The sequence below is a fragment of the Uloborus diversus genome, chromosome 2 (genome assembly GCF_026930045.1).
Source record: "Uloborus diversus isolate 005 chromosome 2, Udiv.v.3.1, whole genome shotgun sequence".
In the NCBI taxonomy this organism is placed as follows: domain Eukaryota; kingdom Metazoa; phylum Arthropoda; class Arachnida; order Araneae; family Uloboridae; genus Uloborus; species Uloborus diversus.
The window spans coordinates 142150558-142294736 of record NC_072732.1 but is presented as its reverse complement, the minus strand read 5'-3'; the positions used below and the strand labels follow the sequence as shown (position 1 = coordinate 142294736).

Genomic DNA, 144179 nt, shown 5'->3' with positions numbered 1-144179 from the left:
CCTTTCCCAATGTCATCTAAATTTTGAAAGTGAAAAACGTTGTTAAAAGCTGCCAACGTAATACCTTCAAAACAGCAACAATGAATTAACTAAGTAATTTAGAGTTAAATATTTGTGGGGAGCATATATTTCTTTTAAAAATATATTTTTTCAGCACTTGAGTATTCGATAATAAGTTGTCTCGGAATACTTGAAAAGAGGTGAGACGATCTAATGAAGATGAATCAAACAGCTATAAGACAATTGGCGATCTTTTCAAAGAATCCGGCAACCCGACTGAAGAAAGAGACACTCAGTAGCTCAGGGTCGGGGGTCAGGTTTGTCCATCATTACCACACCCCCTTCGGTCACGTGCCTTCTTCTCATTTCCTTTCCCTCTCCTCTCCCGCGGTTACTCACTACGCTCCGTTATGATGGCCCGGGGCCCTTTCCCAGAGTTATGAATGGGGGCCCTCTGCTGCGAGCCCAGACGAGACAGTCGTTGAAACAAAGGTGAGATGAGAACAGCAGCAGTCGCTTTTCGCCACTTCGGTCAGTAGACGCAACAGGTGGGATACCGGGATGGGCTCCTAACTGATGGAGTTTCCTGTTATAAATTTCTTTGAACTTAATATCAAAGTAATGAAGTGGATGAACCAGTGAAATGCATAATTTTACTGCTCAGTGAAACCCGTACATAAATTTCTTGCTTCGGTACCAATTTTACTCCTGTTTATGCCACGGTTGTCTAACCCTTTGAAAAAATTGCGTTCCTATCCCCCCCCCCCCTAATGAGTTTTCTCACACTGAGTTTTCCTCTCTACTTCTATCTCTTACTTAATTTTATAACCTGCCTCTTAATTTTATTTTCATGAATTTTTGTTTTATTTCAGTTTTAAGTCGTCAAGTGAAAAAAAAATGCTGGTAAAATATATTCTATGTAGTATTTACGAATGTGCAAACAACTACAGTTGACTCTCTGTTTACCGACGTTCAAGGGACCTATGCTTTTAAAACTGTTGTGGACCATCTGGGACAGTGAAAAGTCGGACAGTGAAAATACAGAAAGTCGTTAAATAGAGCGTCGTTGAACAGAGAGTCTACTGTATATACAAAAAAAAAAAAATTATAGCAAATAACCATGTTTAAACATCAATGCGCACTTAAATTTCTCATGTTCAAATTTTTCTTAATTTCAGGCTAACTAGTGGTTATATTCCATCACTAGTTCTTTAAAACTTCTTAAACGGACTAACTTGTATTCGTCAAAATAATCGTTGAAATAACAAACAGCACTATAAATCTTTTTTCTGTTTTGATATCTTCTCACAGTAACAAAATCGCAAGGAATAATGAATATTTATCACTTCTTTTAAAATTGTCAAGTGAATATCAAAATTTCCATGGGAATAATCAACTTTAAAATGCTATTAATTTATTTCAAACTTACTCTTAGAACTTTAAGAAAATGAAAGCATTGCTGAAATTAATGCCATATGACATTATCTCGGCAATAACTGACATTTGAATAATTATAATATTATAGCGTTTACACCTGAAGAATTATCTACGAATGTAAAGGAATTTTCCTAATCCGATCTCAGTTTTCAAATAATAACGTGATAAGACTAAATTACATTAGTTCTTATATTTATACGTTTTCTCTTCCCACAAACAGTCTCCGATTTACCTTATTTTACGATTTCGGCAAAAAAAAAAAGAAAAAAAAAAGAAAAGAAAAGAAAAAAAAGAAAAGAAAAAGAAAAGAAACACCTCCTTTGCGATAAACCCAGTCGTGTTTCTGTGTAGAGTTATTAATTAACCCATTTTTCCGATTACACCAACCTGTCTTTGATAGTGAGTGCTTCTTTTCTCAGGGCTAAACTAAAAGAAATTATCTCTGAAGCACTCCTGACTGACAAATCTTACGTTAATCAAAAATCGCAATGAAAGTCTCATACACTTGTTTCGAAGCTTTTATTCCGAAGAAAAAAGTTTACGCTTCTCACATAACTGCATTAATTTTTACTTATTAAATTGCAAATGCAACGTGTAAAATTACATCATAAAATCACCGGTTTTGCCCGAGTTTCGCCGACATTTAAAATTTCCTTCCCCTCCCCTCTTTAATGTATCAAAAGGGACTATTCAAACTGAAAAACATAGCGGGAGGAAATTTCGTGTCTGCGAAACCGAGGGGACACCAAATTACCTAATGTTAAACAATATATTATTAAATAGGAACATTATTGAACATTAAGCTAATTTATTTACTATGAATAGAGTACATAAATTTGATAACGATGAAAAATATTTTTGCATGTAATGATTAATTACATTCATATTATTATTTAAAACGTTAATAAATTTGATAGTCGTTTCCTTTGCGACTACCAAATAAATATGAAATAAAACGGTATTGTGCGTTTCCCCCCCCCCCCCTAATTTTTCCTCCATACTTCTTTCTCTTACATTTATACATAAGGATTGATTTTTTATTCAATTACATTACTCAATAATATTTTACACAAAAATACTCTATGCAATTTCATACAGTTTTTAATTATCAAGTCAAGCTTCTACAGAGTGCAGTAATAAACTAGTTGATAAATTGATACCTCCAGAACGCTAAATGGATATTCGTCACATTTTACTCTTTAAAGTAATTTACCATTTCTAATTGACAAAGAAAAATCTGATTATCTCTAAAAGTCAACTTGAAAACCTGTTATTATTCTTTAGAAAATAGTAATAAACTTAAACCATTCCTCAACAAAGACTGAACAGCAACATTAAACTTCTCCCAAACATTCTTTGTTACCAAGAATTGAATTTTGCTAACGCTTTTGAAAAAGCAACCTCGCATAAACGCACGCCACGCGTATATAGGTAAAATATCTTGCGGGCATTTAGTTCGTGCATGTCCGTCGAAACATTTTTTATGTGGATTTTGCTCGCATTCTTCCTTTTCGAAATGGTTCTTATTCATTTATTTTCTTTTTCAAAAGCCTGCTAAAGAGATCAAAAATGGGAGGAGGAGCTCCTTTATGGTCGTGTGGCTTTAGTTCAGAGCACAATGAAGATGTTTTTATCAAAAGACATGTCTGGCGGATGAAAATCATTCATATATTTTTCTTCTTCTTAACATTTATTTTCTTTTGTTGCTTAAAATTCATGCTAAGCCTAAAGCCACCTTCTTGTGATTTTAAAACGTTTCAGGGAATGCACAGAGTCGAGTGCATATAGCTATAAAATATTAATATTCTTTCGAATTATAAGCAGAAAAAAAAAAAAAAGACGACCTTCCATTTGAACTTAACTGTACTTGTACGTATTTACATTGTACAAAGGCAGACTCATGTTCTGGTTTTTTAACAGGGTCATTATGAAAATATGAATGCACAAATTAAAAGGGAGTTAATGGATTTAACAAATAGAAGTCTGGACCCATTCTTCGGTGAAACTGAAGACCCCAAAATTCATTTTTAAGCTATGTTTTGTTGCGTAAAGGTATATCATCACCTCTATGACCCGTTCGTATGGGTGCAGTTCTCGTTCAAAAAGTAACATAAAATTAAGCAGTTAGTAAGAATCGTAGGAATTCAATTTAATTGTCAGTCAATGGTCAAAATTTAATTTTATCTCACGAAAAAGCTTACATCAATTTATAAATGTTACAGGCAATTAAAGTTATTTTTACTGTTTTCACATTTTATTTCATTTCCTATTCCGATTAACGTTTAGTGACTACAAAATAACCTTCCCTCGCATTTTGCATTATTTACTCGATTTTACACGGAATTTAGTTTGCTCAGTGTTGCTTCATTAAATAATACATCAAGTCATTAATTTACAAAATGAATCACTGTATTTATAGTAAGAAATTTATTGAAGCTACTAAATTTAAAATTTAAGAAATGAAAAATCATAATGTAGTAAGCGTATCGACAACTACAGCTGAACACTTCGCCTCACACATGACCAGGGAAAACTTGTATTAGAGTAAGGTCAGGCAAAATAACCACCCTACTGAATTCTCTTTTTGACTCAGAGGGGAAAAAGTAAAAATCCTATATAAAATTGACTTTAAGGCAGACCAACTGTTGAACTGCAATAAAATTTCAGGGGAAATATTTTTGAGTATATTTCTCTCCAAAATATTTTTTAAAAAAAAGAAAAAATATGTAAGAAGTAAAATTTAAAAAATCGTATGAAGAGGTCATTTTAAATTCACCAGGTAAGGGAAAATAGTCACTGTGTTTACCACTAAGCTCAATGTTAGGAAATGAGTGAAAAACAGCGATTTTGAGCATTTCAACCATAATTCATAAAATATAGTAAAAATAACAGCAAGTTATTAATGCAATCATCTATTAATAAGATAATTAATGAAAAATTTAATTAATGACATCAAACGACAACCTACCTGCCAAAAACAAAATTTCACAGCTATTGATTAATATTAAGTTTCCTTGCTCATAGCACAGAATCGCAGTAGTGTCGTGGAATATAGCGGGTCTAAATTTTATTCGAATTTTTACAAAGATCACCAATAAGCCCATCTGTGGCCATTGTGTCCGCATCGACGTCATTTTATAGTGCACTAATGCATATGAAATCAGTAACATCAGCTCTTGCTTTGCCACATATTTTTAAAGCTTAAAATATGCTTTTTCCTGAGGTAAATAAAAAAAGTTTCAGCAACAGTAAGGTTAAATTATTTACTAACAACTACGACGCGCCTATACCTTCGTCCAGAGGGTAAAAAAATGTTAATAACTGAACAATGTTCCTTCGGAGAGTCAACCTATTTTATCGCACTATTGAGTTTACCAGCCGGATAAATTTAACTATGCAATAGTTTAAACATAATAATTCTTTAATAAAAGAATGACACATTTAATCCAGTTCTACAAAATAAACAATTTATTTAAAAAGTGATGAAAAGCGTGATGTATGTGATAGATACAAATTTCGGTTCCTTATAAAATTTTTAAACACGTCCTTTAGCATTTTCATTTTACATTTCTGCATAGTAAAATGTGTACTATCTGTTAAGGTTTGCGTAAGGTAGTAAAAGAAGGAAATAATTTTGTAAGATTTCTGATTTTTCTCCCATTTCAGGAAAAAAATATCCTTTTCTACTCAATTTGCTGTTCGGGATGGAGGAGGAGTCAAATTTAAATCTACACTGCTCGTTTTATTATTTTTATTTGAACAAAATGAAAAGGTCATCTATCTGGCATCAATGATTTAGGGGAGACCGGGGCAAGTTGGCACAGTTTTCACTTTTTGATTTTTCTCTTTTTTTCTGTAGTATTGACGGTAAAAGTGATTTATACCTCTGATAGGGTAATATCTTGGTTACAAAAAAACATTTGGAGCATCATCTAAAATTCACTGGAAAACTCGTGAAAAATATTTTCCGTAGACGCCTCAACAGTGCCAACTAACCCCTGCGTCGGGGTAAGTTGGCATATGATGTAAGGCAAGCGTTTCTACTCGTCTTTATGTAAGATGCAGTTAGGTAATGTTAAAGTACTTGAAATTGAACATTGTATGAGTCAAAAAAGAAGAAAAAACACATTTCTAAGTACACAAAAAGTATATTGACAAAAATGGACAAATCATAAGAAGTCAAAATCAAGTCATCCAGTTAAGTCACATGTCAACTGAATAAAGTGCGGAGTCACTGCTTATCATAATGGATGGTTCAATTTTTTCGATGATTTTATTTGATTTGTACCAGATTATGTCTATGTTTTCAGGCTAACACAAGTTTCCCTTATATTCCTTCATGGTAGATACTTTAAATTCACCATTCCCAATTTCCGTAATTTTTTCTGGTAAATGTATTTTACAGCTTCATAGTCCCCACAATGAGACCCCCAACATCAATCTTATGAATCTGAGTCCCTACGATCTTTTCTCGTTTGAATTTTTCACGCCAACCTTACTTCGCAAAGGAAAAATTTCATCTTCTTCATCATTATCGCTGCTCAAACTCAATCCAAGTCCACCTAAACTATTCTTACTCTCTACATATTTAAACATCTTCTTCATCAGTGGAGCTAAGTACACATTTCATTTTCTTTGCCTTTAAATGTTGGCATACCCTAACTTACCCATTGTTGCGAGGTTAGTTGGCATACTCAGTCAACTTATGTCAACCAGCCCCCGAGTACGTATGCCAACTAACCCCAACATGGCAAGTAAAATAAACATGGCGACCAAAACAAATGATCGTCAACTACAGCAGAAATGAACTTATAACCTCTTAGCTAAATGTCCAAAAATACTAAAAACTTGGGAATGTCACCTCTGTGTGAATACGCTACTATACAAAACGACAAATACTGAATAATCAAAAGTTTACTTAATGATACAAAAATCACGTTGTCAATCCTTCCACTCAAAGCAATGGCTGGATCCAGCTGGCGTTGTCATATAAGATAGACATATCCATGATGATCACGTGATAGGCTCAGTGGCGCTCTGAATCAACCGAGGAGTTTTCAAAATCATAACGCCGACTAACCCCGGTCTCCCCTATGATATAGTTGTCCAAACTAGTTATAGTAATTACTTTATAAAATAATTCTTATTGTTTTTCTCTTCTTTATCCTTGTTGCACTGATGAAGGGAGCGATTGCCCTTGAAACTAGTCAGCCTATTTTAAGATTTTATTCGCCACTTTTTGACGTTGAACTATCTTTACATATCGTGTAGTCTTACATAGTTTGTTATTACCATTAAAATACTAAAATTTTTGTGCTGTGAATATATCTTTATTTTATCACTTTTTGCTTATAATATTTTAGTTTCCGTTACTCTCATGCCCGAGGAAAGAATAAAGAAAACCCAAAAGCGCACAGACACAACATACAAGCAGACACCAGCGTAATCTATCTATCGCGTTGTGCAAGTCCCGATCCAAAAGAAATGTAACCGACTTTGATACAATGTAATGATGCTATAACACTGACAAAAAGCAAACAAAATATACCTACGAAAGAGAAGATTAAAGAAAATACAAAAGATGGTAGGCTACACCCATAAGATAAAAAAAGCTTCTAGGCGTTAAAATGTTCTCTTACTCGTCAAGAAACCCATTTGATTATAGAGGATTTTTTATTGCTCTTCTTATACGGTTGAGGTGACGGTTTTTTCCCCCAAATTCGCAACAAGATGCATTATGTTTAAGGAAAATTGACTAAGCTACTTCTAAATGCTTTATTACCAACCATTTTTTTGATGATATCTCCTAAGATCCGTTTTATATTGAAAAAGAATATGTAAAGAACTTAGATTTTATTAGTTGATGAACGATAGAACTGAAATACAGAAATATGAAATTACTTTTGCTACAATTTCTTTTCTTACATCTTACATAGTCCCCAATAATAAGATGTTCAAAAACGAAGAAAACTTACAATTATATACTATAAAGCTTAAAAGTACGAATTTTAGAAACACTAAGTGCAATGGATGAAAGAACAGTTAAATTTGTTTTCGAGCACATTTTCGCGTTTAGGGTAAAAAGCGTGACCTATTCCGTTAATGTAATATACAAAAACTTTTGCTCTTTACAAACATTGAAGTAGAGATAAGAATAATGATGTAATATCAAGTTTCAGAAAGGTGAACCAAAGACTTGTTTAATTGTTTCCTGTTGAACAGCGGGAGTTTTATATATCTTCCGTGTCAAAGAAAAAGGGCTGGGCGCAAATTTGAGTTTTTACAACCTTGAATTCAATGTGAAATTTTTCTTAAAAATACTTACGAAGACAAAGAAACCCGCAGCGGTAAAAATAATTGTCATTTGTATTGTTATGTTTATGTTAATAGCATGCTTGTTGCTTCATGAACATTGGTGAGAAAAGTTTAACATTTAAATTACGGTTGTGTAAACTTGAGCTTTGGACTTTACTCCCTTTACCATGACATAGAAAAAATATATAATGTGTGTGCCTGGAAAATACTTCTTGAATAAACATATAAATCAAGCATCACACCGAAGAAATGTTGCAATATTTATTCTCATATTCGCAACTCCAGAGCTCGAATACGTTTGCGGTGGTCAACAATACTACCGAAAAAAGCAAAACAATCCGTTTCACTTCATTTCTTTGGGGTAAATTACAGGCTTCAGATAGTTTGTGGGTAATGTAATTTCACAGGAATAGAAAAGAAAGCTTACCACAAACACGATGAAAGATTACTGCCATTCATTAAGCTTCAAAGCAAGTTATAAGTTACAGCGGTTTGTTTTACCATTTTCATCCTCCATTAGACAGTCGCTGCAGCGTCCCCTATAGTTTATTGGAGTTGCGAATATATAAGAGCGTTATCAACAATGAAACTCGCTCCAAGACATGATAATTCGATAACATTTTTTGGTAATATTTGACATGCTGCAGGGAAATACTTTATTTTGACGAGGCTGAACTGGATCCGGTATCTTAACTGTTTTATTGGTAAGATTGACATTTTAGGAGAAGAAAGAAACAAAAAAGGGGTCAACAATGAACGCTACCTACTGGAGTTTAGGGTTAATCCACTGGAGTTGAGGTTAAAATTTCAACTATCAAAATATCACCAAACAGGAAACAGGCAATAGCTTCGTTCAAATGTTGAAGCAATTTTCACCCATCATACCTTAACGGGCAATTTTCTAGTGTTTTTTAAATATAAGTGTTCGTTAGAGTTATGTATTATCTTATATTATCACGCGATAAATATCGTTAATTCAGAAAAAGACACCATCGCTGTCAAATTAGTTTGGAAGTCATGTATTATAGATAAAAAAAATAATATCTATCCATGTGCGTGAGCATGTTGCCCAATTAACCGAAACTCCTTGAAATTGAAGCACGTTCGTTAAAAACTGGATTCATTGAGCATTAATTACGATTGGAGTGACGAGAGGAGCATTTTCATTAGATAGAACGATTCCCATTTGAAAAAATTTTCCGAATTCGAGAAGCATTTTAACTCGAAAGCAGTTAGGCCCACGGCGATTGCCAAAAGCACCTAACGGTCGCATAATTATCGAAGACATCAGAAAGCGCGCCGTTTTAAAGGTCGCCTTCCAGTGATGTCCCTTTCTTCTATGGAACATGGGTCTCATTATACAATGGAAACTGATTACGCTGAAGTCATTCGGTCGTCAGGCTGGTACGTACATAGCGTGCAGAAGAGCTCCTGAGACCCGCATATTAATGGCTTCGCCGGAAGCTGCTCGCTATTCATTCATTATTCTTTCCTTTGTTTGTTTCGGAAGCTTTGGCTGTGGTGAGATTTTTCTTTCTCTGCTTTCTGGGGGTCCTTCGTTTTATTTAGGGGACTGTATTTGCATAATCATGGTTCGTTTTTCTTAGTATCAAACACATCATGGCAGCAAGTGACATGCTTTTTCTAAGGGCAGTGAATACTTAATTTTCTTTCGGATAAAAATAGCTTACCTTTCATTCTCGTGTTTTGGAAAAATAATAACTAACAGAAAAAAGGAGCAGAAGAGCATCACTTCCATACTCCTTGAGTTTCATTTTCTTAGACAGAAGCTATGAATTACAATACAAGGTTGGTTTATAATATTGAACAGGAGCAGCGTCGTAGCCAGACAAAGCTTTCAGAGAGGGATATTGTTGGATTTCGGAAGGACAGGGATATGGTTGGTTTCAGTTGTTTTCCAAGATCAAAAAAGGAACATTTCTGCGTTCCGGAGGGAATGAATTTCCAAATCCCCCTCCCCCCACCCGATACGCAACTGCATTTGAGATCAGTTAGAAGAAATTTATGATCTCCTTAATTTCTATCTAATTGCTTAATTATCCATTATTGACATGATTCTTCCACATAAACGGCAAAGTTGCAATCTGCCGTTCAAACGTTTTATATACACTTTTTAAAGGTTAGCGCAATGTAAATATCGTTCTCCTTGGAGTGTGGAGTGCATTCAAAACGTAAGAGCAGAGTTTATCGTAATGCTTTTCTCCCAACCATACGTAAAAAAAAAAAAATAAATAATAATAATAAGAGGATCAGATGGATAATATATGTTAGGAATTAAAAATATGTTTTAGGAATTTAGATGTAGAAGTTTTTAAAGATAATTAAAAATACTCAAATACCGGGATTGCTAATTTCTTTTTGATTGAAGAAGCTATCCGGAAGTATTTGGACTCGTTCACAATGGGGTTGTTTCCTTCAGTCAAAAGTAGTACTTTTTGTCACTGAAATTGATAGAATAAGCAAAAAAAAAAATAAGAACATGGATTCAGAAAATACTTTTATTTTCCCAACAGTTATTTTTTAATTAATTTTTTTAAATGTCCGACTCTTCGAACAAGGCGTGATCTTTATGCCGTCACAAATGATGCACTATGGCGCATCTTCCTACCGCATTTCCACGTTAAGATAATCAAGAAGGGAATTACAATTGCGCTCTACGCTTTCTATCAACCATATCGTTGCCAATACACGTGAGTAAAGGTGCGAATTAAATATTTTGGACCGTGAATGGCAACACTGAATGCCATTTCATCATTTGTGATGTCATCGGCAGAAGCGTTAAACGATGAAAGAGCACCGATTTAAGTAATTTTTTTTTAATATTAAACTTAAAGAAATAATTTAAAAAATGGTCAGATTCTACGTTTTTAAGCATGCTCTTTCAGAAAAAAAATACTTTTAAAAATCTTTCAAAGATAAAAAAATTTTATGAAAGGATACATTTTCCGCCTGTAACTCTTTACCTCAATTCGACCCTGATTCTGAAGCATTTTTTTTCTCCTGCAACATATCTTTCTGCATTTTCTGTACATGTTTTGATTAAAACGCAAAAGGAAGCATTAATAAGGAAATTAGATTCTCTAGTTTGAGATTAACCTTATTAAAAACTCATGCTCTAATTCACGTTGGTGGTTTGCCTTCTGTATGTACAGAAATAATGTTTGCCATTCTAATAACTTTGTAACTAGTTTCAAAAAGTAAGTAAACCTTCGAAAATTATAAACTCAGAAGTAACGTATTATAATATTTAACAGACAATGTCACCACAATTCACACGTGAACATATCGTTATTGTTTAACACAATTCAATTTAATATTTCGATCAATATGTAGAGTAAAGGTAACTATTAGCAACATGATTGACATTTTTAACTTAAAATAGATAAAATGCTTACACCTTCTTTGGTAACAAGACCCTTACCGGGCAATTAAAATGAAGTGATTGATTCGTCTTTGAAAAGGCGTCATAATTTGAAACATTAGGTTGTCCCAAGTTGGGCCTCCAAACTTTTGGGAGGGCTGAAATTCTTAATCCGCCCGATGGAACTTTAAATTTTGCCGAACGGTAAAATGCGGGTATAGACACATAAGTACATATGAAAAGGGACATTAGGAGATTAAAAAGTTGCAATGATGTCCGCAAATTTGCTGAAGCATAAAAAAAAAAAAAAAAAAAAAAAAACCCTGCCTTTTTTTTTATATAAACTCAAGTAATACTATCTAAGCGAAAGTAAGAACTGATCATGGAAAACGCAAAAAAAGAAAATAGTTTGTTGTCCAGAGCACCTTTAGACAAGATAAATAACGTTTAGCATGCGTTTTTAGTACATATTCAACTGTAGTAATGCATTAAAAAATTGAGGTGACTGTGCAAATAAAAAATCCCCTTAAATAAGACTACTAGAGATGTCGAAAGATGGCAGCACCAGGGTATGTGTCGGTCAGTGAAGCGCAACCTGAGAGCATTCAGGAAATGGAAAACTTTTTTGTTATCTTTGTTTTACTTTTTTTTTTCCACCACTTTTTTTTCGGTAAGAACGATTTTCTTGATTACATCTAACGATGTTGTCGTAAACTTTGTAGCGTACGGAAAATACTTGCCAACCATTCATAGTTTTGAGAGGGCTTATTTGGATGGACGTGATTTGTTTTCTCTCCAGCATCACGTGATCAATTTCCTGGGAGTAAATAGTGACTTACTTCCGCTGCCCATTTTTATACGCGTTGAAAAAAAAAATATAAAAAAGAGTTCACGGAGAAATTCCTTTCACACGTTTTTATACGATATAAGTGGAGAGAAAAAAAGAGCAAAATAATGACAACATTAAAAGTGAAAGAGACTAAATTGAAATACGTTCATTTAGATAGTTTGAAAGAAATAAATAACGATAACAACCCTCAGCCGAATTGGAAAACTATCGATCAAATTCCCATCAGCAATTGGGTGATCACTCCACTCCTGTCGCTGATTTGCAATGCATCGGAACGCACGTACAACTGCGAATATAACGGAGAGAAATATGCCTGTGTGAAAGAAACGTTTGAAGATGCTGCAACACTCACAGATTTTAGTAGGGTCGGAAAAGAGAGCGGAAGCGAGAATGAGCTATCACCCCGGCTGGAAACTCTCCTTGGGGCGGAAAAATTAGTCATGTTTAGTTATTTTTAATTTAATTGATATCAAAAGTAAAATTACGCGCATATCGCTTAAAAGTGGAGAACTAGCGTTTCGAAAGTTTACCGGAAAGTCCCCCCTCCTCTCCCACTGGAACTTCTCCTCAATGATCGTTTAAAACTACGTTTATAAAACCGCAATTTCGAAAAAAAATAGCCAGGAAGATTCTCTGAACCCCTTCCCTTTCGTTACCAATGAGGCCTATACTATCGCGCTTGTAACACTTTAATTTCGGTAAATTTCCGGGGAGATCCACCCAGCCGTCCGAAAGCGCGCTGTTAAAGCAGAATTTTCAAACAATGCCTGGGGTGCTTTAAAGAGGGTTAAATGAGCATTATTTGCTTGTATTAGATTTCGTGATGCGCAACATACACAACAGACACAAACTTAGACCGGTAGCATTGCGTATTATACATGCCTTAGATGACTTTCATTGAATAGCTAAGTTCGCAATCGAAAGCATTATGATCGCAATGCACAAACATTCCCTCTTACTGAATAGGCAATAATTCTCAAATTGATTCAAATAACCGTTTTAAATAAAATCTCCAATTTTTTGAACATCCCATAAAAATAATGTCTTTTTTTTTTAAATCTTTAGCTCTTACACAAATATAACAATACGATCTTCTCAAGGCGCACGAATGTTCTGTTATTTAACAGGAAATAAATGCTTTAGAATAGGATAGTGTTAAGACTGATGAAACTATTCAAACTCTTTCAGCTATAGCCATGTAAAAAAATAATAAGTTAGTGAAACCTGGAAAAATGTTAAAGTAAATTAAAAGTATATAAAGATTTGATAAGAAAAACTGAAAAACTCAAATTTTAGTTATTCTTACCAAGTCCTCCATTCGATCAAAAAGAAAAAGAAAAAAATGCTTCCTGAAACCTTTCTCCGTCATTCAGTGCTGACTATCAATCATTGAAGTGATTATTAATCACTGCTGTCAATTCACTAAGTGTTCCAAATCAAGTTTTATCGTATTTGGAAAAATAAAATTATACGCATTTTGATATCCGGTAGAATTGATGTTTTCGCAGTTATCATTAGTGTAGTCAATCAGTCGCAGTTCGTGAAGTTAACTGGTCGGAAAAATGTTTTTGGTAAAAAAAGAATGTTTGAAATACGTCGATAAATTAAAGAACATCGCAATAAAATGACATTAAAAAAACTGATTGAATTTTGTCAATTGTACAGCTTTTGAAACCAAACCTAATACTAAAGTAAAAAATAAATCTCTCTACGTTATGCAAAACTTTTAACTAAGTATTCCATGTCTATGTTATCAAATAGATAAATATATATGTATGTGGCAAAAGTCACAGCCATTTTCATCGTTCTTTTTTCATCCTTGCACGGACTTAAAGGATAGGGGCTATGAATTGATAAATAAAAACTTTTGTAAAACGGAAACATATAAAATGTGTGAAACCTACTTCAATGTTAAAATAACAATAATAATTATTATTATTATTACAAAAAGAAAGTATTGAGAGGGAAAAAGTACTACAAAGAATTTTTTATCTCATTAAGAAACGAAGTTTCTCGAAAAATTTTGATAAAGTTTACATAAAGAGTATGCACGTTAATCCTTTTTATTTTTATTCTTAATTTCAGTAGTTTATTAAAAAGTTTTTTAAATCTACTAAAATGATATGAATAGACCGTTCATAAGTTATGCGCCATACTTTTTAAAAACATGGTTTTGTAGTTAATCGTACTTCAGTAGTAAGAAAATTATGCTCGTTGATAAAAATAACATTTTTTTTAAAAATTAACTTATTGTGTCTTTACTGTGTAGTGTTACCTCTACAATAGCAACTGTTTGTTTATGTTATATGCTCGACCGATTATGTGTTATGCTTGATATCGATAGAAACACTAACAAGTTATTTAATGAGTATTTTCCCTTTTTTAAGTCAAGTTCCTTGTCGTTCTTTATGTAAGAGTCTTCTAAACCTCTCAACCTCAGTTCGGTTTACCTTCCCAATCAAATTTCTGGATCTGTGTCTGCCGTCATCACAAATACGGTATACAATAACAATAACACTGTAGCAACCTATTTAGCATTTAAGCAAATGTACGCCACCTGTAACTCAAAGGTTGGTTAATTGTAACGAGGTAGACGAAACTATTAAATAATTTTGGAGGCACAAAAGTAGAGAAGTGCAATTGCGATCATAATTTGCACGCTATTTTATAGTACTTCTTGAAATTTCTCTCCGGCAGCGTATTTGTAAAATGTTTTTTATTTCATGAGAGATGTTTCAGATTCAACTTAAAACATTCAGCAGAATAGAGCCGGATTCAGTCTTAGAAGTTAAAATTACTTTAATTTTAATTTGAACCTTTTTTTTTTTTTTTTGGCGTTTGTTTAAAACAGAAAAAAAAGCTCTAATTTTTTTAGATCCAGTCACTGTGCAGAAGTAATATCAGGTTTTTGCTTGTTTTCGGGAACTTTGCATTTCACAACTTCTAAGACACTAAGTATAGCCTCCTGTGAAAACTAACAATAGTTATCGTTTATTTCGCTGACTTCAAACAAAATATTAGTCTTAGTCATCATTTTTTTTTCTTTTCTTTTTTTTTAATTAAAAGGAAAATTAATGGATAGAAACCATCAGTTTTGCTGTGTTCCTTTTTTGTTTTTGAATTTCGTGTTTACTAAGCTATAGGACTCAAATTTAACATACCCTTCGTACTCAAACTTTGCTGTTCCTTACTGGCAAGTATTTTTCGGGCCTTCATTGGAATTGAACTTGCTAGAAGCATAACGATAGGAAATTAAATGAGCATTTCTATGTTATTACTTTCTTTCATTCTTCTTTTTCTTTTTTAATTTTTAATTATTATGAATTTACGGGACTAGTTTTTTTAATTACATTTCAGTAACGAACTGAATATTTACAATCTGAAGATGTCTTTGTTCTAACTAGTACATCTCTTTATTGATAAACAGTCAGTTTGTTTCTGGTAATGTGATTCCATATATCCTTCATTGCCCTTACATTGCACGATAACTTTCCGTTGTCTTCCTTAATATCCGTACAGACCATCCTGGAAACAGCAGACCTAAATCATCATCAGAACTGCAAAAATAAATGTAATAAATCGGTATCACACCATTTTTTCACAACGTACATTCATCAAGACCTATTATTCAAAAACTAGCGTGCACTTTTTGCTTTTCTAAAGCGTTTAGAAGCTTTTATTCCATACATTGAGCAATTTCTTGATTTTGCTTAATATCCACCTATTACTGCATTTGTAGCCTTATGCTTTCCGTTCTCCACAAAGAGAAGAAAAAAGAGGATGGCACAGAATGATAGAACCATCAGCGCTACTCAAGCTACGGTTTCTTTCAGTAATTTTATATCCCTTTTACACTCCCACTACAATTTTCGAAGCCATTAATCGAAGGAAAAAGAACTTACGCTGTTCTAAAAATTCAACAGTAAGGTGAGATAAAATAAACGCATTTTGCTGAAGCTTTGAGTAAAATGAGATCGAAGACTGGGAAGTGTTTTTAACAGTCAGGTGGGCCCGCTCTTGATTATTTCGTCTGATTGCAGGTCGTCGTCGTGACTCGACGCCCCAGCCGATGGTCTACTTCGCCAAAATCTTTCACAGATAAGTTAGCAACATTGCTACATTTCAGTCGGGTTTTTTCTACATTTAATTTTTTGGTTATTTTAAACCAGATTCTAATGAAAGTTTCCAAGCCAAATATTTTAATTGCAACCATTTCACAGCAATCGATCAAAAAGGAGGGAAAGATAATGAAGAATCGAATGTGAGAGTCTTATTCAGTGTTCCTTCGGTGAGAAACTTCCGAAGAAATCACATCACTCATAAGTCTCTGGCATGTGAAGTGGCCACAGCTAATTCGTCGACAAAATTCGTAGTTACTGCTTCAATATTATGTTCGTAAGTAGATGTCCAATAAAGAACCAAATTTTTTTAAACTTCTATTCGATCCTGTTAAAAATTAAATTCGATGTTTCAGTAATACATTGGTCAAATCTTAAAAAAATTAGCTGCAGTCATCTTCTAGGTAAGAAGTTTCACCAATGTAATGTGGTCACCGGTTTGTAAGGGCACCATTATTGGTGAAACTTTTCACCAGAACGGTGGTTGGAGCTAAATTTTACTGGATTTCATTTTTTTCTTGGTGAGACTAACTTTATTTTTAAGAGTGTACAGAAACTTGGTGATATTTTTATCGAGAGAAAATAACATCACTTCCTGCGGTATTTCTCAGCATATGAAACGAGGATAAATGTGATCTGTGTTTTTAATCGTACCCCGCCAAGGCAATACGACTTTATGAGCATAAAAGCTGTCTTTAGTTTAATGTAGAATAATTGTGACGTTGTTTATTCTATTTATTCATTTATTTTTATTCAGTTTATTTATTGAGCCATCACGAATTGCTTATTGTTTTCATTTGACTGTTGAATGATGTCTTTTGATTTTTTCCCCGCCTTCCTCTACAGCACCACCGACGACCGGCACCTCCCGATGCTGCTCCTCTAGCGGAAACCGTCTCCAGGTTGCGTCCAAATCCTACACACACGCGTACACACACACACACACACGCCTGCATACACGTCCGTCTACACACATGAACGCTAACACACATGCGCGTTCATACACACACACACAAACGCTTACAAAAACACACGCACGGGCATACACGCACACATGCGCGCGTACATACATACAAATGCGCCCGTAAACACAGACGCACATACACGCTAGTGATTGCGAAAAACATAATTTGAATTCAAAATGGCAAAAATTCAAATTTCTTTTTTTTTTTCTTTCTTTCTTTCTTTTATTCTTTTTTATTTATTTTTGTTTCATATTGTTTATTTGTAATAAATTGGGAAAGAAAACTATCCCGTGCGTGCATCATTAACTGGAATATCACTAAACGTTTAAGTCAATTTAGGATTTAATGTAAAGTAAAACCATTTGCCTTTGGATTGAGGCTTTTGTTTTAAGCACATTTTGGGTCCTCCTGAGACTAAATCTTTATCACTGAAAAGTTGTATGGCATTTCATAAAGCTTAATATGAGCGTATTTCAATGTAGATGTTGTCATCGCCCCCTATTCTAAAAAATGAAATAATAATGATGTAAAATATGGTTGGAAAACGGAGGTTCAACAATGACATCCAGGGTCCAGAGGCCCTGGATCTTTTGTTGACTTGCTTTTTAACACATTATTCAATTCAACTTTAACAAATAAAAGTAAAAGATAAAATATCCTCTTTTCAACTGCATTTGAACATGAAATACTTACAACAAAATTTAAACTTTTTGAAGAAACGGTTAATGTGATAAGCGGTTCAAAATGAATCCTGAAAGTCTATACTTTTTGAAGGAACGGTTAATGTGATAAGCGGTTCAAAATGAATCTTGAACGTTAATCTATGACGCGACTGTGCCTTTACCGAAGAATAAGATCTAAAGTGACGAGTGAGGTACCACAGAGTCATATCTTCAAAGTAAAGTAAAGTGGAGACAGAAGGGTGTTGAAAAAAAAAAATTAATTGAGATTTTTCGTTTAACACAATGAGGTTGTTTCCTTCAGTCAAAAATACTACTTTTAGTCACTGAAATTGATATAATGAGCAAAAAAAAAAAAAAAAAAAACATGAAGCGAGGGGAAAAAACTTTCATTTTCCCAACGCTTAATTTTTAATTAATTTTTTTTTAATGTCCGATTTTGAAAATGAGGCGTGGTCTTTATGACGTCACAAATGATCTACTTCGGCGCATTTGTCTACCGCGTTTCTGCGTTGTGATAATCAAGAAGCGAATTAAATATTGCACTCCACGCTTGCAATCAACCATATCGTTGCCGACACATGTGAGTAAAGTGATGCGAATTAAATATTGCGCTCCGATAATGGTAACAGTGAATGGCCTTTCATCATTTGTGAGGTCATCCGCAGAAGCGTAAACATTCGCGCGCAATGAAAGCGATTAAAATATTTTTTTTAATATTAAACTTTGTCAAATTATTTAAAAAATTGTCAGACCCTATGTTTTTAAGCATGCTCTTTCATAAAAAATACGTTTAAAATTTCGGAAACGACCCCATTCTTTATCGGTTGTCCTAGAAAATGGGCTTTTGGAAATCCTTGATCAACTAAGTGCTGTATAACCTATAATTTGCATAACATAATTAAACAAATTTATGGTGTTAAAATGTGAAAAAACTTTCGTCGTGTTTCAAATTAAGGCAGAAACCTCATACACGCAATTCAGAGAACCAGGGAAGTTACTGTTAAAAGCTCTTCTCTCCATTTCCCCTCTTCCATATGGTAAATACGAAAAAAAAAAAAAAAAAAAAATAGGAATGGAAGGAAAAGAACTGTAAACCAAAACATGCATATATTTTTTTTAATCATAAAAAACGTTTGTGTTGAAGAGAAAGCAGCACATACTGATAATCCCAAATTAAAGACAGCTAACCTATCAAAAAATACCAAACCTAGTTAAAATTCTAGAGGAAAAACTAAACAAAAATGATAAATTCAATCACGGAAACTTGATAAAAATATCAGAATCAATTTATGTAATAAGTAATTTGTTCTGTGCAAAAAGTAATTCTAGTATAATTTTTAGAAACACTGCCTTGGCACCCTCAATCAGAAAAATTAACTAACGTTTCATAATCTGTGAAAAGCAAAATAATAATCGTAATAATAATATTAAATGTTTAACTTTCCTAACAAAACTGTATCTTGAATCTAAAGACTTTGGAACAACATATATTTACACCAATCATTCAATTACACCAATCAATCTGTCCTAATATCATTCAATTTCTCAAAATCGGATTTTTCACTTTATTTCAACAATTTTACATTGCAACTTCTCATCGTAACAATTTATTTATTTTTTTTCGTTTCCAAAGTACCGTTGGGAAAAGTAAATAACGTGGAATGCGATGATCTTCCTCAAGAGGTCACCATTACCCTCAAATATTCTGTTTACTTGAAAGAAAAGAACTTTTTTACTACTGGCAGGTTAATTACTGCGGTGAATTGCGGAAGACGGGAAGGTCTCTTAGCATGCTGCTCATCCATCTTCGTACTGGCTTGCGTCATTTAGATCGATTCCATGGGTCATAAAAGCAAGGGTCATCCACAAAACGACAATTCCTGGAATTGGAATCCATTGAAACTCCCCGATAACACAGACCACCGAACTCATAAACCGAAGATTCTCAGGTGTGACGAAACCATTTAATAGAAATGTCTTCCCCCACCGCCTAATTGATTCGCCAATCACTCCTCCTAAAAAAACGTTCTCCGATGCATCATTCCGACCACGCGACTGCACTCCCATGGGACCCCTTGTTAAAAGAATGGCTATTAAAGGCAAACCGCGAACCACGAGCAATTTGGGAATTGGGGGAGAAGAGGGGTGGCCTAGGTCACGAGCGATCGCTTATCGACAAATCGAAATCACGATTTTCACACGCCTTTTGCTTGCCCACTCCCTATCTTATTCCTTGTGTTAACTTAGCTCATTTCTCAGTTTTTTCTCCTGCTTGTACGGAAAGCACCTCGTCTAGAAATTCCAAGTTCCAAACCAATTTTTGACTTCTGGAATTGCTTCATTATTGTTTGATGTTTGGACCCACATTAATCAGTATCCGTGTTTCAATGTTTCCTTTCGAAAAATGTATGTCCTCTTGGAACAACAAGGTACTGCTTTTTGTTGACATTAATTTCTGCTAAAGACAGTTTTTGAGAGTTTAAGAAAGCTTTTGTAAAAGAAATGTACCCAAAAAAAAATCAATAAATATGGGTTTCTCGTCGATAATTTTCACCAGATAATGTTCAAAAAAATTACATACTCTAAAGAGCAAGGTCTTATTTAAAAAAAAAAAAAAAAGACATTACTGAAAAGATCTATAAAAAATGCTAGTACACCTTAGAAATCAGACTGAATCTTACCTGCTGTTGGTGAAGTTATGAGAATTGTGCATAAAATTTAAAATTATTTGATTTGAAACGAAGTATTTATTGAAGATCTTAATAATTCTAACTATCACGAAACTGCTGACCATATGTGATGGAATCAAAGAACATTTAAAGATAAAGGAATCATTGTATAACAGAGAAGAATTGAGAAGTATTGAACTCTGTAAATAAAAAGCAAAAACCTTAAAACTAGTGAACTTTATGCCAAACTCTTCAGAAGAATTAGAACATCAATACTTTAACGGTCTTTTCAGTACAAAGTAAAACGCCTTAGTTTCGTCTGATCCATTTGGATCTATTTTAGAAAATGGAGTTTCTTGTCATGAAAATGACTGAAGATTCAGATGATATGAAACATAATATTGCTCAAGAAAAGTTAACACATTATTTATAAAACACATTAATCATAAATATGTGCATTCTTAATGTCATCAGAATTTTTTTTATTTGCTTAATTTCTTAGCGCGTCAAACAATAGTGCAAAAATCTCACACTGAAAATAAAAAGTGCATCATGTTTATTGAAAAAGAAAAAAACTTACTGGAGAAAGACTTTGCCTCAAACTGTTTTATGCGGGAAGGATACCTCTTTAAAGGTAAACTTTTAATTTAAAGTTTAAATTAACCTGTAAAGATCAAAATTTTTTCTGAAGAAAATAATTTTTTATACACTCTTGTTATTTTTAATGATTTGAGAAAAATTTGAACAAATTCTATGCATACAGAAAAATACTATATAAGATATCCACGTATTTCTATGAACAAAATCTTGTAATGTGTACCTGAAAACAAATTTCTGTGATAAATATTTTTTTCTGTAACACAGGGAAAAATTGTATGCAAATGTATCCAGAGGTTTTGAGAGGATTTAATTAGAGATTATAACTTTTCAGAGTTCTATTTTTCGCTCCTTTTTTTCTATGCATTGGATTTAAAGAAGCAATAAACAATTCTAAAAACAGCTTCAGAAATATTTTTTATTTTATTTTTGAGAGTTTTCTGTTCAGCTTCTTACAATTAAAACGAAATTAAGATGTAATTTTCATCACCAATTCGAGTACGCTTTTGTTCAATGCTTTAAATTTAACAATGCTCACTTATAACAGAATAAGGATTTTTTTTTCCAGTAAGTTTATTTCAAAATATTGCTGAATCACTTAACTGTGAAATATTTTTAAATACTTTATTTCTTTTTAAGCAATTTCCTTCGCTAGTATTTTCCTATGAACGGCCTTTCAATTTTTTACTTTTGCTCATACTAGAAAATACTAAGTAAAAGGAAAACGAAACATCAATGGCGTGATTTTTGAAGCTCATTTTCAACAAATTATGGATAATTTAGAGATCAATCTGACTATTTCAAAAAAGAAGAGAGCTGCTGGCGGCGTAAATAGAAATAATGCCAGAGTTTCCATTCGTTTTCATCTGGAAAAGCAAGTTGAATTCTTCAATTTATTTTCTGGATTTTTTTTAAATTATGTTTATTATTATTATTATTTTTTAATCCTTATTTTGTTTTTTCGATGAATTTCAAAAATTTGAATATTGAAAATTCTTCTTAATTTAAAGAATCTCGAGAAATATTTATCGTTAATTTGTTTTGCGTGCACATTTAGTTGAATATAGCTATTGATTTTGATCAAAATACTAAGAAACTGAATAAAAATGTTATTTCAATTGCACAAAATAAAAAAATGAAGTTTCATCTAAACGTTCAAATAGGTAAACTTCATTTTATTTCGAAATAATATTCTTACTATGTTTTGTTTAAATATATTTTTTAATTTATTATTTATTTCTTCTTATTATTTATTTATCAATTTATTTATTTATTTACTAAAAAATCGCCCGTTAAGATATAACGGATGTAAATTGCTTCTACATTTGAACGAAGCAATTGCCTGTTTGATGATATTTTGATACTTGACATTTTAACCCAAACTCTAGTGGATTAACCCTAAACTGCAGTAGATAGCGTTCATTGCTGACTCCTACTTCGTTTCTTCATTCCCCTGAAATGACACAATCTTACCAGTAAAACAGTTAAGTTACCGGATCCAGTTCAGCCTTGTCAAAATAAAGCCTTTCCCTGCATTTTAAGCATTACCAAAACGTATCATCAAATTATAATGTCGTGGCACGAGTTTCATTGTTGATGACGTCAGGAGCGTTACTCGATCATTGGCTATTATATATATATATATATATATGAGAATCGCGCATGCGTTTCTTATGCGCGTACAATTCTATATGCTATGCGTAATTGTTAATTCATGAAAGGGTGCGTTGTCTACTATGACATTGAAAGTTCAAACATAGATCACTGAAGATGTTTTCAGTTCTTGGACGCTTTTATTCGTGAATTAAATCTCTGTGGTTGGAACAATTTGAATGACTTGTAATTCATATTGCAACTGGATTTTATGAAGTCATTCTTATAGTAACAAGTTCAATTTATTCGAAAGATTTTTAAGAGTCATTGATCAAAATACTACAATTTTATTATTTGTATTTGGTAATGTGAATCAAGAGCAATGTATAAACCCATTCGAAAAGTTAAAACATCAATTACATATAAATTTAAACCGTGTACTTGCTGTAAATTTTAATTTAGTTGTTGCATTTTTTTTCTCTTTGAGCACTAAAATGTTTCAAACATTTTTATTCATTTGTTTATTTATTTTTTTATCATTTGCTACTGACCTAAGAAATTAAAAGGTTTTTTCTATAAAAAAGTCAATAGCACTAAAAATTATATTTTAGTACTGAGAAAAATGAAAGGTTCTTTAGATATTTTTATTTTAGGATTCAAGAAATTTTTTTTTACGTTTTTCATAAAACTCGAAATACATTTCTCCATAGACTTAATATTATAAAGGTAACGTGTAGATTAATTCAGCAAAGTTGAAGCACTTAATGTTTTCATCAAAAGAAACATAAATTTCATCAAAAGAAAAAGCTAAAAAAAAAAACATTTCATTTTTAATACATAATTGATTTAATAGTATTTTTTTCTTTTTCAATTGGTAATTTTGTACTGGAAAAGTGTTTCTTTTAATTCAATTGAATCGATTATTTCAGAAAGGGCATAAAACCTACGGAAATCTATTGGACTTACGCCCTTTCTGAAATAATCGATTCAATTGTATAATTTGCTTCTACGCTTGCACGATTGCATATTAAAAAAGTAGTGCATTTGTCAGACCTTAACCTCTTACGTCCAACAGCGCAGGTTCAAGCATAGCTCCAGTCGATGAATTTTCGAAGATTGAAAAAAGCAACAGCATCCATGTCGTATAATTATGCGGTATGTAAAAAATTCCTTGAGTATTCGTTTGGCTTTGAATGCTCTCGGTGAAATAAAACTTCTAGCGAAGTTTAGCTTCGAAGAAAGTCAAAGTACTTCCGCTTAGTGGGAAACAAAGCGACAAAATTATCGTGTCAATAGGTATCCACTGATAGTGCTACACGAGTGATGCCACCACTTGAAGCCATTAGGACTGCAAGTGGAGAAAAATCCAAGTACAGCCCCATTATAAGCAACAACATATTGAGAAAAAAGAATTTGAATTGAAACAGTTCTGGTCATAAAATAAATTGCTATTAAATTTAATTTCAATGTGATATTTCGCAATTCAACTATATTTCATCTGATAAAATGGCATGCGTAAAGAATGAGCTTTAGAAGTGCGCTGCTCCATCGAGAGCTAAAGCGGAATTTTTGACAGTTTGGCCGCAGAACCCCCCCCCCCCCCCCCGATGTAAAACTTATAAAAGTTTTCAGCTCCGATTCGAGCCTCTATCCCAAACACCGAGCGTCCATTTCTGACTAGACTGGAATTGGCCGTTTGATGACACTGGAAGTGCGATTCCTGCGGTAGCGACAACGCAGGCAGAAAAGACAGTTTTACAGACATAGTCAACAGGGCATGTCACTAATGGTTTAAACGGGGTTCTACGGAAACTTCTCCAAATATCGCCAGTATCATAAAGTTGGCAATGAATTTAAAATTTCATTTTTACGAGAAAATTTTGTGATGGTTGAAAATTTAACGTTATTCCTCGTAAATTAAGAACATTCTAAGCTATTCCCTGCTATTCGAGTGGCGTCATTTTTCGGAAGTTAAGAAAAGATAAGAACAGACAGTTTCAGACGCATTTTTTAGGGTTTAAAGTCAGTTTTGGCACTGATCCTATAATAACTAGTATTTAGCTGTGGGCTTTTGAGGTTTTCGATCTTCATAAAAAGAGTTGCAGTGCATTCTCAAGCAGTTTCGTGAGCTGTTGTTTTTGCTAACTGCGCTTGACTGTATTTGGTTAAGAGTGCTTTGGGGATATTTTCTGCTTTGTAAAGAGCATTTTAAAATCCTCTTTCGAGAAAACTGACGAACTGCATTAGAATTTTTAGTATGATTTTGGAAACTGTTGTTTTTACGCGGTTCACTTTAAAAAGTCTATAGTTTGGTGTTTATCAAGTGGTTTTTGCACTTATATCCAGGTAGCGTGGCAATGCTTTGTGATTAGGATCTACGTAGGCTTCACAATTCTGTCAGGTTAGGTTTGTTTCAATTATAGGTGGTTTTGCCTGTGATAAAGACAGGATTCTGCAAACTACCATCTCTAGGTTTTCCATTTGAAATTTCTTAGATCAGATAAGAACAGGGTCACAAGGCCTGACTCTACCAGTGTGAGTCAGCCATAATTATACGGATCAGCCCTTAAAAATCCGTGATAAAATAGAAATTTTCAAATAACGTCAACGAACCTTCCAAAAATTCCTATTATAATAAGAAAATTGTGCCGAAAAACCATTTAAGAGCAAAGAAAACTTTCTGAACAACTTCAGCAGTCCTCTAAACATTAATTAAAACGTGGGTAACCAACTGTGAGAGCCTTTATTGAAATTCAAAATAAAATATTGATTTTGTCAATCGTCTACCTGCTGCAAAAAAATAGATGTTAAATCACGAAAAAGGGAAGTGGAATAGAAGAGAACAAAAATTTACTCCAATGTTTGCCGAAAAAAACGAATGTGTGCTAAAAACCATTACTGAATTTCATTTATGAAAAACAAGTAAGCAAAATAACAATAATTAAAATTAAATCATTGCATATGCATATATACGCTGTAATGTGAAATATCAGTTTTTTCGATTATCTGAGAAAATAAAATGACAGCTAATCAGAGTGAAAAATAATAATTTGTGCAGTTTCAAATTCTAATCAATAGACATTTTTGGTGAAATAACTTCAAATTCAGCCCAAGGAATAGTAATTCTAAAGTTTCAACAGAATGTGAACTGTAGTTTTAATTACTATATCCGTTAAAGTCCTACAAAGATGATACTTGGCTGAATGGGTAACAAGGCAATTTCAAAGTTTTTTGATACGCATTTTGACTCCTAACCCCGAAAGATCGTTAAGTAAGTCTTATTTCTCAAAAAAGAAAGAAAGAAAGAAAAGGAGGTGCAGAAGGGAAAATATTCACTGGGTGCCCATGCTTTTGCTTTCAGGTCTTTCCCCGTTCATTTTCATGAGTAAAATGCAATATCTACAAGTACGCAAGAAGAAATATCAGTACATATCAGTAATAAGTTTTGCAAAAATATCAACACATTCCCCCCCCCCCTCCTATATTTATTCGAAGCCCAGTCAGTTTTAAGAGACAGATCAAAATCCAGGTGCACAAGCTGAGTTCCCAAGCCGGTTGTTACATTCCTAGGTAAAAAAACGCCCACTACCAACAATTCGATATTCTCCACCGCAATTTGTTTCCTTTTACCCTGTTTTTAAGAGTTCATGTTTAATGTATCTTTCCTGCTATTGTGGGGGAAATCATTGTAACTATACTGTTTTAGGTGGAGAGGGAAAAAATTCGCATAAAAGGAAAAAGGAAAGGAGTAATGGCAAGGGAGTGGACACCATAGTTGACAGATGCCGCGACATAAGATTGGGGGTGAACGTTCGTCTTGGTCGATGATTCGGCGAGAAAAAACCCATCCTTAATGGTTCTGCTCCGGCAGTTTTCGGCGTAAAAAACCCTTTTTTGATCGCACTTCCGTCCCTATGTTGCCAGGTCAAGACAGCAAGGCATCCTTCGCCACTGCAACGCCACTGCCTTGTGGTCGTACGGATGAATTGACGTCCATCATACTAGTCTTAATGTAATTTTGAAAAGTTCATGCATACTCAGGAAGCGTACATCCTTTTTAGAACAAGGCAGGATGTGTAAAATTCTGAAATTCTCGCTGTGCACATGCTGGCCGCTTAATCCCTCAATCTACAGCCTTAATCTACACCATATGATTAACTCAGCTCAAATAAAAACATGGGTACAAGCACAGGACGTGCAATGATTAGTAAGAGCATTATTGCATTTGTGGCACAAAGATGAACGCATTGATAACTAGAGTTATTAGAGGTTTAAAAACATGCGCTTCTTCTTGACATTTCTTCTCGACCCATAAATTTTTCATAAGCCTAAAAAATCACAAATTTCACTGTCAAAATTTTCAAATAATGGAATAATGCATATATCCCAAATCTACTTGTATTAACCACTGTTTGCATGCTGAAAAGCATCATATGCTGGACTATAACTTTCATTTCTGCTGAGTTTCATTTAGATTTTCTTTCTTTTTTCTTCTAAGAATTATGTAAATTATGTTTATATAGCCTCAATAATTGTGTGCACATACCATCATGTTTGTTTCAAATTAAATTCGCGGATTGTAAAAACTTACTTTCAATATCATTAGATACATTCCTTATTGTTATTTTAAGCACTTTTAGTCAACACTTTTAAGCGTTGATTAAGGGCTTAAAATAACAACAAAAAATAAGTTTATCTTAGTTGACATTGACAAGAATTTAAGATGATCTCGCCCCCCCCCCCCCACACACACCACACACACAGACTCACGCACGCACATAAACGCTTCTTTTGGAATTGTTTAAATCCACAAAGATAATCTAAATCAGTTTCTCAAGCTTTTTTGACCCGCGTTCCGTTACCAACTTGTTGAAAAAAATGTTGCGAACCGGTGAGTGTTTTTATTTTTTTAAACAAAAAAAAAAAAACTTCAGTGGGGAATAAAGAACTATTTCTGAAGTTTCTTATAAGAATTTTTTTCACGATTTGCTTACCGTAAGCAGTGAATATAGAATGTAGACAAAGTAATTATTGTACTTATCATGTATAAGTTAATGAATCTCGGATGAGTCAGCTCCCCTAATGTCACAGGAAAAAATGTTTCATATCACCTATGCATGCTAAATGATAATCCTGAGGGTTCACGCTAAAAGGCGGGAGTTGGAAGAAAAGTGTGGCATTCGATGTTTTTAGAACCGTTGTACGTAAAAGTTTCCAATGTCATAACTTTGAAGAAAAATTGTAAGATATTGAAATAAAAAAGTATAATAACTGCACTAATAATAGCATTAGTTACTTGTAGTGACGTTTTGCGCGTAAACACAGTGGCAAATAGATTTCCTCCCTTCACCATCTTTTCCTTCTTTTTTTCTTTATTTAATCATTTTACTTATTTATTTTAATCTATGGATATCATTGAACAGACGATCAAAAACTTTATATTGTTGTTTTTAAGGAACATGATATTAAAAATGAAATGTGGTTTTATACACACTTGCTAAAAACAAAATCATTAACCCATAATAGTGGTTAGATTAATTAAGGCAGAAAATGATACGTTTCTTAGTTTTCTGAATATGAAAAATCCAAATCGTTTCCAAGAATTTGACTTTTTAGAAATCCACGAGAAAGGAATTCAAATATGAATGCAAATAATCACTTAGAACCGCTGCCTATCAATCGTTACTTAAACCGCTAAAGGAAAAAAGTACGCTTCATCCATGCATGAAAATTTTTGAAATAAATAAATATATTGATAGTAACATGCACGATGTTCGTTCAGAAATAATGACAGGCGAATCCGACCAAAAATTTCGTCACTTCCAAGAAATAATTCATTAGTTTCGGAACAATGAGGAAAGAATTCGATGCATCCAAGGAAGAAAAAAAAAAACTAACGCACTATAATCTTCCATCCTGCATTTTTATAACCAAACTGTACCCAAGACACCACTTTCACATATGAGGCAGTGATAAGCAAACGGATGTAAGGGAACATTTTCAAGTTTTGAGTAAAACGCGTTTAACGATAACATTCTAGGTAGGCTATCATTGTTTTTTTTTTTTTTTTTCTAAATCATGCTGAGCAGCAGCACCTACACAGAGCTACTAGTACTATCTTTTGCCCCAAGACAGAGGAGAGATTCCCCTACCATTTGTACTGATTATCTCTAAATTTTTAATTTTGCCCCTTACATCCCTTTGCTTCTTACTGCCTCATTTGATTAAAAAATAATTTCAAAACCACCGTCTGAAATGAAAAAATGGGCAGCGTCTGACTGAGTTTTCATTCTGAGAACTCTCCCCCTGTAACTTACCTGCCTCTTTAGAATCCCTTCGCTACGTTTCAACGGACCTGTCAAAACCCTATTTTAAATAGCAGTTGAGGAAAACTCATACGCATCTCCCCTTCGAAGAATTCTTCTCCCCATTACTTTACTACTCGCAAAGCTGCCACGTGAAAGGTTGTGGCCCAGCTAATGATAGTGAGCTAGCTACCTACCAGCCTTACGCGCCGACTCTCTTTCTCGGAAAAATTCGGCCACCCCCTACACCTTCTTATTTCTTTCTTCCTTACTTTTTATTTTTTTACCTTATTTAGGATGGGAAGAAGAGGCGGATCGCTCAATTTCTTCATTTTCCCCAAGTCTTCCTTTTTCACCTTGGTATATTTTCTCATTACTATTATTATGATTTCGTTTATGTTGACCAACGTGTTTCTGCGCGAAAATACAATTTCGTTTTTTTTTCTGTTCTGAGTCTTCTGCTTTTGTTGACAGACTCATTTATTTGCGTAAATGCTTGTAGATTTTTCCTGCCCCTTTTATTTCAGCGGATGAAATAACCTTAAATCTTTTTTGATTTAATTATTTATTTATTTATGGCGCTTGGCAAAAAATGCGATATACCGCTTTTCTTCTTTAGCACATCATCTCATGCGATCCTTCTTCTGTTTACAAACAGCTGTTAAATCAAACATATTATCCTCTTTCATCGCGCTTTTTTATTAAATTTATTTTTTTAATTCAAAAGTTACAGTTGTTGTTACTTTTTTTTTTCTTTTTTGTAATAGTATTTGATGTTTATTATTTGTTTGGGAAAATGGAAAGGCTCCACTTACGGGGAATGTTTCTCAATGTTTTCAATGATCTGTTTTCTTTTACTGGGGAAACGGTTTTTTGCTTCCCTAAAAGAAACATTTTCTTGCTTTTATTTTTTGCAGTTTGTACAGTATCGAATACAGATCCTTTCGATATACTCCATCCTATGTAATATGACAGGATGAAACAAAAAATGCTTTGAAATGCGTCAGTGACTGATAGAATAGCGCAAGCGACAGGATATTATAATATATAATTATGCTGCGTCAGTTGTAATTACTTACTGGAAATGTTTCTAAGTCCCTCTATTTATATTAAACACTTCTATGGACAAGTAAGAATGGGTGAAAGGCCTGCCAGGATTTTATCAGCGACAGATACGTCTTGCACCATACATAAGAATGTCCAACTAAAACCATCATCGTGTGAAACAAGATACTAACAAATTGAACAAACACTAAACAATTTCACGTCACGAATCATTTTTCCTTCGTCAATGCGACCATATTAGCATGCTAAAATTAAATTTCAATAAATGCTGCGTATTGTTTTTCTGATTAGATTTCGATAAATCTGATATTGAGCTCTTCCTCACTCCATCAACAAACTAATTTCCAGAGCACTAGTCTTGTTTCGGGTTATTACAGAGGTGGGACTCTGTACACTACTGTGCCGAAAACAAGCATGTGCACCAATCTCTTCGCAGAAGGTTGTAAAAAAGGCCTATCGATTGTTTGATGCGTGACGTGATGCTCGCTACGGTGAGCGGTCAGAGATTCTATTTTAATTTTCCCTCTATCTAATCGGAAGTGGAGCGCGACTGCTTGACCTTCGTCTTTGCCGTGCGCTTCTTCTGTTACTAAAATGGGTGCGGCGTCTTCAATTCCGATACTTGTGCTCGGGCTGGGAAGCAAATGCCACAACTGAGGAGATTTTTCGTTCTCTTTGTTGATTGTAATTAATGCATTGTCATAGCTTCTACAAAAACACCGGCACTACTTACTTGGGCTTTACTTTCACCTAACTGTTAATCCCTGAAAACGGTATTCTGTAATACAATCTTCCTGCTGTTAGGTGCTTTAGGGGGTAAAACTACAGCACATCCTCTCCAATCTAGTTTCTCTTTACCAGTTAATCTCGCATACCTTCTACATTAATAGTTCTGTAATCTTGGAACTATATTTTCTGATACGTAATTCGTTTCTTTCTTTCTTTCTTTCTTTTTTAAATTCTAGACTAAAAAGTAAACATCTTTACACTCTATTTAATGTATTATTAATTATCAACTCACTCACAAACTAATACTAGGTGTTTAAATAGGTAGAATTACCAATAGCTACTCTTGCACAGTTTCTGTTTACCAGTTGTTGAGTAGTGTCAAATTCGACGACGTTTAAATGTAACAGCATGGAGTCGAATGTCTTCTTAAGCGATTAATTCGGATCGAATTTGGGCAATGATGACATTTTTCTACGCTTGTGAAGAACCATCGTGAACTCCCCAAAAGTGCCTTCGCTTTTCAGCGGCACACCGCATTCACAGCTGGGGTGAAGTTATGGGGTGTTATCATATATACGAAACATGGTCACTCCTAATATTGATCCTCAGCACCATGTCAGCATAACGGTACGTTGATGTCACACTTCTATCAGATGTGTTGCCATTCATGGCTGGGAAGAAAAGAGCCATTTTTTAACAGGACAATACTCAGTCACACTCAGCAAGGGTGTCAGGGGATGGCATCTTCCACATTATCACCTTCTATGGACAGTACGATGCCCTGATTTTTCACACACACAAATTGAGCATATCTGGGATCACTTGTGACGGTAAACTGGACAGCCTATGAGTTTGATCGAATTAGTGGAGCGTTTACAGTAACTGTAGTATGAGATGACGTAAGACATCGTACGAGAACTGTGCCTCAATAATGCTCGACTGTATTGTCTCGTACATTCATGCTAGATGTGGCTCAACAGGGTAAATCCATTCTTTTGGGATTTTTCCAGGAATAAATTATCATTTTGCTTTCATTTTGTAATCACTTTCTCATATCAATAATGCCCTCACGTGTGTAAAATTTCGTTTCAATCTGACTACTCCCTCTTGGAGCACCGATTTCTTTTTGTTATTGAGTGTATATTGAGTTACGAATAGCTGTTTGTCCACATATTATCTCAGCACCACTTGTTCTCATATTTCTTCTGTTTGTTTGTTTGTTTATGTATTTATTGCATTATTGAACTCATTTTTAAATAAATATCGTTCTTTGCAAAATCGTTCTTTGCATAAGTTATGCGCAGTTTATCAGCAACTATCGTCTGATTAATTACTTTCTCTCTCTCTCTCACGTCGTTTATATGTGTGTGTGTGCATGCATTACTGCAATATATTTGAAACATATCCATCAACTCTAAGCTTGTCGAAGTACGGATTCCAAACTCAATCACTTTCATCAAAGGTTACAAACTACCCTCTTGAACAGAAGTCGACGTTTGTTGCATTGAAAGGACTTGGTACAAAAGGCACTCAATGGACGCGGAGGGGCAGACCACAGATTGACTCTCTCCGCTCTCTCCTCCTCCTCATACATCCCGAGCAACAAAAGCCCGTCGGCCTTGTCAGATCTGGATACCCTTTATAAAGAATGCTTCGAACTGACATTCACTTTCAAAAGCGATTTCTGGCCAGAAAATAAATGAAACATGATTAAATGAAACCCTGATTATATTAATAACCACTTCTGTATCTTGGTAGGACAGGATATAATGTGTGTGTTTTTTTCACAATATTCACGTGACTGGTACATAAGCGTAATATTTCATACAAAAGTGCTGTAATAACTACTGTTATTTCTTTTCTTTAATTTTCTTCAAAGGTTTTTACTACCTTTTATACCTTTTCAACTTCATTAATATGAAATTTCTACTTGATTTCGACAATAGTTTTTTTTTCTCTTTTAAATCTGGAAATTTATCAAAGTTTCATTTTATATAGACATTACAGAAAAAAAAATAGTTTTATGGTGCCTAAATGATTTTTTTAAGTTTTTCCAATTTTCTGAAACTTTTAACCGTAAAATGTTATTAACTTTCAAAAGCATATGTTTTTTAATTATTTCAAAAATTATTTGTGAAATTTTTTATTAATTAATGGATTTTTTTTCGTTACACATGGGACATGTGGTACAAAACAGCAAAATTAATAAAATATATATTAATATTACTTTCAATAGAAATACGTATTATTTAAAGCAAAGTATTTGTAATTTTACATGATGAAAACTAATTGATGTATGAATTAAATAATTAATATTTAAAATAATGTACAGCAGGAGCACAGTGATGGATAATTCGATCCGTTCTCCCTCCTCCCCCCCCCCAATCATTGGTTTTTTACCAGAAAAAACAAAACAAAAAAATCTAAGTGAAATCGTTCACTTCTTGACCCAGATTATGTATGCGGAGATAGATAATATGACTTACATACTTTGTAAAAAAAAGTAAATCTAATGAAGTGTCACAGTATAAATAATCATTGCGGAAAGTAGAGTGAAAAATACTTATGGTTCTCTTTTATAGAGCACTTTGCTCGAAAATCGCATTAAAAAAGACGTAAATGTCTCGCACTTTGCTGCTTGAAGGGACAAAGAATGACGCTTTAAAAACGCCTTGCCCAAAACATCAATATATATTTAGAGAGTATTCCATAGAAATGTTACAGACAAAACTTTTGGCCCCCCTGAGTCAACATTTATCCCTGGTACAGGGATCAGAACGAGATGTCAGGAGGAGAGAAAGGGCATATTCCCAGTCTTCGTGCCATGATACATAAATCACATTCGCACAATGGTCTCACCTTTTCACTGCCAGGTTTATGAGATTTCTAATTCTAGTGTGCCATATTTGGCTTCTAATCTTCGTTTTCTTCCGTCCTTTGAGAAGAAGTGAAATTATTTTTAGCAGTTATTCTTTTAAACCTGTTGACTTTTTCGAGTTGAAGAAAAAAGTGCATATAAACATAAATAAACAAAAATATGTGTATGTGTGTGCGTATCTGGGTACTCACAGAAATAAATCAAGAAAAGCTTGTCAGGAAACCGCTGTTTTTATGCACTAAATTAAACTTAAATGCTAGTAAATACAACGCAGAAATATTTTTCAAAAACAAGAGTACTGAGCTGCTATGACTATGATAGCAGCAAATTGTATTTGAAAGTAAGGACAAAAAAGTCTTTTGCAAACTTGAAAACTAAAATTTCATCGTTTCAATGTTTAAAAAATAAAATGTATGGTTTAATAGAGAGTATAGAAATGAAGCATACATTCATGTGCAAGGCAATTTTTCCGTCATGGAATCATTAACAAAAGAATATATATATATAAACCTTTAGTAGCAAGAATTTTTGCAACCTGAAATTGCAAACTAACTAATTTTCGAATATTATATGAATAAACTTCGTGTTTGACTCAATTGCAAACTTCTTATGAAATGACTCATTCAACACTGCCCCGGAGCAGAATTTTCATCTCTTCTCTCGAGGTCATACCGAGCGCTTTTTCACTGAGAAGTTAAAATTAAAAGAATATAACCTAGAAAACCCGAAGAACAAACAGAAATGACTCATTGATTATATTTAACGGAGAAAAGCTAGATTTTATTCAACTTCATTGAAGAAAAAGGGTAAATATATAGCATTTATCTATAAAGGCAATTTAAATAAAGTATTCAAGCGATATAAATAGTCAACTTAATGCCAATAAATGATCGCTAATCTGTTTTCTAAAAGAATCTAAATGCTTACATATAAAAAAAAATCCCTAATAATTCGTAAGTTCGAACAAGGAGTAAATTTTTGATAGAATTCAAGACAGACGGTTTTAAAAAACACATTTGTTTTATTTACACTTCAGAAGACACGTATGTATTTTTTCAACAGCAATGATAATAAACGCTAAAGTTAAAATTAGTTTTCATATTATGATTCTTCTTTACCTACTTCAATTTACTTTTTTAAAACAAGAGTATATTATCAATTTTTTGAAATAAACATTTCGATTCAATGCGATTGAAACTAAGTAGCAATTGAAGTCATGGCAAAAGAAACATGCAGGCAATTGTTATTTTTCTGAAGAATATTAGAAACTCTGAAACATCTCGTTTAGGTTCTTTTTGTTCGGCTTTTCCTCTTCAACAATCAACGAACTGGAACCAATTTCCGCGTGACTCGTAACTTCGCCGTTCAATGGCACAAACAGAATTTTTCGAACCCTTTGAAGAATCGAAGACATTTGATCGATTCAACTGGAATTTCAAAAAAAAAAAAAATGAACCCAAGAATAAATTTAATTCAGTAATTGATGAATGAGCAACACAACAAAAATTCCATTCCTAAAAGATGAGAAAATCAGGAAAAAGTATTTAGTAGAACCGTCTGGAATTAGTATAAACGCGACGTAAAAGCTACTGGAGTATCTAACTCATAGGTTTATGAATATATGATAATAAAGTCACAAAGTAAACTAAATTCGTTTAATTTAATTGAAATTTGCTTGAAAACGAAGGTTTCTAGCTTTCAACTATGTATCTTTCAATTTATGGAATAATAAAACATACAAAAATCTCAATAACTAATCGTAATAAGAATAAGAAAATAAATAAATACAAAAGTACGTAAAGTATTATTATACAGTCAAATCAATAAATTTATGATCGTTCACACTAATAACTACCTAAGCAATTTTGAAGTCCAACGATTTTCAACTTAAAATTTATTTCGTAAACATTTTCTTCTTTTCACGTGATAAATAAAACAGCGAAAATTGTTTGTTAAATAAGTATTACTGACGTATTTCGCTTTGTCATACATTTTAGAACATACAGAGCTTTAATAGCTGACAAACTGTTGACTTGATGATGGCCATAAAATATTATTATGCTACACAATTATGAAAAAAACAGCAACACTTATTTCAAAAGAAATTGTACTTAATTGAAAAATGCTACCAAAACGAAAAAAAAAAAAAATATATATTATTTCGTTCGATAAAATATTGGTGAAGGAAAATGAAGTCGTTTGAAGATTTTAAAAAAAAAAGTTCGACGCAGTAATTAAAATATGATGTTTCATGTGCAAAATATGCAACCGAATTTTTTTAACATTATATACTTGACTTACTTATTATTATGTTTTTGAAAAAAGTACAGCAAGCGTTAATAGCGCAAATGAATTGTTGATAAATCTCAACAAACATCAAAGATCGCATGAAAATTTTTCATACCTCCACTGTTATATGTTAAAAAAAAGTTATTCAGTTAAGTTAACTTTCCATAACTTGAAACGTTTACTCATATGTAAAAATGTTTTTTCATTTGATTAATCTATCGAAAATAATTTATTCGAGCAGCATTTGTGTTAAGTTAATAGATAGCTAATAAAATACTACAAATTTCTTTTTTGAATATGCCCAAGGTTTAATTTCTAATGAAAAATGTGTGTGAGTCCTTTTATCTTAGAAGTTCAATTATCTGAATGTCGAAAAAATTAGCATTAAAATGTAAAAGAAATATAAGAGCTTAGCTCCCCGTAAGCTGCATTGAAAATAATGCCCTAAATATGTCTCACCTATTTGAAGCCCAAGTACAGAATATTTCACAGTGCATACTGAGGGAGTTCAAAATAAATTTTTTGAGCACCTTAATTTAAAATTTCTGTATCCTTGTAGCAGAAATTTATTATCAGAACAGTTGCGGAATATTTTAAAAATTTAACTCTCTTGAAAGTTAATGACAATATTTTTTACTGATATTTTATAGCAAACTGATTCAGATTATAAAGTTAAATGTTCCAATATTCTCACGAGAGGACTGTATATGAACTTAAGTTTTGGCAGCTATGCAACGCATTATAATATTTACCAATATAGTCATTCGTCATTCTTTCAAATAGTGTATTAGTTTTCAATTCCTTCATTAATTTTGGTGTCTCTTTAAGAAATAGTCCCAATTTAGGCGAATGTTTAAAAGGTGCATAAAAATCGCGATGTACCCTGTCCGGTACATCGAGACTTAGCCATTAAAACATAATGGCTAAGTCTCGATGTACCGGAATGCTATAATTTCAGTCACATTGTCTCGAAAACGGAAAAGAAGTGAAAAATTAAATCGCCGCCTTCGATGTGTGTAAGAACCATTTTTCAATTTTTTTTTTTTTTTTTCTGGAAAAACAGGTTTATACCGTCTTATCATCGGTAAAATTGGCTTCATCTATCGGATCGCGCTTATTATAGTACAAGGTCGTTCAACGTTTTCCCAGTAAACCAAGCACATATGCTGTTGATAATTATGCATTCTAGAAGTTTATATAATACCTAACAAAAGTATTTTGATAAGGACGATATATTTGAAGTGAAGATAGTTATGCTGAATGTGAAAAATATTTTACATTTTTGTTAAATTTGAAATTTTATGAAGTTGATTATGTCTGTGCATGGGCGATTTTGTTGCGTTTTTGAATATTCATAAAACATCACCATCATCATTATCCATACTGATATTTGATACAAACGAATATGCATTTTTCGCAGAAATTTGTAAACGAACATAAGACATTTTTAAAATCATATACGCAATGCACGTTTATATGTTTTTGAAGTATATTCTTAAAACGTATATATTGCTACAAGGAAATATCGAAATTTAAAACGCATTGCATCTAAGCATCAAGAACATCATGCCTTTTTTTGCAGAAGATTTAGTGTAGATTAAGTTTATAACTTTATACTTCAAATAAGTGAAAAAATAAAAATCGGGATGGTGGTTCCAAAACTCAGTCTCACGTTAGAATGTATCTCGGGATGAAAAGTAATGCATCCACTTTATGCATCATAAACGAAAGATTTCATGGCGTTCTTTGTGCAGGTAAAATGCATGAAAATGCTCCAGAATATCCAAAACGTCAGGCACAATGTTATTCTTTGGATTCATTGAAGCCTAATAACCTTGTATTAAATGCGTCATTTGTTGCTTGTTGCACACGACAAGCCCGTATTGCTCGTCTCTTGAACTCGGCGACGCGAGACGGCAATTGGCGAGATTTTCCGAAGTCTTTGCAACTGCAACCCTTGCCATTGTGTGGCGCGCGCATACAAGGGCCGAACGCGGTAGCGATTGCTTTTCAAGAGGCGATAAATGACTGCCGAATAGAGTCGAATGCTGTCAAAAACACGAAAGCCCCGTAAAAAGAGCTCTCCACAAAGGGAGAGCCACTCGTCTCACCCTTCATTATAGACTCGAGAGTTGACAACAAAAGGCCGGGTAAACGGCAACTTTCGACCCGGGCACATAAAACGCAACTTACCATCCATTTTGTACTGCCCGTATATTCATAACACGCAGATCGCAATCGTTTCTAACACCTTATTCGCTGCTTCGCAGTTTAAAATGAAGTCGTCTGGTTGAAAAATCACTTTGGAAATCCTTTACAAGACTACAACAGAACAGATTTTCTGTTAAATTGAATTTCTAATTCTACTTTCAAGGATATGTTGCATTTATGCTAAACGAAATAATGAGGAATTGAATTTTCTTAAAGAGGGTTTAATTGTAAAAGGGAATAGCCCACACATTATCTGGGTATTTTCGGGGGGGGGGGGAGCTTCCCTTTATTACATTTTTTCCGAAAATATTCCACTAAGTAACATTATTTTTTTCGGAAAATTCTTTAATTCGCATGAAACTTGATGGAAGTACTATCCAAAATTGACATACTATCAATAGAGAAAAAAAATATATTAAGATAAATTGCGAATAGTGAAAAGTAATTGCAGGATGAACAATATATGTTACTGATATATTCTTCCTAATTACTCATAACGGGAAATAACAGTAGCACTAAAACAAGGAATGATTATACGAAAGTTTAAATGATCAAGCAAATTACCGTGAATCCTTATCCTCAATGCTTCGAATCTCACTGTTATGCAACAAAAATAATAATAATAACAATAGTAATAAAAGTTGCAAAGGTGTAAGAGAAAATATTAAGGAGTCTTTGTTTAAGAAATCACAAAAAGAAAAACTCTAAAACAGAAACAGTTAAGAGCGCTGCAGCAGAGTTAAAAAGAAAGAAAAAAAAAGCGCTTGTAAATGTCAGTGCAAATCTACTCCTGAGAAACAGATACAACGAATCTTATTTATAGTAGCCGTATTAGCATTAAATAACTGCCTTAGTGAAATAAAGAGACAAACAATCCTTGTTCTAACGCTGGGAAACCATCTGTTACATTGGATCAGATGAAGTGGAAAGCATTCCCCTTCCCCCTTCGCGATCCTCATGGTTTTTACAACGAAGTCTTTACTTCTTCTTTTGACTCATGGAAACCCCTTTGACATTAGATTGCAGCAACCACCAGTGTTATTTGCATATGAAACAATACGTAGTCAAACATTTTTGGATTACTCGTCGTCTTCAATATCCGAATGAAATTGCGAGGGTTCAAGAGCAGAATAGATGATTGACTGATATGCCTACTAGTTTCAAGAATATTTTCGCATTTGTCGAATTGTTTTCATGATCTGAAAATGTGAAAGAAACCGCAGTGTTGCCTCTGATAAGAAGGCAGTTTTGTTTTAATTTTTTGTACAGCAACAATTTCGAAGAATAGTCATAGCATATGATATAGAATATCTGTTATTCATATATTTTAAACAAATGAAAACTGAAAATATCAGTCAACAAGGAAAATAAAATCGGATTTCAATTGGCATGTAAATGGAAATATGTAGTGAAAAATTAAATGTGAAGAAAACTGCAAACCAGCTGCAATTTTTAAAAGAAAACATAAGAGAGAAAGAAATGAATGTGAGGTTCTCTCCCTCTCTCTGAATACTGTGATCTACTTTCACTGAATGTTTCAACAAAATTTATTTTCAAAAAGGCACTGAGATAAATTGAAATTCATTGTGTAAAAAACTCTTGTGAAATTGCTTCTATGAAGAATGAGTCCAGAAACGGTGATGATTTTTTGGAAATACATATCTAGAAAATAATTATAAAGTAATTTCTTGAAAACGTTTCTATCATTGCTAATATCTTAAATACGTGGAAATACTTCATATAGCTAGGATACGTTCAAAGCATCCTTCATTCTTCCTCTCCTGTAATTTTTAATGTATTGAAGTGAATTTAAAATTTCGAACGTATGTATCATTATTGGCATTACCTAAATAGGCTTTTATTAACAAAGTTTGTATTTCCCTCTTTATTTTATAGTATTTATATCGTTTATTTGCACTACTAGTTAAAGTTCAACACCGTCAAAACTAACTTTCGCAAAGCATTTTGAACATAATACTATTTTGTGTGTTTTTGCGTGTTCAAGGCGTAAACCATTGCTTTGTAGTGATTTTAAAAACTTGATGCCATTTATTTTAATGATTCTCATTTCACAGAAAAAATACGGGTATTTAGCAAGTTTTTCCACATTTAAATCAATTTAATTTTTTATTATGTTGCACTTGAAATATTTCCAGTAACTTTTGTTTCTAAATTGTGTTGTGGTTCATATTAACTTTCTTTTAAATAATTATCTTTTTTAAAAACTGTTTTCAAGCTTGATGCAAAGTTTGACTTCCATTGCTTAGGAAGCTTTTAAAACTTGAATCACGTTTTAACACTCTTAATATCGCTTACCTAACAAAACTAGCGATATATATATATATAATATATATATATATATATATTATATATATATATATATATATATATATATATATATATATATATATATATATATATATATATATATATATATATATATATATATATATATATGTTATATATATATATATATATATATATATATATATATATTTATATATATATATATATGTACCTGTATATTTATATACATACATATATAGTCTTCAGCAACGATTCTAGATAAAACGAGCTAATGAACTATACGAGTAATTTTGCATTGAGTCTGTAATTTAAAATTTATGCTCTTGTAATGACTTACAACTGATTATTTTCATTTTAATGATTTAGTTTTACAACTTGAAATAATTTTTGAGAAATAGTATCAACTAGATCGTAAATATTTTACTATAAAGCAGTAGCAAAGTAAAAGTGTATTTTTATAACGTAACTTTTAACAAGATAAAAGTTATTTGTATTTTATGCATTCTAAATCGAGAAGTACACATCATTACTCTATTTAAATATATGAACTAGTTTTTACGCAATAGATTTATTACTTTCTCTGAAGGATGAAAACAATATAATAGATTGCATAAGAATGGAAAATGTGTAATAAATGAAAACTTTTATTTCTTGCAACGCAAAAGTACCATTCACGTTTGGAAAAAAGCAAATCCAGTGCAACCTTCTCTTTCACGCGCATCACCCGCGAACAACCAAAGCACACAGACATGACACAGACATGAAGGATCGCTATAGCATGGTTTGAAACAGCGATGAATGGAGCTTCTGCTTTTAGGATACAACGCCAAGATTGTGAAAGTTTTTCTTTTGCCAATACGGAACCCAGGTAGGATCCCTGCGAAGAAGAAAAAGATGAATCAGAGTCTTTGAGTCGGATGAAGGAAAGGTACTCATACGGTGAATCCGTCGTCGAATCACGTGAAGAGGGGTGATGCCAATCCCCTCCCCTCGACGACGACCCCCGAAGGAGCTTTAAACGAATTTAGAGCCGGGGGGTTTAAAAGAGTCAGTTAAGCGCTTGAGGCAGAACTGATCAGTCAAACAGGAATCGTGGTTGGAAGCTAATCGTGTGCAAATCTTTTCTTCATTGACTTTCAATCGCTATCTCCCGGCGGATAACTGAATATACTAAACCACGATTCGTCTATAAAAATTCTGAATTCGATTCCTGTTTGAATTGCGAACAACTAAAGATACAAAATTTGAGGAAAATGTGTTTGACGTGCAACTTATATGAAACAATAAAAGTCAATTTCAAAAGCAAGTTTGATAATTTAATTCTCGGAATTCAAAGTTATTGAATGAGTGAAAAGTGTCGAGTTGAGATTTTTCAATTTGTGTGGTGCTCAATTTCTATTGGATTATGAAGTATAAAATGCCCAGCTATTTGGACTCAGGCCGCCGATCCATAATGGGTCCAATGGATCTAAGTACAAGTTACAGATATAATGCCACAATGTTGGATTATTATGCATGTAAAAGTAAGAAATTTAAATGTTTTTAATTTTCCCCCTTCATTTTGCAACTCAAAAACTAGTTTATATACGTAAATACTCAAAACCATGCATTATTATATTTTTAATTACAATAGCCTTAATAACGCCATTTATGATAAAAGGTAGATAGTTGAACATAGATGATAAAAACTTGTTACTTTATATATATATATATATATACATATATATACATATATATATATATATATATATATATATATATATATATATATATATATATATATATATATATATATATATATATATATATATATATATATATATATATATATATATATTATATATATATATATATATATATATATATATATATATATATATATATATATATATATATGCAACAAAATGTCAAGCTCTGTACGAACAATAGTGAAGGCTTATGATCTACTTTTCTCTAGATATGAAAACAAAGAATTAAAAATTTTCGATTACAAATTAAGAGAAAAAAATATCTATTATTGACATAAAATCCTCGAACTCTTATGAATGATGTAAATGCACAGAAGATGTAACGAGATAGTTGCGTTAAGAGACTTTTAAGTCTGAAACGAAAACTTTTTCACCTACCGGTTACTTCTCTTTCAAGAAGGTATTTAACTTTGCTGATAACTTTTTCCCCCGACTGAGAAAGGATTAAGAAAGATAAAATTATTAATTTCGTTATCAGGGTGATTATTTGAACTTAGCACTTAACCAACTCAACGAAAAAAGGATCATACTTAATATCATAAATGCAAGCTTTTACTTCCCGACAAAATTTTCAGCAAAAAATGCTTAATTTTTTACACTTAAAGCAGTAAGGAAATGAAGCCACGAAAGAATTAATTGTAGCTAACTGTTTTCAATATTGAAAGTTTATTCCAGTAAAAACTATTAAAAATTTATTAAAATATATACGTTTAAATACTATTTAGTACTTGTTAATAACAGTATCTTCTTTGTGAGCATAAATAGGTAATAAATTTAGAACGAATGCGTAAATGAGTTTTGCATAGCTATACCACATAGAATTGGTTTTAAAATATATGATCCGGATAAAATTTTCTCCTCACATTCAATGCAGATTGGTAATCCAAACAGAATTAAGTATTTAATTTAAACCATTATACACTTAAATTCTGACTTTTAGTTACAGTGGACTCTCTCTATTCTAAACACTCATGAGACTGAACAAAAGTGTTCAGAATATGGGGGGTGTTCATTACTGAGGAAGACTGGATAATGTATGTATATGTGTTCTATTGCGTTAGAGGACTATGTTCAGAACTTTGTCCAGTGATCTGTACCAGTTACTGAGATAGAGGTACTGAATTTGTATTGGTGGCTAATGCAATGCCTAATTCAACTCAGTCGGACCTAAACTCTTTCATTTATTTATTCATATTTTAATTTAAGAAGTTTAACGTAACCTTCAACAATAAAATATTACACTACAGCTATCGGTACAATTTAATCTGCTTTTGCATTGTGTATCCTCATGCAAGGTATGTACTACCATCCAAGTTAAAATCCAAGTATCTCTCTCGCAGCCTTATTTTGCTAGGTAATCCAACTTTAAAGGTCTTAAAAACAACTTGATACAATGGTTGGATTCTGGACATATAGTTCAGTTGCAGAAACTTCAGGCTCATATTCCTCAGCTGAATGATTTCATATGATGAAGTAATACACAGAAAAATAATTTTTCTTCTTCCTCTATCCAGTTTCTCTTTCATGCCATTCAATCAGTGATAAAATCGTGAACGTACTTTTTGACCTTCCAATTTTATTCATAGAAATTCCCGAGCACCGATTGTGAACATGTTCAGTACTATATAAAAAGGTGATAATTGAAGGGGATTGAAAATAGCGTTCATAATATTGAGATGTTCATATTATAGAGTGTTCAGAGTACAGAGAGGTCAGCCTATGTTACATCTACGGAGTTTCGCCGGAACCATCAAAATGTGTTCAGAATATAGTAGTATTGATTGCAAATAATATTTTTCTAAAACTGCAACAGTCTTTTGAAAATGGGAACAATCAAGCAAAAATTCGTAAAATAAATTGCGCACAGGAGTTTTGGATTTACAATGGACTCCCTTATCAATTCACAAAGTTGTGAGCACTGTTAAATGGTTCCTTATAGCCCCGAAACACATGCGTCACAAAATGTTATTCTTCCTCACATTAAGTTTCAGAACAAATGTGTTAAAAGACGTGTGTAGTCATCTAAGTATTTTAATGGCATTGTCATATATGTCATTGAGCAGAATTACGTTCGAATTCGTAAATTAATAAGGTACATACAAACAGCAGTAACAGGGACGCTCCGATGAAAGGTACTCTAACCGCCCAAAAGTTTCCGCATTTGGCAAATTTTAGATGAAGATTCCTAAAATTTAGGGACAATGTTGCGATAGTTAATTGTCGCTTTTTGGTTTACTTTCTCGTAAAAGTTTTTAAAAAATGAATAAGGACGTGAAACGCGGCTTGATGCATCGTAAAAACATCGCTTAGTACAAAAAAAAAAAAAAAAAAAAAAAAAAAAAAAATCATAAAAAGCCAAAAATGGATAAAACAACTATTAAAATTGTGAATAATTAAAATTTTCAAAGTACAGTTTTGAAACGGGGGAAATATGTGTCTTGTCTGTCTGCCCTTTACCTAATAACTTTTGAGGAAATAAATAGTCCGCTTAGAGCATTGATTTTTTGTCCGAAAGATCTCGGTGAGGGATCTTCATTCCCATATTTTTTAATTTGAACTTTTTTTTACATTTTGATTAACATTAGCACCTACGGGGGATTTGCTTAAAGCACTTTCTTGGAAAAACCTCTTGACGTTGAACACATTCAAAAACATACATTCAAAAGAAAGAATTCAAAAAATGTTTAAATTAACGTCTACTAGAAAATTTAAAGCAAATATAGATCCCGAACTAAAAGACTTATTTTCTGACAGTTTAAAAAAATAATAAAAGTCATTTGGGAAAATTTAAGGCAAATGTAAATCCGAAATTAAAGATAAATTTACTTATAACAAACTTCGTTGAAAAAACTCCTATTCTTGTAGAAGAGCATGTTCAAAATGAACAAGTCAAAAATTTTTAACATAACTCCAACGGGGAAATTAAAAATTATATCATAGGTCCCAAACGTAAATCGAATTTGCTGAAAACAAACTTTGTTGAAAAAGGTTCTTTGCGAAGAATAAGTTCATAAACGAACGTCCAAAGTGAACAATTAAACTCTTTTAACATTAACGCGTACGGCAGAATTTGATTGTATTTTCGGCAAGAGAAAATACAGAAACTCAGAGTTCCTTATTATTTACCTGAAGAAAAGAGTTACAGACGATTTTATTTTTGATAAAAGTAGTGATTTAGGTGTACTCTTATTCACATTATAAATTTTATTTTTTAATTTATTTCTAAACTTCAATTTTTCATCTGCATTTATTTATTTATATATTTAGCAAAAAGTTGAACTTTGGAGTGCGCTTGAGTACTCATAAAATTCTTCAAAAATAACTCAGAAACAACCTTCTTTGATTGTTAATAGCAAAAGATGCAACTTATGTAAGAAGTTCGAGAAAATGTTTTGCGATTCGAGATAAGCATCAAGATACCATCTGACTAAAGTAAGAAAAATATGCATATTGGAGCATGCGATTGTTGAGGAAAAGAAATTCAAATGTCACAAATGACAATGTGATATGGGTATTCAGTTTTCATTTGATATTTTTATTCTGTAGCTATTGAATAAATAAATTTAGGACCGCGAGCGAATTTCCAAGTTGCCTCCAAATGTACAAGTTTTACATATATGTGCCTGAATGTCTATCTCATTAAAATGAATCTCCAGATCTTGCACTCATTGTTGCATAATTAATTTTCACTCGTATTTTTTGAGAAAAAATGCAAAAGACGAAAGGGGGAGGAGGGTTTGTGAACTAGTGAAACAACTACAAGTTCTGTAGATACCACGCTTCTTCCTGAATAACTACTTAATCATTCTTACGAGTTATTGGAATTCGAAGAATTTTCGCTGTGATCTAGACGATAAGATTCCTTGCAAGTCTTTCGCGCGGAACAATTTTAATAGTTTCGTAGAAATGTCAAAGCTCAAAATGAAGTTAAAACATGCAGCTTTTTGAAAATTTAGTTTCAGAGTATCGATTCGATTATGTCAGTCCGCACCACTGTCAGCGAAGCCATGACAGAAATACAAGTTAAAAGGGGGGGGGGGGGTTCTGCCGTTCAAGGCCAGTTAAGGTATGAGAGGATAATATAGGGCACGGGCCAAAGGCGCCAAAATTTGGGAGCACCATTTTGTTGTTTAAGTTTTTAAAAATAATACAAAATCACGACCTAGCGGATTGTTGCTATCCTACATAGAAAATGGGGAGTAGGCCTAATTTAGCTACATGACCTTATTTTGCGCACTCACCTTATATGTGTTGGATATATATAAGCTTGACAACATCTTTTGTGATGTTCAGTATCGAAAATTTAGATCTGGTTGTAGTAACATGTATAGATGTCAAACTATTTTTACTATACTTCATTGATAGCATGAACGGAGGGAGATGGGTGCCAAATAAAGCTTATGCCCAGTGACCTCAAGTGTCATAGTCCGGCCGTGGGGGCTCTAAGGAGGATCGTTCGACAACCACCTGCAATGGTGTTGAGATAGAAAATAATAATTTAGCTTTAGCTTAACCATAAGCTTAAAACAAGCCGCGACTCTCTTGATGATGAAGTTAAACGATTTTTTCTGACTATGAAACGAATGAAATTTCATGTTACAAAACTGGGGGGATACTTCATTATCATAAAATTAATATTATTATATATGAAAATAAAATCATCATACATAATTACTTTTTGGACGAACTTATTATTATTATTATTATTACTATTCATTTCTGCAGTAATAGTCAGCTTCCTGTTGGTTTCATGTATGGTATTTCTTACAAGTAGGCAACAGCAACATTTGATGATTAAAAGAACAGTCCCCAATGAAAACGTTCCCCCCCCCCCCCCTTTTGAGTTAAGAAAAAAAAATTACTTAAGAACTGTTTTTCGTGTTATTTGTTCTTGGCTTTAAGTAAATAATCATGCTCTAATCTTCAGAATTGTCGAAATAAATAATGTACAAAGTTGCGACGATTTACTTGGTGAATTTGTTTTACGTATTAACTTTGGAATTAATAAAAAATATAGTTATTGAAAAATTAAACATTCATCATTTTTTGTTTATAGGGTTTCTAATAAGAATTTTCATAGCGAATAATTCTATTAATTACTCATTTTCACATTTCAGAACAGCAAGATATACAAAGCATTTTATTGTTTAATATTTAATTATTCTAACACAATTAGTCAGTATGAACTACAAATAATTTTTGTTAAGTGTTCTCTGAGTGATTTTTTAAACAAAAATTGAAAAATATTTTATTTTAAATTTCTTAGTAATTTAAAAATAATAACTGACAGGAATGGTTATAAATCGCTGAAATTTACGCTGACCAATTATTTCAATGTGTGTAAAATGTTGATTAAAATTCATAAATCAAGAAAAAGAAAATAAAAGAAATACGAGTTTTACTAGTTTGTCTTCGAAAAGAAAAATCTCATACATTTGTACTTTTCTAAAAAAGTATATCCTTTTAAAAATCTCTATAGTTATATATAATGAAATATTATAATTGCGCACAGGCTCATAATAAATTGTGGAATAAATTTCACACATTAAATTAACTTTGCTTAAAAATCAAAGTATTATTTACACTTATTTCCAAACCCCGATTTTTCTAATAGTGACATAAAAATTGTTGTAAAGGAATATTAATAATATATAGTTTCAAATGATCGGCATAAAGTGTTATTTCATTTCTCTTATTCTCTGTATGGGGTTCGTTTCAGATTCAAGCAGTGTCAATTACCTATCCCACTTGGATCTGGAATCGAATCCTGGTGTCGAAAACATCCAGCCCAAAATGGGACGGTCCAATTCTTCCGAATCTCAGTCCTCCAGTAAGTGACCAAAATGTTATTAATCTGTATTATGTTTGGAAAGTCATTCCCTTTTTTACTGCAATAGTAATAAATAAGCGTGACAGCTTGGGAAAAAAATAATTTTCTGCTGCAGAAATTATTTATAAATATTTTTTTACTGGTTCTGTGCTTTTAAAATAGGAGAAGGTGGGCCACGAGACAAAACAAAACATATTTTTCATATATTGGTAAGTTCTAAAGCACAGAAACATTTTTCATTATATTAAAGGTATCAAATTATAGTACATTGAACCAAATTTAGCACATTTAATGTTAGAAAAAAAAAGTTATGAGGCTTTATAAATTGGATGAGAAGTGTTTCATTGTGGCCCAGTTATGGGCCACTATGAGAAATTAAGTAGGGCCACAATGGGACAACTGAATAATCACTATACTTTTACTTAAAGTTTGCAAAATAAGTACCTTTAGCTAATTTATTAAAGAAACTTGATTCGGTACAGAATTATTAAAAAGCATTTTGCAACAGCATTTCAACATTTCAGTACAGCATTTAAACAATTCAGTAAAGTATTTAAACAAAAAATAAGCAAAGGTTAAATTTTAGTGTTTTCCAAAAGTATTAATACATCATGAAAATTCCAACATAAGCACTCTCCCTTCTGAATGGATCTCTGGCTGAGTCAGTTTTCCCTGGATATCTTGGATGCTAATATTCTAAATATTGTTATCTATATAAATGAATTTGTTTTAGAGGAGTCAAAACTCTTCAGGCACTGTATTTCTACCTCATTATCAGAACACTTTGTAATGACAGATACATATTTATAGAAAGTACGCTGGCTTGAGCTTATTCCACTCAAAGGGAATTAAGCTAAGACAAAATTCCCTTCTTTAAGGTCCCGGTCTGACCTAGTTCAACTTCATCTAAGTTTTCACAATATTCATCTGATGAAATGAGCTGTCATCTAGTTCAAAAGAACTGCAACACTCTTCAGTCTCAGAAACAAATTTAATAACAGTAAGCAAAAAAAAAAAAAAATGGATTTAAAAAAAATCAGGAAAATAATAAAATAACAAATGCCAAATATTAAATGCTGATTACATTACATAATGATTTTATACAAATATTACTTGTAAATATAAAGTGATTTGAAATAAGTACCACGTTTGACGACCTTATCAACATCTAACCGATTTCTAGTTTTGTTTTGTACATAGCTGTTTGGTAAAATAAAAAATTCACTTGTAATAATTATTTAAAGTATAAATATTTTTAAATCAAGCATACTTTTTTTTTTTGTAAACTAAAACAAGAAGTAGATTAGTATTTTACACTTGCTTACTGAGCTGTAAAATTAAACTGAAAAATATGAATTAAGGAGATTTTAAATGTACTTTTTAGTTAAAAAAATAATAATAATAAAGTCCGAATTTTGTTTAATCATTTCGATTTGTACCTTTTTGCAACCAATTTCATAACGCTTGCTATTCAAAATGTGCTTATTGTCTACCTAATTTTTTTTTTTTTTTTTTAATTTCCAATGGCATGTTTGGCCATAACGATTGTACATAATAGGGAATGGAACAACCTATTTTCAGAATTTATTCCAAGGCATGTTTGGCCATAACGATTGTACATAATAGGGAATGGAACAACCTATTTTCAGAATTTATTCCAAGCAGAACTTTCAAGATAAGCTTTACGTCTAATTTTCTTTCATGCTGTTTCAGACATTTTAGTAAAATTTTAGAAAAAGTGGTCCACTAATTTCTATTTTTAATCGAGATAAATATAGAAATAAACACAAAACCCTTTGAAAAAAAACGTGCAATTAAGACATAAGAGGTTGAAACTTTGAGATTTTTTTTTTTTTCATTTTCACACACACAGGGGGAGATAGAGAGAATTTTGAATTGATTACGTTACAACTCTAATGTAATTTATGTTTGTGTTTTGCATTAATAGTACGTAAATTCTTGGAATTAACTATGTTAAAGATTCCAAAATAATTTTACATTTAAAACTTACGTGAAATGTGCTGAAAAGGAACGAACTAAAAAGTGACTGATGACAGCAATGTGCCACTGTTAGTAAAATTTTAGGTGAATTTCAAATTATGAATTGGAAACATATATCCTTTTTTTATTTTGCTTCTAATCAATACTACATTTCTCTCGGATGATGTGATATATTTTCTGCTTTGTTCCACTCTTCCCATCAATTAAAAAAATTGCATGATTTTGTCCTATTTAAATGATTTTGACAATGATGGATACACAGTAAATATTGTAAAAGGAGTTTGAAACTAAATAATACATTTCAAGAGCACCTACAATGCTCAATACATATATATATATATATATATATATATATATATACAACTCATTCTTCCTTTTAAATTTTAAGAAACGTTTTCTTTAAAAGCATAAGGAGTGCAATTAATAAATGAAAATAAATGATGAAATATTCAAGAAACATCGAGTTTCATTCGAGTTCAAAGTGTTTTCTCATCTTTTCGTACAGTGGTGCTTCTTCAGTGCTATGTTAACAATGTAAAATTGCCTTAAAACAAGTCAAACTTTTTAAATTGACCTCATAAATGTATAACATTTTTTTTATCGTAAGCAATCAAGAGTTAATCTTTTCATAAATTTAAACTTTTTAAAGGTAATACTTAGTATCGTTTCAGTGTTTAAACTATACTAGCATTTTTTAAAATTATTTAATTTATTTAAACCCCATCAATCCCCACCACGCACACCTATTGATACCCTATTGAGAGTTTAACAACTGGGTGTGCTGACTGGATTGAAAATGTTTTTTATTCACAAAACTTTGTTATTTCTGCTTTTACAAAATTATTTCATCATCATTCACTCACGGAGTTTAGAATGTTGAAAAACAAGCAACGCCGCTTTAAAACTACTTACACTTCATTAGTGCCTGTCCCCCCCTCCCCCCCACCCAACATATGCCACAAAATGATTTTCTGAGTTACAAGAAAAGTAGAAGTTTTTTTTCTTTGCCCTTGTCATAAATTAAAGTCTAAATTATAAACAAATTAAAGTTTCAATGAGGAGAGGTTTGATTTGAGTTTGAACTGCTTCGATGCATCAAGCAGTTTTCAATAGCTTTCTTATATTATCTCCAAATCAGAAACGAAGCTTGCGAATCACTAATATCAAAAAATGTGTTTTGTAAAATCAATGAAATGTAAGAACTGTTTAGCCACAATTCTCTAAAAAAATTTTTGCAAAAAACCGATTCGGCCATTTCCATTTCTGTATTGAGTATATTGTTTTCTTTAGGTCATGGCGGCGTCAATCAACTAGGTGGCGTGTTCGTGAACGGTCGTCCTTTGCCAGACATGGTCAGGCAGAGAATTGTAGAGCTTGCACACCAAGGAGTCCGGCCTTGTGATATCAGCCGGCAACTCAGGGTTTCCCATGGCTGCGTCTCAAAAATCTTGGGAAGGTTTGTACATATTTCTTTCTGTAAGTCTTTATTGAGTCATAATGAATGGCATAGAATTACAAGCCATAATGCAAAGAATAATAAGCCATAACGAAAATTCGAATGATGATTCATGAATCCAGTACAATAGAAACGCATATAAAGTTCGATTATCCCGCAATGTTTTCGTTTCGCCCTAAGTAAAGAGCCAGAAAGTGAGCCCAAAACTTGTGAGAGGTCTTTAAAACAACATTTGAACAAATCATTGGGAAACAAAGTTTCACATTTGGTCTGATAAATTCATCTTTTAAAAACGTCTACGTATAACATCAGGGCGACTACCGATGTCTAATAAAATAAATCAGACACAAGATGTTGAAAGCATTATGCAGAATTTAGGACAAGAAAGAAGCAAAATCGGTGACTTATTACCCGAGAACGCATTCCATTTTAGTTCCATCCTACATTTCTTCGAAATTCTTTTTTATCATTTTCATGAGGCATGGAACCAAGAGCAGTATTCAAATTATATGGAGTCAGTCACGTCGGCAAAATAAAGCAATTTTTTTTCTGATGTGGGCGGGAAGAAAAAGAAAATGACAAAGCGTCTTACAATGTAGCAAGTGAAACAGTTTAAATTACAAAAGCATTCGAATCTGTGGCCAAAGTGGCATCCGTGGGTGTTTAGTCTGAAAGGGAAGACTGCACACCGTTCATTCATCAGGGGAAAGGGGAGAACAGAACGAACAGGTGAGGGAGCGACGCTTGAAATGCGCATCTAATGACGGGCCGTGGCAGTTTCTTCTTCCGAAGTAATACATGCTTACTTTAACACTTTCTAGATTTACACATTAGCCATAAATTTTCTTATTGCTGATAAAATGGCAAAGAAAAATAAGGAAAACAGGCATAGTACTCTTTCTTGCTGATCAGAACTTAATTCTATAATGAAACCTTAATTAAGTCTAGATCATTGTCGTACACATGAGTGACATAAGTAAATTGAAGTGATATCTTGTTGTGATACATTTCAAAACACAATACCTTCATCATTTGGCCTCGTATCTCATTTCAAGATCATTTCTTTAGGGAGCATAAACTCTTACTCTTTACCATATAACTGAAACAAATTCTGGTTTTGAACTTGATGGACATTGATAGCAGAAAACAACCGTAAATTACTTCAACAAATATTAGTTTATCTATGTTTCTATCCATCTATCTTACTGTATAGTATATGTATGCAAATTCATTTGAAGTTCCGATCCTAGGTAGGCTTACATTGAAATTTTTTTCTAAATCCTGCTGTTTATAAGTTCAATCTCTTGCCCCAAAACCGGAGAGAAGTTATGCTACTATTTGTGTAGGTTATTTCAAATTTTTAAATTTTGGTACTTGTATCCCTTTGCTTCTGTCTGCCTCAAATATTCCTCTATTATTTTTCCTTTTCTTGATACATAACTATAAATTTAGCCTGTACGGAAAGAAAGAAAAAAAAGCATTAAACATCTGTTGAATATGTGAAATACACCGCCAGCTCAGTTATTTCCGGGCGGTAATTTACTAAATATCTGTTGAATAGTTCGCCACTAAATCCATAAAATCCCATGCGGTGTTTTATTGCTTCTAAACGTTTCGATCGATCAAATTAACTCTTTGTGAAAACATATCAACAGTTCTTAGTTACAACTTTTAATGCGCTTTTCTTTACAAAAAAAATTGTGAAAAAATAAGATAAAACTATGAAGCTAAATCAAACAGTAATGGAATTCAGGATAGTAAAAGCAAGAAATGTTTTTTTTTTAATTTATAGACATTTTGAATGTAACAGAGGTTCTTATATGCAAGATGTGCTTTTCAAATTATCAAATTAAGAACTGTTTTTATCGTAAGTTGAAAAAAAATAAGCACGTTTATTATTACTCGAATCAACCTCTCACTTGTAATATTACTAAATTGAGTTTTAATTCCTTATTCCAGCTTTCAACACCATGTGTACGAACTGACAGATCTTAACAAATATCCCTTAACGTTCCCATCTTAAAAATACACTTCAATTAGTCTCGAACCTATTTTTCAAAAGCGAAAACGCATGGGCAGACGGTTTTACATGCCGCTTGTCGCAGACGATTCATCGCAGGTGCACCCCATCACTTGGAACCGTTGGCACTGCTCCCACCAGGAAAACGAAACTCTTCGTACATGAAGTCAACCACGGAATTTTTTCAAAAAGAATAACTTAAACAAGTTGGTTTATTTTACACTTCTTTTCATTGCCGCTTTCCTTCCAAAAAGGAAAAAAAAATTTAATTAAATCTTCCAGCATTTCCCAACTCTTAAATTAGAAGATATATCGAAGAAGATATATCAAAGCATATAATTTAAATCGCGACATAGATCATCTCTTTGAAGAGGTTCTTGTAAGTTTGAAGCATAACTGATTGCTATAATGTTATAATTTAGTCATCCATACGCTTCCATCTAATACTTTTCAAAAGTGACAACGTTATAACAAGCCTCTGCTAAGCAGATTTTTCTAGGTTTCATACAGTATTTTTTATGAATAATAGTTTAGTCCTGGATTTGCATTGAAATAAGGATATTTTAGAACATTAGGCACTTTATATATCGTGTATCATAAATTAAATTATGTGATTAGTGCTTAACCAATAAGCAACAACGCAAATTCTAACGATTATTCACGAATCCAGTACAATAGAAACACAAATAAAGTTCGATTTTCCATGTGTTTTCACTTCGCCCTAAGTATACAACCAGATAGTGAACCCAAAACTAGCGATAGCACTTTTAAAACAGCATTTGGGAAACAAAGAATTTCTTTCACATTTGATCTGATAACAACAACAAACAACGTAAAATAAAAGTACAAGAGTCTCGAAAATCCGAGGTAATTGGAGCTCATGTCACCTTGGATTACTGAAAACTCGGATTATTCGGAAAACTCTTCCTCATTAATTTTTTACACTTTTCCGATAACATAAGGTGTAGCCCCTTCTACCTTCTTATATAAAGAAAAGCAGACATCGTTGTCGTGAAAAATTATCACTGAAATTTCAACATAAATTTCGTTTTTAATTACCTCTAAACGAATTTGAACTTTGTTCCACGAAGTCTGTATGTACATATTTACCCGCCCAAATTTGTAGGCAACCAAACATATATTTTAACCGAATCGTTGCCCGATTTTATTTCAATGAGTTCTGTCATAATGTTTGTACCTGTGTGCTTGCGAGCATATGTATCTCATACCACGAAAATGGTTTGTAGTAGAAGGTTTCTGTTTCGTCTTTCGTATACATTACTCGTGAGGCGTCAAGTTTTTAACCATCCTTTTTGACCATCATCAGGTATTTTTATATTCCAAAAGGCATGTTTACACGTTCTTTGCGGCAAATTAATGTCACTTTCACGCATCAAGTTATCATCTTCAAGGCATTTTGTAATTCATATTGTGCAGTCGATGACTACACGTATATCGTGCCACTTAAGGAGTGTTGTTGACAACAACCTCTCAATGCCTTTTTTATTAATTACTGTATCTAGTTAAATAAGTGTAACGGCAAGAAAAAAATATTTTCAGATTTTTATGAAAATCTTTTTTTTTTCGGCGGGGGGGGGGGGGAGAGTAAAAATTGTAAGTTAAAATATAAAGTGTAGCACCTCGAATTAAACGGAACCTCGAACTTTCGAGACTCGGATTATCGAGACTCTACTGTAATAAGTTCTATTTTCTTTTCTTTTTTGATTGTAACATTGTGATTGCCTGTTGTGATGAAAATTTAAAAAATAAATAAATAAATAACTATCAACTGTTCAGTAAAGCTACTACATTTATTCAACATAGCCATTAAGTCTTCCTGTTAAAATAAGTTTTTTAAATAATTTAAATCGTTTTCAAATTCTTAAAACGAATGTTTAACAGTGAATATTAAGTTAATTAAAGTTAAAGTAACAAATCCGGGTTAATGTAGTTAGGAATTATTCCCCATCATTTCAAAGTATTTTGACCAAATTTAGAGTTCGCAACATAACATTTTTTTCCCATAACTATTTGATTTACTGTTAGATTAGCACAAAGTTTTTTTCTGAGTTAGTCCAACCAACACACAAACTCAAAATAAAACAATGTGCAAATCCAACAGTAAATTAAATAGTTATGACAAAAAAAAGTGTCATGTTGCGGACTCTACATTTGGACAAAATACTGTGAAATGGCCCAACTATAAATTTCACATAAACGAGAAACTATCCGACACTGATAATTTCATTAGGTATCAATTTCAATGCCATTTTGTTTTAAAAATACTGTAAGTAATTCCAAAGAAAAAAAAAAAACACTTGTTGACAAAAAATATCGTTTTGTACTGCACTCGTATTATTCTTTCTTACTCGTCAAACCTTATTAAATATGAAACTTCAAAGGCGCGAAACTACAACTTGAGTTTCTCGTAAATAAGCAAGAATGAAATATAAAAAAGTGCACCAAGAACGCTAGCATGCCTTTAAAAGTAGAAATTACTCTAGCAGTTCTGCTTTAACGATAGTTTCTTCTCTTTCACACCAATAAAAACTTAATTGCATTCCAAATGTTTTGTACCTCGCTCACTTAAATGGACTTGATAAAGACCATTCGCATGATTATGCACGATTTTAAAATGAGTGATTATCTGAGATCAATTTTATTGCTTGCGGAAAGAGTGCCCACCCACTCCTAAGAGCAACCCCTCAAAGAAGCCACCCTAAAAATGTGAATGACGCAGTCTTCGCCCTGCCCCCCCCCCCCCCACCTAGGTGGGCACTCCTGGCTTGTGGTGTTCAATGTTTCCTAGGACTGTTCTAAAACAAATCTTTTATTTTCTATCTATGATAGGTATTACGAGACGGGGTCTATCAAGCCCGGAGTGATAGGTGGAAGTAAACCAAAGGTGGCCACCCCGAAAGTGGTAGATGCCATTTCTAACTACAAAAAACAGAATCCTACCATGTTTGCTTGGGAAATTCGAGACAGGTTGCTAGCCGACGGCATCTGCGACCAAGACAATATACCCTCAGTCAGTTCCATCAACAGGTAGGTTTTCGTCTTTTTATATTCACCTTCTATGCATAACTGCATTTGTACCAGCAAATATTTCATCCTTATCTTTTTTAGCTTAAATATTTTACCGTAAACGTATAGTTGAAATATGAAGGGAAACATTTTTTTTTTTTTTCAAAAAACAAAACCAAGAATTTATTAAAGCATTGGAAAAAAATTTTAACTGTAAGTATGATAAAGATGTAATAAGGGGACACATCGCACCGCATCAAGGAAAGTGACACAACTTAAAATTTGGGGAAAGCGCACTAGCTATTGATTTAAAATCTAAATTTAAGGATCTTCCATGCCACTAATCTCGCACAAAATTAACTTACATATCTGGTGCATGGTGGCATAAAAACGATATAATCAATAGTGACACGTCACTCAACTTCCATGGTTAAGAAAATAAAATCGAACTTTATTTATGCAGCTAACAATTTATATAACAATTAAGATAAATGAAGTTTATCAGTAAACATCACATTATAAACTGTTTTGCCCGTAGTGTAAAATCGGAGACTAAATCGCTTAAAAATACTATTGTGTAAAACCTTGATTTTCTCCAAGGCTTTTTTTTTCTTTTTGAGTTGTGGCACTTTCCTTGCCGGGGTGTGATATGTGTCTGTTGATTCCCCCTCCCCCTCCCAATAACAGGGAATAATGCGATTCAAACAAACTTTTTTTGCATGTAAGATCCTGACACAATGTTCCGAAATTTAATTTTTTTACGTAAACAGTTTTCTGCTCAATTTTAAATTCTTCAAAAGGAAAAAAACACTTAAATGTTGTCTGTGGTTTGGTTAATGTGCAAACGGAAATTGACAGAAGGGGGGGGGGGATTATATATTTTTTTTAATTTTGACTTCTTTTAATATATGTTTAGTGATAAAGTAGTTTCAAAATTAGTTTCAAAAACGTTCTCTAATCATAAATATATTTATTGTTAAAGAATCTTTAATTGTTACTTTTTGACTGCATAAATGCGTTATGGCCCACTAAAAATGGGGCTCGCGACCCACGGTTGCAGAAACAACTCTTGACATTTCCTCGTATTTACTTCACTAAAAGCTATCTTGATAGAATAATATAAACATTTTCAACTGTTCATTGACTTGCATATTTGAGATCAAAACTACACATGTTCTAGAAAAATATCATTTTGTGGTTGCAAGGACATCCAAAAAATTTCTCGAGTTAAAATGGATCTTACGCAATTCAATAAAGCTACACGAGACATATAATATCCTGAATCTAGCATTTCGATGAACTGCTTGAGGGGGATTTTAGTCGCAGAGCGAATAGAATTCTTGCCATGAGAAATGGCTGAAAGTGCGCAAATTCATTGAGTAAGAATTTCACAAAGTATTGCAATAACAATTCTAATTGTTTGAGTGCCCTTAAACAACCTGAATTTTTATGAAACTTTATGAGAACAAGCAGTTCAATGCGGATTAAGATAATGCGCGGTTTTCTTTCATGATAATAGCATTTTTCCTGCAACCAAGTAATGTTGCTTAAAACAGAAAAATGCATCTTTGGAGTTAAAATAAGAATAATTGAAATGAAAGCCTTTTTTGACATAATTACGAAACACATAACATTGCAATTGACCCAGATTGTCTTTGCTTGAGTTTTAAGTGCAATTAAATCAACACGAAAAAATCAAACTACTGTACGATGATTTTAAATCCTAAAAATTTTGATAACACTAAATTTGTCTTTGAAAAGTTTTATTAATTTATATTTTCAGAAAATTTCAACTTACGGCACGACCTTAAGGGTCACGGATCTAGATGAAATTCTGGATTTAGGTTTATGTTCGCCCACATGGGAAGTCATTGGAGGTCATTGTGACCTCCAATTTTTTTTATTTTTCATTTGGAATATTTTGATTAGTTGATTCGACAAACAGGAGGCAGCATTGTATTTTTTTTCTTATTTTCTTTTTTAGAAATGTTTTCAGTGATGCCCAATGTTTCTTCTCAGTAGATGTTATGTATGTCGTATATGTCTCTAGCTCTTTTTCTTGCGAGTTTTTTTTTTTTTTTTCATTTTTTAAAGCATTTTTCAGATTTTATAATAAAAAAAAAACTCTTTTTTTTTCAATCAATTGAAATGTCGCCTCCTTGGCTGCTGCGCCCCTGACGCGAGCCACTCCTGCCAACCCCTAGTTACGTTACTGGTGGTGAATGCATTCAGGTGGGTCATGGGGTCATTCTTCAATGCATTGGGGTCGTTTTCAAAATTGTAAAAGTATTTTTTTCTGAAAAAGCATGCTTAAAAACATAGGATCTGACCTTTTTTTAAATAATTTGTTTAAGTTTAATATTTTTAAAAAATTACTTAAATCGGTGCCCTTTCATTTTTTACATTTCTTGCCGATGACATCGCAAATGATGAAATTCCATTCTGTGTTGCCATTCACAGAGCAAAATATTCAATTCGCATCTTTCCTCACGTGTATTGGCAACGATATGGTTGATAGCAAGCGTAGAGCGCAATTTTAATTCGCTTCTTGAGTATCATAACGTGGAAACGCGGTACAAAGATGCGCCAAAGAGCATCATTTGTGACGTCATCTAGACCACGCCTTGTTTGAAAAATCGGACATTTTAAAAAATTAATTAAAAAACAACTGTTGGGAAAATGAAAGAATTTTCTGGGCCCATATTATTATTATTATTATTTTTTTTTTTTTTTTTTTTTTTTTTTGAGCAATCACGATTGCTTATTGTTCTCATTTGACCGTTTTTGGGGTCCGTGCCTTTTCAACTTGGACCAGAAGCCTATGCAGCACCACCGTCCACCGTCCTCTGCTGGCGGCGCGGCGCGGCTGCTCCGTTTTGGAGATATCCGCTTCTCCTGGTCGGAGGCGTCCATGTCCTACACACACGCACGTTCACGCACATACACACACACGACTTCACACACATACCCTCACACACGCCTAAGTGCATACACACAAGTCTACGCACACACACAACTATGAACACGTAACCGCCCAGGAGGAGAGGCAGGCTTGGGGGGGGGGGACAGTAGCCGTTTCTAGAAACAAGAACTCCAAAGAGTAGGGTCCTGTTTCAGTTCGTGATTGCGAAAAACATAATTTGAATTCAAAATTTCAGAATTCAAATTAATTGAGCAATGACGATTGCTTATTGTTCTCTTTTTTTTTTTTTTTTTTTTTTGCTTATTCTATTAATTTCAGTGACTAAAAAAAACTACTTTTGACTGAAGGAAACAACCCCATTGCAAGAAAAAGGTACAAAATTTATAATTTTAAATGAAAAACCATTGCTTTTCTGGACTCAACTAGCAACTTTGAACCTCCGTTGCAGCCGAACTAAGACCTACGCAGTCAAACCGTTTTACCTGAGTTGGCATCTAGTGCAAACTGATAGAAATCTAAAATTTCGTCCAGATCTGTGACCCTCACGGTCGTGCCGTTTGGTAGATAGACAACTGTTTATTTTTCTTTCACTTTTTTTATTTTCTTACACACGTTTACAAATTTTATAAAGGAAGGAACATGTTTTAGAATTTTTCCAGAAGGGAAATCTTTTCTTTGTTCTTCCCCTCGTGAAGTACTATATGTATGCATACACGCGTGTATTTTTGTCTTTCTTTCAAAAAGCCGTGCCACTTTGCTTATTTTTTAAAAATGAGATATTGAAAAAAAAAATTTCTTCGGGAAACACTTTATGCAAAAAATTTTGAGAATTGAGTTATACATTTGCTGTAACTCGTTATCTACCCTTCATCGTAATAGGTCCCTAAGTTGGAGTTTGCAATACTTTTTTCCCATATTCCATAAGCGAATGCGTGGTTGTTTGTATTCTTAATTACATGATCTACACTGAAAATACCGTTCGGTCGATTCGATCATGAACTGTTTAACGAGATATAATAAACAAAAATGTTTAGTCGCACAAATACGATGCATAAAACAAAATAATAATTAAAAAATAATAATTAAAAAACTAATAATAAAAAAAACAGTTCTGCCGTAAGATCTTTACTGGCGCTTATCAGACGCCAAAGCGGGTTCTTAAACAAAAATGTCAATTTGAATAAGGCGCACTTCGTTGATAAGTATTTACGAATATCACATAAAATTACCTTCATACCGATTTTCATGTTATTATTCCACACCATTGAGAAGGAATGCTAATGGAGGGAGTGACAGCAAATGTCTCAATGAGATAAGCTTGGCACCCGATGTTTCCCAGGTCAGGTGACTAGTTTGGCTGGGAAGTTGTCGCGTTTTGGCACGCAATCACTCTTTTGGCTTTAAAAATTTTTTATGCGACGGCGCTATGATGTCGGGGCTACAAATCAGAGCTGAAAAGTTGTAGAAAAAATAACAGACTCTGGCTCCAACTCCTTTACCCAAAACACAGTCCGACTATGATTTCAACTCGGAGTTTAAAAGCCGTGACTCTTTGCATCAAAATCAGTCCGGCTCAGAGTCCGACTCCACAGCCCAGCTACTAATTAGGGATGCGGAGTTGGAAGTAAAATGACCAACTCCGAGAATTTAGAGCATTCGAATCCGACTATTTTACTTAAAAATCAGTCCGACTGCGCAGCCCTGCTACGAATTAGGGTTGTGGAGTCGGAAAAAATGACCGACTCCGACTCAGGGAACTTTAGAGCCTCCAACTCCGACTCCGAATCCTTTACGCAAAAAGCAGTCCTACTCAGATTTTGACTTGGAATTTCGAAACCTTTGATCTCTGATTCCGACTCTTTAACTGCAAAATCAGTCCGGCTCCGACTCCGACTCCGCAGTCCTGCAGCAAATTAGGGTTGCGGAGTTGAAAGAAAAAGAACCGACTCCAACTCAGGGAATTTTAGGGCCTTTTTTGACTCCGACTCCAACTCTTTCATTCCAAAAGCAATCCGACTCCGAATTCAACTCGGGAGTTTCAAAACCTTCAAACTCTGGCTCCGACCATTTTGTTTCAAACTCAGTCTGACTCCAAATCCGGGAATTTTAGAGCCGACTCTGATTCCGAACACGCAAAACTAGCAATCAGTAGTTGTACACCAAGCTTACCAAAGTAGCAAATAATATGCAGTGCAAATCTTTTAATAAGGACTGATTTCGGATGAATTGTATTTTGAATTGTGTTTCAGCACATAATGTAAAGATTTATTAGGTTTGTTGATTTTATTATCTTGAATTACGACTCTTAAACGTTGATTGTTTACCAAAAGGTTTTTAGAATGTGTATTTCTTCCTGTTTTAACTATCTACGTAAATAAATATGCAACAGTTATTAGCATTACTAATTTATATATAATTTTTACAAATATTTTCTGGTGGATCGAGACACTTTGTGAAAATTAAAAGTATCTCTTTATTTTGGTAAAGTCTGCCCGTCTCTGCTCAGTTCAAATGAATATGAATTGTGAAAAAATATCTTCTGCTTCCAAGAAGCAATATTATTAAAAAAGATTCGCAACTCCAACGAACTATAGGGGGCACTGCAGTCACTGTCTAATGGCCGACTTAAAAACTAAAACAAACGCATGTGGTAACAAAGAAAATGCTAAAAGTGTTGTGATTTTTGTTCGTATGTATGATATTTTTCGTTTTATTCTTTTTAAATTAATTTTCAAAGTCTTGTGGATATTCTGGCCCACGTAGAAAGAAATGAGAATTCAGGAAGCATTACTAAACGTCAAAGATTAATGCAAACTGCGTAGTTCGTAGTTCTAAGCAGCTATTTCCACGATGTTGAATTCGATATTTATCAATTCTTGATAAAACTAAATAATAATTGTGGCCTGACAAGAACAACAATTAATGCTAGAAAATTCAATATGACATTACAAATTATTATCGAAAGAAGATGATACTTCTTTGCCTTGCTTGGCTAGCGCTTATTGTTTTGCATTTGTTGCTGAGTTATTTCTCTCGAATTCCCAAATCGGTTAATTAAAAATTTTTCTGTTTCGATTTTTCTAATTTCTGAGTTACGATTTAATTATGTCAAGTTATGCAAATCATCTACAGAATTCTTACGGATATATGGTGGTAGTTTTCATTTCAGTTGATTGACCATTATTTCTTTTTACTTATCGAATTCTGTAATCTTACTACCATTTTATTCCACTCATGATAAAAATTAAAAAGGGTTTAACTAAAAACGCGAAATCTCGCCAAGGCTACTTTGCTCGCACAATACTAAAACTATAACCCTAAACAAATTTGGCGAAACCTTTCAGCTGAGAATAAAAGGAATAAAGTAAATTCTTTCTCGGTGAAACATTTTTTTCATTTTGTTCTACGATAATATATTCAAGAAAATATTTTGCATACCGTCCATTCCAACTAAATGCTGCTGTAAAAGATGGTTAGTTAAATTAATTTAAGATTAAAAAAACTCATATTCTTACAAATTCATACAAAACAATAAAAATTTTTACCTTGTATAACGTTATCCAAGTTTGTTAATCCAGTTTTCTCTTTCACCATTTTCAATCAACTCATATTTTAGAAGGAAATAAGGAAAACTAAAATTATTTTGAGAAGCTCGAGAATACTACTAAGGGATGAATTAATTTCTGTAGCTGAAAGCAAACTAAGACTCATCGATTGCGTTAATAAATACTCAGAACAAACTGCCTGTGTTTACATCAACAGACACACGTGGAACGCAACGTGGCAATGTTTTAGTTTCATCGGCAGTTTTGTAAATCACCGCAAGGTAGCGTATTCGAGCGCTGGAGTTCCGAATTAAAGCCAAGCAAGAAGGAAACAAAGTAGAATTATTCAACTGCCCAATTTTTTAATTTATCGTCTGCGTATATTTATTTTTATTATGTTTTGGAAACATGTTTTAATAAATAAGAGAATGTTATTTTTTCTGAGAACATTATTTCGACCAATTGTGTTGTGAGTAAGCGAAAGTTTTCAGCCTGAATTATTGTGATGAGTTTTTATTGTTGTTCATCGTTATAGTTAAATTGATTAACTTAAATTAATTTAACTAACCATATTTTACAGCAGCATTTAGTTGGAATGGACAGTATGCAAAATATTTTCTTGAATATATTATCGTAGAACGAAATGAAAAATGTTTAACGCTGAGAATTTTCCTTGCCAAAATAGTGGGATTATAGTTTAGGGTTATAGTTTTAGTATTGTGCGAGCAAAGAACATTTGGCGAGAGATTTCGCATGTCAGTTAAACCATATTTATTTTTTATCATGAGTGGAATAAAATGGTAGAAAGATTACAGAATTCGATAATTTTAAAGAAATAATGTTAGATCAATTGAAAAGAAAACTACCACCATATATCCGTGAGAGTTTTGTTGATGATTTCATGGCATGACATAATTAGAAAAATACGAAACAGAAAAGTTTAAAATTAACCGATTCGGCAATTTGAGAAAAATAACTCAGCTACAAATGCAAAGCAATTAACGCTAGCCAAGCAAGGCAAAGAAGTATCATCTTCTTTTAATAATAATTCGTAATGTCACATAATTAAATTATCTAGCATTAATTGTTATTCTTGTCAGGCCACAATTATTATTTAGTTTTATCAAGAATTGATAAATATCGAATTCCATATCGTGGAAATGGCTGCTTAGAACTACGAACTACGTAATTTGCATTATTTTTTGACGTTTAGTAATGCTTCTTGAATTCTCATTTCTTTCTACGTGGGCCATAGAATATCAATAAGACTTTGAAAATTAATTTAAAAAGAATAAAGGGAAAAAATCATGCATAGGAACAAAATTTATTTGGATTATCAGCATTTTCTTCGTTACCACGTGCGTTTGTTTTACCTTTTTCGTCCGCCATTAGAAAGTGGCTACAGTCAGGCCCGGACTGGCCATCGACTTGACCGGGACTTTTCCCGGTGCGCCCTCTCGAAAGGCGCCCTTCTGTCGTTTTCTTATTTTCCAAAACAATGTTTTAGCTATATGAAATAAATTATGTGGAACCAAGAAGTGATTTTGCATTTGAATATTTTTACATGCAATAGCAATGTTCTTTTTATTTATATAAACGTTCCCTTTTATTACCCCCATAAAGCAATTAGTCCCCTCTCGTTTCGTAAACGGTCTACTCCCAGGGCATCGTTTGTGGCTTATCTATTGCTTCAAGGTTCAGTTCTGAGGACAAAAACGGACCCATGGTGTTACCCCAATAAAAAAGGGATGTGAGGGTGAAAGTGACAGCACATATCTATGGTCAAGAATACGAGAATGATTTTATTTATTGACAGTACACTTTAATTGCTGAAAGAGCGGATACCATGATTCCCTGTTCTGCTAACGATCATGAGTGCAATAGAAGCAAGGAAGAAGACAAATAATGGTAATATTTGAAATCTGCGCATTAAAAATAGTATAATGTCGAAATAAGCCGCATAAAATCAGTATTTTAGTGGATGGATGAATATAAAGACAGATTTCACATTTTTTGTAGCTCCACAAAAAAAAAAGAAAAAAAAAAACGAGGACAGGACTGTATGGTGATTTCTTGACTTTTTGAGTCAAGACCCTCTTTTTTGGAACTAAGATTTTCACATGGCGCCCTTCCCAAAATAAAAGTATGACTTGTAACTGACAGTCAAAAATAAATACGAGTCGTGTATCTGCATGGAATAGCCCTTATTTATCCTGCAGTTCTGAAAAAAATGGAAAAAGGTGTCATAAATAAGTCTAATTTAGTTGAGCAAAAATAGCAAATTTTCGAAGTGGTCCTAGGAGCACTGCAGGGCTCCCCGGTGCACAGTTGGGGAATTACTGGACTAAACAATAAAGATGCCGAACAGTTTTAAAGATAAAACATTTTTCGATTTTAAACTCAAATTTTGTCAATTAAAATCATAACAAAAGTTCAAGATCTTTGCCGTTGGCAAGCTTTGTGTTCAAAACATATTCCAGTTTTTGTAAAAGATATAATTCCTTCACTGTCTTATTAGCCAGAGGTGTGCACAAAGGAAGGGGATCATGGCATAACCTTTGGCATTGAATTTTTTGGGGGGTAACTTAAGAGATTTTTTAAATTTCATTTTGGGGGTCACGTTCTCGGGGGGGGGGGAGGCGTAGCATTTGGACGAGGGAGTTCGTCATTGCCCTGGCGGTGGGGAGTTGTCGCCCTTGTCTAACATAAAATCATCTTAAACATATTTTTATTGAATTTCTGCATAAAATCATTACATTATTACATTGTATGCTTTTTTTTATATCATTTTGGGAAGTTTTTTAATCTGTGCTTTCCCTCAGATGAAGCTCTATACCCCCCCCCCTTGCTATCCTGTTAACTTATGAAGGTTATTATTGATAAATTTTGCATTAATGAAACAATACAATTCATTAAGAGCGAAAAGAAGTCTGAAGAAGGAATGTATAACGATGTCGCTAATAAGTAAAATGCAAAGGTATTACTACTAGTGACGTCGTTAAGGTGACCTAAAGGGGGGGGGGGCTTTCCGCCCCGGGTTTGACCTGTCTGGGGGAGGCGGTGACACCAAAAGTAGAACTGCAAGTTTTTGAAAAATATGAAGCTGAAATGCATTTTTAAGACTTCTAATTTGAAAATTTTCCAGGGGGTGGGACCGCCCGGACCCCAATATTTCCCACTCCACATCATGGAATTACTACATACTTCTATACTTAGAATTAGGTTCAAATTGTCAATACTTAGCCCTAGTAGTGACCTCTTATACCAAAAAAACTGAAAACCGATTATCTTTCCCTGTATGTGAGATACGTTTAAAGTAATTACGCGGGGCCAACAATTTCACAGAATCCCTTCCTTTTTTTATCTTTCGACGCTCACATTCGTCTAGGGCAAATTACATAAAAAACATTCATAGTTTTTATTTGTCTTTTGTATATTATCCCACTTAAAATTTTGTTTTTCAAATACAGTTGTTTCTAAAAATTGTAAAATTTTTATGTTTACATAAAATCTAAAATTTTTTTTTTTGCGTTTCGAGGAAGTGGGGGGGGGAGGGGTGACATCACAAATTATCGCTCCAAGTGTTCCCCATGCTAGGTACGCCACTGGTATTACGAATATTAATAGGAGTCAAGAAAGACTATATTAGAAATGTAATGTGAGAAATATCGAAATAACCTTATTCGTTTTCTATCTGCAGTTATAGTTATACACATTTCAGGATAGTATAAAGCCTAAATAATAAAGAGAACTTTTTCTTTCACAGAATAAAAGTTAAAGATTCTAATCAGTAAAGCATTTTATGATCGTCTTTCGAAGCATTCTTGTACTGTGCAAGAGCTTTTGAGTAACTATCTTTTGGTAAGCAGAAAAAAGGAAGCATACATATAGGGGACACACTTGTTTTATGGCTTTAAATGACGCCTTTTAAGATGCTTTTTATGGATAAGGATATGCGATGCTTGGGGATTCGTAGCAGTGGATTTCTGCTTGACAAGGGATGACAACTATCATAAATCCTATGCAGTTAGACTACAGAGGTCCAATTTGCCGTTACTTACATGAATCAAAGAGTCATTTGGATCAGATTTTTGCATTAGTGAACAAGTAATTTTGAAGCGGCAGCAAAATTGAATATATTAAGTCAAGGATCTTTTCAACAGTAGGTTACTCGTTTCAGTTTTCATTTTTTTTTTTTTTTTAATTGCGAAAATATTTTTCTTTATGTATAATCTTAACTTATAGAATTACGATCTATGATTCATAATTAACTGCATTATGATCTAGCTGCGAAATGACAAATGATATAGCAAAATTTTCGATAGTACATATGATTAAAAAAACAACGTACTTAGATAAGTTGAAAAGTCTTGTGTTATCAATTGAAAACTATTATTTTAAAAAGTAAAAAAGATTAAAATCAAGCCTGTCCTTGAACTATTTTTTTTTCCATTCTCCCTCTCTTTTTAATATGATTGGTTCATTTTATGACGGCTCTTTCTAGGTTGCGTCAGTTTTCAAAAACAAAATTTCACACTAAAAAAGTTTTCTAAACTTTTAAGACAACAGAACCATAAAAATGAATGGAAACGTAAAAAAGTAACACTTTAGACAGCGAGAATTTCTGAAACGAATTTTCAAAAATTAGATCCTAATCTAAAAATGTTTAGGAAAAAATATCATCACGAGAAAAACCCTCCTGTTTTTTTACCCTGCGGAACAAAAAACTTGTAATTTTAATTTTACTTCGAAAAAATTAAGGAATTCTTAAATGAAAAAATTAGGCAAGAAGAGGAAAATGGGACATGGGGGGGTCAAGAAATTTATTTGTTCTTCTTTTAAACTGAAATCTTTGATTTTTTTTGCAAAAGTTTTATCAATTAACTAACTCTTTCATTTATTCCTTATAATGGTCACAAACAATAATAGTAATTATAAATGTATATCTCTACATAAAAAATGATTTCTTAAATAATTTAATTTTCGAACTTTTCCCAACAGTTCCAGTGTTATCAAAATAAGCAAAGAGGCAATAAGGTTTACTGGATGAGTTAGTTCGATTGGTTGTATTTTCTTGTAACTTTCACCCAAGATATTTGCTATGACATGATCATGTTGTTAATCATACTAATAATAAATAAATAAATAAATATCAGATTTGAAAAAAAAAAATCAGACTTTAAAAATAGACTTTAAAGACTCTAGATATTACTTATGCTTTATTTATAAAAAATATGTATTCCAAACATTAAGCAAAAAACGTTACATTTTAACTCATTTTCATGGTTTCATGGGAGCAGTTACTTTATAGCATACATAAGCTGTTTTCATTACATTCGTGTCAAATTCGACTATGCAATGATTGAGATGCAAAAAAATAATAGTATACTATAAGTACAGAACAAATGAGTAAACATAATTCGAATAATCTTTTGATTTTGAGGACTGAAATTAATTAATCATCAGTGTCGTGTCTCATGTTATATACACATCCACACTAAATTCTTCATCTTAATTCTTCTTTATTAATTTTTATTTTTGATAAATTATAACATTTCTTGACTTATTACCCACATTGTAAAATTATGTTTTCCCTTCATGACTGAATGCCTTTTTTGTATTGCTATTCATCCAAAAACATACCTTTCTTTTCTTTAAGTTGGTGTTGGTACATTTATAGAAACTAGTAATGACCTGATATTCATTACCACTCTCTCATACTCTCAAAATAATTGCATAGCTAAAATACTTTAAAGAAGCACCATGCAGAGATTTTTAAGAGTGCAAAGAAAAAAAAATACTTTTAATGAAATGGTATTTTTAATTTATTCTTTTTGAGTTTTAACTTTAGCACAATAAATAAAGTGAAAAAAAAAATTTTTTTAACAGTCTTTGAAAACGGACAACAGTTTCAAACCTGATATACATCTCTTTTTAATTTTGAATTGCAGAAGCATGTTGTATGACTAACTATCATAAGCAGGAAAAAAACTAAAAAAAAACCTGGGCATGAGTATCGATCGCACAGAGAAAACCTCGTCAGTTTAAGGAATCGACAAATTCATGTAACAAAATGACAGCATCATGTTTTAAAACAACTGCAGATACCAGTCAAATTCAATCGACAACATACACACACACAAAAGTATCACGGCAAGAGGGGTTTCCTAATGCTGTTAACTAGTGAACGATGCATTTCTGAAAAAGGACGAACAAGAAATGAATTTTCGGAAGTAGTGTCTGTTAAGAAACATTTAGCAAAACTTCCCATTCTTCGAAACTAGAAATCCCCCCCCCCTCCAACCGCCCCCCGGCGTTACTCAAATTTTCAGGGAGTATTTTGGTGGTCTTTCTTCTCTCTTTTTTTAGGGACTCTTTCTAGGAATAATCAGTAATATTTAAGGGGATGTGCCAACACTCTTGTGGGGGGAGGTCTCTCCTACTATTTTTTAACTTGCAAAAAATATGACTTCTCGTTTGGACATTTTCTGTAACAAAAAAAAAATGGCTTTATTTACTTCTCAACGATTTTTTATCCCCTTAAAAATTTCACACCAAATCTTAATTTCTTTGATGTTATGGAGGCTAAATCGGCGCCCTTCAACTCAACCTTCCCGCGCCCTGTTGACCACCCAGTCCGGCCCTGGCTACAGTGCCCCCTATAGTTCGTTGGAATTGCGAATGGAAAACAAAATTAAATTAAAATGTAACAGAACGGAATCGTAGCATGTGCAAATATTGCTCGAAGTTAACTACCAGCTTCTTTAACTGCTGGTAGTAGTTTACACAACCGAGACGTAAACACATTCAGGGTAGTAGTTATCATTTCAAATAATAGTTGAGCTGACTTATGCCGTCTTTATACCTCGCAAATTACTACCCGAGAGGAACAAAAATTGGTCTCCAATTGAGTCCTATTACTGAACCCAAAAAACGAGAGAAACTTATTCCTGCCTCATTCCGGGCTGAATTAGGCGCCTCGTAAACATGTCAGAGAAGGTGCATTTATAAATTATCGATAAAAACGGTTTTCAAGACTCCAATTCGAAGCATGCGCTCCGGTCTCATTATTAGTCCGATTTTTGTCTTGCTTCCGCAAAAAAAGTCTCGCTTCGCTGCCTTCGACCAGAAGTAAACTCTCTTTTATTGCATAATTTCTAGTTGTTGTGCGCAGTCGGGGGAGGTTGTTTTCTCATTTCGGAGACGCAAATCTCTTAATAGCTGCCTGTAATAATGATGGAGCAACGGAGTGAAAGCAGTTGGACACCGAGTTTGGTGTCCTTCCAAATTTCTATTTCCATTTTCTGGAAAATATTAAGATTGGAGATGTATTCAGTTGGTCATATCACATCTTGAATCTTTATTTTTTTATTTATTTTTTGAAGAGAGTAGCGTTTTTCGGAACTAAAACAATCGAAGTTTTTCCGTTTAATGAAGAGGAGCTAATGTTTTGGATTATTCTTGCAGATTTGGCAAATTGGGACTTTATTGTTTTACACAATAAGGATAGTAAACTGCGCAGTTGGGTCATTCCATGAAGAAATGGACATTTTGTACCCGGACTGCTTATACATTTCATTAAATTAAAAATAATAACTTGAGGGTAATGAAAGATGTTTTGTTGTTTAAGAAATTACAGACGTAGGTACAATACGGGAACAAAATGGAGGCCTTTTCGTGAAATGGCTCATTTATGATAGTTGAATGAAACTAAAATATTTTTGTAAAGTAAATTCCGTTGAACTTTTTCAAACATATATTTTCAAAAGCTTTTGTTTATAAATTTTTTTAAAAAAATAGTTTTTTTCTTTAAATGAATTTTTGGTTTTATTTATTTATTTATTCATTCATTTTTCCTGAGTTTGTTTTGGTTTTTAAGTGCCTCAGCAGGCTTTTTTTTTTTAAAGGGGTATCGAGTTGCTATCTTGAAGGATCTGCACGCATTTTCATATTAAATGAGAGAAAACCAGAAAAAAAAAAAAAACTATCAATCAACCTAGAGTTAATCGGAGCTAAACTAAACTTACTCCTTCCTCTCTCAAATCTGCAATATGATTATTAAAACCGGATACTCCATATTTTTCATACCAAATACGTTACTTTTGGGACGCAAGTCAAGCAATATTTAGAACTATTTACGTTTTAAGTAAGAAATCACAGTTCCTTACACATAGAAATCAAGAAACATAAAAGTTGAATTTCAAACTTAATAAAAGTAACATGTCAGTGATGGTACTGGTGAAGCATCATGTGGCAACTGGAACAAGATAAAGAAATCAGGCTTTTAATTGCTGTGGTTGTCATTCATATTGGCCGAACTCGATTTCGTTTTTACTCGCTTTAAGAAGGTCTAAGAAATATCTTGCTACTAGGCTGTTTTTCAGTCAACAAGCCACTATTAAAACCGTTTATACACTAAATCTGCTAAGGATTAAGGTTTCAGTTTTTACATTTAAATATTTAATGTGTCATTTAGTAAAGCAAAACCACTGATAGATTTGTTTTAAAACTCCACCACAGGTTTCGCAGTACGTTATTTTTTTTTTTTTTTTTGGTGATAATCCGGAGAAAATAGCGCAGTAATAAGATATTCTTTTTAACCTCGTCAAAGCGAATAAATACGAAATGAGTTGAATGACAACCGCCGGCAATAAAAAGCCTGATTCGCTAATCTCATTCCAGTAGCCACAGGATGCCCCACCAGTACCACCACTGACCGGTTACTTTTTTGTTAAATATGAAATGGCAACCACTGTGGCAAAAGATCGTGATACTTACATCTCAATATTGAGTTTGGACATAGTGACATAGTGTTAAGCCCTACTCCTCCATAGTTTACCAATTCTGTTTGCACCCTACAATCAATTTTCTTTCCCTTTTGTTATACTGTCTACAGTTTTTCAAAAACAAGCTTCCGATTATGTCAAAAAGTATTTCATTAATATATATATATATATATATATATATATATATATATATATATATATATATATATATATATATATATAAATTTTTCCATCTGTTGTTATTTCGTTATTTTGTTATTTTGCACTTACTGTGCACGCCTGGAGGTGGACTACAAGCATAACACCAAATATTTAAAATACATTTAATGCTTTAGCCGCAATTATGAGCTGGTTGAATATAGAATATATTATTTTTCACATTCCCCCTATATAAATATACATATATATATATATATATATATATATATATATATATATATATATATATATATATATATATATATATATATATATATATATATATATATATATATATATATATATATATATATATATGTGTGTGTGTGTGTGTGTGTGTGTGTGTGTGTGTGTGTGTGTGTGTGTGTGTGTGTGTGTAAAAAAATCTCTCAAGTTTACGAAAAGATAGTATTTTACTTACTAAATTAATTTTGCTTCTCGTTTACAGAACAGCTTTAGAAAAAGTAATAAATAAAAAACAAGTTGAAATATTACTTTAAGGCAAAGACGTCTTATTTTAACTTCAATTGAAAACTGTCGCCAAATTTTCCGCCAGCAGTCAATTAATACTCATATTTTGGAAAATAAACTGTTGTTTACTGGCACCTGGATTAACACGTTTCTCTGTAAAGATTTAATATTTTAAGTACGGCGGGGAAAATTGGGACCTGTCCAACTGGGCCTTTGCGGGTGGCTGCTGCCTTTAGCTGCGGGTGGGCTCAGCTAAACATTTATATACACAGTGCTCCAGTTTGCCCGAAATCGTTTTTATTTTTGCTTGTGACTAATGAAGCAGCATTCGTCTTCTTCCACTGCTCCAATAAATCTTCTAAAAGAGAAACTGAATTGCGCATGCATAAGTGATAGTAAAAGGGTGTTAAAATAGTCTTTATCTTGAAGCTCTGTTTGTTGAAATTAAGTTTTGGAACATGAACATTGATGGCATTAACGCATATCTGAATTTCATTTAAAAAAAAAAAGAATTATTTTACTTAAATTTATAATAAGGATTCTTCAAATCTACAAAAGCATCGGTTTTATGGTGAATGTTTTGCCGCTAAAAATATAGTGATACAACTCAAACATAGCCTGTTGCATTAACTACTCCAGGTAATCCAAAGGCATTATTCTACTACTTGTGAAGTAGCACAACCACAATTTCAACTGAAAATTAAGAACTATAAGTAAAGTTACCATTAATAACAATTTATCATAGCTGCTATTTTATTAATAATTTCTTAATTTTTAAAAAATCTGAGCACATACATTATTTAAATATTGTTTTCGAAACGCAGTGGTACCTTTATTGATACGAAATGAACGGCGACAAAACTTCAAGAATTTAGCTTCAGGTAGTTGTTTGAATTAGTTTTTATATTTGATGATCATTTATCATAACACAATGCATATTTGAAATATAATTAATTCGCCACAAGAGGAAACTTTGAAAAATGAAATAGGAGACAAAAATATAAGAGTTATTCAGTCTTCACAGTTCCTATTATGAAAAGTTTCTCGTACGTTTAGGTTTTTATCCTTATCTTAGGTCCAATTACTTTTAAAAGCGAAATCATTCGTGTCACTCAAGAGCGCAGCAAGGGGGGGGGGTGAAAACACCCCCCAGAGGCATTGGTTTTAACAGAAATGCAAATGATAATACAGTAGTTTATGCATATAAACGGGCTGTTTTGATCAAAAAAAAAAAAAAACCTTCAGAAGGTGTTTTGATCAAAAAATCCCTTTCAGAAGATCTTTTTTTTAATCAAAAAACCCTTCCAGAAGGTACTTATTATTTAAATAAAAAACCCTCTAGAAGGTATTTTTGATCAAAAAAAAAACCCTTCGGCTGCGCTAGTGGTGTCACTCAATGCACAATAAGCACTTGAACATGAAAGTAACTGGTGTGACAATTATTTATTAAGTTTTTAGAGGAAAACAAAAGCACTCCTTACAATTCCTCAAATCAAAAGTTTTTAAACTTCTTTCGGCTTAAAATTTGGTTTAACGGCGTCATTATGCCAATCATAATTTTCTTTCATGATTTTTCACAAAGTCTTCCAATGCGTAAACGATCTTGAAAAGTAATTAACAAACTCAACCTTTACTTTCAGAATCGTAAGGAATAAAGCAGCTGAAAAAGCAAAACACGTGGTTACCTCTAGTTGTAATAGTCCAAGCCCTCAAATGACGTCGACGGTTATCGTGACGTCACATCCAGACCAAAGACCCTCATACTCCATCAACGGCATCCTCGGCATCCCTAATCCTCTTGAAGACAACAGCAACAGCAACAAAAGGAAGAGGGACGAACAAGACAATAGTGATCCACGTAAGTCTTTGTATATCTTTCTCAACTTTTCCTCCACGTATCTGTTCCATCTGATGCATCAGTCATGAAGATCGCACATTCCTTGAACTTTTGTTTTATAAGAGTGGCGATGGAACAAAAACAGCATTTGAATAGTATACCGAACAAGAGTAATATAGTGGAAGAGGTAATAGATGGTAAAGTATAGTATAAAAGGACAGCAGAGGATGGGTTAGCACAAGAATATTTTCTTCAAGATGTTAAGCAGGCTCATAGATCCATCATACTTAGTAGTGATAACCAAGAAAAATGCTAATTTTAGACATGTTTGCTACACCCATCATCAAAACTTAGCAAAGCATATGTTTTGCAGATGCTCGAAAGTAAAATTTTTTTGGTTCTTACGAAATGGTGCGTGGATCAAGAGTGTGCAAACCCTGTTGAAATATCAAGGACTTTACTGTATTCTATGAATTTATTGAATCGGTAGCTCCGATATAGTCTATTGAAAATGGAAATAAGCTTTTATTATAAGTTACCATTTTCAAATAGTTTGCGTAATCCTTTCAACCTTTTGATCACAAATACCGTTTTAAATAATTGAAATTAAATTTAGTTTACAAAAACCCACGCGGTGCGATGGTATTCTCTCAAAATATCGCATAAACCATCTAAAAGTTTAGTGGTTTAGTTTCAGCGGATTTCCTTCGTCTATAACTGAAGACTAAACAAGCACTACTAAACCACTTATAGCGTTCGCTTTAATGATACATCAAACGGATAGAAATTTAAATCTCCAAAATTCGATAATTTAAGGTTGTAAGCTAATCTTAATTCGTAATAAATTACGTGATAACGAGTCAACAGTATGGAAGACTACGGTGGCAAACCGCAAAACTAATTTTTCCCACGAACATAAAACAAAGAATACCACATTTCGCTCTTTAGTAATTCGCTAGACCATCGTTACTGTTATTTCAACAACCTCAACTCATTAACTTTAACCGCAGATTAGCTAGCTTACTTTTCCCCGTCGAGCGTTGACTACCGCGTAACTCTTTTGGAAGGTTACTGCACCACTATGTTTTCGTGCCCGTATTTTCATAGCGGAAGCTTGTTATGGTATAACTTTTATTTTTGCGTGTCTTAATCTAATGATGCTCCCAACAATCATATGTTGCCTTTGCACTTTAAACATCAAACTACATTTTATCAATTAGTCTTGATGACATCATTTTACATAAATAATGCACGCTGACTTTGATGAACTGGTATTTATTAAACCATGAAATTATAATTTAATTAGCTGATTTGAAGTAGGGATCTAATTTAAATCATGGACCTTGTAAACCAAAACACATTATTTGCGAATAATATCTACACTTAATTAGTAATTAATGAACAATGTGGAACAATTGCATTATTTCTAAGTAACTTTTATGTAAATAATTAAATGTGCAGTATTTTTCAAATATCACATACATATAATAACTAAAACTTTAATTTGCTCTCATTTACAAAAAAAAAAGTTGGTCCTTTTTTTAAAAAAGTTAAATTAAATTATTTTATTTACTGCAAAAAGATTAGGCCTTTTAGTTTTTTTTCATTTGGAAAACACTTGTTTTAACATTAACACCCAACAAAAAAGAACATATTTAATTTAAATCTTATTTTTGCGAGGTCATTTGGCTCAGGGTCAGACCATTTTCAATAAACAAAGAACAGTCAAAGAATTTGTTCCATCAATCTAAAATAAAGAAACGCGTAGCACATTCTTTTAAATGTCCTAATTACGTCTGTTTTCTCTTCATCTTCATCAGCTGCGTTTTATAACTTTCTGAGAATCATGCATCAATACAAACTAAAAGAATTGGTCCATTTCAGAAATAACATTTAAACAATGCGGAAATAACATTAAATGTCGTCAGGTAAAAGGTCAATTTTGTGCTTTTCTATTTCTTCAACTTCCTCTGATCAAATTTCATCACCTTTTTGATGATTCAAAGAAATATTGGCATTGCTGATTTAAACAACTGACCTTCATTATTTCCGTTTCAGTAACCTCACCTATTTTCTGCTACAGTAGGCCCCCGTTTATAACGAAATTGGAGGGATCAAATAAGAATTTCTTTGTGCCCGTAATTTCTTTATAACAAGTTAAATATAATACACATTAAAACGTGTGAAGGGGAATAGAAGCCATTTCGTTATAGCCATAAATTCGCTAATTGCATCTCCGCTATAAATGGGTGTAGAACATCATGAACAAGGCCGTATCCAAAATTTTTTCTTCGGGAGAGGCCCGGTTTCGCACATTGCCCTAACGCACACACATACATACACACGTCGTTTTTTAATGCTCCTGATGCTTTTATTTTAATTTTAACTTCTTATTATATATTTTATTCACTTTAGTGAGTAGGTTCGTGGCCCTTTAAATGGGATGTAGAATATCCATCATTTCGGGGGGTCCAGGGGTTTCTCCCCCGGGAAATTTTTGAAAGATAAATAAAAAAAATCTGTATTTTGAGGCCTTATATGGAGTAATTGAGACTACAAAAATATGAAGAAGAATAGTCAAACAAAACCTTTAAAAAGTTATACAAATAAAAATAGTTTAGCTCGCAAAAATTTATCTTGAAAAATGTGCTGCAAAAACGCGAGAATCGTGATTTTTGCATTTTTTTAAACGGGATGTATCAAAAAACTGAATCAGGCACATCTTGATAATCAGATACTAGCCTAATCGGAAATTTGGGGCCCGATCCTCGGGGAGTCTCGAAATCGGCGTAGTCAGGGCCGCAGAAAGCCAAGGCGGGCCCCTTGTAATCTTTACGTTTTCTCTTATTTGGAGTTTTTTCCCTCATTTTCTTCCTTCTCTTTCTTTATTTCCTTCCTTTCATTCTTCCTTTTTTTTTTCGCGTCAGTGTCGCCGCCCAACCCCCCCCCCCCCAAGACCCGGGCCCTTAGTTTCCGACTAGGCTGACGTGGCCTCTCGTCGAGCCTCGGCGTAGTTTAAGTTTTATAAGAGGTTTTTTTTGGGGGGGGGGTGAGGGAAAGTCTACCAAATTGACAAGAGACCTGTCTTGGCCTTGGACGGCCCTGAATTGAATTGTGAAAGGGAGCAGGAAGTCCTAATATGTGTCTAAATTTCAAGTATGCTTTGCAGCTAATGAGAATAATCTATGAAATAGCTAATTCTGTATTTCTACAAAATTTTACTCGTTAATTAGTTACACAATTAAGAATTTAAAAAACTATTGTTATTTTCCTTTCTGGAATAAAAAAGTAAAAAAAAACCTTGATTCTGTTGCACGTTACAAAACATTACGGGTTTCAGGGGGCGTCACCCCCCCCCCCCCCCCCTCTGAATACGGACTTGATTATGGATTGAGCGCTTTGAAATAAAGTAGCGTTAACCGCCTCAGTTGATAACGCTTTTGAATATCGTATACAACATAGTCGGATAGAACTTTTTAAAATGAATTTGCTTTAATAGCCGGAGGCAAAAAATGAAGAAGAGGAGAGAAAGTAAAGAAGGGGTACAAAGAAAGAAAAATAAATAGAAAAAATTTTTTGAACGCGATCAATAAATAAATAAGTCTGCAGTCACCGATGGGCGGATTAGAGTTGATTTATTGTCAATTTTCAGGTTCATCAACTTTACAAATGATGCGCAATCACGTGAAGATGGCATGAACTGCAACACAATCCACATATTTTTAATAAATAGATTGCCTTTATTTTAAAGCTTCGAATTCTCAGGATGTGTCCGTACGATAATGTATAGTGTACTCTTTCTTAGAAGGGTTTATAAAAAGAGGAAAATTATTGTTACCAGTTTTCCTGTTCTTTTCTTTGCCAGTTTTCCTGTTCTTTTCTTTGAGTAGGCAGCTACAAAAAGCTTGATCAAAGATGCTAAAAGAACGTTTAGAAAAAAAAACATTATAGGAAAATGATCTGGCTTCCATAGTTATAATAATACTTTTTCCCTATTTTTATTCGATCATTATGCAAAGCTAAATTCGAGCCGTTGGCTAGGACTATTATGAAGTTATGAACCAACCCTCTCTCCTCCCCCCAGGAGAAAAGTTTTGCCCCACTAATTGTTATAGAGAGTAAAATTTATTATGAAGCAAAACAAAGTGATATGTCACGCACATATTTGCTTTTTTTTAGATTACTACTATGAAATCATAAATTTTCTTTCTTGGAGATGATGCACAATACGCATATATTCATAAACTAGTGGTACCCGCACGGCTTTGCCCGTAGTAGAAAATTGAAAGGTCATTTGGTTCGACTATATATTTACAAATAATGGATGATGAATTCCTCGCAAATCTGCTATGTTACTTTGCTTGCCCATGTTATGGTAATTTACTCGTCCATGTTATGATACTTTGCTCGGTAAAATGTTCTTAAAATAGGAATAGAAAAAGAACAAAATCAAATTTACTAAAAATCGCTTCGAGGTACACACCTCTCATGCTACAAACTAACTTTGTTCCTAATGTCATGAAAATCGGCCGAACGGTTCAGGTGCTATGTGCGTCAGAGAGATCCCGACATCGAGAGATTCAGACTTTCAGCTTTATTATTAGTAAAGATAACTAGAGTCTCTAAGCACCAAATTGAGAACAGATCAGTTGATGATACTTCTCCTAGCTATTTCTTTACTTGCAATCAATTTTATTAATTCCAGCGTATATGTATTAAATCAGCGAGGCTTAAAATTAAAGATTTCGTTTGTTTGTACTAGTTTCCTCCTTTTTCTGGTTTCCTCCGAGAATTTTAGCATTCGATTCAATATTCGAAGATTTTTTTTTTCTTCTTGTTCACGCAAAAGTAAAGAAAAATCTTTACAGCACTTTTTTCCTGGTACGCAGTGCTATAAAAAGCGGGATATCTTGCTTGTGTGAAATAACTTTGTATCAAGTACGCATTAAAAATATAACCAAAACGAAAGTTTGAGCTATGATACGAAAAAAGAATTTAATGATCGCACTTGTTTGAAAATTATTATTTCATACTTTTCATGCTTGACTGGAGTCGGTCATTGTTCTGAAAATGTGTAGCTTTTTGAGGCAAAAATCTTTTTACAGTCTAAGAATATTTGATATTAGTTTTATTTCTAAATTATTTACATAATACTATTACCGTTTGTATTGACAGTTCAAAACTAAGTTGCCGTTTTCTTTTGTTATATTTAGAAATTTTTTGCCAAAATTAAAAATTAAAATCGTGATTAAAGGTTCTTTTGTCATACTGTTATGTGTGTTATGAATTCCTTTCACCACGTAAACTATAAATGTAGTAAAAATGAATTATGAACCGGGCAAGTGGGTGGAAAGTCACCAAAAAGACGCTGGAATGACGGCTTTTTAGCTCAAATTTCGGTTCTTTTTGAGACTTTAAAAAGAATTTTAACATTTTGGTTAGGACTTGACTTCCTCTTTCCATCCTTTTATAAGCGTCATAATTAAAAACACACATGGCTACAGTCAACCAGGCTTTGTAGCAAAGGACAAGTGTTTTGGCTAAGCATTTTTTTTCCCCTTGAGATGGTGTTTATTGTTAAAAGATCGGGCATTTAATCAAGCTCTGCACAAATGGCAGCTCCGTGCAAAATAGTACCTAAAAATAGGAAAGAGTAGCGGAATGAAGTTTCGCAATTCAGGCAACGATTCTTCGATAAGTGTGTCTTTAGCTGTTTATGTGTTTCACAAACGAAAAAAAAATTCAGAGTTTAACCCTTAATTGAGTGATTTTGTTGCAACGCGGGGGGGGGGGGGAGTAAGTGCTGAGGCAGGAAGCATGTGAAATCAAAGTTAACTTTTTTTATGCATTCCACAGCATTTAACAAATTAAAACAGGGAATTTTTAATGATTTTTGGATTATTTATGCACATAAACACAACTGGAGTAGGGTTTCAAGTGCATATATGTACACATAGAGCCTTACATGTAAAATGTAATCATTAAATACGTTTGTATATAAGAGTTCAGCTCTGTTGAAGTTTAAAACACCCCCACCTCACCAGTTAAGGGTGAAGAAGTAGAGCATATCAAAAAAATGCTTGAAAAATATGCTGAAAAATAATTTTACCTATAAAATGTTTGCAAAATTATGGTTTTCTGTGAAGGAACGCAGATATGAGCCAATTGGAACATGAATAAGTTAGTAAACTAAAACTGAATCGTTATGCATCCGTTCGCATGATTTATCATCAACAAACATTGAAACATCTTCACCCCCCCCCCCCCTTCCCTCCCTTAAAAGACAAAAAATTACAATTATCAGAGTAAGGATTATGAACTAATCAGTCTTCAAAATTCTACAATCAGTCTTCAAAATTATGGCAGAAAACTAGAACTTCCGAACACTGAAGAACATTATACAATTTGTTTTTAAATGTACGCATTTAATTTGAGTACATTTACAATTAAAATTTAATCACTAACTAGTTCAGCGCAACTTGGTATACTTAAAAGTTTATCAAAATTTCCCCTAGAAACCTTAAGCAGCTAGCTTATTTTCACAACTATACTATAACAGGCGACGTCACTCCACTTGAATGACAGGCTATTCGAATATCGAATAATAAATGTTCCACGCGACTGGGCACCCCCGCTTTTCACAGCCTTTGTACATCATGTTCCCCAGTTCAACAGGGATCCCTCTTCTGTACCAAGTTCAAATGCAGAAATAATAAAAGCGTTTCCCGATTGGTTGCAATAAGAGCCAACCGGTATGCGCTCCGTAATCAATTATTGAATCACAGTTCCCCTGCGGCCTCTTAAATAAAGCGCTTTACCTATTTAGCAGCCTATCTTTTATATATGTTGTTCATATTTCCCTTCGGAGAGGGATTTTCCCCAGCTATCAATTGTGTGCAATAGCCAATCATCGCCGAGTCTGAATTTGAATGAGATGGATGAAAGTACTTTGATCTACTAGATCTGATTTGACGCTGTTAATCGAATTTGTGATCGGACTAAGTGATTTGTAAAAGAGCCTTCCATTAACTTCAGAGCCAAAAATGTTTTTCATTTCATTGGGATTTTTTCTTTGTTTACCTGATTTATTTATTCATTCATTAACTTTTTTTTTTGCTGGAAGGTTATGAACTTACGTCAAAATTTAAATTATTACAAATATGTGTTTCAATTACCAGCGATTTGAATTCGTAGGAATCTTAATGCTGAAAAATAAATACAGATATGTTATTAATTCGTCTTGAAAACATAATTCGATCAAAAGAAATCAAATTTAAAGAGATTTTAAACATTGTGATCCCTTTCTCTTCGAAAGGGAAAAATCCTGCGAGCTTCCAAAACAAGGGTTGACGCACCCCCCCCCCCTCAACCAAAATACATTTTTACTTTTATGTGACAACAAGAAGTCTTGGTGAAAATGCAAGTTTTAAATTTAACGAAGACCATTTAAGGTTTCTGGAAAATAGGAATTAAATGAAATGAAAGTCTTTAAAGCAATATTTCTTGAAAAAGCACTTGAAAAGTCTTTGGTCATTTTCATATGTGAATGGTGTAAATAAGTAAAGATTAAAAATCTAGTTACTGAGTATACCTACTCAAAAATTAAGTACCAGAATATCAACAATCTGTAGTCTTTTATCTCTAGTTGTTTCAAGATTAAAGTAATTTTAGATTCGAATTACTGTAATTAAATTAGCTAAATTTTGACTAAATATTGAAAAGGTGTTAGTTATAGGAGTTGGTACAATAGTATTCATGTATAAATATTACAGATAGTTGACTTTGGGAGACATAATTTACCTTAAATGTTACATATTCCTTTATTTTTTGAGCTACATATTTTGCATAAATTTTAAAAGATAGTTGAGTAAGAAAATGTTCCCTATTCTTTAAAGGTGAACTTAACAGCAAACTATAATTAAATGTACAGTTAAAAAAAGTATTGTGAAAGTATCTAAGACAAGCTCAGAAACAAGTACTGCACTATTGATATGTAGCCATTTTTATTTTTCCAAGCTAAGCAAATTTTAGTTTACTTTTTACTTTTCATTTATATTTATTGATTTTATTTTTTAATTTCAATGCCATTTGTTTATATGTTTTTAATTTTATTTATGTATTTTTCATTTTGTTTTTGTTCATTTTATTTTGTTGCCTTAATAAAATAAATGATTAGTTACAAATAAAAAATAGAAGATTTACTTTTGTTTAAGGGAAAAAAAAATTCCACCTACACTAAGTTTACAGAAAACTTCACGTTGTAAAAAAAAAAAAATGTGCAATTAATAAATCTTGAAATAGCTCCAGCAGTAAGCTTTCCCACCAAGCGTACAATTTCAGTCATAATGACTTCTACTTCCTCCAGAATGGATTCTTTTTTTTCCCACGATTTAAGGAAATGGAGAATTATGAAATGTACGTAACTAGCATTATCTTATTATTACCTGCCCAAATGACACAGGGTCCTCGGCAGTATGTTTTAGGCATCGTCCAGTGACGGTTGCAGCAACTTCTCGAGGTTTTCGGTTCCATTTCCTGTCTTCGAAGTCCTTATCCTCCAATAATGTGATTAATAACAGAGATAAGGGAGATGCGTGAGCTGCATCTGTTATGGGCGGCGGTTTTGAGGCACAATATGCTTTTTGGCTTCTGCCGGAAGAGTTAGTTGCCCATCAGAGTTGAGGACTCCCGTGGAATTGCAAAGTTCCAAAAGACAGCAATTGCACGAAATGTAATATATTTGAAAAACTGTCGGGATTCCCGCTATCACGGGATCTTAGAATAGAACAACTCGTAAAAATTCATCGGTTGAAAGGGTTATTTATTTAGTTATTTTTTTTACTTGGACAGACGCAACAGATTTTGAATTAATTATCAAGTTGAAATATCATTCTATTGTTTAAGTTTCCCTCTTTTCAAGTTTGTAAGGAGGAATAAGAAAAAAGAAAAAGTAAAATAAAATGCCTTAAAGTTGGCACCCCTCCCCCCCCCCCCCCGCCTCAAAAAAAAAAAAAAAAAAGTTCCCCTAAAGCTGGCATCTTTAAGTAAAACAAATATTTAAAGTATTACTTTTTTTTTCTTTTGAATACTTTAGAATAAGTTTCTTTTTTTGAGAAGAAAGAAAACCTCATTCTAAATTATTTTAGAAAATTGGTACGGCCTTAAATATTTGTTTTATTTTGCTGCAGTTCTGAAAAAGTATTTGATGGAACTCACCTTGTTGGAGGGACTCACCAAAAGAAAAGGTGGCTTGAAATCAATTTACTTTACTTGTATTATTTGTACATTAAAAACCCAAATATTTCGGGAGACGGCCTCCTCCCAAATACAGCACTGTTTATGCAGTTATAATTGGCTAAAGCAGAACGAGCTCAAAGTGCCCTTGAGTATCACTAGAGGGATCTGTAAATCAAAGGGAATCGGGAACCGTGGGATAATACTCGTAGGAAATATAATAGGAAAAAGTGCCATCACATAACTGGAATAGAAATAGAGAGATAGATTTAGATACGTCATAAGCCCAAACCTATTTCTTAACTGCAAGAAGACATTAAAAGTTAAATGAAATTCCATTATATTCTATTTATTTTATTAAAACTTTTTTGAATAATTTTTAGCACAATAAACGATGTAACTAACAATAGTTAAATGGTTTATTAATAATTTCTTTGGAAGAACATTCATCTTAGTTCCATAATCACGTGGTCTCTTGGCAGTGCTCCAATTAGAAAACAAAGCACTGAATGTGGTATGCAATCCCAGAAAATTCATTCTAACGTACAATCAAATGTGAAAGGGTTATCCATGGAACTATATGGTTAAATTCAGAACCACCTTTTGCTTCCTATAATTGTTGAATTTAACATGCGTTGAATTTTAACTTTTATACAAAAAAACCGTTCACTTCCCTTTACGAAAAAAAAGGGACGTTTAAGACGGACTTTAGTCGAATGCTAGGTACACACGTTACACGAAACGTTTAAACTTTTCAGAAACGTTTTAAAATGGTTGTCACAACGTTGAAAACCATTTTTAAACGGTTATGAAGCGTTTAAAAAATAGTTTATGAAACGTTATGAAACTTCGTTTCATAACGTTTTAGCATAATAATCTGATTTGAAAATGAAAGTTTAAAAAACGTTTATGAACCGAAGTGTTCTACCTGGGATGTTATCACTTCCAGTGCTGTATTACATACTAAAACTATTTTTATTCGTTAGATACGTTTTGAGCTTCTGGGTCGTTGTCCCTTCAGTATTTTCCAGTTGGATCCTTAAAAGACTATTGCCAATATGTGAATCTGGGAAATATTTCTTGAATTAACAATTCTTATACTAAACTTCGTTCCAATTCTATAAGAAATGAGAAATGTAAATAACAATATGATTACCGAAGAAGCCAAAGAGGGAAATTAAAAAAAAAAAAAGCTAAACCGAGTTCTAAGGAAGACGTCAAAGCAAAAGTGTGACCGACATCTGAGAGCAAGAGAGCGGAACGATATCGCATTTGATCGCGTGAATTTCTCCTCTAATCAAGTATTTGACTTCGACATGGATATTAATGCATTTCCGATTAAAAGAACTCTAGCATTTCCTCGGATTAAGAAATGTTTTTCCTTTAAATTTGACAGTCGCTTTTTGCATGTTTATGTAGTCATTTTTTTTCCTTCCTTTCTTTTCCCCCCCTTTCTTTTTGTTTCAATTTGGCATTGTTAAATACTCTTCGAATTAAAAATAAAAGCCTTTATTTTTTATAGATTTACAAACTGAGTACCACGTTGTGGGATCAATTCTTATTTTGCAATCTGAATAATCTCAACATTTCTAAATTTTTAGTGATCGCTTTAAATAGTAATTTTCAAGAATATCTCTTTTCCCTAAAAATCTAATTCCTTTTCATTTTCATATCAGCACATTCTTGAATTTGACACTAAGAATTTAGAAAGGAAATTTTCTGACATCAAAAGGGGCTATACGATCAGTATTTCTTTATAACATGTTCACTAAATAAACATTTCTCTTCTATAAAAGACATTACGTCGTTTGGCGTTTGAAAGTTTTCTAATTGAAATTTCAAATTCCCAAGCACAATGAAACATGTATATTTGAGGATTTAAACTGATGTTCCATTAATCATTTAGTCATTTCCAGTCAATGACATACTTTGAAAATGTTTCGTTGCATTTTAAAATCATGCTTCACAAATTTTTCAGCTTGTATAAAATTAAATAAAAGTTATTACCTTACATTTGCTGAATGCCCATGACGCACACGACCCCTCCCATAGATCTTGCTTTTTTTTCCCGATTGATTACGATTCTGCGTATTCAGCACGTAGATTAATTTCAAACAAAGGTAACAATAATTTCAGTTCTAATTAGTGAAAAAATAAAATCCTCATGTTAAAAAGATTTTGAAAAGTGTTGTGCAATTTTCCTATAAGAAGCAGGATTATAAATGAATATACTGTAATAATCATATTTTGAGTTTTGTAATTACAGATTATAATGAGATTTTCTGAACTTGAAGCTATTTTTTAATTATGAGAAAAGTAAAACCGTAAATTATTTTGCTTTCTGGTTTCATATTTAAGTATATTTCATTAAATAATGCTAATTTTTCTTATTCAATAGTTTATTTTTTTACTGTTTTTCGTTCTCGGGAATCGATAAAATCAAGTCAATATGTTTGAAATTGACGGCACATTGGGGTATGATATGAGAATGAGGCTTTCGACCTTGGACCCTCCCCTTGGAAAATTCCTGTGCGCGACACTGCCGTATGCGTAAACAAATGCATGGTTGTTTAGCGGAAATTTGCAATGAAAGTTTCTTAGAAAAAGTTTTGCTTTTTTTTTCCATATAGTAGTTCCTTTTTTTTCTGCCCAATAATACTAAAGAAAGGAACTAGATCTTGAATTAATGAAACAAACTTATCCCAAAAGTGAAGAAACACCCCCCAAGTAAAAAGAGAAAGGTCCAAACTTTGCAGGATGGATGGTGTTGTGCAGGATTGTCTCTTGAAGTTTCCTCCTCGTTTACGTGAAAATTGAGAAAGTTTGGTGAAAAATAAAGCAACAACTCCACTTCCAACTCTAGCTGGAAGTGGGAGGACTATCTTTATGAATAAAACCAAAGTTCATTGATTCCATGTTCATTTACACAGACGAAATACGCACGTACATATAAACTAGTCACTACTGTAAAATGTTTTCCTTTACGCAGAAATTGAACACAACGTTTTAAACACAATGATTGAGAATTTTTCCAAACTCATTTCAAAATTGCTCCTTTCTAAACTTTTTACTGTAAATTTTAGTTTTTTGCATTGAATCAATTGAATTACATTTATCAACATAAGAAACAGTAAAAACTTTAATACTTATTTCTTCCAACGCGTTATTTGTTATTTTACTGAAGAAATACTAATAAACATCATTCTATAAACCCAAAAGTAGGTCTACCCAGAAAAAAAACATACAGATCAGAAAAACTGACTTCAGTGTTACACAGGATTTGTTTTCTTTTTCTCGTTTTCTTTTTATTGGAATCATATCGATACTTACTAGAGGCATGATCGTACACATACATGGTACTTTTTTTTTCCTCTTGTGAGTAATCGAAATGCGCATGCGCCTGTTTAAAAGCGCAGGCAGTGACCTGAAACGAATACGCGCCCAGTAACGACCGTGCTCGTTACCAGGGGCTTATTAAGTTATCCTCAACCGATTACGATGACTAAACCTGTGCACTGCGATTGGGACAACCCTTCTGCCACAGAAGGAATGTCTTTCTATATGACCAGGCCAGATTGGGAACGTTTGCTTCAGAGACAATTTTTCATGTGGTGGACATTATCTACTCTACCACATTAGCCTTGTTTGTCTCACCTTGCCAGAGGAAGTAAAAGAATGCATGTGTTTTCATGAAACTTTACTCAAAATAGCAGATACCACAAACAGTGGCGAATCCAAGGAGGGAGGGCGAGTGCTAAGGGGATAAAATATATATATATATATATATATATATATATATATATATATATATATATATATATATATATATATATATATATATATATATATATATATATATATATATATATATATATATATATATATATATATATATATATATATATATATATATATATATATATATATATATACAATAGTTATAAATATTAATAATAATAGTATTAATAACATCGCATTTTTAATGCGGTCATGTAAGGAAGATTTTTTTTTCTTTTATAAAGTTATTTGGTTTTATTTCATTCTATTTTTGTTTATTTATTTATTTTCAATTTTGTGAATGTTTATGTGTCACGTGGTATGTTTACGTTTAGTATCACACAAAACGTTTTCACCTTCAGCCTCACTCATACCAAAATCCTGGGATTCGCCATTGCACAGAATTGCGAAAAATATTTCTCAGTGAGACTCATTTTAAAACCTATAACATTATTCTTAGAAAATATGGTTTAATTTTTTGTGAAGCACTATCTCTAGAAGAAAATGTTCAAAAATTTTGAAACAAATGTAATAAAGTTTCGCTTCAACTGTAAATTAAATGTGTTGTCTCCCATCAAATTAATTTAGAAAATATTCGTTTCTTGCAGCTTCCGGACAAAGAGCGTCATCTTCAGTGAAGAAGTGTTAAAAAACTTCTGTTATTCAGTATTTTTTCATGGGTTGAAACTCTTTGTTCCTGAAATCGCGAAATTTAAAATCCTTTTTTTTTTCTTCTCATATTTGCAAGTTAAAACTGCAATAATCCGTTTAAAAGTTTCAACTTTTTTCCATGCAGTTAATACTTTGAGTTCGGGGGGGGGGGAGGCATAATTTTCTATTACTACGTGCATGCTTGTAAATTACGATTTCCTCCCACCGCAAATTTTTATGCTTTCGTGTGTCGCCTCAAGTGTACAAATCAGTGCGCAATTCTTTAAAGTATATTTTTAAGTAAAAGAGTAAAATTCTTCCCATTTTCGAAAGTAATTCCCCAAATAACCCTATAACTATGTAGGGGTAGAGATTTTCTTGAAATGAAGAAAGATGAATTTTTATGCATTAAGATAGCCCTTCGAGAGAAAAAAAAAAACCTACACTTTAACTAAGTAGTTACTACATGAATAACATTAAGTACACCTAGAACTGGATAAAGATCATACCGAGACAATTAAAAATGCATTTTCCTAAGAGGATACAAGAATCATTTTACCAATGATGAGACATACTTTAAAAATTTTGTTGTATTCCGTATCATGGAGCATAAGTTTCGAAATAATAAGGATTTTTATATCTAAAATTAAAAAAAAAAAACGCTTTAATTATTTACATGAAAATAAAGGAACATGCTCTAATTTTCAGTAACTCGCAAGGAGTTCATCTGAAAGAAGCTGAACGTATGAAAAACATAAATAATTTTACAGTGATAAATTTTCATCCATAAGCTCATTACGTTTTGCTTTGAAAAGGGTGTTCCTTGTAACGCCGAAACAAGTGTCTGCAGTAATCTGCAATTTGTGCTTTTTTGACGTTGTTATTTCTTACTGTACGTTTCAGCACAAAGGTATTTATTTATTTTATATGTAATTCTATTTTGAAAAATCATTTAATCGACTTAAAAAAGAGTAACAATAAAATTTTGATTTTGGATGTAATTGAGAAATCTGATCTGAAGTTGTTTTTATAAGGAACATGATTCTGGGATTTTACTCTATGATTTTGTTTTACCAAAACTGCAAATTTTACAGTACATTTTATTCTTGAATTCATTTTTTTTTTAATTAGAGCTGTTAGTGTCATTATATCAGAGTAATTGTTTTGCCTCAGTTGAGTTACATCACTGAGGGAGAAATTGCTTAAAATATTGCGTTCGTAGTACGTTTATTAATATCTCCATGCTAATATACGAAATTATTTAATGAAACGTTCTGATTTTTTATGTTGAAAGAAACCGAACTACAGACACATGTAACATAATGAAATTTTTACAATAATGATGAAAATTTTGTTTAGAATTATTTATTTTCTGCGGTTGCTTTATTTATTTATTTATTTATTTATTGTGACTGAAAAAAAATCTTTTTGCTGTTTGTTTGTGTCTAATTTCATTCAAATGTTATTGTTCGTTAAGAAATAAAGAATTATTTCAATTCACAAGAGCATAAGAAAATTTATTCCTTAAATGCGGCGAACTTTAAGATATGAAGAGCTCTACAAAAGCATAATATTCGATGATGAAAAAAATTCAAAAGATAAGCTGATTTTTCCTCTTTCACATTCGTATGCATGTATTCCATTGTATTTCATTCATTCTAGTGGTGTCAGACTCTCAAGACGTCAACCTTCATCAACAATTGAAGGATGAAGAAGAGGAAGAGGCCAAACGCCAAAGGACGCACTATAATGGCGACCAGCTTTACAACACGGTTAGTCCGAAGCTAAGATTTTGAATTTGCAGATATGTTTTCAATGTTTATATATCCATTAATTTATAGATTAGTTTATTTGGAATTGTTATTTACTTAAAACTCTTCCATAAGCGTTTTTGGCACAGTATAGCCAAATATACTAATAACACGTTTAGAGCTATATTTCACCCCATACTTACTATATCCCCATTTTAATAAAATGACTGCAAAGTTGAGGGTTTTCAGACAAGGACATTTTTATTAAATTATGGGTAGACAGCAACAAAACACAGTTTAAATGAACTATTTTTTTTTCTTTTTTTTGCATGTAATTGCTTATTTTATTTATTTATTTTTATTTTTATTTTTTTATTTTTTTTTTTTTTTTCAAAAATTACATCTCATTTCATTTTGGAACAGCAGCAGATGTGGTCGAAGTGGGCGAAACAGGATGATCTCCAAAAAACGATGCTGGTGGAATTAAGCGGTGCACCTTCTCCTCTATCAAATGGAGGGTTGCATTACGCAACCTTACAGCAACCTCAATATACCTCCGAAGCCTTCGCAGACCACCTCAAACATGACCTCGTGTCCTACGATGTAGGACTGACGTCTCACATACAGACGACAGCAGTCTACTCTCCGCCTCTAGGTAAGTTCTTAATTTCTAATTCAGGCAATTTATATCGATTGTATTTATAGGGTATTCAGTGAGAACTGATGGTGGAAGTAAAGAAAACGTCTTGAGACTTGGTCATACCGTTGTCTGATTGGCGACGGGATGGCAAAAACAGCGCCAATCAGATTGGCGAAATGTTCCTGAGAACAACTGCCAATCCGATGCGTTAATTCATGAAAATGGCAAATGTTGACGGCAAACAGCAACACTCTTTGCCGGATGTCTTTACATCCAAAAGCTCGCAACTTTTGCACTGAAAAGGGGGTTCCTGAATACCCAAAAACATATGTAGGCATTAATAATCTATATATTTGTGCTGTAATTTCGTCGATTTTTTCCAGTTTTCTCTTTGTTTACTTTCAATATCAATTCTCCCTGAATGTACTGTAGTGTTGGATTGGCAGCAGCTATTTACATCGTTGCTCGATATAGATGAAAGATCGAATGGGGCAAAGTATTGGAAAGTTGGAGTTTTATGCAAGGCATCGGAGTCGAAGTCGGAACTGGTCATTTTCCCCTCCGAATGAGCAGCTCTGGTTTTGTGCACATTGTTCTCTTATGATAATTAAACATTAATGCAAAACATACTCAAGTTTCAATGCACTGTTGTTGTGGGACACCATACATTTATCCATTACGTCACAGCGCAATCAACCGATCTGAGTCCTGGTTTGAAAGTAATGCTTAATGATGGAGTAAATGGTAATCAATCAGTAACCAATTAGAAATTTGAAGGCGTGTTAATTAAATTATATAGAACCAATTGTTTGTTTTTTTAAAAAAATGTTGTTTTGTCTTCAATGTAAAAGCAGCATTCATCCAAATTAAAGTAAAATAATAATCCTATTTTAACATTTTCTGATCGAAAGAACAGCAAATGCAAATAAAAACCGATTTGTGGTATCTCAGTGATAGAAAGTTACAAAGTTAATATTTCAACCAAAATTACTGTATTCAAATCTCGTATACACTGAAGATCAATGGGGTGATTATATGGAAACCTTGCAAGACCAAATTATATGCAAAGGGGTTAAAAATTGAATTCATGAAGAACAAGAGTAAACAAAACTTAGTGGGAAACCTTTAGTTTCTCGATAGAAACTAATTCTTTCTACCCATTTAATATTCGATAAACTGACAAGTGCAAGGTAGAGAAGCATTGGCACAAAGAGCTGCATTCTTTTTCAGGGCAATAATAGCTTAAAATAGCTATCATGAGTACGTAATAGCTAATATTTCAGAGACTATGTCTAATGACGATTTTTTTTTAAATCCCAAAAGATCTTTAATTCTTTACTATTTCATTTTGATATGTCGCATTAAAATTACTTTTTAGCATTTAGGGTGGTCTGACCATCCTAAGTTTATCAACAACTTGTAAAATTTTACCGGAAATTCATCCAGATTTTGCGAAAACTGTATTCCATGGCAATCGAAATATATAATTTAATTTTAATTATGGTTGAATCATGATTAGAATAACAGTTCCTAAACTCCCCTAATTACTCTTTTCGACTCTATAACTCAAAAAAAAAGAAAAAAAAACTAAAATAATCAATAAAAGTTAAAGAGACTTACAGATGAGTTAACATATCACCGAAGGCTTCTAGTTATCTTATAATTAGAATACTAACAAAATTTACTGAAAATAAGGAAAGACTTGACTGGCTTTCACCTTTGTTCATTACCGCTTCCTTCATTAAACCTGCCATCAAATGAAGACTTTCCACCAATTTATTAGTTTCAAAAATAATGATCACACTTAAAGTCCTTTTTGCTCTTCATTGAACTAATTGAAGCATCAACTTCCGCAAAGTCAAGTGCTTGCGGCACGGAACGAATGGCGTGCCGTACTGAAATGTAAGGCTTTTTGGCACGAAATAAAAACATTTCTTCGTCTAGATGCGAGTCATATTTTGAGTTGCGCATTTCCCCCCTTAGAACGCGTCGCAGAATGGAGATGGAAAAACATACCGGGTGATTTAAAATTGATGAAAAAATCTTGTGTGATTTAATTCCCCTGATTTCATGGACTTTGAGCAGAGTGTTCCAACCCTGAAAAGTTGCGATATTTAGAATTAATAAACATTTTACGTTGGTAGACGCCTTTCAGAATTAGATTTAAGCAAATTGCATTGAATATTGTACATAGGATCTAAACTGTTCAGAACTTGTAAATATCTCATAGAATTGAGATTTCGTTATGACAGCAAAGAAATTTTTCCAAAAAATTTGAGATTAGTGTAACATGTTTCATATCATCATCATAAAAAATAGCATTTTCTTTAAAATGGGGTAGTCTGACCGGTGTATAAACCTACCCAAACGAATGGTTGTTTTTTTTTTTTTTTTTTTTGTTTTTTCTAAACATATTTCAAAAGTTGTTTCGTAGATCAATTGGCAACTCAGTAACTTCCAACAATTAAAAAAGGAGGCGTCAAAATTTTTTTGAGTTTGAAGGCAACCTCTAATAAGTCGATATTCTTTTATATCAGCTTTAGCAACTCTTTTCAGAACTTCTCAATAGCTTAACTGTTAAACAAAAAATGACTTTTTAAAAAAACTAGTTTTTTAAAATGAAATAGCTGTTTGTTATATTTCTTTAAATTAAAATATTTACTTTATTATTTGCTTTTAAATTTATGCTTGGCATAAAATCCGTTAAAAGTTTTTTCAAAAACCATGCGTTAACCTTACATAAACATTAATTAAAAATTCCATAAACACGTCTAAAGTGTTTGTATTCTTTGAAAAACGTTTTAAATTCCTGACTATTAAAGAAATCTATCAACACAATGTATCCTCCAAAAATAATCAACTTTGTTCTGAATATTATCCCATTAGATTTTATTTATTAATTTATTATAACTCATTGCATTATTGTAACTTTCCATAAACTTAAAGACACTGGTAGACAACTCCAAAAGCTTCTGCCCATATACGAAACTAAAAATGCTTCAGTTGAAGTTGAAGTCATATAAATTTGATGAACGTTCAGAGCAAAATAATGAATTTTGTTCTGAATGATTAATATAAAATTTGCTTATTTATTTATTTTAAACCGTTGCATTATTTTAGTTCTGCAATGCTTTGATCCATAAAACTAAACATTCACTAGAAGACTCCTCTAAGCTCGTCCGCCAGGATTCGAAACCAGAACTGCTTCAGTCAAAGTTTAGGTCATTTAAATTCAGTAAATATTCAGAACAAAATTACCAATTTTGCTCTGTATATTTACTATTTATTTTGCTTATTTATCTATTTTGAAGCATTGCATTACTTCAACTCCGCAATACTTTCATCTACAAAACTAGAAGGCACCTCCAAGCTCGCCCGCGCAGCAGATCCGAAACCAGAACTTCTTTAGTCGAAGTTTAGGTCATTTAAATTCAGTAACTATTTAGAACAAAATAACCAATTTTGCTCTGAATATTAACCATTGATTTTGCTTATTTATTTATATTAAATCATTGCATTATTTCAATTCTGCAATGTTTTCCTCCTCAAAACTCGAAGACACCTTCAAGCTCGTCCGCCCGGTTACGAAACCAGAATTTCTTGAGTCGAAGTTTGGTGCGCCTTCTAGTAGGCTAACGGAACACTCCACTTTGTGAACCGAAGTAAAACTTCGAATGTGTTACCTATCAGTTTCAGTGATGCAATTGGAAGCTATCCCTCGCTCAAATCGGTTTCGTTCGGACGAGATAAAATTTCGTCGACATCTCTTGTCAGAACAAGAAACCGACAATTTAAAGAGATTACAGTCGCTACTACCTGGAGAGACTGAGAGAAAAACCTGTCTCTGACCTTGGTGGGGGACAAAGTAATAAAAAAAATAAATAAAAATCCCTCTAATAGGGAACAATCGACTACCAGATAACAAACAACTTCTCTCCCACCCCCGACATCGCTTCTCCGGATGGGATCTTTTCTTTTCTTTTTTTGTTTCTGCTTCTTTTTTTTACCTCTCTCTCTCTTCTCTTTTTCTAGTACAGGACGACGTCTAATTTGCGAATGCGTGTCCGTCCGTCGTCTGTAATTCGCGACTTCCGCTGGGCCCGGGGCTGTATCCCGCGCAATAGGGTTGCCACGAGCGAATCTCCCTGTTCAAAATTTGGCGACGGTTAGTCTGCCGCCCGCCAAAAGGAAATAAATGATTACAGTAACAGGTGTGGGAGGTATAATTTTTACTGCTGCATTTTTGCTGGAGAGGAAATTCGGAAGCCTAATGACCGTGATTGGAGAAAGGGGACTGGTGAGAGGGGGGTGGAAGTGGTTAGTTCGGTAATGAATGGTCTTTTTTTTTTCGCTCCTTCCCTCTGCACCTAGGGAAAATAAAGAAGAAACATAATTCGCCATTAACAACGCTGCTCCATAGAATTATACTGGACTGCAAAAATTACATCATCAAGTACTTTTTCCAGTTTTCAGGGGGAAGTTGTTAATGAACGCAGACACATAATGACTAACGCGTTTCTATATGTTAGATACAGAAGCCGGCAACTGGCGGATCGCGGTTAACGTCCGGACCGCAGAAAATTCTAAATTGGACCACCAAAGATGTTTTGAAAGAATAAAGTGCACAAATAAATTAATTAAAAATATTTTTAGGTTTTCACCAAACATCAATATTTTTAGGCACCACTTTTAGCACTTTTCTAGTATTTTTTAAGCAATTGCGCGACTGATTTCAGCTTTTTACGGTTTTCTGGACCTCGATAAAAAATTTCAAAAGTATCCAGACCCCAAGTAAAATTACTTGTTGACTCCTGTGCTTGAAGTTTGAATGTGGATAATTAAGGAACGTATCACAAACAAAACAAATGTAATATATATCAAAATTATCAAAGAGCATCATAGGGATGAACTAAAGAGATCACAAGGGGAAGAGATGCACATTTTTTGCCAAGCATGAGAAAAATTTGTTTTCATTTGTAATTTTACAAGTGTATGATAATTTTTCAACTTTACCCTCGGTTCCAAGTTTCTCCCGTCCTTACCTGATCTTCATTAGCAAACTTATCATGACTAAAGTGAAGAAATACCCATACATTAAAAGTATGGACATAGCTCAATTATGAACATATCATGACCAAAATTAAGTCTCTATGTGTCAAAAGTAAGATTAAAGATTACAGGAACGGAAGTATGCTACTGTTCTACTAATGTAAGAAAAACTCGTTTTTACTTGCAATTTTACTCGTTTTGCAAATTCATCATCATTTTGCTACAACAAGTTCTTTCCATCTGTACCAACTTTCTTGTAGCTAACTTATCATGGCTAAAGGGAAGAAGTACCAGTATGTTAAAAGTATGAATGCACATCAATTATGAACACATCATGACCAAAATTTATAAGCTAAAATTATGAACGCACGTGTCAGGTAACAGTAAAGTGTTCATTCGTCAAAAGTTTATACACAGATCAGCAATGATTGTGTCATAACCAAAGAAGTGTCTATAGTGTCTACATGAAACAAGTGCAAACTTAGATCAGAATCCAGGATATTATGACAGAAGTAAAAGTCGATTTAGATGTACAGCTAAGTTGAGCTGGCAATTTGATGTTACTTCTCGCCTTTTATCATTGCTATTTTTCATCCGCTCACTTATTTGACCAATGTCCATTTCAATAGCTTACATTCTAGTGACATTCACTATGTCTTTGTACATTCCTTTTATGTTTTAATTTCCCAAGAAGAATTCATTTTAATTCAAAATAGCGAAAATATTTAGCGATGCATGTGTCCAAAGTTACAAAAAGTTTGAAATGAACTGGAAAACGTGATAAAAACGAAAGGCATATCCTAAAAATGGATATGACTCGAAGAAATATTAGGAGTAAAGTCGTATTCGTCCAAAACTATTAGTATGAGACTAAAAAAGAATTGTGAACTGTGATAACCAAAAACTTATCAACTAATTAAAAAACTTAAAGCACGACCAATTCATTTTAAATAAACGTATACAGATTACAAGCAGCATTTCATGATTAGGAAAAACTGAATCATCCAACAAAGACAAATCAAAATGTATTCAATTTTCATAACTGGCAAAAAAGTTAAAATCACTGCATTTGCAGACTGTTGGGTCAATGAAAATTATTTTGATAATAAGCTGAAATTTTCAGTTTTTTCAATGCTTTAGTCGAAAACTTTTTCAGGAGATAATGTTTTCTTTTATGCTTGTTGTTTTGATTTAACCTCAACATTGCATGACAATGAATATTTTTTCTTATGAGTTTAGTATATTCATCTGATTAATGTAATTTCAGACCTAAATTTCATCCTTCGAATAAAATTTTAGCACGCGTGAAGATTTTTCTTTGATGAGCACAACAAACTTATCCTAAAATCATTATTTCGTACAACCTGTGAATTCAAACAGAAGCAAGCCACGTGTGACAATCACCACATTTTTTTTTCTGTTTTACTTGTGCTACTTTTGTCCGCATCTGTTCTTTCCTAGCACGCACCGATATATGTTAGTAACGCACTACTGCTCTGTGTGTGCAAGCATGTGGACAGATACCTTCATCAAGCATATGCCACAAAATTAACACATTTTATGACTTCATTCCAAACTTAAGACACAATTATTTTTTAACTTGCGTCAGTTTGTTAAGATAAATTGCTTTTCCAACCAAAAATTAAAAAAGAAAAGAAACCATTTAGCTTAGTTAGTTTATTAATTTTAGGGAGATTCACTGATGACTTAATCAGCGACTGAAAACTTTCAAAACAATCATTTGTACAACAGTTAGCTAATTAACTACAAACATTTTAGGAAATACATTCATATGATTATGTATATAATTTTCTTACGTATTACGAAATCCGTGACATTTCAAACAATTATTTGCCTAAAACTTTGCTTTTTCCCCCTCAAATGGTATTGATTCAAAGGTGACGAAGAAAAAAAGGATAGAACGCAATCATTGGCGGGAGCATTAGGCAGCACGTTTTTTTTTCTTTTCTTTTTTTTCTCCCCCCCCCCCCCCAAAAAAAGTGAATGCGGCAATGCGCTGTTAAAATTTAAGTTCATTTCTTCAGTAAGAATTAAGTTCAATCTAGCGAAAACGCAGGTGTGGGTGTTTTTTTTGAAAACTGATGACCACAAAAAGCACCATTACACTGGTGAAACTTAACAGCATCAAAATGTTTGCAGCTGAGTTTTACTAGATTTAACTTATTTTTTAGTGAAGAATTTAAATTTATTTTTTAGAGTAATTACTATGAACAAATTTTACGAAATAGGTTTTTAACTCTACATAAGTTTCACGAATGTAACGGTACTTTTGCAAACTGATGACCACCAAAAAAAAACATTACATTGGTGAAACTTATCATCAACAAGATAGTTGCAGCTGAGTTTCGAAAGAATTAACTTATTTCTTATTGGATAATTTTACTTTATTTCTTAGAGTGTGTATAGCTATGAACAAATTTAACGAAATAAGTTTTTAACTCTACTAATGGGATGAGTCTTTTGTAGAAAATTACTCTTTAACACAAGGACTAGTACACTTTTCTCAGTATATTCTACTCCTACTCATGTAACACGATTTTATCATTATACATTAGTGTGTGCGAGGAAGCAGATAGATAGGTGATTTTTTTTGACTTATCCCGCCGGAACTCATGATTCACAGTTCTTTAACTAATCTTAGCACGATATTTTATATACAAATAAGGATTCTTATTTATCTTCCTCCGAAACTGAAGTCTGCGCTTGTAGATAAGTGCATTGCAAAATTACGTAAGTATTTCTACTACATTTCACTTTTGATTTTGCACGATATTAATGTGCAAAGCACTTAGGGGAACAGCTATTTTCCTGGGAGATTTCTAACCTTGGCTGATGCACAATCGAAGGAGAAAGCAAGAAAACTCCCAGGATGCATTGCTATGACTTATTTGTTAAAAATCATATTGTATATCGTGCTACTACAACACGCTTCCGATCCATAGACGTACAGCAAATCAGTCGACTCCATCTTGGCAAAGTAATTCAGAGCAAGCTCCTTTGAGGTTCTTTTTTGATGAATACATTTAAAAAAATGGCTATCCAAAATCAAAAGTGGCTACCATTTTTTGTGCCTCTGGTATCCAGTGACTACTATTCAAAATTCCTACTACCTTTAGCTTCACGTCCCTCTTTCTCAAAGCGTCACTGCACCATCGAACTTTGAATCCGAGATTTTCTCATTCTGAGTAGTATGTTATCGCTGGATTAGGTGTCGATCATTAACGTATTTAGTTTCAAAGCAAGATCCGAAAATCAATATAGTTGACTTTGAATCCTCACTGTTACGTTTGAGGAATCCTTATTTCGCCTTAAAATATTTCCTCAAAACTTTTAGTAATCACATTAAACTGAAATCGATGTAAAATTCAAGAATTTAATTCTATCAAAACATTGATGCATAATCGAACTTTGTTCTTATGAATTTTATTCCATGTATTTCAAATATGTATTTCCCGAAATTGTGACACATTTTTATTTTCATACATTTCCTGAAATTATTAAGCAACCAGCTTTTATTCTGAATCATATATATATAGAGAGAGAATTGCTTTTCAAAATCTGGAAAGTACACTTCTACAGTGGATTAACCCACATAGCAACCAGAAATAATCGTCGCGATTTTTAATCCGGTTTCCACATCTGTTTCGCTCGGTTGGACTTGCAAGCCATAAGCATGGAATAAATTGTATACGAAATCATTCTTTTGCAAGCTGCTATCCTGATGAGTTAAACGGCTAAACGTACCCGTCAATCAAACGGAGATTTAAAAATTGCGTTCTGAGCATTAAGAAAAGTACAGCTTATGCAACTTGCATCTGTAATATTTTGGAAATAGACGTGAAGGGTTTGGAAGCTTACGTAGCTTTTCAAGAAGCAGGATTGAAAACATATTTTGCAATGAAAATTTCCATCTAAGTTGTTCTGCATGAATTTGTAATTTAAAAGAGATTTGTTTGAAATACAGGACTGCATAATTAATCATCAAATTTAAATTGTTTTCTAAACAAGAAATTCATTAGAAGTCTTTCTTTTTTCTTTTTTGTATCTATTATATTTTTTGAATGAGAGTAGCTGTTTATCAACAACTGAATCTTTGATGCCGTGGTTGAAGTGTTTTATCAACAGCAATTTTTTATTAAAAATCTTATTTTAAAGGATATCCCAAAGAAAAATCATTTAAATGAATCTTCATTTTACATAAAATTTACGTTTAGATTTATCACGAAGCATGGACACTCAATGTAATATTGAATTTAAATTTCTGTATCTAAGAGAAGTTAAGTATAACTTTAAAAATGTCTTCTGGATTCTGGTACAGATTTTCTGTTTGTAATGATATTAATTAGAGTCACAAAGAAGAAAAACACAGCTTTTACTCCTATTCAAAATTTAACTCGGCTAATCATACAAATTCATTTTTCATATACAAATGACACTTAATATTAATTATCATCAGTTAAAATTGGTGTCTCTCGGCAGTCACCTTCTCTTTACTGTATAACTATAAATATCGCTTAGAAATCTGGGGAAAAGTTCACAAGTTTAAACCTTAAAATTGCCCATCGTATTATTTTAAACAGGAAAAGTTCTTTCAAAGTATTTAAAAAATAGGAAATATTATGCTTAAGAAATAGTACCTGGACGACCGAGCCTCGCTCGGCTTTAAAAGAATTATTTTTTTGTCAAATTGTGTTTTTTTGAGGTTCAATACTTTTCCAAATATACTTGAAAAGCTTCACGTTAACAAAATATTATGTACTCGACCTTCTTATAACACTAAAGTACCAAACAAAGAAGATTCTGAATGTAATTAAACCAACATTTTGCTTTAAACTATCTGTTACGTTTGTTTCCACTATACAATTTTCTTGTCAGTATTAAAATATTTTGATTTTAGTTTTGGTTTTGCTATGGTGAAATCGGTTTTTAACCGAATATTTCCTTTCATACTATGATGCGTTTCACGATTTTATCCCAATCGAGATTTTCTTTTTGAATAAGTACTTTTAGTTTTTACGCCAGAAAATGCTACATACAGCATGATATCCATCAAAACTGATGATCCACAAACCATTCCAACAAATGATAACAACTGTCTTAACAAAACATAAACAATCTCAAGACATACACTTCTTCGAAATAAAATTTAGATGCGTGATTTAAAAAACATGTTAAACTATTTGAAGTGTAAAAAGAAAATAAATAAATAAGGTAAAATAAAATAGGATGGTCAAGCAATAGTTTCACTTAAAAAAGAAAAAAAGCCTTACATCGACTTACATAATGCTTTTGAATTTGTTTTCAGCCAAGTGTGTTTGAAATTAGCCAAAGTGACCAATATCAGCCAAGCCTGGCAACCCTAAGCAAGTATAAAATTTTAAAGCGAGAAGAGACAAATTTTCATTGTTATGGTTGCAAATCGTCTGCCTGATGCGTCAACTCACTGTTTACTTCAAGGCTTAACTCAATTTGACTTTATATTAAAAAACTGTTTTTTGTAAAAAATCGCGTTTTTACAGAAAAAAACACTGATGTAGATGAACTTAGAATGCAAAACTACAATTAAATCCTAAATTTCATCCAAATCGTTAGAGCCGTTTCCGAGATAAGAAATATATACATACCCACAAGAATTGCTCGTTTAAAGATATAAGATTTGCATTTGTATAAATTTTTGATCACAAGCTATATAATGTATAATAATAAAAGTATTCTTATCGATTTGTAGTTTCTAGATTTTGATGAAAAAAGCTTCGTGAATGGTTTCAAACCTTCATTCTGTTCAGGGCTCAATTTTTAAATAAAGTGCGAGGAGCATATAGTCTTCAGAACTTATTCTCATACGTAAATGATTTAAATTTTTCTAATGGGCGAAAATTCCCATGCAATTGGAAATAAGCACAGGGACTGAATTCCCATGAGCTTCCAGGCAAATGTAGCCCTGACTTTATGACAACTGTAACGCAAATGCCTGTAGTGAAATTGCTTTACAGGCCCATCCCGAATTTCTTTAACGAGAGAAGATATGCGATGCCGATCCAATCATTCAATTGTTTTCGCGATTTACAAGATTTTGATGTAAAAAGACGAACGAGGGGAGTGCCCATAATGAGGGATGGGAGAAGGTCATTTCCGTACTCTTTTTCGATTCAATTACTTTCTCGCACCCCAAGTCCCGCGGCGTTGCCCAAGGCCCCATACTTCCATAAACCACATTCCAATTCCCGACAAGGGTGATCGCACTCGCGTGCCACTTGGAATACGATGGATCACCCCTTCCACTGCTTCCATCACACAAATGCGCACCCGGACGTCGTAAAATTCCACCCAAGAGAAGACACACACTCTTCATTACGATGGGATGAAGGGATGTCTTCTTAATTTCGAACGATGTTCTTCTGGAGGAGTTTGCATTCTTCCGAGATATTTTGGCGGGTTATGATGGACTTGTAATGAGATCATGTGGATTGTCTTTACCTGTACCTTTAACTTTATTTCTCATTTCATCCGCCTCTTCCCCAAAGAGCGTGATCGATGGAACAATGTCGGGACATGCACTTGGCGGCAATCTGATTCTTAAAATGTACTTCGCCACCAAAAGTAGCAGTTATTGCCAGGTACTTCATTAGTTTGCAGCAGCGTATGCAGGAAGGAGTCGAAGCCAAATATTATGAGAACTTTCCAAATTTAGGTTTGAGAATATTAAAATCCTTATATACAATGAGAATATTAATTTTATTTCAGGAATGGCCAGAGTCCCTTCGGCACCCCTCCTAAGTAAATGTTTTAGCTTGTGATGTTGAGATAGGGATCCATTAGCGTAAAAACAAAAACAAGTGAAATCTTAATTGTTAGAATTTAATTTTTAAGTGATAATCTTGAGCTGCAGCTGTTCTGAAACGTTTTAGTGACCGTTAAGGATGATTATGTTCCGCTTGCATAACACTAAACCACTAATATGTTATTGGAAAATTAACATGTTGAGTAGTAGTAACACTACAGAATGACCAAATAATGGTAATCAAGAAAATCTCACCAATAACTTCATAAGTAACTACAATGCAAGTGTTACAACAAGGTTTCTTTATACATTTTTGATTTGTTTTAGGTCACTTTATGTATCATCTTAGAATCTCTACTTGTCCATGCCTGAGAACCCGTGTTCAATTATAATTCATTATCATTTTTACACATTGCCACTTTGCAGAGCAGCTTACAGAACTGGAGGGAAAAAGTATAAAATGTACAAGGCATTTTTTTCCTCAAATATTGGAAAATACGTGGCACCTTCCACAGCTGTATGAAGCTATTTTTAATTGAAAAAAAGGGGGTGGGAGAAATATTCTGAATGAACTAAATCTATTGGGCAATACAAGGGAAGTTTTCTTCTTGTAATCCGGAATTTATCTGGAAATCCGTATGATTTGTAATTTTCCTACTGAAAGTACAAAGCGCGTTTTTAGTTTCAAAATAAAACATTTAAAAAAAAAAGTGACTCATGTAATAATAAACTTTGAAAAGATTTGGAATTTTACTTAAATGTGATAGAATAAAAGAGAACTTATCAATTATATATATTCACTCGTTTCTTATTCAATTTCAGGAATAAAATGTATTTTAACTTAAGTAAAAAGATTCTTAGAACGTCAATGCAATTTTCTTTAATTTTCCTTCAAAAAAAAAAAAAAAGCTGCATATAGTGTAAAAAAACTTGGTCACTTTGAAATATCGTCATTAAATACTTGAATACATTTTGAGCACCAAAATTAACTATTTTCTTTAACAATAAATGTTCCTCCTAGTGAGACGTTTTAAACTGATTGCAAAGCAAATAATTCCTCAAAATTAGCAATTAAAGATTTCATGCTTCAATTTTAAATTTAATCAACACTCTCAATGTCACAACAATAGTTTTAAGCCCCTAAATCCATTTTGCAGAAATTATTTTTATTCCGATTCTTAGGAAATTTTTTTGAACCAAATCTGTAAACTGGATTCATGCTGACACTGATGTGCAATTAAAGTAAATCACATAAAGTGACAGTTATTTTTCCACATGGCCAATTTTCTCGACTACAGAACTTAAGTTACGCTTTCACTGTGCCTGTAAATCGGTTTTTATGCTATCACTGATGGGTAGTTAGAATAAGTCACATACAGGGCAAGTCACATCTCTACAGAACCGATTTCCTGATTTCGTGTTGCGGCTGCGTGAAACTACCCGACAGTGAAAGTGTTCTGCTGAGTCTAGCTGCTTTTTCATACAAAAAATATTGTTATGTATTTTTAAGTTCAATTTCATAAACAAAAGTTTTCTTACGTTAGAAACGTTTTTTCATTTTGTTTTGTTTTTCTTCACAGAAAAACAAACTTTTGCGCGGAAAAAAAAATCTTGATTCTTTAATTTACTTCAGGTGTACAACCAATGTACATATAATGCTTGTAATTTTCATAACTTACCGAATTAAATTTGAAACATATTAAAAAAGTTTTGCTTCTTAAAGTAAGTAATTTCGTTTTGTTGCAAAACTTTTTCCCCATCTATATGAACTACCTGAAATATTTGAGCGAAACAATAGCCTTTATTCGATTCATTTCACTTTTCTTGAAAGAACAGAAAATGATAATAATATCACAATAATAAAAAATAATAGCAACGTAAATAATAATAATAATAATAATTAATAATAATAATTAATAATCATAAGAATATTAATATAATGATAGCAACAACAACAATAATAATAATAATAATAATAATAATAGATACGAGGGCTCCATTCCCTGCTCTCTTCGCTCGTCATCCACCGTTTACCGCCTAGAGCAATCGATCATCAATCCGCCTTCGGCCGTGTACATACTTATGGACTTCGCCCCCTCCTCATTGCCTGTGATGACTGTGTATAAACCCTGCCTTCGGCGGTGTACAAAGGGGACTCCGTCCCTTGCCGCCTGTCATTTCGAAATATTTCACCAAATTTGCTGATAATGTTTTGCCAAATGTAGCGACTAAAACGGATAAATTTCACCATATTTAACGCTACCGGTATTATATTTGAGGATTTTAATGGTATAGTTTTTGACTCATAACTCTAACACGTTAAGGGCTGAGCTTGGGCAAAATGGCTTCTTCCGGATATTCTATATCCAACGTTATGTGCAGCGACTTGGGAAACGTTGACAGTCCGGAGGAGGTAGGGTTACACACACACACAAGACGTGCACATATGTTAGTTATATAGGTGACACTTTTTGCCGATTTGTTTCTATATTATTTTATAAACTAGTTTAGCACGATCCAAAAATTTAAATTACGTCATCGTTCAATCACTTAAGCAGGTAAAAATTTCCCCCAGAAGTAAAAAAAAAAGTAGGTCGGAAACTCAAAGTAGCAACATCGAAATCAAGATTTCCACCCATTGTTCATTACCAAACATAAATACCAAACATTTAAATTACATCATCGTTCAATCATCTAAAAGCAGGTAAAAAAAATCCTTAGAAATAAAAAAAAAAGTAGGAAAGAAACTCAAAGTAGCAACATCGAAGTCAAGACTTCCACCATTGTTTATTATTTAAAATTCCTCTACTCAAATACAAGTTGATGTTTGCCTTAGAGTTTGAAACAGGAAATAAGGACAACACAGTTAAATGGCTTTTTCATTTATTTTTCGGGTAACTCTTAGTTTATTAATAACAGTGCATTTTCCAAATCCACCAACAGCTGACTCTTCATTGTTAAAAAAAAAAAAAAAAAAAAAAGTAAATAAATGGGAAACTAAGATGGGGCGAAATAAAATAGTTTCTTTTTAAATTCCACCTGCATCACTTGGAAACTAGATGAGATAAGTTGTTATGATTTGAAACCACTTTTTCAAAAAAGAATTTTTTTTTTATCTCTAGCGTGGTTGAATCGTGAGTCATTCTGCAGCCGAATGATCTCAATGTGCTGTCAAACGGAAAATACCTATGACGAGGTTGTTCCAATGTCGCTGAACTAAAAACAAAAACAAACGGCGACATTTAAAAAAAATTATCTTGCGTTCCAAATTTTTATCTGCATCGTTAAATGCCATGTATGATTAATACAGATATATATGAAATTAATCTACTTTATGCTTTTTTTATCGTTAAATATTTAATCATAAATTAAATCTGATTGGATATCTAAAAGCAGGGGTGCCACCTAGGAAGGATCATGGCGCAGACTGAGGCCTTTGAAATTTTTAGGGCGGGGGGAGTGTTTTGAGGAGTAATTTTAACTTCTTGGGGAGGGAGGTGGCTTCACGATATTTAGGGGGGTGCACCCTTGTTCTTGGGGGGGGGGGGCACCCCTGCTAAAAGATAGGATTGAAATCAAAAGCCATATTTCTTTACTCGAAGAAGAAAATTCTGTCATACTGTGGATTTATTCTATTTAAAGAAAAAACAATTTGTAAAAACACTTTAAATTACAAAAATTAATCTATGAAGCAATAAAACCATTTTAAAAAATTCTAACAACCTTTAAATGAAAAATTGATCTGACCTAACGTTTAACTTTTAATGCAACATTTATTCAGCTTAATCGTAAAATTAAAAGAAAAAAACTTAATAAAATAAGAGCCTCGATTATCCGAGCTAATTGGGACCGCTAGTGTCCCGGATGTCGGAAATCTCGGTTAATAGAAACTTCGTATAAAAACCTGTCAGGATCTCAGATTTTTAAAAAGTATTAATTAAAATACAATGGAATATTTTTAAAAGCTAAAATTGACCATGTAAAAAGCAAGGTTTTAGTTAAGAAATAAAATAGAAAATAACTTGTGGCAAGTTTTAAAAAAATGTTTATTTATTTTATTTTTTTTACATTGCCAAGTTAAATATTGAAAGATGTATTTAAAGAAACAAACTTCTATAAAATATTCTTATTTTCAAATTTTAAAACTCTTCATTTAATATTAAATTAAAGATTTTTTTTAATAGACTTTGTTATCGGCTCGGTTAACAGAAACCTCGGTTAATCGAGTTCTACTACTATCAAAATTGTAAAAAAGTATCTTATTAGCTGCTAATATGGCTGAACATTTATACGCACACATGAATCAATCGTCGTTTTACCAACGTTTTTCTTCAGCCTTTCATTGACAACTATCATGAACGATAATTTTATTCAACGGTTTTGTTTTCTTCTGAAGATATTTTTCTTTTGGTATTTTATCTAGCAAAAACACAACCTCGGCCCCTTAAAAGTTAAAATAGATTTCTTACAGTTAATAAACAGATTAAAGATAAGTAAATATTTAAAAAAAAAACGAATTCTTCCGGAGCAGTAAAAAATTTAGTGTTTTACGTATTTTGATCTTAATTTTCCACTAATGCAGTACTTATAACGTCATGTCAATAAATTTTCATTTATATATATAAAAAAAATTCTTTAAGCTATATTTCAAGTTACAGCCATTTTGCTCCATCTCCCCTCCCCCCCCCCCTAAACGTGAACGATTTGGTATTAAATGGAATCCACATGGAAATGGGCTAGCATGTGGTAAGGGTATAAGTAAACAGAATCCAGACTAAGAAGAATCCCGCCATTTAAAATAAATAATTAAACCGAAGTTTTGATTACCTACAGAAAAAGATCTATGGTACGATGTGGAAAAATGACTCCGTAATAAATTTGGGGACCATTGGGGATGATTTAAATAAATCTCACATTTTGTAATTTGGCTTTAATGTTTAATTTAGAAACAACTCATGGGTACAAATAGACTAAAAAATTTCTTTCCTTTGCTGAAAGTTTAAAAAAAAAATAAAATAATAATTTTATTCCTTCAAAGAATTTATTGCGTACGTAACTACTTCTTAACATAATACGCGAGCCAAAATAAAGGGTGTTTTTTTTTTAGAGGTATAGAACTTTAAGTCGGGAACACTGTTTGATCTGTGGGCCATTTTGATAGTTGTCACTTGTTTTGTGATTAGTTTGGTATGCCATTTAATCATAAATAGACAACAGGACGGTGCAACATGCCACACAGCGCGAGTCACAATTGATTTATTGAAGGAAACTTTCGGTGAACGAATCATTTCGCTTAATGGACCCGTGAATTGGCCTGCAAGATCATAGGATTTAACTACGCTGGACTATTTTTTGTGGGGCTGTGTGAAGTCTCAGGTCTACACCGATAAGCCACAGACGATTGACGCCTTGGACAAGAACATTCGCCACATATCACTCACATACGGCCCCCATTGCTGCAAAAAGTGATAGAAAATTGGACTTCCCGATTAGACGTTCTCCAAGCCAGCCGAAGTGGCCATATACCAGAAATCATTTAAATAAAAATGGCAAAAAATCATTTTTCGAATAAAGTCAAATTCATGGCGATTTATATCTTTTAACGGTGTTTTATTTGAACCTAAATTTCTATACCTCTAAAAAAACACCCTTTATCAATCAGAATCTTTGTTTTTTACTAGTTTGAAACCCAATTCGATGCTTATTACTTCCTTTTACAAAAAAGGAAGTATTGTATTCGCGAAAAAATTTTCACTCAAAAATCGCCCTTAATTTCCATTTTGCTCACCCCCAAATGAATGTTGAGTTTTTTTTTCGATTCGACCACATGCGGAAAAGTGCCTAAGAATGTATAGACACGCGAAATATCCATTTTGACCATCACCGAGGTAATTACAACGACTTTTCTCGTGACGTCTGTATGTATGTGCGTATGTGTGTATGTGCGTATGTGCGTATGTGCGTATGTGCGTATGTATCTCGCATAACTCAAAAGTGGTATGTCCTAGAAAGTTGAAATTTGGTACATAGACTCGTAGTGGGGTCTAGTTGTGCACCTCCCCTTTTGGTTGCTTTCGGATGTTCCTAAGGGGGTCTTTTGCACCTTTTTTGGGGGAAATCATTGTTAATATCAATGCAAACTTAAGTGGTGTTATAATTTGGTAAACACTTGGTGACGTATCGCCAAGCTTTTGGTCGCCAAGTTTTTTCGCCAACTTGGCGACGATTTTTTTTTTTTTTTTTTTTTTTTTGTGCTTCTTATAAATTAATTGTTCTCCTGCCAAATATACCTAGCCATTCCTGATTTGTTATTTTATAAGAATGAGATTAAAAAAACATATATTCAGCTCAGTGGTGACTCTTTTTTACTTCCTTTTACAAAAAAGGAAGTATTGTATTCGCGAAAAAATGTTCACTCAAAAATCGGCCTTAATTTCCATTTTGCTCACCCCCAAATGAATGCTGAGTTTTTTTTTCGACCCGACCACACGTACATATGTACCTAAGAACGTATAGACGCTCGAAATATCCATTTTGAAGTTTCCCGAGTTAATTACAACGAGTTTTCTCGTGACGTCTGTATGTACGTATGTGCGTATGTATGTCGCATAACTCAAGAACGTAATGTCCTAGAAAGTTGAAATTTGGTACGTAGACTCCTAGTGAGGTTTAGTTGTGCACCTCCTTTTTTGGTTGCATTCGGGTGTTTCTAACGGGGACTTTTGCCCCTTTTTGGGGGGAATTCATTGTTAATTTCGATGCAAACTCAAGTGGTGTTACAATTTGGCGGACACTTGGCGATATATCGCCAGTCTTTTGGTAGCCGTTTTGTTGCCAAATCTTTTCGCCAACTTGGCGACAAATTTGGCTATTTTTTTTAAAATCTGGTTTTAATGTAGCCATTGTTGGTGATATTTAGAGAGTTAGAGAGAGAATCACATTAAAATTGCAATAATAGAGAAATAACATTAAATTGGTGTAAAAGGAAGTCATGTGATGCACACATCAGCTCGTTTTTTAATTACTTCCCTACTTATCAGTTGTGTCTTACTTAAATGCTTTGAATGACATTATTTACGAATGGCTGGTTTCTGAAAAGTCAACCTTACGCAAATTGATTTGAAATCCTTTTATAATTATTTTCAACTGTCCAACTGTCAGCCAGTCACTTTCCACAGAGTAAATAATTCACTTGATTTCAGCACATGATCTAATATAAACAACAAATGAGGCTTGATTTCCTTAAACATTCTGCTAAACAGGCTTGAAGGTTTATCTTGCCCGTCATACATAAATCGAATATTTAGTTCAGATCTCTGTATCTTAACTTACTTTTCCGTTTCTGTTTATATGTGACTTTAGCAAATGTGACTCATCTCTATTATAAAGGGCAATTCATCAAAGAGAAGAGATGTAATTAAAATATGTGGAAATTTTAGATGAATACATCTCATATTGATAAACAAATTGATGGATTGAATAACAAATACAATAAATCAGATAAGTAATGAATTAAATCGACGTTATGATTTTATTTCACGTTTTTATCGAATTCAATGCGAGTAATGTACGATTAAGTGTCCTGTATACAACAAAAGGTAGTTATTTTTTATTTTCAATGTAGGCAAGGCTTTTCCAGGGCTTGATAAAATAATTTTTAAATCCGTCAGCTATAATAAACATTTTTTTTTTTTTAAAGTCAATTCCTACTAAGGTCAACAAAGAAAAATTCTATAGTTTAGCTTCTTTTCATTACAATTAATATTAATATATATACACCCATAACAGAATCACAATATTAAGTGGCAAAATAGAAATCAAATTTAACTAATGAATTAATATTTGAAAAAACTGTATTAACAGCATGTATCCATCCACTATAAGTTTAAATGGGTAATGTACTTGAACTTGAGTGTATGAATAAAAAGTACTTTATTAACGATTGAAAACTTGAACAAGATATATGAATATAGTGAGAGATGGAAACTAACAGCAGGAATTGAAAAAGTCAGAATAGTCTGACCAATCAATCATCGATTTTCAATGAAATATCAACGATTAACAATAGCTAATCGCAATACTGTTCTACTTTATTCGGCTTAATTCGTTCACAGAAAGAAGTGTACAAAATTTTTGTCTTGCAATAATTTGTGACATGTTATAACGTACACGAGTTACACTCAATGATAAACCCACTTCATAACAAAAAACTCGAAATTTTATCACTGAGCTACCACAATGAAGTATTAAAATGTATTTCATGAAAGATGTTAATGAATATTTATTTGTGTGTTATTTTGAAATTTTTGTGGTTTATTATTTCTGGTTACTTTAGATAAAAACGCATGGCTGAATAATATCTGCCAAAATATGTTTCAGGAAACGAATTGAATCAATGAAGAGTATTTTATTTGTTTGTTGTATAAGTTTTTGTAGTTCACTTATTTTCGGTTACTTTGTATGAGCCTGCATTGCTGAAAAATATCTGCTAATTTTTCATGGTGATGGTTTCTGCTTTGGTGGTGGTCTTATACAATGATTTCACTTCTTCTGCGCTCACGAACAATCTCTTATGGCTCTTTCCTTGTCTTTTCTTCTTCTTTTTATTTTATTTTTACTTTATTTATTTATTTATTTATTTATTTATTTATTTTTATTTTATTTTATTTATTTTATTTATTTATTTATTTATTTATTTATTTTTATTTTATTTAATTTATTTTATTTATTTATTTATTTATTTGCTTTTTCAACTAAGCTTCTTACTTGAAATTTTATTGACAATCATATGTATTTGATGTTTGTTATTTATCACTGTTTTAAATTTACCATATCATTATTTATCTTCATAATTCTCGGGTCTTTTCAAATAGGACCAAGGTTTTTAATTAACATCGCGAAAAACGTTTTTTTAATTTTAGTGTGAAAAGAAAATTAAATGCTGTAATGCTATAGAATTGATTATATTAATAGAAAAACCCACTCATTTACTTTCCCTTCGGAATAAAAACAGTTAAAACAATCGTTTCGTTTGCAAACAATTGTTAAATCGTTGCTTGGTGAAATTAGGCACTCTTATTATTATTTTAACTCCGTCTTTCTAGAAAAATCCCGCTTGTTTCTTTTTTTCTTTTCTTTCTTTTTTTTTTATTTTTTAAATATATATATATATAAATCAGGAATAACTAAAACTAAACACAGAATTGCAAATTGCACCGTAAAAAAGTAGTAAAGTATGAATTTTCAGAAAGAAATTGCATCTTTAGTTTCGTTAAACTGAAGAATTTAATATGTGAAAATGAAGAATTAATTATTATGAGTAAATGTTCATACATGTCGAAAATGAAATTAAAACTAAATAGTACAAAAAAAAAAAAAAAAAAAAAAAAAAACTTATTTCTGTATATTTTTTTTATTTTGAATGTCAAAACTAAATATCGGTTATATATTTAGCTATTCTGAGTTACAAAAATAAAGTTAGTATAAGATTTGAATTTTAAAGTTTAATTTATAAAATATTTTAAAAACTTCCAAAAAAAAGGTGTATTTTAAAATAACATTAAAAGAAAAAATATCTTAGGACAGTTTCAAAACATTCATTAAAGTTCTTACCACTTTAGAGTTGTAAATAGAATCATTCGCATTTCCACAAAAGGAATTCTTTCATTGAAAATAGATATTTAATGGATGTAATAAAAATACATTCAAATAAAAGAGCTAAAAATACATAAATTCTGAATATGATCTGTCAGCAACCAGCAATTTTATTGGAAGCTATTTCGTACCCTTCATAAATTCACAATAAAACAATTTTTGCAAGTAGCGACGTACCTTGAGAATTTTTTGACCTCTTGTCCGAACGTAGCCTACGTAAGCTACGTTCAAAACATCTCTCACATTCCGACTAGCCTGACATCTATTGGCTGTTTTTCAAACTACATAGAAAGAAAATTTTAGCTCTTCGCAGATCGCTAACTTCAAAAACGCAACTTGACTAAAAATGCACCATGAAACTAACAAACTCATGTTTTCAGTTCATTGGAAAGTACTTTTGTCGTTGCTTAGTTTAAAATAGAGCTACAACAAATATAAGTGATTTACATTTACATCTTTTATGCATAATTTTTCTCGCTTCAAATTCAAAGCTAAATTTTTATTCTTATTCCAATATTAGTATATTTAGTTTTTATAAAAGATTAAGTCTTAATACTTTCCCTGGTTACTTTCTCTTAAAAGTCATTCGATTGCGAAACACATGTAATGAAACTTTTTGATAAGAAAATTTTCTATGACGAATATTATATATATATATTCTTGAAACGTTATAATCAAGACAGTTGCTATTTCAAAATTATATTAATTAAGATACTCATTTGAATACTTTAAAACTTTCTTCAGACTCGTGATGTCAATTTGGTACCTATGCTTCTTTCGTTTTCCTAATTTTACAGTATCGCTTTCCAGTTTTTATCTGCCAAAACTCTCTTTCGCAACCGTTCTGAAAGACTTTCATGCTGCTTTGACTATCCTGTCTTTGTCTTTTCTTACCTTTCTTTTGTATCTATTCACGTTTCCACTTCTGTGGTGTTGGGAATGTTATTGTCATGATATGAGTTCAGAAGAAGTGACGTCATATGTATTTGTGCAGGCAGTGGATCTCTGACGCCTCTCACCCCCATCAGTATGCAGGAAGTGAAACAACAGCTTGTTGTGAATCCAGGCAATGTCTTGGATAATACCTACGTAACAGGTACTACTCAGCTCATTGTGCTTTTTTTGCAATCTTTTTATGCCTTCTTAGGTATTTAAATTTTATAAAACACATGCATATCGTTATTTTTTAAAGAATTTTTGTAAACTTTAAAATTTTCAGTGTTTGTGCGTGTTCATAGATATGCACATGGGAGTTCAAGGGCTCATAAAAAAGGAGGATTACAGAAAGTTGGCAAAAATTTTGCATTTGAGATTCATGCGAATTTCATATTCCTTTATAATATTTCATGTTTTATTTTTAAAATGTGATATTTTTGGAAAACAATCAGCCATTGTTATTTTGAAGCTAAACATGAAATAAGTTAATGGAGTTGAAACGTAATGCAATTGAAACTGCTTGTTAAAATTGAAGTGGGACAGATATTAAAAGAATAAAATTATTCAGAGATTTTGCTCTAAATGTAACTTCAATATTGCCTTCCAATTTAATTTTAATCAAAATTCAGAACGTTCAAGAAAATAGTAGTAGCTGTCTGGTTGATAGCAATTGTCATAGAAATTTATTTCCCTCATTTTGAGCTAAAATAATGCTAAATGTCTGGCTGTACTTTTTCCTTCAATGGGCAAACGACCTTGCGCTTTGAAGTTGGGCCTTGCTGTTTGAGCGAGATGCAAAGAATGGAGTTCCCGTAACACTCACTGACAACTAAGCAGCTGATGCTGATTTGAATTACCATTGGTACAGTAACCATGATAATAAAAAACTAGAAGTTGAAGACTAATTTCCTAATTTATGTGTTAAAAATTTGATCACATTTAAATTTGTCGAGAATAGCTTGCAAATTAATGTTTGCTTGCACATTAATAACACGCATAATTATTGACAAGGGAATTTATGTTGAGCTTTTTTTTTTTTTTTTTTTTCAGTGGGCAACAGTGGTGAGGTGTGCGGTGGAAGTCCTTCTCCAGCTAAGGCTGAGCTGAATGAGGGTACTTCGGCTCTAACGGTTCTACAGCCAGTCCATAGTCCTCTGAGCCCCAACGCCACTTACACGCCCCTGCCATCTTTCTCACAGTACCCATCCGGTAAGTCAATCAGCATATTAAATTCTGTTTCATCGGTTTGACATTCTTTTCTCTCACAATAGAACGTGGACCTCACGACGGCTATGATGGACAGTATTTCAAATAACCACGTTACTTTAGCTTCTACTTTTCTTCGATTGTGATACGTCTGTTATGAAATGCACTATACAGAAATTAACTTCTTATTATTAAGATTAGGTTTCATTGTTGCTCAGCAAATAACCATCGCACGAGGGACGCTGAATCCTCAAGCAATTGATGTTGATGGCATGAAATGATCATGCTCTCACATCCACAAGGTGTCAACTCACGCAAACGTACAAAATAAAATGAAGATCGTTTAGAACTTTTTGCTTATCATTGAATACCAAATACCAAGGCGACAGGTCAACTGGAGCATATTGACATATCGGAAAAGTATTTCTTCAGTGGAGATAAACTGCGTTTGCATCAGTTTATTATTTGCCTGAGTGAATCAAACAGCCATTATATACTAGTAGTCTTCTTACTTATAGTTGATGGTGCATGAACTAATGCTCGATATCGTGAGAAAAAATCATAAAAACGTAAGTAATTCCGGCGCCAAAAAATGTTGAACAAAAAATTTATAAAATATTTTCAAACACACAATGAAGCATTTTGTGTCTATTTGCTGAAATGTACTGTAAGTCTCTTTCCGAATCATGATATAAAATAAGTGTCTAAATTAAAATTAATGGAATATTTCGAGAAATGAAGTTTATTATTAAATTCTTAACAATAACAATAATTTTTAATTTTACAGTGACAACTATGACTGTACCGGGATCCGGTGTTGCAGCAGTTCCAGGGACAGAGTACTCTTACGCGTCGCCTTATACTCAGTATTCAACTAGCCCTTATGCTACATACGGGTACACCACCAGCAGCATTGTCAGTAAGTATTCTCTTATCTACTTATTTGTTGATTTTGAAAAATCAAGCTATCTAAAATGTACAAGTTAAGAACTGAATTAATATTTTTTCTGTTAATAACTGCATTATTATTTTATTGATTTAGATTTTTATTATTACAGTGAAGCACCGTTTATACGTTTCTCTTTTATACGTTTTTATCAATTATACTTTTTTAAAATTAGTCCCTGTAAAGCCTAATACACATTAACCTATACCTATTATACGTTTTTTCGTTTGTACACTTTTTTCATATAGTCCTTTCAAAAACGTATAAACGGTGCTTCACTGTATTATTTATACAATGGATTATGAGCCTTTTGAGCGTCGTAATAATTTGGTTTTTGCCTCTTACGTTCAAATTCGGACCAAATTCGTGGGTTCTAATTCGGCCCAAGTCGGTAGATTTTCAAGATGAGGAAATCGTCTGCGTCCGTGTCGTACGATTACAGTATGCAAGCGGATTAAATGGAATTGGCAGGCGTCCAGTTAAGAAGTCAATCTGAATGAGGGGGGAAATTAAAAATTTGTGCGTGTGTTCCGTTCATTTGAATATGACTCTGCTTAATTTAGAGAGTAAAATACATCTGCAAAAGCTGACATCCCTGAAAACTAATACATAGATGCATTCATTTCTGTCTGTAAACCGGATGTTTGCCTTTCCACCTAATCGGTGGTCAGACTGTAGGTGGTATGTTCAAGATTCATTGAAGATGTTATGCTCTCGGATAAATTTAATTCCTAGTGAAATTCTCGTCGTTAGAGCCTATGTGCCGCTAACAAATGGGAAACTTGGAGTCAAAATGCTCAAATTGTAATTGCATCTGCCCATATTGGTGCCACATGAAAGATTGGCTGTCAGTCCCAGGCGAATGCAAAAGGCCTGCAAAAGGTGAAGAGTCAACGTGCAGCCTCGTCAGATAGAGCAAAAAACAACATAATTAATTTGTTTAAAACACAAATTGCAGATTACTGCAGACACGTGTTTCGGCGTTACAAGGAACGCCTTTTTCAATGCCAAAAATAATGAGCTTATGGATGAAAAGACATCCGAAAAAAGCTCGTTTTGTCGGATGTCTTTTCATCTATAAGGCATTGAAGAAGGCGTTCTTGTAACGTTGAAACAAGTATCTGCAGTAATCTGCAATTTGTGCTTTTTGACGTTGTTGTTTCTTACTTTAATTTTGCTGTGTTTCTTTGTACACAAAAAAAAATGTATGTGATAACAATTAAATGTATTAATTGCTTTTCTCTTTTCTCTATTATAGCGGATCCGTCCTATTACTACAGCAGTCGTCCAATTACTAACCAGAACACTATCCTGACGACAGCACCGTCCCTCAGTCCTGACGCTTACAAGGACAGATGCTAACTAATGGACTTTAATTGCCCATGGCTACCTCAAATCCAAGCATATTTTAGTCATCCAGCTGACAATCCAAAGTTCTTTCTCATTCTACAAAATGAATGGTGTAGATAGATCTTCTGGGTATTGCACAAATCAGTTCTTGCCGTTTACGGTCGAAGCACCACAACGAGTTATAAGCTTCCATCCGTCATTCCGTCCGTAACAAGGATATTCAAGCATTGATGTGATCCGTTAGCAAGCTTCTCGGATGGTTTTTTATGAGATATTTTTACTCGAACTAGTTAAATGATTGTTTGATGGAGTACAAGTTGTTCAACTAACTGCACCAAGAGCTGTAAATTTCCATTCGTAGTGAGAAAGTTTCATCAGCAGTGGGATCCATCAACCATCAGTTGCTTCTTGGGTGGTACTCTGGTCGGCTTCTATAAGATCGAACTGAATAGTTTATTGATGAACAACAAGCTATTCAATTGATTTTGCCAGGAACTGTAAGTTTCCGTACTGAACGACTTCAGCCCCAATGTGATCCATTTGTTGAACTACTTACGAACATATATTTGAAATAGCTTATTGATGAACAACAAGCTATTTGACTGGACTAAAAGTAGAAGCTACCACCAACTTTAGAAACAGTAAAAAATGAGGCAAAGAGTTTCATTCTTAAATTACGGTGATATTAAAACTCTCGGTTGTGTACGGTAGATTTGTAGTTATCGTGCATTAAGTTGGTAAATATAGAGAGCAGAAAGTCAAAAATAACGCTCATGTGAATTAGTCATTGAAGATTATTTAGAAATGTCATCGTCATGTACAGTAGCTTGTGATCATTTACGTATGACCGAGAACTCGAATTGGAATGAGTGCAATCTGATAAATTATAAGCTCGGTCCAAGAGTGAGTGTCAAATGATTCTGCCCGTTGAACAACCGTGTTTACATTTTGATAGTCAATTAAAGAGTTTCAGAGATACAAAAGCAAATAAGGCTGAAGTTAACGTGTTCATATACCTCTTGAGGACTGAGAAATGAAAATTTCAGAGCTATTGATTTGACTTTTGATGAGAGGAGCTTACTGCTCGAGCAGAAGTGATCGAGTGGAATGACACTACTACAGGAACAATAGTAGTCATGTCAGATCGTTTTTAATCTGCATACCAAAGAGATTTTTAGATTTTTGTTCAATTTTTACCATCATTTCATAATTTTTAATTTTGTATTATTAGAAATTGACATACCATTCGATGTTTCAGCGTTTATAATTCGTGTGTTTGTTTACACTTTTTTATTTGCAAAGATTATTGTGTTTTACAATGTAAAGTTTTGTCACATAATGTGTTTGATGTTTATTGAAAAAGCGAATTGAGTTGTCTTCCCATATTTTGCAGTCATCTTTATTTATAGTAGAAATTTTCCCTTTTATTCATTTGAAGAGCATTTTTCAAAATATTATTGATGTAAACGTTTTGGGAAACCCATATTCGCATGCTGGAACGTCATGGACTTGAATCCTTCACTTCTTCATCACGTGATTTTCTTTCAGCAATGAAACAACCAGTTTATGACGATATTCAATGTTTTTCTTTCTTCTTTTTTTTTTTTTTTTTTTTTTTTTTTTTTGCGATTTCTGATTGATAATAGAGACAGCTTGTAAGCTCAAGCAGCATGTCCTATGATGATATTTCATTTTATGATTGTAAAACATTTTATTTATTGCTGCATAGTATTAAAAGTACTGCTCGAAATTATCATTTATCAAAAATATTTGCAATATTTTGCTAAGTCAATCTAATGTACCCAGTATCTTCCTTGTACTTTCACAGTATTTACTAACATTAGATTCGTAGTTTTTCTTAAAACACTCATTTTTTATGCATCAAAAATAAAAATATGTAAATCAATGATTTTATTCAAAATTGAAAATTTTTACCTGTTTAAACGATATCATTTTCAACAGAGGCTGTTAAAACGGAATTTATAATTTCTCAGTTAGCAAAGCATGCAATATTCCAATTTCTGAGCTGTTTTAAATTTATTATTAACTCTACTGCTTAAAGATTTTTTAAAATGTAAATGATTGAATTTGATGAATGAATGAATTTGAATGATTGACATTTTGAAATCGTGTTAACTAACTAAAACAGATAAATATGTCTTCCTCGTCTACAAGTATTTCGTTGTAAATCATGACATTTGTCCCCTTAGTGCAGTGGGGGCATGATTGGCCAGCGTAGTCTTTACAAATGTGGTCTTCCCAAAACGAATTGTACTTAAGAAAACGAGTGTGTACAGTATGTTCTCGAAGGCTCATTTACTTAAGAGGCGCGAATACATCTTTATTGTTATTTATTGTGTATACATTGTCTATTTTTGTACACCGCACCATCCTTCGCACAAATCGTCGTCCGCGCTTACTGCACCGGTTCATCTTGCACAAATGAAGCCCAAAAAGCACTTGCTACACATTTAAACGAATGGTGAAAGGGGCCACTGAAGATCCTCACTAAACGTTACAATCGAGGGTATTGGCAAGTTCCTTATAAAGTCTTGTGCTGATAAAAATAATAATAATAATAATAATAAATAAATAAATAAATAAAACTATGTAAAATTTATAAATAATTCTTTCTCTTTTTTTTTCATTTTGATCCATGTTTCACTTTTTTTTTTTTTTTTTTTTTTTGCTTTTCTCAGTAAATAATTTGACAAAACCATGCAGGTGGCGCTAGCATCGGAAACAGAAAATTGCGTCTATAAATAATAATAAAAAAAAAAGCTCACAAAGCAGTTTTGACGGTCAACACCCCCAGAACCTTTTTTTTAATATTGCCCATTTTAATATGACAGTTTTTATCTATACAATTACTGTTATGACCAAGCTCTCATACTCCAGAAGTTAAATTACTCTGGCTGCGCTAGTGCCTGTGCGAAGTTGAAAACGTTTAAATCTTCTCAGAACTGCGAAAAGTGCTCATACATAAAAGTGTATTAACGTTGTAAAAGAACTTTTTGAGATGAGGATCAAAATAAAATAATAATTATGTTTATATCTCTAGAAGTTATTACTATTATTATTAGAAATGTTCTTTATCAATGGATGACTTCAAAAACATCCTGTATTTTAAGGATTTTTTTCTCTCAATATTTTTAAAAAATCCATCATGATAGTGTGTAAAATATTACATTATAGGATAGAATACAACTGTAAGATATTCTGCAAAAGCATTATCACTCTACCATTGACACCATTTTAATGTGATTTTTCTTTTCGGTATGGAAATATTTTTTAGATATCACAGGCTTTGTTTTATTCTCTCTCTCTTTTTAAATGTAAAAATTCCCATAAAACAGAAGCTGTTGTAGCGACTGCATTTTGCGGCTTTGTGCTTTGTAAGACAATAGAAATGTACATCCAAGATATTGTTCTACTTAAAAGACAGAACGAATATTTTGCTCTGCTCAATCATTTCTATAAATAAAATATATTTCACTCATTTTAATACTTTTGTTTATCTTCTTTCTTCACATTAATCCAGCTTTGTTTCATAAATACATGAATATAAAATTAATTCAGGGTGAAATATTGAAGTGCGTATCCAGATGTGACAGAGAAGGCTCTATAAAATTCATAGAGGGTGACTACGAAATTCTTTCATACAATATACACTACCAGTTACTGGCTTTCTCAAAACTGCTAAGAAGACGTGCTTATCGACCACAAAGCCTCTCGTTGAGAGTTTTTATTAAGTCTTAAACCGTCTGAATTCAAAATTTAAAAAAAAAAAAAGAAAATACGTCAATATTTGTGCTGTTGATTTGTTAACGATATCAGAAACAGGCCATAGAAAGTAATTTATGCAGAAAAGCTATAAACGTTTGACAAAATGCGAATACTTTTGCGCATCTCAGTTTATCTAAGTTCATCTCATAGACTCCGCGGAAAATGTCCCTAGAGACTATGAAGATTGCCTTTAAAATGTGTGATTTGATTATAGATGATCATTCTTCATAAGGTAGTCAACGGAGGATTTTCACAAATTTCATATGAAATGTCATATCTTATATTCATTGAGGTCTTGTATAGAATCAATTGAAGTTGATCGTGTGGTCTACAGAAAACCTGTCTGGAGCTTAGGGAGATAAGGTATGGGCAGTCATATATAAAGTATGCAGAATATATAAGCAACTAACAGAGATCTATAAACTGAATGCAAAATCCTAGGGCAAAAGAATTGTATGGTGTGTTTCGGTTAATGATGGACTACCTAGAACATTTCTGCTGCCTTGATGAAGGCCTCTCTTGTGATCAAGTAGTATACTCTAGGTTGATACTCTAGGTAGGATACTAGAAGACTGCTCTAGAGTAGCTAGGGGAGGGAGAGATATAGTGCATGTCAATTCTATTGTGTCTATATGCTGATGTCAGAATGAGCCTCGGATTTCTAGGTAGGATACTACTAGGCAGCTGTAGAGTAGACAGGGGTAGTGCATGTAAAATCTATTGTGTCTTTATGCTGATGTCAGAATGAGCCTCGGGTTTCTAGGTAGGATACTTCTAGGCTGTTATAGAGTAGACAGGGGTAGTGCATGTAAAATCTATTGTGTTTTTATGCTGATGCCAGAATGACCCTCGGGGCTCTGGCTCTAGGTAGGGTACTAGTAGGCTGCTCTAGAGTAGATAGGGGAGGAAGAGATATAGTGCATGTAAATTCTATTGTGTCTATATGCTGATGTCAGAATGAGCCTCGGGCCTCTAGGTAGGATACTACTAGGCTGCTATAGAGTAGATATAGGAGGGAGAAATATAGTGCATGTAAAATCTGTTGTGTTTGTATGCTGGTGCCAGAATGAGCCTCGGGGCTCTCAAGAGGTTAATCCGGATTTGTGTTTCAATCCTGGAACACAACACTCCCGCCTTTGTGGTCGAGTTGAGCATCTCTTCCAGTGTTCGTCCAGCATCAATGTTCTATCGTCCTTCGACGGGACAAAAGGTGATGGCCGAAAGGCAAAAGGAATATATTCCTCGAGGCAATCGGTGTAAAGAACCGAGAGACCTTGAGACGTGCCGGCAATTGTTTCCTTCATTAAAGGAGTGGGGGAGATGCCTTATCAGTAGCTTGTGAAGTGATAGTGAATTGATGGCTGATCGTTAGAGTTAATTGTTTCGCTGTCAATGGGGAGGCGCATTCGCAACACAAACTTTCTCTCCCTAGATGTTTGCTTTTGAGAACACGTGCACACGGCATCAGAAGTAATGGCCTTCGGAATAAAAGATGCTGCGAAAGTTTTGGAAGTGCTTCGTCAGGCAAACGAGGTTCGCATGCCGCTATGAACATAAGCGGCTGCCTATGGGAGATCGTTATTGTGTTCATTACTCATGTCATTATCATAAGCGTTCTTATTCTGAAGTAGCTTTCCTTCTCACTTTGCTATTGGCTTTCATACTCTAAGGGATCCCTTCCCCCCGCCTCAAATTGGACGATAACGCCGCTTGCGGTGTTAGAAAATTATACAACTGAAAGAAAGACGATATTTTTCTTGCTTCTCAACAATAGTATTAGCATAGTAATTAATAATAGGTTTATATCAAAAAAAAAACTTTTTGATTTTTTTAGCACTGGATCAAGGACCATTGCTCTAGTCGTATGATTAATTACTGCTAATAATCGAAAATTAATCTCTCAAGATACGTTTACCTATTTGGTTTCCAGTCCCTTCAATAAATTATTGTCTTCTGAAACACACACACGTTTATTAATATTTTTGTTTTCGACAAGCTACTGACGACGATCCTGTAGGTATTATCTCAACCAAGATGATTGATTTTAATCAAGTTGAAGCTTTAATTCTCAATTGTGTATATCAGCAATACATCATGTATTAATAATGCATATAAACATCATGAATTATTGAAAGCTCTATCGCTATTGCTATAAATTTGTTGCTTGATAATGGTAAATGCAAACTTACTTCCCCAGTATCATCTGAACAACCCGACAAACGAACACAAACATGATGAATTTAGTGGAAAGCTACCGCATGCGCAAGTATGAAATGTGGATTTTAAGGCTGCTCTTCAGTGGGGAAGAAAAACGATCTCGCTTGAAAATGGGCCTTTTCTTTAAACGAAAGCAGTGTACATTAGTGAAATGATTGACACTTCAACAGCCAATAGAACGAACGGTGACCGATGAAAGTGTGGATCATGTGACCTGTCACATTTTGCAGGGGGACAGACCGGACGCTCCCCCTGCTGTGCAAGCTGTCGGCGAAATGAAACCGCAGCTTTTTACAGACCCTTCCAAGGAAATTCTAGTTCTTTCCCTCTTGAGTCTTAACTACATAAGTAAAAGAAAAATAACTCAATGTAAAAGGCGCGAAATTTTACATTGCCGCGCATTTTACAATCCTACTTGTGATATTATTTATTTGTATTCGCGCTAAAATTAATTTTGAAACAAAGATTTTTTCCCCCATTAATAAGGTTTCAGATCTCATCTAGGAAAAATTAACGAATGAATGAATATTTGCAATAAATAAATTCATAAATTCGTTTTATTTTTAGAAAAATGTTCGTTATTGAAAATTGATGATTTCAAAAAAGGAAGGAAAAAAAAAGATAGCCTGCATGACCACACTGAATTTTAACGAAATGAACTCCAAATTCTAACCAAAAAATATTCTTTAAAAATGGATGATCCTACTTAATATATTTGAAAAATCGAGTGCCGAATAAAACTGGGGAATAACTAGTTATCGGTTGGCGAAATTTTTTCGCTTCCTCTGCCTGTTTGCCACTCTCCCCAACCCCATCCGAGTTGCCAGAAAACATTCTTCTTAAAAATGAAACTAGATCCTCTTTGCATAGTTAATACTTGATTGTACAATAAACATTAGTGCCACTAATTAGTTACATTAACCTTTATTTGAACTGATAATTTTAGTGCTAAACTAAATACTACTTTGTTGGTTAGTTACCTGTTTTACAAATGCAGTGGCGAATAGATAAAAATGTGGCTACTATAATTGCCTTTTCTCACCACTGGTGACCAGAAAATTCCTCTAATCTTTATCTTTGAATCCTTTTCTTTTTGAAAAAATATTTATTTATTTATCTAATTTTATATGTAGATGAGAAGGCTACGATAGCATTTCTCAAGGGGTTGTTATGGTGAAAGTTCTTTCAAATTGAGCATAACAACGGCAAAGTCGCGGACGGCTACGGATAAGGATTTCCTGAATTTGAAAAATTAAAGATTTTTCTGTGATCTTTGTTTGTACGCAGGGGTGCTCACCCTGCTCCAAGCTCAAAGGCAAAAATCACCCCTTCACCCACTCTCAATGTTTGTAAACTATCTTACTCTGAAATTTTGAAATAAAGCTAAACCTAGCACTTTTAGAGTTTCAGATTCCCAGTTACTAAATTCGGCAAAATACATGAGGTATTACATACACTATATGACCAAAAGTGTTGGGACACTTTCAAAAATTCATAATTTTACGGATTTCTCGAGAAATAAAAGACCAATTGCTCTCTGCTCTGTAATTTTTTTTCTCATGAAAAGTATACTCCAGACGTCAAATCCAATAACAATTAAGTCTGCTATTCATTTAGGGGACCAGCAACAAATAATCCGTTCTTATCATGAATCACTCTGTAACGATGGCAGGAAAGTGTTGCCAGTTTGCTAACAATCCCTTACCATTCGTCACCTATCCTAGAATTATAGAAATTCGGCTCATTAGATCGCTGATAACTTTTTAAAATTTAAAGAAATTGCGGTGGAATTTTTTTCATGGATTGTAGGATGTATCTGAGCTTTGAATTATGAACGTTATAAATTGCTATCTTTCGTGCATGCGCAGTGAAAAATTAATAGCATTAATTGTTCATATTTCATCAAATTTTCAATATTTTAACTTCAAATTTTATTATTATGTTTCTCTAAAATGCTGTCAAACATTCTAAAAGTTTAGTAACGTCTGACGAAATACTCTGCGTAATATGAGGCGAAAACCGTCAAAATTTTTTTTGCATTTTCGGAAGAAATGCTTATATTTCCATGGGTATAAGAGATATTTTCACAAAAATATAAAAATAAGTTTTTGATAGATTTTTAACTCATTTCTGAAAATTATAGCTTATTCCCAGCAATTTGCAATGAAAAATGATCAAAAAACTTTTTTCCTCAATTTGTTGTCGGTCCCCTAAATGAATAGCAGACTTAATTTTTATTGGAAAATGACAACTAGAGTATACATTTTATGCGAAACAAATTATAGAGCAATTGGTCTATTATTTCTCGAGAAATCCCTAAAAATGTGAATTTTTGAAAGTGTCCCAATGCTTTAGGTCATATAGTGTATATAGTGCTTCTACTTCAACACATTGAGTTTTTATTAAAATTTCCTAATAAGTCTTGTGAGTGTCTGATCCTCGTTAGTTGTCATAATAAATATTAAGGGTTGTCCTTTTTCTCAGGAGGCAGGAAAATATTACCTACATGTATATCTGCCTGAAAAAAAAAAAAAAAAAAAAAAAAAAAAAAAAAAAAACCTCGAAATACTTAGGTGAAAAAAAATCTCCACGCCTCGCTCTGCCAGATTTTAAAGTTTTTATCGCTCTGCCTCGTTTTTATGCATCTTGCATTTAATGAATCAATAATAAAAAATAAAAAAAGGGCAAGAAACAGATTTGCAGGAAATACATAAAGTTAAAACAAAAATGAAAATGAACAGCTTACATTTAGGAAAGCAATTATAAGTGCAAGTAAGGGTTCACAATTTAAAAAAAAAAAAAAAATCAAGACAAACTTTTTCTTTTTAAGTTCTGTGTTACGCACTTCTGTGCCGAAAAATTATCGTATCGTGTCTTCAGTCACAGAATAAAATGAATGTTCTAATCAAATGATTATCAAGTAATTTTCATTCGTATAGAACAAAAATCTTTTTTGAGATCCCACATTTTCTATTCTATTGACTCCTAATTCCTAATAATATGTAAATACAGCGAGAGAAAGGATTTAGCTTCTTGTTTAGGAGAGGGAACCATTTCTATATTTAATTAACATGATCTTTATCGTAAGCATACTATTTACTCAGAAATACTAACTATTTTCCCAAGCACTCTGTTTGGGGGCTATGCCATTTAATTTTCACGAAAATAAAATTTTCAAAATGCACTTTTAGACGAACTTTGGTAGTATTTGGAAGTAAGTAAGAGGTCCTGTGATCTTCCACCAGCAAATTTTTAAACTTGAAACGCCAAAAACACAATTTCAGGTTCTTCAATTATGTTAGGAAACGGGGAGTTCGGAAGCTTTCCCCGGAATTTTTCGAAATAGTCTAAAAACGCAATCTTAGTGTGATGTTGGGGGGAGGCAAAATTTTCAAAGTGTTATAAACATGATTGTAGGCCATTTTTAGTAACGTTGGGGACATTCAGGTTTTTAAAATCAAAGTTCCAAAAATGCAATTTTAGACGACTTTTTTTTTTATGGTCAAAGAAGGACTTTTCAGAAACTCCCTTCCCGAAATTTTTTGAAATTAAAGCCATGAAAACGAAATTTAAGACGATCTTTAATGATGTTTTTTGAAGGGAACGGGGGGGGGGGGGTGCTTATGTGACCTGAAAACCTTTATGCCTGTAATTAATTTTTTCTACATTGCATTAAAATGCTGATCTAGCTTCTGAGAATGAAAATAGAAAACAGTGAAAACTTGTAACCTTCATTGTATATTGTTCACATCTTAGTTAGCTTTGTCAGCAACATAAGGCTGAAAACATCATTAAAACTAATACATACAATGCTTAGTAATTCTACCACGGTGCGTTTTTTATATTAACCGAATCATATTAAATTGCTAATATGTTTTTCATGATTTGCTATGTATTTAATGAGTATGTTGGTGTACGGAATGTTTTCCGCAACTGAATAAATGTTTTTGAAAAGTATTTTTATTCTTCAAAAATACAGCTTCCAAATTCTTATAAAGATTTAAAAAAAAAAAAAAAAAAAAAAAAAACTATTTCTATTGTGAAAACTTTCTGAAGACATCAGAAAGCCTTCTGTATTTTGGTTTTCTTGTCAGTCTTGAATGTCGGTATTAGTAATCTGGAAATTTTGTATTTGGATGAAATTTTGCTTTTTAATTTCATCCACATTGATGTTTTTTTCCTGAAATGTAATTTTACACCCACCCCCCTTTTAAAAGTAAAATCTACTTAAGTTAAACATTGAATGAACACAAACGATTAGTAACCATGGCGACGAAAATTTGACTTCTTAGTAAATATTAAAACAACGAGCTAGAGTTATTCTTGTCATCATGACAATCTGAAAAATCAGAGCAACATCAGCTTTGTTCAAGTAAGGATAATAAGCATTCGCAATTGCTCAAAAAAAAAAAAAAAAAAAAGAAAAAGAAAAAGAAAAAGGAAAAAAAAACTTATTTTTTTCTGGAAGAATAAATATTGTCCTGAATTTTAGTAGTTTTCCAAAAATGATAGCACTGTTGGAGAAATAATATTTAAGCAACGTACTTCAAAAAATATAAAACATGTTTTTAAATTGTAAATACTATTTGTGCAAGCTTGATTCGCTCTGAAAAGTATGGAATAACACAAGTACATGATTGCTTGATTAAAACACTCAAAACCTGCAGTTAATCACAATATCCATATATTTAAGCTATTTCCAAAACAGCTAATTAAAAATAAATGTTTTAACTTTTTTTTTCATTGTTTCTGGCAATAAATAAAAACTTGGGGTAAAACGCAGGAATTATGACACAAAATGTAAGCTAGGAAATAGTCTTTAATAAAAATAAAATTAACCACGGTTCGCATTGCTGCGCTGGAAAATAAAAATTATCCTATTTTGTTTCTCACGTAATGTTTTAAAAACGGTATAATATCGTACATGTCTTAAAAGAAGGAGTAATATTGCGACCCCATAAGAAACGTTTCACGATTCTATTTGGGATCAAATTATGCATCGTTTTCCTCCTTAGGAATTTTCTAATGAGAAATACAGTAAAATCCTATTACAACGCATACTAATGCAACGAAATACTTGTTTCAACCAAATAAATTTCCAATCCCGATTCCGAAATTCGATGGATTTTACTGTATATTATGAATTACATGTTCAATGTGTATATACCTTCTAAAGAAATTTGACGAGTCTGGCTTTTAAAGGCACAAATAATTTTCAAAAACGTTTGTTGAGCTGTGGAAAGCACTTTATGTGTGTACCATTTGTAGTAACATAAAACACATGTAAAAACGATGCAAAATACCTAGTATCTGGAATACGATTTAATCTATATATAAAAATATTTTTCTACTGGAAGGGAAAAATGTCAACTTTTCGCATTCGACAGCATTGTAACAATATTCATTATATTGTAAATAAACAATTTGACTCAGAAATATTCCTTTCAAATCTATTTCTTTTCAAACCACAAATTTGAAAAAAAGCAAATGTTGCTAATTTAACAGCTAATAGCACGCATCTACATGGATTCACTTTCAAAAGCACTTGATTCTTCACGAAAGCCTTAGGAAAAGAGGAAAGAAGAAAGGACGTCCAGCTAAGGTCATTGAGGGGAACTAATGAGAGGGTAATAAATCTTACACCCCATTAGCGTTTACCCCTCAAAAAGGGGAGGTTACTATTCTAAGGCGGGGCAAATGCAAAAAGTGAACGTATTTTGAAATTTTTTTCAATAGTTAGAACATGATATTTGTTTAAAAAATGGTCGCATTATTTCAAACAAGATCTCAAAAAAGAGCTGGAAATATTTTGCGTGTCAGGGCGTTCTTAAAATTTCGATAGCACGAGTTGCAGATGTTTTACAGAGCGAAATGTCCAACAGTACCTCGTTTTCGAAGAAATTCATTTTTTCTCGAATTTTAAAAAATCGGAGAATGGACACATCAAAAAAGTAAAAACTAAAAGAAACAGACATGGTCTTGAAAAATACTCAGAAAAAAAAACGGATCCGAAAACTTTACAGGAATTTGTAAAACAAGCTCCAACTTTCCCCGTAGGTTAACATTAGATCCGAATCTTTCAGACTCTCAGTGAAGAGCACCCTTAAAGAGCCGATGCTGCACCAATGCAGTTTGCATGATAAAGATTTTGATCTCCCGCCATTTTTTGTGTGATTAACAAGTGTTGGACGAGCACGCAGGGGCGTGCACAAAAATTTTGGGGCTCGTCGCAAATAACTTTTACGAGATCTCCTCCATTTTTTTTACTCCTTCGTCACTACATATATTTCACACCTCATTTCAAAAATCTCGGGCCTGGGCCAACAGGTGTCCCTCCCCCCCCCCCCTCCCCGTGCACGCTTGTGCACACGATTGATAAATTGGAAAAGTGTGTGCTTAGTGTTGTATTGTTACGTTCAATGTGTCAAAGTTTACATCGAACAAAGAGGATTTAAAGACACCGTTAATGTCTTTGCATTCATTTGAAGAAAAAAAAACTGCTGCCGAATCATTCCGATTACTTCGAGAAAACGAGAAGCGTATGATAAACATGCTCCATCGTAAAACACGAATGAACGATGGTTTCGGCCGTCTCAAAATGAGGTGAATTTGGCAGCAAAAGACATTAAGAATGCTCTGAATGTGATCACAATTTCTTATAGCACAATTCGTAATCGAGCGTTTCATCAGACTTATATTCTGATTTACGACACTTTGAATTCAAAAATAATAATAATAATAATAAAGAGCAAAAGCAGAAAGCAATGAGCAGGAAAAAGAATAATTAAATATTTCCTTCATGCTTAGCTAGTATCTGCACACACAACCTTTCATAAACTAATACATCATATGAAAAAAGACATCATAATTTTCACCATATATACAGAACCGAAATGTTTATCATCCTCAAATTTCTTTATCAACGTGAGAAAAAGTGTCAAACGGGTAATGTACTAAGTTTTGTTGTATGACTTTTCGTCATGCTCTGAATCATTTCTATTCCTGTCGGGAAAGCCAATGGTTGAATACAAGTTCAACATTAAAATGCTTTTAAAAAATAAAAGTTACACATTTTAGAACTATTTGGATTTGTTAAAGAAAATTTTTTTTTTTTTTTTTTTTTTTTTTGCAATGCGGAATCAGAAATTTTAATTTTTGTCGGGAAGAAAATCTTTCATCATTTATATATAAAAAGTCAAGGCGTTATTTTATCCTACTGGTTGTATTTCCTTCCGATTATTAATTTGAAGACAACCGTCCACCAGGTTTTCATTCTAATTCATGGTTGAATCTACTAATTGATGAACTTCATTCGTATAATTTCATGTTCTTGTATTGTCATGTTCAAAAAAACAAGACAAACTTTATCAAGAATGCAATAGCATTTCTGTTTACAAACTTCTTTCGATTAGAAATCTTCGGTTTGGCTAGTTTTTTTACTATCTTTGTTTTATTGAATAACATAGTTGATCGCGAGAGAGATTAGTCCTTCGTATGTCATAAACCAAAAGACAAATTTTTTACCACTGACTATTTCTTTCCGATTAGTTAGGTGACACTGACATTGACATCTTTATCTCAGGGCTTGAATTAATTTTAACATTTTGCTAGAATAGAAACTCTAATATCTGCTGTTCTAATTGATTGAGGAAATTGGAATAAGCTTTATTTGATGGAGAAAAAATATATCTTTCGAACGATATCGAATGTTAAGGGGTGTGAAAAATCTTTCATCACTTTAACACACTGTTATAACCAGAGGTTCCAGACGAGTGAATATATTCCCCCTAAGGTGAAAGCATGGTGACCAAGGGTGCCATACTGGCCAGGAAGTAAAGCAGAGGTGCGAAAGTAGCAGACAGTCGTAGACAGGGGTGCCAAAACAGCAAGCAATCTCTAAATGACTTGCTGGCGCATGCGCTTCCGGCATACATTCACCATTCAACCACTTCAATATGGCGGACGAATGATAGGTTGCACTACGCGTGGCTTCTACGTCTTTCACATTGAATGAAGTACACTATTGGATTAAATCTCAACTTTTGTAGGATAATTCTTTAAAATAACAAGTAAGTACAGCTTTTGATCACTTTGTAGCTTTTAGGGCTTTCAAACATAGTTAAAAGTACGTTTAATGCTTTTCAGTTACCGTTAGTCCGTTACGATACCGTAGTACCGTTAGTTGTTTATTTTCAGGTTACCGTTACTGTCGTGAAAATTCCATCATTCACACACAAAACGCTACTAAATGTATCCATCGTTATTTTCTTGAGTACTCGATAAGCAACATTTAATCACCGAAATAGTAACCGCAATGATATTTTCAATAATCAACAAGTGAGAACCTAAATAAAAATGATTCTTGTGCTTTGTGTAGCGAGCGCAAAAAATAAAAAAGAAATCTCTCTCCGTCTATCTTTTTCTTTTGCTTTTTCGTTCAAGTGTTAGAATCATTTCCTGTTAGCGGTTATTCGATAGTGTTAGGAAATCTTTAGGTTTCTTTAAATTTTTAACTGTCGAAAAATGTTATGCGCATTTTATTTTATTGTTATTTTGATTGAAATTTTGAACGTTTGAGAAACGATTTTGTTTTTCCGTAACTTTAATATCCCAGAATATTTTTGGCTGTTCATGTAAATAATTCATAAGTACATCTACACTTTACTTTCGGTGCGTTTGATCATTATTAAATGATCATTAACTTAACTATGATTATTCAAATAATTACTCGTCTTTAACTTTAAATATATTTGTGATAACTCTTTGATACCAAATAAAGTCTGTAGATATTTATTGTTTTATTCATTTTTAATATTACTTTGTAAAAAAAAAAAAAAAAACTCATCAGTACGCAGAATTTTTTCACAAGTTTTTTACCGCCCCGAGAGTTATTGTAATTATTATTATTTATTTTATTTATTTTTAAGAAAAGGATAAAAATTTCACAGATCCGCAGTGTTTTTCATTTGTTTTTACCGACCCGTGGGTCAAAAGAGGTTGAGAAACACTGATGTAGAGAACGACCAGATGAATTAAAGCAATGAGCACTTCTTAACTATGTTGAAAACTCTGAAATATGGTCAAATGCTGTAATTACAAGTTTTAATCATTTCCAGTACTGAATTCATGCAATGTGAAAAGTGTGCAAAACGTAGACTATCATGAATCAAAACAAAACTATTAAAAAAAGAAAAATACACAACTGTATTCAAAAACGCACACAATACGGGGGAGGGGGGGGGGAGGATCTACAGTAAGGGTGCCATTTCTCTCTCCGAAGGTTCATTCTTTTCAACCCGGCTGCCTATTTTTTAAAAGGTGCCTGTTTTTCACCCTAGTTAGAGGTGCAATTTCGGCTCCGTATTAGGTGCCGCTGGTGAACAAGCGTTTCACCCCTGAAAGGTGCCGAATGCAACCTGTAGTTTTAACAGTGCAGGCAAGTTATGAGAAATATTAACTTCAAAATTAACTACAAAAAAACTAATTCGAAATTTAAAATAAAAAACCCCAGGTGTAAGCCTCCGGGGCAGGAAATAATTTTGTACCAAATTTCAAGGCTGTAGGTGCCATGGGGTCTCCTGGATGCAGGCCCGCCACAGACTTCCTTTCGCAATTTCTTTGACGTTACTTTTTTTTTTAAATATATATAGAGATAATAAAGGAATATTGATTCGGAATAACAAAAATTTTGGAACGATTTCCAACTTCAAGACTTCATCTCTTTTCCTAAATGTGGGAAAGAAGTTTTAAAAAAATATGTATGTCTTTAGATCGCGCATGAGTAGCGAATTTTGAAACAAAGGTCAAAAAATGGTCAAATTTCAAAGTTGTAGGAAAATCTTATTATTAAACATGTTTGCTTCGATGCTATTGAAATGCTTCCTTTTAACACTCTTTTCATTAATCTTTGAAATCTTTAATTTTTAGTTCGCGCATAAACCGTAAAATTTCTTGAATCTTAAAAGAATCAAAATTTGAGTTTTTAAGCTTTGCATATTTTTTTTTTTTCATAGTAAATTGCATTTTTTGCAATAATTGTGCACTTTGAAGTTTTTTTCTGGTAAAACAGTTACATTTTATTACATTAAAAACCCAGAACTCACCACGAGGAAGTGAATGTACTTCGCGTTTCTAATGACTTTTCCCATGCACTCAGCCATACAGAATGGTTGCTTACAGCAGACGGATATATTTAAAATATATTTATATATTTACAATTACTATATGACTTTTACAATAATTTATATATTTACAACAACTATATATAGATTTTTAAGTATATATACATTTACAATTATTCCGTGATTTTGAACAAGCTAGGATCAGGCTTGGAAGTTGGACTATGTTTCAGTTTTAGTATTAACGATCGCAGATAAAAAGTTGTTATTATTCTTATTAATACATCTCTTGCGTCTTCCCCCAAATACCTTTTCTGTAGATTAACTCACCAGTTCCATAAGCCTTTTAACTGCCCTAGTGTAGTTAGAGGACTTTCAAGAACGTAAACTTTGGCAATTGCACGAGTGGAAATCAAAAAAATATTTTTGCATCAGCTATGTATCAGTAAAAATACCAACTTTGTTTCAGAATGATCAGTTTTGTATTAGGCGATCTCATAATTTTATAGTAGAATTTTTATATTTTTATAAGATTATTGCATAATGCAAAGCAAATACGAAACATTAGCTGCCAAAAATACATAAATAACTTTTAAAAGTTCATTTGGTTGCAGTTTTGTCACTACAAGGAAAAACTTTTGGTAAGTTCTTAAACTAGTCGTTTCATCACGTTTATTATAATCATTTAGAGCTTTAAATGACAGAGACAACAACTTGCATTTTAATCGAAAAATCCCTGTAGTGCTCAAAAAAAAAAAAAAAAAAAAAAAAAAAAAAAAAAAAAAAAAATCTGAAGAGCAAAATAATCTAGCTGAAGAGTTTGTTTGAACACGCTAATCTCAGAAACTACTGGTTCGAATTGAAAAGCTCTTTTTGTGTTGAGTTTTTTACACACCAATTAATTGTTTAGCTCTATAAATTCCTAATAGATGGCGGAGTAAGTTTAGTTCTATGAATTCCTCATAGATGCTGGGGTAAGTTAACTCATCGACAGGGCGCTAGCCGACAGTGTCGATAGCCACGCTATTTTTGGAATGTTGTGGTCAGCGAGCTGATTTTTGAATGTATTTTTTTTTTTTTTCGATATTCAGGTATACTTAATTTGATTTTGTAGGATTTTTTTATTGGTTTTTTTTCTTTCCTTATTTGTTCAACGTTTGTTTTTGTTCTTATCGTTGAAGGTAGTTACTTATCTAAGTAAATAATCTGATTTGTCGTATTATTAAAATGTGATTGTTCTTTATAACGTTTTTATTATAGTATTGTTTACTTGGCGAAAAATTTTAAACTGCAGAAAAAAAAAACACTTCACTCGCTAAAGGGCAGGTTTACGGTAGCGTGGTTGCTTGGCGCTTTAAGCAATGAACTATACAGTTGAAGGAATGTTTTGAGTTTTAAAGCTACTGTTAATATTTTTATGTGTTTCGGCGATTAGTTCAACTGCGTTCTTTGTTCTAGATGGTTGTACAATAGTTCTCTTTTACAATAGTTCATTTAGTTTGAATTATTTAGAACCATTACAACACTTCAAATGAAAAGGTGGATGCAGTTTTTACATAAAAACAACTTGAAATGAGAAAAAACACAATTATAAGTCAAGGTTTTTCTTTAGCATATGAGATCAGCGTGAATTTTCATAAGAGCAACTGAAATCCAGTCAATTAAAGTCAGGGAGTTATCTGCATTGAAATTTATTGTTGAAATCTTGAATTTTTAAGCATTTATGGAGTTAAGCTATTTTTTCTCTTTTAAAGCTGTTGAAGACCCAGCTCTCTCGCACGTTTTATATTGCTGGCCAGCACTGACAATAGAATGTTTTCTTGACATGACTACGTTATTTTATTATAGTGAAATAGTAAAATAAAATACTCTAACAACATATTTTGTTGAAACTTTCACGTTCTCTTATGGGCATTTTTTCAAAACTGTAAAGTTCTATTTGTTGTCGTTAACCTTCTTCAATGACTGTATTCTTTCCTAACAAGCAGAATGAAATATTTTCGTTTGAAATTCCATTCCACATTTTGTAGACATACCATTGGTCTGTACTAAGTTTATCAGGGGCAACCTCTGCCAAAGACACATTTATGTTTTAAAAGTTTACTACAGCCATATTTTCACAGGACTCTAGTTTTTTCCCAATTTCTAAACAATAACCTTTTTGGCTCAGCAATTATTTCCATTCAAATGTTTTAGTAAATGGCGTAATTGTAATTCATTTGTATGAAAATTCATAAATAAACCATTGCAAAGAAAGTCCAATAGAAATCTCAATTTTTCTTATAACTCCACTTTTAAAACCTGTACTGATCACAGTTTGCACTTAGCCTACAGCACGTAAATTAAAATTATCAAAAATTTTCTTTCAAAAAGTTAATATGCTTATTTTAATGTTGTGAGAGCTACCAGACATAGGAGCAGGGGCGGATTCAGGGGAGGGTCAAAGGGTCAGCTGACCCCCATGTGACAAGAATTTTATTATGATTATTACCAATCTTCAAATTTTTAGATCCGAAAAAAATAGTACATGAACTCAATGTTGACCTGTTTTTTGCTATGTTGTGTAAGGTATTTCTTCTCAGCGCATCACAATACAAAGGATTGACTGGGTTCGTTTAAATGGGCTATTGCTATTTTCAGTTTTTTTCGTTCATTTTCAAAAGCACAATCATATCTAATGAGCTTAACCATTTAAAAATTCCTGGGAGGGGGGGATTTGAATGGGTTTTCATCTCATTGAGGGGAGGGGGTGCACCATAACCCTTGAGGGGATGGGCACCCCTTTTTAAGAGAAGTTTTTTTACTTAGGAGATATAACGCCAGGCCATTTAAACTTAACCCTCCTTATAAATATTTCTGGATCCGCCTCTGCATAGGAGTGATTAGGATGTATTATTTTGATTTAAGTTATGAGAGCAAAACAACTTGTTCTTCTATTGTCTTTCTAGATTTAATCTTTTATTCCTTAATTTGAATCAAAATATTGCTCCTTCAACCGTCAAAGTACAGCATATTCTTACGAAGAGTGCATTTCAGTGTTGGGCATCAACTAAAAAAATCAACTAAATTTGTAATTGATTGATTAGTTGACTAAAGTAATCTGACTCCCATTTAGTTCAGACTAATATTTTTAAAATTTAATTCAATTGCAGACGAAGATTAACGTTAGTTTAAACTAACTCGTTAGTTGATTAAAAAAACTAATTTAGTTCAGATTGATTGAGTTCAGATTAAATTAATCAAATTGAATTTAGTCAGATTAAAAGTAATCAGATTAAAAGTAATCAAATTGATTTGATTACATTTTTAATTCAGATTAAATTCGTAAAATATGAATGTCACATGAACAGAGGCACATTTGTATTTCTACGTGTATGTACATATTTATGCAACCATACACGAGTTAATACGTGTATATACGACTATGTGCGTGACAATACGTACATAAACGTGTTATCCCGCGTATATTCGTGTACGGAGGAATATTTGAATTTTTAAGTGAATATACATATTTATGTGTGCATATACGAGTAAATACGTGTATATACGAGTATGTACGTGTATACAAGAGAATATGCATATGGATACGTGTTACCCCGAGTATACTCGTGTACAGAGGTAAATTTGCTTTTAATTGTGTATACACATACTTATGCATGCACACAAGCGAAAATACGTTTATATGCGTGTATATATGAGAATATGCGTATAGATATGTGTTACCCCGAGTATACTCGTGTAAAGAGGTACATTTGTATTTCGACGTGTATATACATATTCAAGCATGCATATACGAGAAAGTACGTGTGCATACAAGTATGTTAGTGTACACACGAGAATATGCGTATAGATATGTGTTACTCCGAGTATACTCGTGAAAAAAGCTACATTTGTATTTGTACGTGTATATAGATATTTATGCGTGCATAAACGAGAAGGTACGTGTATATACAAGTATGTTCCTTTACACACGAGAATATATGTAAACATACGTGTTAACCCGAGTATACTCGTGTACGATGGCACATTTATATTTCTACGTGTACATGCATATTTATGCGTTTATAAACGAGTAAATACGTGTATATACGAGTATGTATGTGTACACATGAGAATATGCGTATAGATACGTGTTACCCCGAGTTTACTCGTGTAAAGAGGTACATTTGTATTTCGACGTTTATATACATATTCAAGCATGCATATACGAGAAAGTACATGATCATACAAGTATGTTCGTGTACACACGAGAATATTCATATAGATATGTGTTACCCCCGAGTATACTCGTGTAAAGAGCTACATTTGTATTTGTATGTGTATATAGATATTTATGCGTGCATAAACGAGAAGGTACGTGTATATACAAGTATGTTCCTTTACCACACGGGAATATATGTAAACATACGTGTTACCCCGAGTATACTCGTGCACAGAGGTAAATTTCTATTTAAACGTGTATATACACATTGATGCATGCGTATACGAGAAAATACGTGAATATACGAGTAAGTACGTGTGCACACGACAATAGGTATATAGATACTTGTTTAAACCGAGTATACTCGTGTACGATGGCACATTTATATTTCTACGTGTATTTGCATATTTATGCGTTTATAAACGAGTAAATACGTGTATATACGAGTATGTACGTGTACACATGAGAATATGCGTATAGATACGTGGTTACCACCCCCGAGTATACTCGTGTAAAGAGGTACCTTTGTATTTCGACGTGTATATACATATTCAAGCATGCATATACGAGAAAGTACGTGTACATACAAGTATGTTCGTGTACACACGAGAATATGCGTATAGATATGTGTTACCCCGAGTATACTCGTCTAAAAAGCTACATTTGTATTTGTACGTGTATATAGATATTTATGCGTGCATAAACGAGAAGGTACACGTGTATATACAAGTATGTTCATGTACAAACGAGAATATTTGTAAACATACGTGTTACCACCCGAGTATATTCGTGCACAGAGGTAAATTTCTATTTAAACGTGTATATACACATTGATGCATGCATATACGAGAAAATACGTGTATATACGGAGTAAGTACGTGTACACACGACAATAGGTATATAGATACTTGTTTAACCCGAGTATACTCGTGTACGATGGCACATATGTATTTCTACGTGTATATGCATATTTTATGCGTTTATAAACGAGTAAATACGTGTATATACGAGTATGTACGTGTACACATGAGAATATGCGTATAGATACGTGTTACCCCGAGTATACTCGTGTAAAGAGGTACATTTGTATTTCGACGTGTATATACATATTCAAGCATGCATATACGAGAAAGTACATGTACACTTATTCGGGATAACACGTATGTTTGCATATATTCTCGTGTGTAAAGGAACATACTTGTATATACACGTACCTTCTCGTTTATGCACGCATAAATATCTATATACACATACAAATACAAATGTAGCTCTTTACACGAGTATACTCGGGGTAACACATATCTATATGAATGTTCTCGTGTGTACACGAACATACTTGTATGTACACGTACTTTCTCGTATATGCATGCTTGAATATGTATATAAACGTCGAAATACAAAGGTACCTCTTTACACGAGTATACTCGGGGGGTAACACGTATCTATACGCATATTCTCATGTGTACACGTACATGCTCGTATATACACGTATTTACTCGTTTATAAACGCATAAATATGCATATACACGTAGAAATATAAATGTGCCATCGTACACGAGTATACTCGGTTTAAACAAGTATCTATATACCTATTGTCGTGTGTACACGTACTTACTCGTATATTTACGTTATTTTCTCGTATACGCATGCATCAATGTATATATACACGTTTAAATAGAAATTTACCTCTGTGCACGAGTATACTCGGGGTAACATGTATGTTTACATATATTCTCGTGTGTAAAGGAACATTCTTGTATATACACGTACCTTCTCGTTTATGCACGCATAAATATCTATATACACATACAAATACAAATGTAGCTCTTTACACGAGTATACTCGGGGTAACACATATCTATATGAATATTCTCGTGTGTACACGAACATACTTGTATGATCATGTACTTTCTCGTATATGCATGCTTGAATATGTATATAAACGTCGAAATACAAATGTACCTCTTCACACGAGTATACTCGGGGTAACACGTATCTATAGGCATATTCTCATGTGTACACATACATACTCGTATATACACGTATTTACTCGTTTATAAACCCATAAATATGCATGTACACGTAGAAATATAAATGTGCCATCGTACACGAGTATACTCGGGTTAACACGTATGTTTACATATATTCTCGTGTGTAAAGGAACATACTTGTATATACACGTACCTTCTCGTTTATGCACGCATAAATATCTATATACACGTACAAATACAAATGTAGCTTTTTACACGAGTATACTCGGGGTAACACATATCTATACGCATATTCTCGTGTGTACACGAACATACTTGTATGTACACGTACTTTCTCGTATATGCATGCTTGAATATGTATATACACGTCGAAATACACATGTACCTCTTTACACGAGTATACTCGGGGTAACACGTATCTATACGCATATTCTCATGGGTCTACGTACATACACGTATTTTCGCTTATGTGCACGCATAAGAATGTATATACACAATTAAATCAAATTTACCTCAGTACACGAGTATACTCGGGGTAACACGTATCTATACGCATGCTATCGTGTGTACTCGTACATAATCGTATATATGTATTTACTCGTTTATAAACGCTTAAATATGCATACACACGTAGAAATACAAATGTGCCTTCGTACACGAGTATGCTCGGGTTAAGAACTTATTTGTCGCGTGTACACGTACTTACTCGTATGTACACGTATTTTCTCTTATATGCATGCATCTATATGTATATACACGTTTAAATAGAAATTTACCTCTGTACACGAGTATACTCGGGGTAACACGTATGTTTACATATATTCTCGTGTGTACATGAACATACTTGTATATACACGTATCTTCTCCTATATACAAGCACAAATATGTATATACACGTACAAATACAAATGTACCCCTTTACACGAGTATACTCGGGGTAACAAATATCTATACGCATATTCTCGTGTGTACAGGAACATACTTGTATATACACGTACTTTCTCGTATATGCACGCTTAAATATGCATGAACACGTAGAAATACAAATGTACATCTTTACACGAGTATACTCGGGGTAAAACGTATCTATACGTATATTCTCATGTGTACACGTACATACACGTATTTTCGCTTGCGTGCACGCATAAGTATGTGTTTTCACAATTAAATGCAAATTTACCTCAGTACACGAGTATACTCGGGGTAACACGTATCTATACGCATACTATCGTGTGTACTCGTACATAATCGTATATATGTATTTACTCGTTTATAAACGCTTAAATATGCATACACACGTAGAAATACAAATGTGCCTTCGTACACGAGTATGCTCGGGGTTAAACACTTATTTGTCGTGTGTACACGTACTTACTAGTATATACACATATTTTCTCTTATATGCATGCATCTATATGAATATACACGTTTAAATAGAAATTTACCTCTGTACACGAGTATACTCGGGGTAACACGTATGTTTACATATATTCTCGTGCGTACATGAACATACTTGTATATACACGTACCTTCTCCTATATGCACGCACAAAAACGTATGTACACGTACAAATACAAATATACCTCTTTACACGAGTATACTCGGGGTAACAAATATCTATACGCATATTCTCGTGTGTACAGGAACATACTTGTACATACACGTACTTTCTCGTATATGCACGCTTGAATATGTATATGCACGTCGAAATACAAATGTTCCTCTTTACACGAGTAGACTCGGGGTAAAACTTATCTATACGCATATTCTCATGTGTACACGTATATGCTCGTATTTTCGCTGGTGTGCACGCATAAGTATGTGTTTTCACAATTAAAAGCAAATTTACCTCTGTACACGAGTATACTCGGGGTAACACGTATCCATATGCATATTCTCTTGTATACACGTACATATTCGTATATACACGTATTTACTCGTATATGCACACATAAATATGTATATTCACTTAAAAATTCAAATATACCTCCGTACACGAATATACGCGGGATAACACGTTTATATACGTATTGTCACGCACATGGTCGTATTTACACGTATTAACTCGTGTATGCTTGCATAAATATGTACATACACGTAGAAATACAAATGTGCCTCTGTTCATGTGACATTCATATTTTACGAATTTAATCTGAATTAAAAATGTAATCAAATCAATTTGATTACTTTTAATCTGATTACTTTTAATCTGACTAAATTCAATTTGATTAATTTAATCTGAACTAAATCAATCTGAACTAAATTAGTTTTTTTAATCAACTAACGAGTTAGTTTAAACTAACGTTAATCTTCGTCTGCAATTGAATTAAATTTTTAAAATATTAGTCTGAACTAAATGGGAGTCAGATTACTTTAGTCGATTGAGGATTTAGTTGATTAATGCCCAACACTGGTGCATTTCCTCATTTTTCTTTTTAAGTAAATGGATTTCTTCTTTCTTCTCCTTCTGATTTTGTGACGATTGACTTCTTTGATGAAATTTTCTTTGGCAATAATTCCAATACAAATGTGATGACCAGAAACATGCTCTGGACCCAGCTGGGTTGGTTTTAGGTCAGTTAGTCCAAAATGAAGATTAATGGTGCTCTTAAAGCAGGGGTGATTGTGACTCCATGAAAAAATACCTGAACTTTTTTCCTAGAAGAAAAAGTGTTTTGATGGGCATACATATACACATTACGTGTATGCACACATTATTTATATACATAGTTATTTGTTAGGGCTAAAACTCAAAGTTTTAATTAGACTTAATATGTCCATGTGCATGGAGAGAATTAAATTCTTTTAATTTTTCTCATTTCTAAAAATTTTTCAAAGAATGTTTTATTTTTCTCCATTGTATCTGAATCCTTAACCATTTATTACATTCATTTTCTAAAAGTGCATAAATATTTCAGAATTAAATAAGTTTGGGGCAAAAGGGGCAGAATGTATTATGATCACTGCGCAATAGGGCTAGGCGATATCCGAATTTTAATGCCACGATATATCGCTCTCCAAATATTGATATTTTCGATATATATAAGTCGTTAAATTCAACATTTAATGGGGGGGGGGACTGTAAAACTTATTACATAAGCATCTACAACAGAGAAAAGACATAGGCCATCTTGGTGAATAAATATTTTAGCAATTTAATCTAATAATATAGTTATAGCAAGGATTTTTATGTGTTTGTGTCGGGAGGGGAGGCGGGGGGGATCATGAAGCAGATTATACCACAGAAACTTTTGGAGAAATTAATTTAGAAGATTTATTAGTGGGTGGCAATTCTTGAGGGAAAAGGGGGCTTGGTAAAATTGAGGGGTGCCATCGCAGTCGGGGGGGGAATGGGCAACCCTAGTTACATCATCTGCATATTAAGATATGCAACAGAGAAACGATATTAGACATCTTGAAAAGAAAATATTAAGGGGGAAAATATCAAGTAACGCTCCTTTCTCTTCTTATCTAGCCTTTATTCCATCTCTCACCCCAGCTGTTCTTCAATAATTACCATAGAGATTGCAAAACATGACGGTAGCTTACGCTTTATACCAAGCGAAACGTCTTCAATTTGGACTTTCGGCGTTTCATTAAACATCGACCTAAATTTTACAAAAGTGGGTTTTTCTGAATGGTTCCGGTATTTTAGAAGATGAAGATACCGGAAACAGGGCTCATAGCAGGTGGAAAAAAATATGTAGGAGTTTAAAAGGAAAAATATAGGAGGTTGATAGCAAAATATATAGGAGTTTGGTATAGCAACATATAGGAATTTCGAAAAAGTATAGCATCTAATATGTTTGGAACACTAAAAAGTGAAAAAAAAAAAAAAAGAATAGAGCACCAATATCAATACAATTCTATAGTGCATGAAGTCATAGCAATGTGAAGAGATGCAGATGTGCGAGCAAATGAATTTTTGTACTCACAGTTGCTTATATGAATCATGTTTGTTTAAGACAATTTTGATTCAATTAAGCAAAATTGTGTGTGCATGTTTTTTTTTTTTTTCTAACTAGGAATCAATACAATTTCAGAGAATTTTATTAAATTTTGGTCAGACGATATATAATTAGAAGTATACCGAGCACTCAAAATATCCATCAGGGTGGCGACAACAAACAACTTTGAAATGCAAGAAAAAAAAGAAAAAGAAAAAGAAAGCAATTAGTTAATTTCAAAATATATAAAAGAAAAAAACAACTTGGCTATAAAATTAAAGAATCACTTAAGTCTGAAGAAAAGAATACCTTTATAATCTGCGGTGACAACAAATAGTATAACGGCAAAAAACAAAGTTTTTTTTATTGAAAGTTCAATTTTAGCAATTAAATTAAAAACGCCAAGAAGTAATAACGTTTAAGCTTTTATAGTATTAATTCAAAAACCAAAGATATCTGCTTCAAATCGTGATTACAGTACGCTAATTACTTCGAGACAATGCGATAAAGGCAAAGGAGCTAAGTCATTAATGAAGGCTTCCTCTTAGCCTGTATGGTTGTATATTTTACGTAGCATTGAAAGTGTAAAAGGAAATTTCAAGCTAGGTAAAATAAACAACCTAACAGACACAAAAGCAATCTTAGGAAGTTCATCCTGCGGTTAATAAGTAAGATTCAATACTTTGACGTTGAGGAAAAAAGATGCACAAATATGTGGCAGTGTATAATCGCAGCTCATTAATTTTACTTTTTTTTTGAACAGATAATTGGCGGAAAATGCGTAGGAAATTAAAATACTTAATTTTGTAAAGCAAAAAAAATTTTTTTTCTTCATAAAATCAATTTTCCCTGATTTTTTGTTTTTTTTTTTTTTCAAAATTCCCTGACATTTCCCTGACTTTTCCCTGATCAATAAAGTTCCCTGACTTTTCCCTGATCTGTCGCCACCCTGTCCATTCTTTGATCATTTAAAAAAATTATCACAAAACAGTATGAAAAAGCAATTATAAAATTCAGATTTTAACTTACGTGCTTCGAAAAATGCATCTCTCATTGATTGCTAAAACTGGATAATAATTAATTTGGACATTATTTTTTCAATGTCATAAATCTACCCATAATCCTCGGTATTGGTACCTCATTGCTTCAATGCTAACATTACCGATGAAAAGTCAATATATAGGAGTGTCTCTCTCGTCCCACTGGTTTTGTTGGACATATCATGAGAAAATCAATACAAAAAGTGTACAACACTTTGCCTCCCCTTCGTTTCACTATTTACAGAAAAAAAAAAACTAATTTTACTAAACGAAGACAAAGAAAAAGGAAGACTGCTCTAATGCATCATGTTTTTTGGAGAGAAAGAGAAAAATGGTTTCACTCTCATCCTCTTTATTCATTTAATGGACATCAAGGGACATACTTAAAGGACATGTTTGATTCAAATATTCTGCAATTTTTTAATGTTAAAACTGGATTTTGTTTCGTTTTTGAGGAATTAATTCATAAAGTGCTGATTTAATTACCAGGTGCTCACTCCATAACTTACAGTTTATGTGTGTATATATATATATGTACACACATTGTATAAAGGGTGAATTTGACCTAATCTGTCAAACAATAGGGAGTGTTAGAAGAGCCCAAGTGGAGCATAGAACCATCCATTATCCTCTCCAATTTGTACCCGT

At 32.9% G+C, this 144179-nt stretch overlaps 1 protein-coding gene across 1 annotated transcript; it reads left to right on the top strand.

Moving 5' to 3' along the window:
* The first annotated feature begins 41798 nt into the window (after positions 1 to 41798).
* On the top strand, positions 41799 to 116361 carry LOC129216580 (paired box protein Pax-2-like). Its single transcript, XM_054850795.1, has 11 exons — positions 41799 to 41916; positions 47861 to 47971; positions 51263 to 51428; positions 56299 to 56496; positions 74039 to 74256; positions 89560 to 89669; positions 90072 to 90303; positions 112788 to 112889; positions 113780 to 113938; positions 114723 to 114854; positions 116140 to 116361. Exons 1-11 carry the CDS (start codon positions 41799 to 41801, stop codon positions 116241 to 116243), a joined length of 1650 nt encoding a protein of 549 aa, XP_054706770.1. The 3' UTR covers positions 116244 to 116361.
* Positions 116362 to 144179: the final 27818 nt, after the last annotated feature.

Coding starts and splice junctions, on each gene's coding strand:
- LOC129216580 (XM_054850795.1), top strand. CDS start 41,799: ATGAAGTATAAAATGCCCAGCTATTTGGACTCAGGCCGCCGATCCATA. Junction 89,670..90,071: donor GCGACCAGCTTTACAACACG/GTTAGTCCGAAG, acceptor ATTTTGGAACAG/CAGCAGATGTGGTCGAAGTG. Junction 112,890..113,779: donor GGATAATACCTACGTAACAG/GTACTACTCAGC, acceptor TTTTTTTTTCAG/TGGGCAACAGTGGTGAGGTG.